General features: G+C 32.3%; 2 protein-coding genes across 11 annotated transcripts; one reads left to right on the top strand and one right to left on the bottom strand.

The window, feature by feature from the left end:
• Window positions 1-5,126: 5,126 nt before the first annotated feature.
• On the top strand, window positions 5,127-91,454 carry LOC143226386 (uncharacterized). 10 transcript variants are annotated; one of them, XM_076457287.1, is made up of 24 exons: window positions 5,127-5,584; window positions 33,375-33,593; window positions 46,575-46,796; window positions 48,198-48,307; window positions 49,881-50,024; window positions 51,764-51,901; window positions 60,121-60,204; window positions 61,305-61,408; window positions 62,184-62,309; window positions 63,374-63,500; window positions 64,354-64,532; window positions 64,813-65,234; window positions 69,761-70,467; window positions 73,658-73,828; window positions 74,183-74,308; window positions 76,677-76,774; window positions 80,534-80,623; window positions 81,806-81,919; window positions 83,204-83,342; window positions 83,846-84,240; window positions 84,473-84,634; window positions 87,382-87,663; window positions 88,231-88,530; window positions 90,051-91,454. In XM_076457287.1, the coding sequence occupies exons 2-24, from the start codon at window positions 33,484-33,486 to the stop codon at window positions 90,444-90,446; spliced, it is 4,746 nt and encodes a 1,581-aa protein (XP_076313402.1). In that variant the 5' UTR covers window positions 5,127-5,584; window positions 33,375-33,483; the 3' UTR covers window positions 90,447-91,454. The 10 variants fall into 10 exon arrangements, with proteins under 10 accessions (XP_076313402.1, XP_076313410.1, XP_076313406.1 ...); XM_076457295.1 differs by having other exon boundaries at window positions 88,231-88,341; XM_076457291.1 differs by having other exon boundaries at window positions 81,866-81,919.
• Window positions 91,455-97,052: 5,598 nt separating this feature from the next.
• On the bottom strand, window positions 97,053-138,892 carry LOC143226388 (ankyrin repeat domain-containing protein 33B-like). The gene is made up of 4 exons (XM_076457297.1): window positions 138,178-138,892; window positions 113,794-113,923; window positions 108,012-108,155; window positions 97,053-99,339 (listed from the first exon to the last, which is right to left on the bottom strand). The coding sequence occupies exons 1-4, from the start codon at window positions 138,532-138,534 to the stop codon at window positions 99,044-99,046; spliced, it is 927 nt and encodes a 308-aa protein (XP_076313412.1). The 5' UTR covers window positions 138,535-138,892; the 3' UTR covers window positions 97,053-99,043.
• Between the last annotated feature and the right edge of the window lie 5,287 nt (window positions 138,893-144,179).

Below are 144,179 nucleotides of genomic sequence, written 5' to 3' on the forward strand. Positions count from 1 at the left end.
TATACAACGGTCTGAAGGTGGTAACACTTGACGGGCTGTACTCTAGTTGAAATATCAAATACTACAATAAAACATATTTTATACGTGAAGCATGTGTTTCCCACTAGTTATGCTCAAGAAAGGAGTTCACATCATAAGTTATTAATTGTTATCTCAGTCGTTTTAAAAACTTGGATTTTGAATAATATCTACTCGTCTTATGCAATTTTTGGTTTAATGTGTGAGCGTTATATTTACAAATACGTCTAATTTGGTCAACAAATATTACGTCAACCGTCGTAGGCTAAACAGTTCCATTTTTCTTTGAGGTGGATGGGTAATTATACTCAAATATTACGAATTACTAAAAATATTAAATTGAGATTTGTTACTGATTGATTGTTTAGATACACCTCTTTGTTTTTGAACAGATTTTGAGTTTTAATGTTTTAAAAATTCGTTTGTTTAAATGTCTGCATGTGTACATATTTACTTTGTACAAGTGTACATGCTCTATAAAGGTATTAACGTTCTGCGTTTTTTTTTAGTTGAGTGTGTGTGTGTGTGTGTGTTTATAGCAAATCCATATAGGGCTATCTGCTGAGCCCACCGAGGGGAATCGAACTCCTGATTTGAGCGCTTTAAATCCGTAGACTTGCCACCACTGTACTAGCGGGGGACAGATGAGCGTGTTGAAAGTTTTTATTTCGTCACGCAAAATTGTTCCATGTTATTCGACTCTGGTTGTCATCAGAATTAATGGTGACATTTTCTTCTTTAATATGCAACATGCTGCTAATAAAATTTTGCACTGAAAAATTTCGTGTCGTAAGTTTTCTAAAAGGAATGGCTTGTTAGGTTTATGCTTTAACACCTGACTATAATAGAATTAATGTAGGCATTTTATAACTAAATTTAGGGTTATTAACTTTGCTTGTACGTCTATGTAATATAAAATATGCACAAAATGAAAATATTGAAGTTAATATTGTTTAACGAAATTAATGTTATGACCCAGTGGTGTCACAAGATGGGAATGAAACGTCCATCAATCAAATTAGCCATTCGGTAACATCTGGGCCTTAAGTACATGGACTCCCAAGAGTGTAAAAGAGTAACAGTAGGATCAACTAACAGTGAGTTAGTCTCAGAGAAAATGTCCACACACAAAATGTTCAAAACTATAGTCTTTGTTAACAACAAACATAGTAAACAACAAAAACAATACAAGGGCAATTGTTTGTAGTGGGCGTGTGAAACTGCTAAGAAAAATTCCAGAGCTATTGTAGAATTTGCCAACATAAAATAAGTCAATTTATTTTGTGACATCACGAGTGAAGTCATAGGTGTTTGCTGCAAAAATACACGTTTAATAATTAATTAATGAGTCAGGGCCTTTGTGCAGGGGCCAGGTACGGCCAGGTGGGTTAAAGCGTTCGACTTGTAATCCTAGGGTCGCGGGTTCGAATCCCAATCGCACTAAACATGCTCGCTCTTTCAGCCGTGGGGGCGTTATAATGTGACGGTCAATTCCACTATTGGTTGGTAAAAGAGTAGTCCAAGAGTTGGCGGTGGGTGGTGATGACTAGCTGCCTTCCCTCTAGTCTTGCACTGCTAAATTAAGGACGGCTAGCGCAGATAGCTCTCGAGTAGCTTTGCGCGAAATTCAAACAAACAAACAAACTCTTTTAATATGGCCCGGCATGGCCAGGGAGTTAAGGCACTCGCCTCGTAGTATGAGGGCTGCGGGTTCGAGTCTCCGTCACACCAAACATGCTCGTCCTTTCAGCTATAGGGACGTTATAATGTGACGGTCAATCCCACTATTTGTTGGTAAAAGAGTAGCCCAAGAGTTGGCCGTGGATGGTGATAACTAGCTGCCTTCCCTCTGGTCTTACGCTGTTAAATTAGGGACGGCTAGCGCAGATAACCCTTGTGGAGCTTTGCGCGAAATTCAAAAACAAATATTTGTGCAGTTAAAACAAGGATAAGTTATATTGCTTTTACCAAACAGCGAATAGTTTGTTTTTATCAAATGCAAAAACTATTCAGAGAAACGAACTTTACACACCTTTTTTATTTATTAGTTTGATTTTTTTGGTTAAACAACCTCGGACACTAGCTGTTCTGTATAATTTTTCAGTACTAATCAAGAAAGAAGCTTTCAATTTTATCTAACTGTATGGAAAGAGAAACTTTATAATTATTTATCCTGTCGCGTTTTGTGCTGCTTAGTCTTTCCTGACTTATTAAGTGTTTATTCTTGATTCAGTTATTGATAAGGCTTGGATGAATTAACACAGACTGTTACATATTATAATTTATCTCGGACGAGTCTCTGATTTATTATGTTACATTCGATACGTATTATCATTTCAAATAAAAGAAAATTTGAATTTAGAAGTTAATTAAATGCTGATATGTATTGACTTTAAGATACTTGCTAACAAGATTAATATACACAATTCTTTTTTTTTAACATAAGTATATTTTAATATACAAACAACAATACGATTTATAATAGTTTTAAAAAAACTGGTTTATATACAAGAATTTTACAAACTTACCAACAGTACTGAGTCTTCTATCAGGTCTATAACTGAATATTTTATCGACGGTCTAGGTCTACGATGAGCAAATTAATTCCGAGTTGATATTGTTGCACCTCCATTAAGCTAGCTACCTGTATTTTATTGAATACTCATTCATTACTCATTGATTCATCCCATACTTCAATCTTACTTATTTCATACCTGCTTTCTTCTCACAACCTGAATTTTTCAGATCGTGAAAACCTACACCTTCCAGCAATTATCCACTTAAAATAAAACTTACAACATCGCTCCCCTTCTGGATTGTGAAGTACTTTCAACAATCCTGATACAAAATTTTAAAAAATTCACTAAATTGTCCATTTAACAAATAGCTTTGGAAGTTTTTCAAGAGTCATAGTATACAGATGGGATGACTTCTTTTGCATTTTTTTGTTACATGTTGTCCTGTCACTGGGGCAGTTTCCCTCAGGTAAGTTACCGAGTGAATTTATTAGTGGCTCTCTTCTTGATGATCTTCTGAAAGTGATTTCGACATGATCCCTAAGAATTTTCAGAAGTTTGAACCTCTGCTAGCAAATTATTTTCTGTAGTTACTCACTTCACTGTCCTTTCATTAACATATTTTCACAATAAATAAGTTTTACGTGGAATGGTCTTTCAAGATTCTTTAAACAATATTATTGCTACTTTTCGACACAATGTATAGCTTTTTCCAACACCTAATTAACTTTGGAGCTCATCTTTTCCTGTGAGGAGAATTGTTTAGGCATGCCATGTTCTCTTGTTTGAAATTTATGTCTTCTTGCATTTCACATCAATTCATTTTCTTTCATTATCAAGCTGAGTTAAACTATTGTATCTGTAAAACAAATGTTGCTCAGCATCAATGCAAGGTTTTCCATCATTAAGTCCAGGAATTCGTGGACGTTTTCCCTCAATGCTTGATAGTTGTTACAACTTTTAGCTTTAAGGTTTGTTAATTTTGTTAACGTGGTCCTTTTAAATGGGTTACATCTTGTTGTTCCCTATCCAATCTTTTCACTCTGGAAATTATTTCAAACTGAACCTGACATTCTCTCACTGTATCTTTCAATCATAGTCTAATGATTTTTTTTGTTGATCTGTTTGTTTGTTTTGAATTTCGCGCATAGCTACACGAAGGCTATCTGTGCTATTGATCGATCTAACCAGCCACATTTTGGAAATGAATTTGGTGATGACACAGCTGGAGTATTCTAGAAAGGCAGTAGTGGTAATAGATGTAACCCAAGTAATTTCTATGATTTCATATGTTATAGTAAATGATGTTTTACATTGGAAATCTTGAACAAATGCAGAAAAAGGCGTGGTTGGTTTTATCTTTGCATTAACAGTTAATTTTCTGAATGTTTTATTCCACCATTTACTTTTTTTTTACTTTTATGATTTCTTATTATACTTTTTTATATGTTTTGTTGACGTCTTTTTCTATTTCTTTATTTTTACGTTACTACCTTTCTGACTTTTTTATTTTTTTCACAGCTTATTTTGATTTATTGTTGTACTAGTTTGGTTTGTTTTGAATTTCGCGTAAAGCTATTCGAGGGCTATCTGCGCTAGTCATCCCTAATTTAGCAGTGTAAGACTAGAGGGAAGCCAGCTAGTCATCACCACCCCACTGCCGCCCTTGAGCTACTCTTTTACCAATGGATAGTGGGATTGACCGTTACATTATAACACCCCCACGGCTGAAAGGGCGAGCATGTTTGGTGTGACGGGGATTCGAACTTGCGAGCCTCAGATCACGAGTCGATTGCCTTAACCACCTAGCCATGCCGGGCCTTACTGTTGTAACCCACTCTGTACATCTGCAGTAACTTCGTCAATATTTCTTTAAATATATCTGATGCTCTTATTCACTAATTGAATATTTCGTCTTCTTATTTTATTTTATTTTATTTTTCTTTTCTCAAATTACTATCTCATTTTCTCCAAGTAAGAGTATTTGTTGATCGAAAATGCAGTTTTCAGATGCTCATGTTATGGCTTAATGTAAGACAATATTTTTCTTGTTTACAGCTCATAATACTAAGAAGTGAATGAAAAATTTAGCTTAAAAGTAGAGAAACCCCAGTCTTTCTTCTGGAATTAAAGAGGAAAAAGTGTATATTAAACAAGAACAACAAAACCATATTACATTATATTATTATTCTGAAATGCCATAGTCTATTTATTCATTATTGAAGTATATAACAAGAATAACGTCAATCTTGGATAAATTGCACTTCTATAAGAATAAATTATTTTTGCCGTAAAATACCGAAAAACCATAAAAACATAGTTAATCTTGAGCAATGCCTACATTCTTCGTGAAATATAGGAAATATTATCATTGAATGCTATTTTCTATGTTTTGTTCCTCATATTCTCCCCTTTTATTAGTCAAAACATCACACATGAAGCCAAATATTCAGTAACAATACAAAGAATTTATTACTGTTGACGATAAATGAAAACGCGTGTGAGTGTGACGTACAATTGTGTACGTGTGCTGTTAGCTCGTTGTGGTTTTTGTTTTGATGATTAAACGATTTAACAAGGGATGCTGGGAACGAGATTAAAGCATCACATCCGTCAACGCAGGCAGATTGGGGAGGCTTACTTTATCTAACTTTTCTGTGTTATTGTTTTAAAAGCGTAACAAATAGTTTTCGTTTGCTTTTAATACACACTATATAAATGTTTTAAGTTCTACTTTCTAATTTTGCGAAAGAGAGTTAAATGTTATAAACATTTCTTTATCAGAGCGAATATTAGTTTTATCGATATAAACGAAAATAGCATGAACGTACTGAATAATCAGAATAGTGAATACAAATTACAATAGCTAAATCATTTACTAGTTAGTATACTATTAATATAATCAGTACTTGTGCGAACCATTATTGCTACTTCCATATCAAGTAGCACAGTACTACTCAATGTGTTACTATTAGGACTACTAGTACCGTTGACTTTTTCTAACGTTATTACCACTAAAAATGACAAGAAATGAAAACTACTACAACGAGGTAAGTTTATATAATTTATTGTTTCATTTTTAAAATTTAATGGGACCCTTGTCTAGCTAAACGGTATTTTTTTTTTAGCAATTTTAAGGTCTAGTTTGTCACTATCACTAATAGTGGTAGCACAGGTATTGAGATAGTCTTGTGCAGTTTTTGTACATACATCCAAACCTAACATAGTCAACATTTTAGAAACTAGTTTTTAATTGCTGTGTAAGGCTTTCTTCAAAATTATAGTATCAAATACTGCAATATGAACATATTACATTGCCATAAGCCTCAGGCAAGAGATATTCAATATATGGCAAGGAACAGAGCAAAACATGTATGTTTGGTAATTTTTTTTAGAATAAATCATCACTAATAAATAAAATATAAATTTTATAAGATGAAGTATTCAAGTTAAATGTTTGAAAGTTTTGTGTTGTGATTTTGTATGTATATTCATACAGTGACTTTCACTATGTTAAAATACTTTCAGTTTCAAAATTCTGACTTTACTGGAGTCTTCATTGTAAAATACTTTACATTGTTGTCTGATGAAGGCTCTGGTAAGAGGGCTGAAAGTTTGCAAATAAAAGTATTTTAACATGGAAAAATTTGTATACAATTTTAAATATTAATTTATGTTTGTTATGAGCCTTAAAAACAATTTTGTGGTTTTGTTACATTGGGAAGAAAAAGAAATGACTGGTGTTTATTTATCTGTCATATATATGTATACATACATATTAAACTTTTAAACTACATTATCCAACCTTGGTGTACATATAAAAAATTATATTCTCACATGCACAGTTTTTTTCCCTATGAACACGAGGGTGGGATAGGGTGGTTTATGAATTTAAAAGTTTTGTGTTTAGCCACTCAGTGTTAGAATAGATGATCAAAGAAATGTAAGAAACACTGGAAAGTTACTTTGCTTTAGAGCATTGTTTTCTTAAGGAAAAAAAGCTCACTTTCTTTCCTAAAATTGTAACACAGCATTTAGCTGTAAACTTTTATAACTAGAAATTTAACCATAAAAAAATAATTTCAGTATAGGATAAAATCTGTGGTAAAATGTAATATAAAGACTATTTAGTATATGTTACCAAGATATTATGTCAGACTCTTAATGCACTGAATGTTAATACTTTTCAAGTTTTGGGTTTCATAGTTGATATTCACATTCTTTATAGAGGGGTTCTTTTTGATAATTGTAATATGTGGTCAAGAGAAAAGCCTCATATAATCTTTGAAAACTCATGGTAGGAAAAGTTCTAAAACATGATTTTGGCATCTTAAATACATTTTTATTTAATCTTTGTTCTAATGGCATACAAGCTGTATTTCTGTGATCAGTGTTGCTTGCTGTTGCATCAAAGTAACCTCCCTTTATATCATCATTGACTGTCCACTCTTTCAGTAAATATGGCTCTGTAGAAGTTAGCATCTCTTGTGTCTATGCTACATCCAAAATCACAGAAAGATGATCTACTTGCTCTTTTTCTGTGAGATCATTAAGGAGCTTCCCAATCCAAAAAATATAATGTTGACTGGAACTGTTCTTTCAAGTTTCTGACAAGTTTGTCACAGAAATTTTTCAGATTAAGGAATTGTTGATGGTTAACTCTTGCACTCCTCAAGGTTGTTAGCTGTGAAGTTAGGACATATATTGCCTTTTTGTTATACAGTTTGGTTCTGTCAACAGCTGCTACTAAATTTGGAGTGATAATATTTCCTATTGTATTCCTTTTAGGTTTTAAGAGATGATGACTCACCAATTGCTTCTGTATTCTCATCACTGTTATTGGTACTGTATCCATCAACCTTGTTATCACTGCTGTGGGATGACTTTGAACAACTTGGAGTTTCATTCAGTGTTTGTTGTTTTTTGTCCATTTGTTTCATTTTTATTTAGCCCTTCATTCCTTTAAAGAAAGAACTTTATATTCTTGGCCCATGCATTCACAATGTCTCCTTTCCTTCTGAGCAAGAAGAAAACCCTTGGCTTCTGGGCTCTTGATCAGTGGTCAGGATATTCTTATGAGTGGTGTAAAAAGGTCTCATTGAGGTTATTAACAAACTCTGCTTCATTATTTCATTGTGTTTTAGAATTCATTTTTAATGCTTTTGTAACTTTGCTGATTTTCAATAAGCTTTTCCAGTTTGATTGTAGCTGATGTTCTGGACAAACTGGAATTGAACCTTGTTCCAAACAGCTGCAACTTCTTTGATTACAACTTTAGAGCTTTAACATTTTGTGATGGTGGAAAGATACAGAAGTTTCCTGTGCAAAGTAATTTGCTTTCAGTTAGTTTAGTTTCTTATGAACCAAGCAGTCAAAGTATAGTCTTACTTCTTGTAGTAACTGTTTACACTTTCTGATACAGTTTCAGCTAAAATGGTACTGTAGAATATGCTTAAGTGTTTATATTACCTCAAAGAAATTCTAGACAATACTGGTATGTCAGAATATCTTAAAAGTAAAGAAATGAAAGCATGGATCATTTATATACGAAATGTTTTTGAAAACTTTGATTATTGTGGAATACTTCAGAGTTTGCTGCAATATTTCATAATAATATGCTGGAACATATCAGATTAATTTATTGCCTTCCAGAATTATTTAGAACATTCTGGAATAAAAATGTGCAAATGTAATGCAAGCTACAAGGTAAATTTTAAGTAATCCCTGAATTTTATTTAAGATGAATAAAATTTGGTTTTAATTATTTGTTTTTTATATTAAAAGAAAATGATAGGGTGAGATGGTTGTCAAATTTGCATTTTGACATGAATTGTGTTATATGAGAGAAAGTTAAAAAATTGTTAACCTTTTAGCAATGGGATTGGTATTGTATTATATGAGAGAGAGCTTAAAAATTGTTATTAATTCTTTAGCAATGTGATTGGTATAATATACACAAATTCATATACACATTTGCACATGTTAAATATTTATACTTTATTTATTTATGACCTTTGAACTTGGTTGCTGTTGGATGTAGGTTACTAAGCCTTTTAAAATTTCACACGTGAAGGATATCGAACAAAAGTTTTTGTTTTTTTTGTTTTATATATACAGTTAAATAACCAAAAAATTATAAATAACTATATTGATACCATAGGATTGCACTATAATTTATCAAACTTAGCAACTAAGCTGTATTTAGGTCTAGAAAAACATGAAACTCCTAGGGACATTCATATGAAGCTACAATCTTAGTATTTTAACATCACAAACATCTAATTTGAAACAGTGCTGCATTCAACATAACACATGACTCACAAAAATTGTGTTTAGTTGTGTTCATTTAATATTTACTTGTAAATTAGGACATTAACTCCTACATAATAATATAGTTTGAATTATAATCTACAGTTTGATACCCAACTTGTTGACACAAATTTATAAAATAGTAGTTCAATAAAGTTTTGAATGCAAATCAACAAATGCAATGACATGGCATTTGACCTGTGATATGTTGTGAAAGGATTAATGGAATATACTCAAACTGGACCCTTGTTACTAGTGGACTGTCTCAGAGATCAGTGCTTGGGAATTAGTTTTTTTGCATTTACATAATGATTGATAGGAGCATAATTAGTTAGGCTTGTAGATGACTGTAAACATTTGAGTATTTCTAGCTGTAGTGAGAGATGTAAAGGTATCACAAAATAACTTGGAAAATTGACAAATATTTGACAATTGACTTTTAATTATAGTAGGTATGAGGTAATGCATATGGGTTATAATTTCGATCTCACATTAATCACATGATGTAATATGGATATAAAACTACTCAGTAGGATGGTTGAATGGAAGAATCTTGAATTGTGGATGAATTAGTCAAACCATTGAGGTGGGGCTCTGTTGTTTTTAATAAAGCACAGCTTAAAGATGTTTTATATTTATTTCTTTATACAAAACCTCCAATTATGATTCATAACATGCAAACGACACAGACCATTTGTTTCTTTAATGCTATTCCTTGAGTAAAATAATTTTTTTCTTCAGGAAATAATTGTGGATAAAAATTCATTCTGTATGCTAATTACCCTGTCAGACAAATAAGCATTTCAAAATTAGTCTAGTTTTTCTTTTGCAAAACGATTTTCCTGTTGTTTTCTGAAGCAAGAAGAAATTAGACAGTTTTATCATATTAGTCTCCTGGATGACCTTGTAATGTCCAATAAGATTGTATTGCCCTTCTTCTATCAGTAAAAAATTAACTAAGAATCCTTGACCTACTCCACTTAAGATAACCCTTCTATTTCTTGAATTTTCCTTGTATAGCATTTGTGTGCAATTTTTCCAATAATTTCAGTATGTTCTCTAGGTAAGGAGATCAAAACTGCTTAGTGTTCCACATGAGGTTTAACAGGTGTATAAAAATAACCTCTTTTATCTTATAATAAATTTGTCTATAAATGCACCATTAAGTTCTATTACCTTTGCCCATAGCAACACACTGCTGGATTGATGGCTTGATTGATATATATGAATATGTATAAACCACTATTCCAAGATTTATTTTTCTTTCATTCATGCTGTTAAGCAGATTTCCATCTGTATTACACATTATCTAAATTATTCATGATGATAGGAAAACATGTACATTAAAAAATCAGTTTAACACAAGTATGATACCCTGTATCTCAAGATGGCTGGTATGGGTACTAACACTTCTAATGAAGCAGAGAACATTTCAACTTTTTTAGGTCATTTTCCAGATGAACTTAATTTGACTATTTTATTGACCATTTTTAGTATTTATGTTGTAATTCATAATATTATAAAAAGCATAAAGATAAGCAGTGTGATGTGTTATTTGGCTTATCAAGGTTATTATCCACTAACCAGTACAACCATTAAAACTTGTCTCATCAATTAAAATATATTTCTTTACATGTATATACCTTTTCAAAAAAAAGAGAGAGAGAGAAAGAAAAAAAAAAAAAACCTTGTTCCAAAAGTGAATAAAACTGTCAGGCAAGTTGCACAAGGTAATTATTAACAGTAAAATAATAATAATAATAACAAAACATTGAAAGAACTGGTTTGGATTTAAACATCTGAAACTTAAACTTACTATTCCAAACATTCAAAACTGCATTTCCAGTCTTTTCATTTCACTATTCAGACTATTTATGGGTAGAATATCTAACATGTTAATTGTGTTTTTCCTAAATCAAATAAGCTTTAGTTGTACATTATAGAGAAAGCAATTATAATTTTTAAAGCCTCAAATCAAATGTACATGTTAAATGGTTTAACTGAGTATTATCATTATAAGATTACCTTAAAGGTATTTTATTATGTACCATGTAATAAAAAAGAACAAATCTGAACTTGTGTATATATAATCAGTTTTTATAGTTTTTCTGACGATGACCGAAGAAGGTCGAAACGTTGTTCGCTCTTCTATGTAAAATATTTTCTCAACCCAAACGAGCCGTTTTTGCATATAAATTTCTCAACAAGTGGGTTTCTCGACATCACTGAGAGTGGGGATTTACAATTTCCAAGGTGGGAATATCTCCAATGTTTAAGTGTATAAGAAGGCAAAATAACACAGACCAAATTCTGGTATTGAGATCATCCAGAAACAAAGCTGCAATAAATTGTTCTAGTTATGGTAAGAAAAGTGCAGCTTCTTATAACTGGTGAGAATCCACAAAAATCAGTGGCAGGACCCATCCATGTACAACATAAAAAAGAAGGATCTTTACCTGGAAATAAAGCCAACTGGAGTATTGGTTCAGCAAGACAAGACTTTCAGTCATACCTTTTCTTCAATAATTGCATATCTTAAGTAGTTGAAGAATAAATTGATATTCATGGTATCCCACATGAAGACATACCTGTCAAAGTTGCTTGCACAATTCTGTACAATCATACTGTTGAAACAAGGCACTGAGGAACCACTATTCTTGTATTCCAGATTGATTTGGAAAGCAACCAAGGAGGAATTGTGTGCTTTAAACATAACAGCCTTAAACAAAGCCTTTTGCAGTGGAAAATGTGCTCTAGGGCTATGGTCAAGATGCAAATTCATCAGATAAAGCACACTTGGACATTATGATGTATTATAACAATGTATCAAGATTTCAAAGTCATTTAAATACAATGTTCTCAATCTCTTTATGACCATGAAACCTATTTCCTTATTTTAATGTACAGTTACTTTAGTTTGGAATCTATCATTATAATACAGTAATTTATTTTGCTCTTTTTTTCCTTCTATTCTTCTAACAATGAGTACTGGCACATTAATAAATAACATAGTAAAACACCTTATAATCCTGATAGAATGCTGTTATTTAGCACTTGAAGAAGTTCTAAGTCATCTTTCATAATACATTATTGTGGCTTAAGGTTCAGGATTAAACCTTTGATTAGGGCAGATTGCTTTTTGCAACCATTGATTCTAAAATGTAAACATAAAGCAAATTTTTGGAGTTTTTGATATGCTCTCAGTTTATAGGGATTGTAAGTTAACATAATGAAACATGGATGCAGCATTTTGGATTAACTGTTGACTATGTTGTGTGATACTACAAATGTTAATTGAGTTTAGGATATGAAATTGGTGACTGGTAAGTATTTTGATATCAGTGTGGAGATATGCAGTGATCTAAGGGAAGATTGTTTTCCACAGCTGTTGGTTCAAGAATGTAAACAAACTATCTGGAGTTTTACACTCCAAAATATGACATAGTATATCATACTATGAAAGGTCTATGCTTTTAGCTTGAATCTTAATGGCTCAGTTGCAGAATTTCTTTGAATACTAATGTGAACCAGAGGTCCTATATTTGATTCCAGTACAGTATAGATTTCTCAAGGCTCTGACTTGCTGTGAAACTGCTTATGTATGTTTATGCAGGTACAATGCAGTTTTATGAAGACCCAGACTAGAATAACTTGAGAATGATTGCATAAGTTTCCTTGCATGACCTGTAGATTTCTCAAGATCTTTATTCTGTTATGAGTAATTGTGCAAGTTTGTTTAATTACATGATAGGTTTTATAATCTAGGATTAATCTCCATTTAATTGTTCTGAGTTGTAACATGATTTTTTTTTATTTGTAAGTAACAAGTCAATCATTTGTATTTAGATAATTGTGTAGAAATATTATTAACAAAAGTTTCTTTGCAGAAATTTTTTATACATTTTGTTGGGTTAACTAACACTTTGCTGTGAATGGTTTTTTCATTAACATATTAAACCTCAAATAGTTTACAAGTCTGGTTAAATATACCTTTACTGTGACACAGTATTAATCTCTATGTTTGAAATAATGATTTGAGTTCTTTTGTCTGTTTGAAAAGTCTGACTTGTATGTTACAATTCTTGTTACTAGAGCATGAAACTTTTTTTATGAAATCATAAACATAATTATCATACATAAAACAGCATAATTAATGTAATCTACATACAGTGCTAATAAATGAAGATATGTCTTTTGATATAAGGTAAATACTTTGAGGATGTACCAAGACATTGTGTATGAACTGATACATTCAAGATGAATTAATGTCCACTATGGTGTAAAATATTAAGTTATCCACACCATGACTGACTGTATGGAAAGCAAATTTGTTATACTGTTTATTAAGTATTTAAATGGACTTTCTAGTAAGATGTCAATTTTCATGTAATATATTATTGTTGCATAAGAGTGAAGTTGAATGAGGTTGCTGTCATAAATGCTTATGTCACATAATTAAAGTTGTTTTTGTGGGTTATCTTTGTACAAAATGAATAGTTATATACTTCTATTGTTTTCTCATACATTATTAGTACTACTATTGATACAAGTAGCTAAAAACTTTGTTTTCTGTGTCATAGCTTTAGAAGTAGATTTTATAATTTTTTAATTGGTAGAAAAAGTGAATATTGTAGAAACCATTACAATTATATTTTGGAAAGTTTTTTCCAGTACGGAACTCATTCTTACTTTCCATGCTCATCAATTTGAATAGCTTTGTTCAAACAGTATGTTTTGTTGATCAGCAAGTGTACATTTTTCAAAACATTTTAGGCACCAACTTTCTGCTGAGTAAATGATTTTGTTGATGACAGGGTCATGAGTCAAGAAAGTTTGAGCTATAAGACCATTATTATTGCAATTAATCCCACTAAATATTGTGGCATGTTTATATATAAAATGTATGGTTTCATTCAATTTTTGTTGTCAGTTATTTATATTGAGAGTTGCAACAAGCAGACACACAAAGCACATCAGTATGATGTAATATGTGGACCCATACTGGTGGAGAACTATATAAAAAGCTAGTAAATTGAATGTTATTTGTAAGAGGTATTTTTGAGGTAAATGTAAAACCATTATTTATTCCAAGTCTTCAATTAAACATATTTGTAATTGCATGATAGGATTATTTGTTGAATGCCTATTTGTGTAAAGTAATTAGAACAGCTTATTGAGTACTCATTCTATTAAGGAAATTGATCCACAGAAATAAAACACAATATATGCATTTAAGATAAAGGGCTAGTATTGTATTATATCCCCAAAACAGGGTCAAAGGCTATCTGGAGGAATCTTTCTTTCATGATCACCTGTTTTAACCATTTGCACTACTATGCACTAATGCAGTGGTGCACAAAGTCCGGCCCGCAACAAGTCGCCGAGTGGCCCACGATGTCCAACAGGAAAGTCAAACATAGAGAGTTCACACCTACACAAAGATTAAGCGCTATACAAGAATGTGCATTAGGTTAGATACTGGATTGTTTTATATTTATGTCGAGCAATAAAGAAAATTTAATAAGCAAATCTCATTAATGCATAAACATTTAATCATTGTCGCAATGACGTAATATTTCCGTAATTCGAAATCTCACGCGTTCCAATTGTTCTTCAAGATTTACTTACAAGCCCTATTTTGATATTATTTTATAACAAAAATGGCAGCTAATAGTAGAAGAAAAGTTGACAACGAAAATTGGTAGTTTTATGCTGATTGGACTGTGCAATACTGTTTTGTTCAACAAAAGAACATGATTTGTCTGCTGTGTCATTTGACAGAAGTGGTGGTGAAGGTATCCAATATAAAGTGTCATTATGAGTCGAAGCATAAAGATTTCCACAACGTTGTTGGTGATGAACGAACACTGAGATTGAATTTCTGCAGCAGTTGCTGAATCACCAGCAGAACATTTTCTTAAAGCAGTTAGCAGATTTAGGTGCAGCATGTGACGTCAGTTATGATATTTCGTTGATGATACCGAAATCTGGTCGACCGTTCACTGATGGTGATTTTGTAAAGCAACGAATGATTAATGCATTGAAAAAGTTGTGTCCAGAAGCAGTTTGCAAGTTACAGACGGTGGCTTTGAATCGTATGACAGTTCAACGAAGAATTTCACACCTCTCAGCAGACGTGACAAGGCAGCTTACAAATAAAGCAGCCAACTTTGTTTACTTCCCTTTGGCAGCAGACAAGTTGACTGACATCAGTTCAACAACACAGGTACTAGTTTTTGTTCATGGTGTGTCGTTATCATTCAATATCACAGAGGAACTAATCAGCATGGGTTCCATGAATGGTCAGACAACTAGGTCTGCTCTATTCGAGGAGACAGTACAACTGTGTAGTAGTGTTTCATTAGATTTCATGAAACTGGTAAGTGTTACAACTGATGGAGCACCAGCCAAGACCGGAGAAAGTAACAGGTTGGTAGCACTGTTGATGAAGCATCGAGAAAAGTAGAACAGATAGTTAGTGAAGTTGCACTGTATTATTCACCAACAGAACCTGTGCAGTAAAGAACTTGCTTTTCAGGCATTGATGGCATTAGTGACGAACACCATTAATTTCATCAAATCATGAGGGCTCAATCACCATCAGTTTCAAAGTCTTGAATAAATTGATTCAGACTATGGTGCCTTGTGTATCACTGTGAAGTATGCTGGCTGAGTCAAGGGAAGATGCTCAGAAGATTCTGGAAGTTGATTGATGAGGTGATGGAATTCCTCAGAAGCAAGAACAAAGACACAGAAGTGATTTCCATGACTGATCCAGCATGGTAAGCTGATTTGACCTTTCTGGTCGACATGACACAACACTTGAATGATCTGAATTTGAAGTTGCAAGAAAATAAATCAGCTTGTCTGTCAGCTTGCAAATCACGTCTCAGCTTTCAGGACAAAGTTGCAGTTGTTCCAGCAGCAAGCAGCATCAGGCAACTTCATGCACTTTCCCAATTTTCAGTAACAGCTACAGAAGAATCAGGACATTGACACACAAGTTTATGTTGGGAAGCTAGATACCTTGATTCAGTTCTTCAACTCATGGTTTCATGACTTTGACCAATGCAGATTCTTGATGAAACATTTTGCTGATCCATTCAGTTTGTCAGTGGATGACTTGTCAGCAGAATATCAGCTCAAACTTACTGATCTCCAGGCATATGATGAACTGTGTGCTATTTACCAAGAAAACAGTTTGCTTGACTTTTACAAAATGTTGCCTGATACATTTGCTGATCTGAAAGAGAACACAATTGTCTTCATCAGCATGTTTGGCAACATGTACTGCTGCGAACAGGCTTTCTCGCATATGAAAATGAACAAAAACAACACTTGTAATCAGCTGACTGATGATCATCTGGAAGCAGTCTTGCGTTTTTCAACGTCAAACATCAAGCTGGACATTTCTAAGCTCGTAAATGACATGCAGCACCATCCATTGCACTGCCTTTGTGACAGTTGACGTATCATAACATTTCTTAGAATAATGTGCAAACTCTTTGATGTAATCATTATTTGTGTGTTCTTAAACGTGGTGTCCATCATGTGTGAAACAACTGTGGGACGATTTTAATCTTCACTTTTTTGTGGCCCCTAATGGTTACAAGAAGTCTGTTTGTGGCCCCTGACTCAAAAAATTTGTGCAACACTACACTAATGTGTTGAATGTTAGTCAGTCAGTAGACATTATGGTGACATCATGTAAAGGAAGCTTAACATTGCAATTTGTACTGCCATAATGCTAGTAAAATGTACATACCGAGAATCACAAGAAGAATTATTCATTCTGTAGACTACAGCACAGCATGACACATGAACTTCAAAGCAAGAAATACAAATATTTGTTATTCATAATTTGGAACTTTATTTACTTTTGAAACATAATAAAGAAGTACATCTGGTTTATTTAAGAATATAAGATAGTTGAATTGTATATTAAATATGGCATAGGACTGGAAAACAATTGTAGGTAGTTTTTATAGTTGTTTTAACTTTGAAAACCTTTGTTTGTTAAACATCTCCCCTAGCTTGCCTAGCTAATAAACAAATGCATTGTTTTAGGAAGCTCCCTCTTTAAGCTACTGAGTTCATTTATGAGTAAGTAGCATGTATTACATTTTACAATGGTGCAAGAAAAATATTCTATTTCTCTTAACAGGCTGTATTACCAAATCTTAACAATGTGTGGCTATTATTGTATACATCATTTGTAATATGTTTTCATTTTATTTAAACTGCCAGTTTTAAGTATATTCACCCAAATGTCATTAAGTTGATTTAGTGTGGAGTCATGACTTAAATGTAATGATTGATTTATTAGTTACACATGTAACATTGGAAAATGTCAGTACCTGTAAATCTACTTGCCTTCTTGTTCCTCATTTCTATAGTTGTTATCAGTTAGTATATGAAAAAATATGTTCTAAAATAGTTTGAATTATTTAGTTTTTGACTTTCATTTTAATTTTCATTCATTACTTATAAATATGTTAACTTTATTTTTGGTTTTGAAACTGTTATGAAGAACATGGATTTATAATGTTACTTGTATGTCTTGGCCATACACCATCATGCATAACGTAAAACCTGTTATTCTAATATTACTACACAGGAAGTGAATACAATTGAACATCTACTGCTACCTATGTAAAACTGATTTAATGCTAGTGTATTCTGGTCAGATTATTGTTAAATTTTGCTCCTTTTTTTAATACACAATGCTTTATGAGATCTTTGCACTTTTATTCTCTAAAATTGAAAATTTGTTTGAAAGTCTAAGAATACCAAACTGTGGTGCTTCTAAATCAACAGTTTTATCAAATTGTATGGTTTTTTTTAAATAATCAATTTGTAGCTTGTAAATTAAAACATTAAAATATTTGTTTAAATCATCTCAGTTACTTATTAATTAATTTAGTGTGTGGATTGTTTCAGTTGAACATTAAATTTGCATTTCTTAATTTTAAGTGCTTATGACATTTGAATTATTTTATTATCATTGAATTGTTTTATTTTATTATCATTTGAATTATTTTATTATTGTGGAATTATTTTATTATCATTGCTTGAAAATTAACTCATAAGAAGATTGTAATGTATTCTATGTTTAAAAACAACCCTGACAAACATTTACTTAAATCATGTAGAAAAAAAGTGTGCATTAATGGATAAGGTAGGAATTAACTTAAATGCCTTGAATTAATGAAGTTTGATAATTGTTAAAGTAGGTCAGAGTAAGTATAGATATATTCATGACTCCTGATGAGAAAGCTGAAATTTTGCCAATGTTAGGTGATTTGGCTAAACTTCTATGTAAATATACGTGCATACCTGTATTGTGTGAGATTTTCATGCGTAGTGCAGTGTACTGTAAAGAAAGATACCTGTATGTTTAAATATTTGGCATAGGACTGTATACATTGTTTTGTATATGAATTGTGGGTACTGAGATTGGACATCATTAAATGTTATGTCTTTTAGCTCTCTGCTTGATTCTTGCATGTTTGTATGTTGTGGTTAAATTATTGTCGTCTTCTCTATATGAAGCTACTTAAAATCTAATTCTGAAAGAGGACGTGTGTGGTTAGAATTATAGTTATGTGATAGCATTTAAACCATAATACTATTACTGTGATTTTGTTGTTGTTGCAACTAGATGTGATTTTAAGAAATGTGTTCACATCAAATTTTTATTTCAAACAAATTTTGTAAATTAATAAATAGAGGAATTAAAACATTAGAGTTTGATCATTATCACACAATAGTAAGCAAACTACCAGTAGAAAGGAAGATGCTTTTGTTTTTCAAAATAAATCAAAGCTATGGGGACTCTCTGGAGGGTTTGTTCTTTGTGTAGAAAGTTTCCTGTGATATTGTTTTCTGATCAGCTGAGATGTTGTGTGGCTCTAGCTAGAAGGTTGGTAGGATTTATGTTACAATTCTGAAAGCTGATCATTTCTGTCTCATATTTGATGTATGAGGTCATGAATTTATGGCTTTTTCAGAATTTGATACCCAGTAATTTATACTTCTTTGAATGAATCTCACATTTCAAGGACATGTTTAGTATTGCAGGAGTTGTGTGTTTTTCAAGCATATATTTCCTGATTTTGAGTTCTTTGAGTTGGGCTTCAGGATATATAGCTGTTTCTCAAATGTATATCATGGTGCATGAACACTGGACCTTATAACTAGTAGTTTTAGCTTGATTCAAATGTAGTTTGTCTGTTGTGTGGTTGTATTGGCTTTGAAGGTCTAAATACATATCAGACGTTTTATATTAATCTTCTTAATTGTGACAGTAATGTTTGTTCCTTGTATGAAACAATTTTTTGTGGTAATGTTGTAGTTTTGCTTTTTATGGTTCCACAGCTATTAAAACAGTGAAATTCTTTGTATCATGAGTTCATATTAATTTATAGTAGTACTAAAAATTGGTTGCACAGCATTTTAAAGCCTACTTTCTCAATTATATAATGTTCATCTTGACATATTAGTGTAACTTTTCAGGAATCTAGTATTCAAAACATATTTGGGATCAATCTGGGGCTTCTCTGACATTCACTGTTTTGTTATCTGTACAAAGGAAGAGCACACTTGATCCTGTTTTTAGCCATGGCTAATAAAATGAGTTTTTCAAGTACAGATTTTTAACTGGTATCTTTGTCCTTTCTTGAGTTATTTGAAACTTGATCACAGTTTTGGACTAAAGGAGGTCAAATCTTTTTGACTGGTGTGTTTGACCATGCCCAAGGCCTTACAGATTACTTTAGTAAGCCTACTTAAAAGAATTTAATGTGCTGAAGGTACTGAGGATTCCCTCTTGTTTCTCTTTATTATGGCTAAACAGCATTATACATGGGCAAGTAAGGCAATGAATATCCAGGAGTCATTTCAAAACTGTTGTGAAATAATTTTATTTGCTGAAGGTCTGTGGTAGTCACATGGATTTGTAGTGTAATCTATACAGCATTTGATATAATCATTAAAAAACTTGGTGTTTCTTCCAAGATGTACATGCCTAGCTAAATCAAATACATTTGTGCAGGGGTAGAGGGAATGTTAGTATATACTGTAGGTTGTTTGGCAAAATGCATGCATTTATAGTATATTTAGATGAAACTGAGTTAACCTTAGAGCAGTGGGATAGTTCTGTTTAATAACAAGAAGTTAAACAAGATATTTTTTTTTTCCAAGGCAGTACTGAATATTTAATATCTGAGGAGGCCATTACCTCAAGATACCACTTGAAGTACCATTGTAAGACACGGCTGTCTTCATTCATGTACAATGAGTAGCATTACAGCAGTGTTTCTCATGGACAGAACAAGTGACCTGAAGATGGCTGGTATAGGTACTGAAATGTTTATTAAAATAAAGTAGAGAACAATGTTTCAAACTTCTTAGGCCATCTTCAGGTTAACAAAGAGAGTTCACAGTTGACCATTGTTGGGCACATATCTTAGGGACAAGAGTGTAAACAGGTATGGGATTGCAGTGGGCATTACTAATTAGTATAAGTGTGAAGGTGTTCCTTTATATTCCTTTATACACATAATTCAAAACAGAAATCCACAGAAAAATAACCCATACTGGACCATACATTTCCTGGGACTCAGCACATGAAACAAAACAAAAACTCAACATATTAAGAAACCAAGCCACACAACACAGCCACAAAACTATGTTCACCCAGAAAAATTAATGATGAATTCAACAAAATAAAACACCTCATCAAAATCAGCAAATTTCCTTCAAAAGCCATTGAAAAATTATACACACACATACACACCTAGATTAACAACACGGTCAACAACAAATAAACAAAAAAAGATCTCAAGAAACTACAAAACTTTAAATTGCTGCATACCATATATTACTGATATCAACAACAAAAAATAACCAAAATTTGGAAAAAAACTTGTAACAAAACACAGTATTCTAGTAAATACCAAATTTATTCAAAAACCAGGTATAAAACTAAAGTTCATACTAAGAACACAAAAAAATCTTCACACCTTTTTGAACACTGCAAGTCAAATAACACAAAATAACCATAGAAATCACACAGATGCTAAGTGGGGAAATAAATGCAAAATCAAAGAAACCCTACTTATACAATAACTCAAACCAAAATTAAACACCTTTATACCTATACTAATTAATAACCAAACGTATACTGCAATGCCCCCTACAATTGTGTACCCATTCACACTCTTGTCTCTAAGATGTACCTGGCAATGGTGAGTTGGAAACTCTCTTTGTTAATCTGAAGATAACTGAAGAAGTTTGAAACAATGTTCTCTACTTTATTTTAATAAAAATTCTAATACCCATATCAGTCTTCTTGAGATACATTTTTACTTCGAATGGGTTTCTCATTATCATGAAGTGTGATCACATTATAATGACAAGGAACAAGGGTGGTTGGAATGACATCAACTTAATGACTTTCTTGATCATGTGTTAAGTGTAAACTGTATATAGGAATAATTGACAATGTCAGAATAAATTGTAATACAAGGTGGTAGAAATGCAGGGTATATTTATATACCACCCACAGATATATGAATAATCAGTGATGTCGAGAAACCCACTTGTTGAGAAATTTATATGCAAAAACGGCTCGTTTGGGTTGAGAAAATATTTTACATAGAAGAGCGAACAACGTTTCGACCTTCTTCGGTCATCGTCAGGTTCACAAAGGTTCTTTAAGTTTAGTTTTTCAGTATTGTTAAGGATGTAATAAAAGTAAATAGTAGTGACTGTTTATCTTTGGTGTCAAAAGTTTATCTGTATTTGCTAATATGTTATAGTGAAACTTTGTGCAAGGCACTTGGTTAGAATACCTGTAGGGTGTGTTGGCATTAAATGTCTTGGTTGTTAGTGTTACAGGTTTTTTCTCTTCTTTAGAACAACTATATGGCCTCCCATTTTATGGCATTTGGTTGGAGAACATAAGGTATATTTGTGTAAGTAGTGGTTCATAACTTTTCTCATCTGTTTGCCAAAATATTGAAGAAAGGAAAACATTTTTTCCTTCAATTCCATTGTAATGTTTCTCTTATTGAAAACAACCTTAAGGGTTTTAACCGTAAACCATCATAAACATATTTCTCTGCACTATTTGTCATATTACTAGTGGGTCTCTGACTTGGTTATAGGGGCTCTTATGTGTTACCTGAAAAATTATAATTAATATTGCAATTAATCCCTGTGTATTTGATATTAAAATTTTACTTGTTATAATTTTTTGTTAGTACCTTACTCTGAATGTTATAACCATAAAATTACTCTGTATGCTGCAATATGTAATGGAGCTAGGTATTATAATTAATTGCCTGTGGATATAGATTACATTTCTTAGTGCCACATAAACCAAACAACCAACATTAGTGTTTCTGGTTATTACTGTTTTTGATTATTTCAACAGTTGATTATTAAAAAATTCATTTATATTGATTGTCATGAAGATAATCAACTAATCAAAATTAATGTTTCCAGTTGTTATAATTTTTGATTATTCCAACTATCACATCACAGTAACTAAAATACCACCACCAAAGTTGTTCACACTGTCTTTGTTATGGCAAAGCTATTAAGGCTGTCTGTCAGCCAGTCACTAACATTTAATTGTTAGCCAGAGGAAAGGTAACTGGCTGACAGCACCTGACATCAACTTTTTTTTTTTGAAGTGCTGACTAAAGGGAAGGCAACCCAATTTTATTTTTAATTGTGTGTATGTACCATAGTTTGAGAAACATCATAATAAACAATTGACCAAATTTAATTGATTAAGAAATACCAGTACCTGTTCAGCTCCACATGTAGATCCAGCTAGTGGTAAACAGTATAAAAACAAGTCATTAATATGAGAACTTTGAAAATGCATTTTAATATAGAGAACATAAATTTATGTATTTGGCTAAGGTAGTTTGGAAAGGATCTTTGTTATATGAGGTGAACATTGATGTAGTGGGAGAAAAAAAGAAATTTGTCATTGTTAATAAGCCCCAAATCCTGTGTTCAATGTTTAAGATGAAAAGAAGAAAAAATACTTGGCTTTATGTGTGTATGTATATAAATTTTAGGTGTAAGAATAAAAGGTTATTTGATGGAATTAATGAGAGTAATGTGTGCAGTTTAATTTTTGTACCCCCCCCAATACATCAGTGTGTTAGAGTGTAGACACAGGTTAAGAAACTTTTACCAGCTTTAAATTACAGGGAGAGACCTCTTCAAACTTGTTTTTCAAAAGTGTGAAGGAATTTGTGGACTTGTAGTTTGTGCATTTGAATAGTCTTCATGAGCATTTTAGTGATGAAGTGGAGAGTCTGAAATATTAAGGATTAAATGGTTTAAACTTTGGAAGCCAAGATGACTTATCTTTGATTTTCTTTCATTTATGTTATGAACTTTTGGATTGGTTTACTTTGTGATTTTTTAAATATTTTGTTGGAAAGGAAATGCACATGTAATAACGTGAAGGTCTGTACTTAACATAGAAATTTAAATTTTTACATATTTTTAATATTTGTTCAGGGTGATAGGGGGATGTTTATGAGTTAAATGGTCTTTTGTTACCATGTATTTTTGAGGGGATCATTCACAAAATACAGTACAGTCAAAATTTATGTATGTTTGTTTTCTTTCAAAATTTATATATTTGTTTTGTTAAGCAGTGATATATATTTGATAAAAAGAAAAAAAAAATCGTATGGAATATTTTTTAGCTAAAAATATGCTTATTTAAGAAAGTTATAACAATGTAAACCACAACAACACGTAAACAAACATTTCAAAGATAAGAGACTAACAAATCCACATCCTTTTTGGATGCATTTAATAACAGTATTGTAATCTTTTGAAGCTTTATTGAAAACTATATTCATAATCTTTAGCAGACAATATTATTTTCAGACCTTTGTGTAGTAGTGAGGAGTCATTTTACTGAATAAAGTACTAAGTATTGGATTAGAAACAGTTTATACATAAGCTTTAAATAAGTGGCTGACTCAGGAATAACTGGTAGTGTAGAAAAGAAATTTACATGTTCTCAAAGATGGCACATTTGTATATGTACTGCAGTTGTTGAATGTAATTTCACATTGAAACTTTTTTTATTGAAATTTAGATGTATTTTTTTTCCATAGTTTATGTTTACTGTTTGTTTCATAAGTAATGTGTTTAAGCAAGTTTGCATTAAACATCATTGATGAGAGTAGGTAATTAAAAAGATCATGTGTTCTTTATGATTAAAATTTTTAATGTTGCAAATAGCAAGCAAAAGATGTATGTGTGCATGTCAAACAAAATGATCTTTTAAATTCTATCATTCTTCAATGGTATTCAGTAATTAACATATTACTATAACTCCACCATGTAATGAAATTGTAAAGGCATGGAAAAAGCTGTACAGATATTAGGTTCATAGCCTTAAAGCATAATGATACAAATAGGAGTTATGAACTGCATCCACCTGTTCTTCTGTTCATTCGTCCAATGTTTTGACATGTACAGTGTGGTAATATTCAGTTGAGATATTGTATATATGGGACATAAGCTATATTTGATGGTGCGTTAACCTGAAAACACAAGTTTTAAGCTATCGTGAACTCAGAACAAACTTCAGCTGTTGTGATCTGTTGTATGTGTTCTTGTATGTTGCTTCTTGCAATTAACTTAAAATTAATGTTGACAAGTGTGGTTGTTAGAAAAATTGTCAGTATATTACTGATGTTCTACAAGTTACTAAAGAGGAATCAAACCAAAACTAATTTTTTATTATTTTTTACAACTTTCTTTTGTATGTAAATTTTGTAACTGGATTTTAATGTTATAGTTGAGGTTTTTGTATCTGTTAATGCTGTTCAGCTAGTTTAATCGCTGGATCTTTGTGCAAGACATCCGTTATGTGTACAGTGTATGGTTTAACCATAAAACTTACTAATTGTCAGCAAAAAACACACCATCATTGAAAGGTGTTTGAGTTTAAAAGTCTTCTGATGCCCCATGTAAAGAAATATTTGTCAAAGTTTGTAATAATTAAACCTTTTCAAATTCTTGCACATACCTCAAAGTGGTAGTTTGAAATATTCACTGTTTTATTTTTATTAAATTGTTTTTGCTCTTTGCCAATTTAAAATTAACTAGAAGGGCATTCAGTAGAGTACTTACTTCAGATATGTAGCTTTGACCATATCCAGTTCTCACAAAATGTGCAAATGTGTCTGTATGTCTGTTTTTATCAATGGACACAGACCATTTTTGGAAGAACAATGAGGAATAATCTATATATGTCTGTAAAGTTTCTTCAAATTCCAGTTAATTTTGACTCAGTTATTCACAGAGAAAAAAAATGTGAAAAATCAGTCTCCATGTCAATAGATGAGGATTTTCTTTTTGGTAACCTTGACCCTCCAAAAGTAATAATTTCTAAGTTGGGTCATGGTCCAAATGTATACCAGCTTTCATCCAAATTTGTGTAGTCATTTTCAAGAAACTTTGTTGACACACATGCGCATGCAGATGAAAACAGAATCTCTGTCCACCTTTGGTGGCAAAGATAATTATGAGGTGGTTATTAACTTTGCATTTTGTTTTTGGTAGTTAATGAGGCTGTATTACAAATAGCTGGATTAATTACAGATTAAACTGTAAAAACTGAATTTTTTGATTTGTAGTATTAGATATTTCAAATATTGATATCAGGTCAGTTCATACCAGAAGAAGCCAGGTTTTGTATCTATGACAAAACTTTTAGGAGCATATTTATTGCACTTTCTTGTTTAAAAGTTTGAATGATTTTATAGTTTTAAATATTTGCATGCAGGTAATTATTTTTTCATGCTACACAGTGAATAACATTGTATTGAGATGTAAGTAGTGTTGCCATGTGTGATTGAAAAAAAATGATTTCCTCCTTCAAAATACAGTGTCATTTTGATAGTGGTCCATTAGCAGTTTTAATGCTCTTATGCTAATAAACAATATAAAATGTATTTTAAAAACATTATTTACAGTATGGGGAATACTTAGTCTTTGGAAATTCAGTTAATAAGATGTCTGTGTAATGCATTTACATTTTTGTGCATAGATATGTTTTATAGTTTAAAAACAAACATAAAAGATAGAAGTAGAATGTACATTTTAATCAAACTTGCCTTTGAATAGTGTTCTCTTTTGCATTCATGGTTATATTCTAGTATATGCATCAAAGATACAAGTTCAGATCTAATAAATGTATATTACTGTCATACTCTAAAAGTTAATACTGTGTACACAGGTGAACAACTGTATAAATAATATATAATTCATGTAACAACATTGGCATTGAATAACATCAAAGAACATTAAACTTTCATGTTATTAAAGTACATTTTGTCCTAATGTCAGTGGCACAAATACCCAAAGTTATGTACAAATTAAATGTGACTGTTTTTAATACTTTTAAGTGTGTTGATCTTGGCTTCCTTAATCTGATATACAAGTTCTGTTGCTCTTGACACAAGAAGCATCTGTAAATTTGGGTGCAGTGCCACCAGAGTTCTTGACACAGTTTCAATACGGTATGTTATCTGACCTACATCAAATTAAACTTGATAAGTGTAACAATGATCATAACAAGTAAAGTTTACTGTATTGTGGGGAATGCACATTTTTTTCTTCTTTTTTTTTTTTTGTTGTTGGGCTAAACTGAGGAACAAAACAACAAACCCACTCAACCAGTTTCAAAACTGGCCAGACAAGTTCATTGCTACAAGAACTGAACATGTCTCATGTAATTATATACAGAATACTGTATTATGTTAAGTTGTGGAGGTCATTATATCAAATATTTTCCTGTGCTTGTACATTGCACTTCAGGTGTTTGTCTCATCCTTAGACTATTTAATGAAGCATTTACCTTCTGAACCAGTTTCATGAAAAAATTATTAGTTAGCAAGTGCAGAGGAGATGCAAAGTTTCATATACCTAGGTTGTGGAAAAGGTCAATACATTGTTAAATGTCAGGTTTGAAACTTTTTTCTTTAATATTAACCTTGATGAACAGAACACAAATTTTAGTATGCTTTTCATGTATAATGTTTTTGTTTTCATGCATTTTTAGATTTTATTTAATGAAAATATGTAATGGAAAGTTTTAATTAGCACAACAGTTACATGAAAGTTGTAGCTTTACTGCTGGTGATGGTAATATGGTTTTTGTATATTGTAAAAAAAAAATGTACAAAAAGGTATATCTTATTGTTTGCTATTTTTTGAGTGTATAGTCATGTTAAATAACCCATATTTTCATATTACTTTGAATAAAACAGTTTGTGGTTTGTGTAGTCAGTCTAGTCATAAAAGTACATACACTTGATCTTTAAAAAGAATAAACTTCAGTCATAAAGCTAAAAATGAAGTGCACTTAATATCTTTTTTATTATTTTTTAAACTAGTTATTTTAGAAAACAAATAGTTTTCTTACACATGGAGGGTGTGTTTGCATTTTTTTGATTAGATGAAAGCTTAATATTTCATTTGAAATTATTTTATTTAACAGGCTTTATTAGTAGAAAACTATCATATAATTTGATGTTGTTGCATTCATCATCATGTGGAAATTCTTTAGCTATTATAAATTAAGTGCAACTAGATTAATATTAATCAGAATGCATTGTTTATACACTTAAAACAACCTTGAAAGTGCTATACCAAAATTTTTAAAGGGCATACAAAGTACTTTTAAAGTAAGTATCTTCATATTGTTTACATGCAGTGCAGTTATTTTCTTGTTTTTTTGTTGTAATGCTTGGTTTAAGACTTACATCATCTAGTCATAGGTGTCTGTACTACAAATTGTGGCCTGATGCTGTTATCATTTCCAGTCTACACAAGAATGTGACCCCAAGCAGCAGGGTGATCAGATCACACAGTCTACTAACAGGTTCCACCCTAGTATGTATGTGGGGTGGGACTTCATTTTCCCAAAGAATATTTTTTAAATAAAATCTCATTAAATTTTTTATTGGTATTCTAAAGATTAAATATTGCATGTATTGGTATACTTTTGTGAAAGAACAATGAATACACCTTAGTTTCATATTTCCTTTTTAACTCACCAGTGCAAAGCCTCTAAAAGTATGACATATTAAGCATTTTTTCTGTTTAGAATAACATGTTGTTTCCCAAATTGTTTTAACTTTCTTGCACAGTGTGTGTGTGTGTCTATGTATATATTATATACTAGTATAAATAGAAAACATACCATTTTTCTCTTACTGTTATGCTGATGTAAAACTATGGCAAGTGAGAGCCTCACACACACACACACACACACACACAGCTATTTTTATTTGCCATAGCAACATTATTGCCATTTCATGGTACTTTGCCTACATCTGTAGGTTTTGAGTAGGTTGTCATTATCTCATTCTCATTTATTTTCTAACAATATATTTCCATACACATGCATAACCAAAACATCAGTAAGATTAACTTGTGGATATGAATAAGGAAACTGGAATATTAGACTTTTAACCTTTTTCTTATTGGTTTCTTTTACCAATTTCATGCCTTCAAAGGTTACTCTTTGGGAAATAGTTTCACTGAGAATCTGTAACCATAAACACACACATACTGTTATTCATCTAAACCTAAATAATATAAATTAAATATACATATTTTTTCCTGGCATTATTTTCTTTCCCATCCTGTTTGTGTTTCCATTTAGACTGTTTTGGTCCCCTTTACTTGATAAATAGAGAAATTAGGTTATTTCTTGTAAATCTACATGCAATATATACTGTTTGATCAGTTCTATAATCCCCCATTTGTTATCACATAAATTACTAGATTTCAACAGAACTTATAATCAAAAATATTTACAAAAGGTAATTTTACTACCTGACTGTTTTCTTTAATGCTAAAATCATTTATATTTTCTCAACTAGAGCTGATTTCTAGGTTGTCTGAGTCTGAGATTATTGCATTCACTGAAAATTATAAAAAACATGAACACAGTACACTTTGTGCATGTACCATTTACATAACCTTTCCTATCAACTAATTAGGCAACTAAAATAGTATAATAGCCAATTTAAATAGTACTGCATGCTTTTCAAGACAAAGTCAATGAAAATATCAAACCATTATTGTACAAATATATTTATCCCAAAACATGAGAAATAATCAGTGAAAGGTACTCTCAATTGGGCTTTCTTAATGTTATTTCTAATGACATCTGCAGAATCAATGTAAATTCTGAAAATATGAGCTAGGCCTATACCATAAGTAAACAAACATTGTACAAAAAGTACAAGTAAGAACAAAAACTATTACAAGGAATGGACAAACTACATCAGGTTTGTGTGTAAACATTACATTTTCAGCATTAATTTACTTGGTTATGATCAAAAAGTTAGTGGGAATGCTATTTTATGTCATGATTATGAATTTTTAGTTAATTTTTGGCTTCATTACCTGTTTTTCTATTTTGGGTGACCATGAATAGAGGAGTTACATGCATTCGATTTATGTTGTTCCAGATTTGTGATACATGTAGCATATTGTCTTTTTGAAGTATAGAATTTACATGTACATGCAACGTGCATACGAAGATAGTAATGTATGTAGTTGTTATCTAAAGGTACATAGTAGATAGAATCCAGCTGGCCCTTTCTCGGTTGGAGTATAGATGTGTATGGTATTGAGTAATGCTGCTGCATGCATACTCAGAGTAAGATATGTTTATTTTAGCAGTTGAATTATTGTAATTTTGAAGAATTGAGCTTTTAACTCTTATGATACACAATACTTTCAATTTTTATATAAACTTAATATAACAAATTTAAATCATCAGATTTTTAACAGTTTATGGCTTGTAAAAGACCTTGGTTAATTTGTTCACTAGTTATTCTAAAATATAGAACTGTTTCTTAATGGTAACATCTATCAGATGAGATGTCTAAATAGAGGGGATAACCAAACAAAGTTTGAAAAAAGGCATAATTTTGTTCTTGATGTCTTCTGATTTCAATGATTTGAAAAAAAAAAAAGGATTTATTTTAATGTTGATGAATGAAATTGTCTTTGATAACTCATTAAATAGTTTTCTTAAATGTCTTTATGGCTATTTCTATTGTATCTATTCTGAACTTTGTAGATGTCAACTGTATTGTTGCATACCTTTATGTTCAGTAGGTTTAGCTAATTTTATTGCTCCTGATTTTATTCTTTCTTAAGATATAAAGTTAGAGAACTGTTCAGGTAGATTGTATTGTATCTGTGCTTTAGAACTTGTGGTGGTTCACCTTTTTTCCAAGCTTATTTGTACAGCACTTATTATTTTATCCCCTTGAACATTTTCATGAGGGACTCAATATAATATACACGAGTTTGTATACATATTTGCATAAGTTAAGTATTTATGTTATCAGTTGTGGGGCATTGAGTATCTTCACAAAATTTAGTAAATTTTAAGTAAATATCACAGGTGTTTTGTGCACAAAATCTGATTCTTTAATGAAGTGTTTTTACTAAACATTTGTTTGTGAAAATATTGAGTCTGTTTCATTACTAGTTAAGTACAAAGTGATTTTTCTTATGATTGAAAAACTTTTTTTCCCAAAAAATCTCAAATGTTGTTTGTATAATATCTAAAACCTCTTAAATACATTTCAAATATTTATTTTCAGTGAGACTTAATATTCTGGCTAAAATTTTCTCTACATTGGCTATGTAGGGGTCTGTCAATTTGACGAACTTTGTAACTACCATAAAAATGAGGAAATAAATATAAATTATGCTTTTTTTATTTTAGAATGACAATAGATTACAACATGAAAATACAAATGTTTAGTCTGAATAACTTTAGTCTCATAACTTTAGTCTCATAACTTTATATATTTTACGGTGGTTCTTGTACTTACCTGTTAGTCTTCCTGGCAGGTTATGATCATTACCATTTTGCTAGAGTAAGTACTTTACAACATCTTTTATTGTGCTTTCTCTCTTAACAATGTAGACTACGTGTCAACATTGGTTTTATGCTTTTTCTGCTTTTCAATGATGTTTTGTTTTATCTTCATTTATTTTATGTATTTTACTACATTTAATTTATTTTTACCTTTTTACTGGACGTTTGGTGCAGATAGCCTAGCTGCTTTGTGCCATAAAACACTAAATCAATCAATCAATATATTTTTAATTGTTTTTATATTGACTTTCCAGTCATAGCTAGCCAACATTACAAAAGTTACATTCATGCAGGTCACATGAGCTCATGTTACCGTATCCAGTAATACAAGATTAACCTTTAGTCTTTACAAAGTAACCCTGTCTTGGTTGTATTTTAATGGACTAATAACATTTTGCAATATACAATTACATATAAGTTGTTATACATTTTATATGTATATAGATTATTACAATTTATAAATAAGTTAGGAAAATTATTTTCTTAAAATATAGAAAAGTAAATAAGGAAGTAAAGCAAACAATAATATTTTCTAGCTATGATTTTTGAACTTGGTTGCTAAGCGTTTTAAAATTTCACATGTAAAAGATTTGAAACAAAGTTTATTTTGTTAAGGTTTAATATATACAGTTTAATAGCCAAAAAATCATATTGTCATAGTTCATCAGTTTCCATTGTTGGCTATTAGAGATCAGTTGATACTCTGTGGAGAAAATCACTTGCTCTTGTAAGTAGAATTCTTAACTGAGTGCATTTGGGTTTCTGGTTGTTTTTCAAATATACCTCTTGTGATGTGACAGCTATAGGTCATTAAGTTTTCCATTGGCTTTGAGTAGCAGCTCATTGCAGCTGACTTGTGAATATTTATCACTGGAGGCATGTTCTGAGTGTGCATAGATGACATTATATCTAAAATGAATACATACCACCATACACAATAGATTATTCTGCTGTCATCATGCAGTAGAGCTCTCCATCAACAGGAATGACACTTAATCTATGATAACGAGAAAACCCACTTGTAGAGAAAAATATATATGTAAAAACAGCTGGTATGGGTAGAGAAAGTACTACGTATAGAAATGAACAACGTTTTGATCTTCTTTACTGAATCTGAAGATGACTGAAGAAGGTTGAAACATTGTTGGCTCCTTTACTTAGTGCTTTCTCTATCCATACCAGCCATTTTTACATGTATATGAATGACACTTCTCCATGCATTAGTATTTGCAAATTCTGATTTATTTTTCATAACACTTTATTGATCAAGTATTTAAATTTCTCAGCTATGTTCAGTTTCACAGTTTTGTATTGATCAGAATATTAAGATTTTTATTTTATTTAGCATTTCTTTCAAAAGCTTTTATATTTTATAATGGCTTCTTCAATAACAGATTTATATTTAGTTCTGAGTGTGGGACATTGTTCACACTTAAGCCTTATTTCTGCTGTCGCTATTTGAGGTCCACTAACTGTCAAGGGTGTAACAGCCATGGTTCAGTGATTTATGGGTTACAACATGCTTAAGCAGCCTTTTACTCGCATCTCTTTGGCAAGTTTTTTCTCTTCAGTCAGGAATTATCTGTTAGACCATGCCCTTCACCTTCTTTGCTTTAGATAGTACTCTATCTAAAATTAAATGACCTTTACTTTTTTTATATTTTACTTGATTTCATTCTGAGATGGATTAATTTACTTCTCTTTTTACCTGTGTTCTTTTTTTATGACACATTTCTTGGGTTTATCTTTTTTATTGTTTTTCAGGATTTACATTATTACCTTTCTTTAATAAATTGTCTCATACCAAATACAAAATTTGTAGACTTTTTTACTTTCTTTTTCTGATTCCCTTTTTATCTCTACCCTTTTGTATTTTCTCTTTGTCATCTTTTACCTGTGATATTTCTGATAGCTTCTATGTCCATTCATTCTCTTCATTGTTTGGCCTGTTCCACTTATTCTGCCCTGTCCTATTGTACTTTATTCCACTGCTGTCATCTTTTACAGTCATCTATTTTTCTTCCTTCAACTCTGGCTTTTGTTTTTCTCACTATGCTTGCTCTTACCTCTTTCTCTGTACTCGACTCCATTATTTGCCTCATTTTTTTGGACTTTAGGATTACAAAGTAACTACCTCAAATTAATTACTTCACCTATTTTTTAATTTTCCTACTTGTCACACTTTTTACTATAAAGAGGCAAAATATTTTATGACCTCTTGTTAAAGTGAAAATTTGTTAGGAACCAATTATAAGTTGCTTATACATTTTGAGTGTTACCAAATGGCATAATTTTGATGCATCTTGTTATTATACATCTATATTGTGAAGTTTATTGTTCTTTATTGGTTTCTGACTGCACAAATACAGTCAGTCAGTCAGTGTGTGTGTAAATATATTTGTACTTTAGCAGTAAAATGGATTACACTGCTTTTATTAGCAGTTCATTCTTATCACAACACACACACTTCATATATTTTTATACTGCAGAAAGAACTGTTTGTTCAAAAATTAAATAATGAAGCAACAGGTCATGTTTACTCAACCACTTTTTTTTTTAAACAGGTTAACTGTATCAAAACTTTGTGGTTCAAGACCATGGCATTAAATCACTTATGACAAAACCTAGGAAGTCTTTGGTTGAGTTTGGTGTTTTTATCAGTCTTAAGAAACAATGGGTCGCAAATTTACTTTTTCCCACTTGAGTGATAGAGAGTGTGAAAGGATTATAAATGTTATTCAGAGGGATTTTGAGCTTCGGCGTCGGGAACAAGAAAGACTAAAGTAAGTATACTTTGTATTTGCATATTCAAGTACTGCTTAAGTTTTGACTGAGTTTTTTTTTTTTTTGTCATTAAGACTCGAGACTATATTGATGTGATTGTTTTTAGTATTTTATTTTTCATATCTTTTTATTTTGCTCTTACAAAGTATTTGATTTGAGTTGTTTTGTGAAATGATAGGTGGAGTTAGAATTTCGCTCATTAAACTTTTACAGCTCTTTAAAATAATTTAATGATTTGTTTACACTCTCTAACCACAGAGGAAGATATATAGGTCCCTAAGATATTTTAAGTTGAATTTTGTAATCTACATTTTCAAGGTTTTAATTTGGATAAAAGCTAAAAGGCACACTGTGTTAAAATCAAGCAAATCTACAAATGTGGTTCTGGACTTTATAGAAAGTTTAAGGTATTGATTATGTCAAGAATCTAACAATTTTGAACAATATACAATATAAATACAAGTAATCAGTGAAATATTAAATAATAAGTTAGTAAAGTATTTGAAGTATAAATGTTGAGATTGATTCAGTAAGAATATTTATTAAGATTTAATATTTTTGTAAGATACATTTATTTCTTGTCATTCATGTTTCGAGTACTCATGTTACAGCTGTAGTACAGCCCTAAAACTAGTGCAAAGTTTTTATTGTGCTGCATTGGGTATCATATGCTCTCATGCTGTGCATCATAACATTTTGTGTTTTCTGTTTTGGTTCAACCATGATGTTTCTGCACAAGCTTTCATACATAACTTCTCCAAGTCTTTCAACTGTTTTTCCTACTCCCACTGCAACTGCTATCTCTCTTACTAATGGCATTCATGGTTTTAGCATTTGTATCGATTTCTAGTACCTGTCCCTTATGAATGACAAGGAATAACTGTAGTCAGTGAGTTAGTTGGCATTTGTTATCCATCAAGGAAGTTTATATTAAATGGTAGTGTTTTAAGCTCACAGTAACTTTGGGTTTCTGTCAGAAAGAGTTTGTTTTTGAACTTAAGTCTATAACTTGAACCAAAATGAATGTTATCAAAGAAATAAATTTACCATCATTACATAGACTGGGATTATTTTCCCAATAATATTGAAAATAACTTGCTGTACAATAGAACTTGTTACAAAAATAAACTACAAAATACAAAAATGTGGTTAAAATTCCATGAGATATAATACTGTGTTAGTTTAGGTCTTGACACAAAACTACATATAATCCTTCTCAGTGTACCATTAGTTATTTCAGTAATGCTCAAGATAATTAAAAGATAATCCATGTTTTCAGTGTTACTAATGTCAGTAATTTATCTGATCTAATGTTTATGCAAAACAATATCAGTTGTCTTATCATGTGATCCAATATGCATATTTTAGTTGCATGTAAAAGTGAAGGAAATGCATGTTCTCAATTAGCAGTTTGAGCAGTGTGCCAAGACACTAGTGTAAACTTTGGAACATTTCCATAATTTCATTAGTGGCTTCTGTGGTCATATGCCTTTGTTAATTAATAAAAATTTTCTAGTTATCTACTGGCTTGCAAAGTCTAATGCATTAAATGCAAAAAAGCATTTATTTCATGAATTTCAGTAGTAAACGTTTGTATTAGTGTTAACTTGTAACTTGTTGTAGCTTGAATGTGAAGTTTTGTTATCCATTAATTATTTGAAGAGTGTATTTTTGTGAGGATATGAACACTAGGGGTGGCCCTTATCTAGGAGATAAAAGTTGTAAGTAATAATTTTGATCAGGGTACTGTACATGTGTTTTTGAGATTTTTCTACAAACCAAAGTAGAAAATTTTAAGAGAATCAAGACATTTTAAGGGGTTACTACTGTTCCTTTGAAATTTCTTCACTTGTGATGCCATATTGTACAGTATGCATTACATGTTCAAACAAACAAAAGTTGCATACATGATGCACATTTGTGTTAAAAAAAATTATGTAGAACTTCAGAAAATAGAATTATGAAGACTTTGGAAGTGTAGATGGTTTTACCATCCACCTTTTATGGTGCATTACTCCTGGGGCTATCAGCTGAATTTCTCAGAGCAGTATATTTGAGAAAGATTGTTACCAATTCTAATAAGAGTTTCTTATAATTATCTCTGAGTTGCTGAGTATGGAGTAGAGAGAGAGCTTCAAGACAGCATGAGGTAAAACATGAAATTCTAGTAGTGATTTTAATTTTGAATATATTTTGCTAAAAAGTGGACCAATTTGTTGCTAGTCCTCACAGATCCTAAAAGTATCATAAAACGTGGAAGTCTGAAGGTAAGGGCTATCCTAATGAATGGGTAGATATGTCTACATCATTATTAGAAGTGGATTATTTAACAAAAGAACTTTAGGTCAGTTAAATGGTCAAATGTTTAAAACATTGTCAAATAAAGTAAAAGTACATAATTTCTATAGTCAAATATCAGAAAACATTTCAATTTTTTCTTGCCTTATACAGTACAGGGTTAGTTTGTTTAATAATGCTGGACTATTCTCAAAATTATCTGTTTTTTAGTAATTTGATACATTATTTTCATAATAGCGTAACAATTAACACTCAAACTGTGTTTGTTGTCATTAGGTGTGAAGTTCATTATGTAATAAAGCTGTCAGGCTATACATTCTGCCAACAATTAACAACTCGCAAATTAGCATCTTAAAATATTCAGATTTAATTATAAAGGTTTGGTTATTTCTGAAAAATTTAATCACCCACTGTCACTAGTTCAGACCTTCTTTTCTTTGCAAATTTAGTTTTTATCTATCTTTTCTTCCCTGTTGTTGATTTCAAGAATCCCAATTGCACCATTTTCATATAACTGTGATGTAAGAGACAGAAGAACATTGGCTACTCTATGGTTACATGCTGAGTCAGTTTTTTTATATGCCCAATCCTTAACTTAATTACAGAATTTGACTAGGCACATTGTATATTTGGTTGAAAGTGATAACTTGATTATGTCATTCTTTATTATCATTCTCTGTTTCTTTTCAGTTTTGATATACAGCTGTGTATAAGATAGCAACCAGAAAGTGCTTCTAAAGCATCTGATTACAGAACCTTAATACGGTTTCTTATAAGACACTTAATGGGTTGAAGACCATTGAATTGCACATTTCTACATTTCAATTAGAATTGGAAATTTAACAAAAAACTTTAAGTCAATTAACCCTTTCACAAGGGGTTCAGTATGATATACACAAGTTTGTTTACACATTTGCACATGTTAAGTTTTTGCACTATAACTGATATAGTATGTGTATTTTCACAAAATGTGATAGACTTTTAGTAAAGACTTCATATGTTTTGTTTTATAAAAATATGATATTTTTGATTAAATATTTTTACTAAAGATTTGTTTGTGAAAATTGTTTCGTTACTAGTCTGAGTGCAGTGATTTCATGTTATGATAAAAAAACAAACTATTCTTTGTCCAAAAATCTCAAATATTATTTGCAATATTTCTGAAACTTTCTAAATATATTTCATATGTTTGTTTTAAGTAAGAACTTATATTTTATGTTATTTTCTATAATCTAACGATGTGGGGTCCATCACTTCAACCTTGCAAACATGATAAAAAAAAAAAAAGTGAATTAAACATAAATTATGCTCTTTTTGTGCTATAATGACATGTTATAACATGAAAATACAGATGTTTAGTCTGGATACCTTAAGTCTCATAAAGCTGTATATTTATTATTTTTTATCATATTGACTTTCCAGTCATGCCTAACTAATGTTAGATAACTTGCACATACAATCTTGTCACGTACCCAGTAATATAAAACCAACCTTTAGTCTTCCCTGTCTTGGCTGTGTATTTAATAAATTTAAGTTTTTTTGCCCTGTGTTGACACGATGTTTTCAACTTCTGTATATGATAAATGTATATGAACTTTACACCATACATATTAGAGGTGTGAATACACATTCATATATGTTTTCAAGTAACCTTCAGAGTGGTAGCAATATCTGTCAACAAGTTGTACTTTTGGTGGTCTCAGTACAGTAATATTTCGAAATTGATCTTTAATAATATGCAGTGTTTTCAAGTTTTGCTGATGTTGTTGAATGAAATGAAGAATGATTTTGGAGTATTTATCATGAAATTTATTATTCATTCAGTATTCTCAATGTTGAGAAACCTTCTTGCTACAATGTTTGGGATGTTTGTCAATTTGGTGGAGATAGCTTGTAAGAGAAGTTTTACAGGTGGTGATTTTCAAGAAAGGAGAGAGTGTTGCTTGCATAAATAGCAGCTACAAATAGATGATCATGCTTTTCTCAAATGGTTAAGCAACTTTTTGTAAGTTCATTAATACCAGCTTCATTCATGGTTCTTTATCTTGTTGACTTAATTTGAGTGAAGAGCTTTGAAATAGTATTTATTTTTTATCCTACTCTCATATGGCTTAGCATGGTCTGCCTGCTGGTTAAGGTGCTTTGTTTACAACTTGAGGGTTTCAGGTTTGAATCTTCCTCATCTTAAATACCTCTTTAGATGCAGGGGTGTTATTGTAAATCAGTTCTATTCATTTGTAAAAGAGTAGCTCAAGAGTTGTCAGTGGGTTGTGTTGAATGACTGCCTCCTTTAGTCTGTCACTACTAAGTGAGTGGGAGTTAGTGTAACTTTGAGCAAAATTAAAAAAACCCAAAAACTATCACTTTCAACATCATTAAATTCTGTAATCATAATCTTGCCTATTCTGGAATGAATTAGTTTACAAGGTAATGGCAAAAGTAATGGTAACATTGGCAAGATATTTCTCTTGAATTTCACAGTCACAACGTGATGGACTCACAAGATATGTTGTGCAAATATTTAGTAAATATTTTACTCTCTATTAAGCCATATCAGATGTACTTAACTGACTAATACTTGGTTTTAACTATTTTTTTTCCCATGAACTTGATGTTAATCTGTTGCATTTGATTTTCAATGACCAGATATATCTGTTGTATCAGTTCCCTAACAAAATGTTATTGCAAAAGACACTTCATTGCTTAAAGTGTGATAAAGAATATTCATTGTAATTAGAACAAGTAAATTTCAATTATAGTAAAATTAACTTCATAACTTTATTTTACAATAATTTTTTTTCTCATAGTATACTCCTACTCATCCTTTAATATCTAATGTATCTTTGTTGTTGGGGGGGGGTCACTCTCAGTTAAAGCTGTCTGTGTTTGGATCCATTCAGAGATGGAAACATACATTTGGCTTGGAGGGGTGTTTTCTCCTAAGTCCTCTGAATTTGCATTTTGTTGAATCTGGTTATTCTGGGAAGAACAAGTTTTTACGAAACCTTTCCGTACTGAGTTGGCTTCTCACGAGTCCACTTTAGACCAAATAGCTTATTTTTAACTGTTCACTTGCGTTTGAGATTTTGGGGCTTTCCTCTGTGCCCTTTGGATTTACTATGTCACTGTTAGTAGAATGGTTAGGGTAGGGGATTATTTAGTTTTTGTCCTTCACCTGATGTTCCTTGTTCATGCTGGAAGATTTACTGCTTTATTACTTGACAGGGCAGATAGACCTTGTACCATTCTTTGTCTGTTTGCATGCTTTGGTTTTTTACCTTCAAGTAAATATATATTTTGATTCTACAAACTAAATATATTGTGTTTTTTGGATATGTGTGGTTCTGTAATGGTTTGTGAGATCACTTTGCACCAATCATATTTCCTTGTGAATTTTTTTATCTTCAATTTTGCTTCATGATATTCCCCCCAATTCTTTCTAGCCTATTAGTGTTTCCCACATCAATGTGCAGATGAATGAGGTCTTCTTGTGACTTTTATTTTGGTCAAATTGGCTACTTCTGTAGCTTCTGCAGAGACATCTTGATGGAGTGAGTTTGTATACCTGCTGTAGCTTCTGTGATGCTATTTTTTAGCACTTGATGTTTGCATCATGATTTGATACCATCTGTTTGCTATTTTGGTGTTGTTGACTTCAAGACCTATTTTGGCTCTAGCAACTGACTAGGTTCAGATCTTAGTTTTAGGGTCCCTTCTTTTGAGCCAACCTATGTCAATTGCATGGGTATTTGCCTGTGTTATAGTGAGTTACATCTATTGGTGGACACCTGGTACTCTTTCACTGAATATCCATAGGTATTTCAGGTTGTGGTATTGAAGTTGGTCTTTTATTCAATTTTCCACTTCCATTATCCTCCTAACTTGTGATACTTCCACTCCCACTTGAATTATGGAGTTTATTAGAGGTACTGACCATGGAGGTGGTAGTGACAGTTGATCCTGTTCTTCCAGAATGTTATTCCTGTTTTCTTATTGTGCCTTGTTCAAGGGGAACTTGATGGCAAATTGTTGTTCATTCTTATCTCAACCCACTTTTGTTTAATCTTTCTAGATCCTCAATGGTGTCCTTTCCCACCTTCCACTGGAATTTTTTACTCGGTTTGTGGATATTCAAATTTGAGGTTGCTGAGGCACTTCTTGATATTCATATAGTGAATTCATTTTGCTTTTAGCTATATTTTGCACGTAGAGATAATGTTGTACAGTTAAGGGATATAATCTTTCATCTAGTATTAGTGCCATAGATTGTACATGCTTTACCCATTATTTAAGTTCAGATCAGTCCCTTCCCATCCAGCTCCAAACTATGGAATGGACAGTCAGGCTCTTACTTATAGGGATAGTTCTATCTCTTCTGGGGTGATGAATTTCTTAGCAGATTGTCAGTCTCAGTCCTCAGTTTCTCCTGACTAAGTAGATTTTCTTTTGTGAGGTTGTTTTCCATTAGATTTGCTCTCAGTTCAAGCCTCCAATGATTGCTTTTGCCATTTATTGATACTCTCAACTACAAGCATTGGAGTCTTCAATAAATCATCCTCAGGTTTAGGTAGTAGATGCATCTTGATTGGATAGGATTGCACATCTATGCTTTTTCTCCAATTAAGCTGTTATTCAGATTTCTGGCTATGTTTAGATCCTTTGTGAGCTGTTTCTAGCCCTAAATTGGCCAATTTAACCATTATTTCCTCTTCTACAGTATCTTTAAGTCCACCTCTGCTTCTTTTGCTTTGGCTATCTTTATTGAGGCAAACTTAATTTCCCATACTACACTAAAACTTTTCCAAGCTTGTTGGGGTTTGATACCTAAAGCTGCTTGAGGTTGTATGCTATATAAGGAGTTTGTACCCACTTTACTAAACATGTCCACCATATCTTGTTTTGATCTGGTTTTTCCTCTTTGGTCCAGTTTTGTATCCTATTGTTTAGGCCAGACAAATTCTTCAACTACTCTTGGTTACTTTAAACAACTGAAGATTTTGGACTTCTCAATGCTATCTAGTATTCTTCCCAAATGACCTCTTCAGTTACTTAACCAGAATATTAAGGTGATATTGTATGCCTTGTCTCCACAATCAGTTGAGCCTTTAGCTAGCTTCATATACCATGTATCACCTTTCCCTTAATGGGTAGTTTTGTTGCTGTTGGCATACTGATGGAATAGGTTGCAGTTGTTAGCATGTTTGTAGGTCTTCTTGTCTTTCCCCTTAGGTCCTTTTATAACCTGATATGTCCCTTCTGACAACCAGGGAAGGGGTTAAATTTCTCTCCACAATTATTTTACCACATTGCTAACCTTTGCAATTACTTATGTGCTGATCATGTGTTTTGTCTTGTCAACCATGGAGGTGTTACATGGCTCATTCTTCCTTTTTTTTATGGTGGTAGTCTTGACTCTTGTATATGTTGATCCTTCAGTTTCCCAGAATTTTCCCCAGTTCATTAGAGGTGGATTTGCAGTTATCTAGATTGTATATTCTGGACTTTATAATCTTCTGAGCTACTTAGCAAGAAACAAATGTATTGTATCTGACATCAGTTTCATTTATCGACGGGGGGTCATTTTTTGGGTTGGTATTTTGAACTTCTCCCAGTGCTATTCTTTCATGTTTTACATGATTTGGCATTTTATGGGGTTTTCAGTAACATTTTAACAAGATTTGCTAGATTATGAGGAGGAGGTGATACGTTTTTCATTATCTTATCTCTATTTTACAGGATTTATTACATCTTGCTTTCACCCTGTCTCACTCTGTGGCAGGTGTTGCCCAGACAGATGTGCTCTTATCAATCTGGTTCTGCACTCAACAACCACTGTGATTATTCTGACTACTTGTGGCAACAGGCTCTGTAGAAATAGGTGTTAAGAGTATTTAGTATATAAAATGGTATTGCCACATTCTAGTGGACCACCCCTCATGGACTGTCATAAGTAAAGCTAAAAGGGATTATACCTGTCACTGCTGTTCATCACATTGAATAAATCTAGGTTAGTTTGCTTTTAAAAATTTAGGGAACTTAGTTTACATATTGCAATGTTTCCAGAGCACTATTCCTCAGGACTCCCAAACATGCATTAATCCCCAGATTCTACTGAAGGAACTAAGGTGTCCTTAACACAGCCACTTTCCAGTTGCTAGGGTGATGGACAGAAGCTTTTCTTCCAGAGTACTAGTGTGTGCTTCTCCACTCTTTGAAAAAATGGGCAACATTGAAGGCTCTCCTACTCGGGTCCCTGGATGTTTTTCTTAGGTGTCGATAGGAGTGGCACCAGCCTGAGTGAAAGCATATTCATAATATTGATTCAGATGTGACACTAAGCTATCTGATTGGGGTGTGCATAGCCCTTCTCTTTGATAAATGTTTGTTCAGTATATTTTTCATAGAAGGAGGTCTACTTCCTTCTCATAATTCTAAATGCAAAATGTCCCACCCTTGGGTGAGCATAGGTTTCATATTCTCTCCATAATTACTGGGATGTATAGAAGGCTCCTTGTCCACTTTGTTGGGAAGTGAAGATGAATATTTATAATTCCTGCCTAGAGGAATACTGTTCCTTTAGTTGAGTAAGACATGCACAGTTTTGTCATTCCAAGACTGCAGTGTTACCTTACGGACTTTTTCAGGTTGAGGGAAAGTTTGCCCATTTTGGTGATGTTTACTTTCTCATTGTGATTCCAGTGGTGTGGAACTTTTCACTTCATGGCTACAGATTGGGATCTGATCACACATATAACTTTCTAACACTAAGGTTCAAATACCCTAGCCACCAATGTGGGATATAGGGGCCAAAACCCCTCAATTCCAACCCAGAGTAATGGAACCTTGTCTATATATATATATATTTTGGTTGGAGTTGACTTATAATGATGATCACTCATACCATTTCCACCCTTGATGTAAGAAATGTGCTCTGGTAGGTAAAGAGTATATCTGTTCTGGATGTAGTGCAGTTCACCCACTCAGATACCACCATCTTGATATACTCATGATCTACACAGATGCTTCCTGTGTGGATAATGCTCTCACCAGTCCTTCCACATTCTCAGTGTGGTATTCTAGTTATAATGTCGGTGGATGGTAAGTATGTTTTGGAAGGTGACATTTTCCTAAACTGAATACGTATTTCCAATAATACTTATCTTTACTGACGTTTTCCTGCCCTTCCTCCCCATTAAGAGTTAGTGTTACTGTCAGAGATGATGTAAGTGGAAAAAGTGAATAAATTATCTGAGGGAGGTGTTTATATGCAGTTCCAAGTTAAACAGTGCATTGATGTGGATGAAGAAATTTGCAAATTTGATATCTCCAAGAACATTTTAAGTGAGGGATAAAAGACTGGATCATGCGAGATCAATGCTTAGAGGCAAAGCCAATGCTTCGGAGTAGCTATAGTGTCATCAGAGGTAAGTATTATTGAAAAACATTTTCAGTTGAGGACAACGTTAAGTTTTCTTACTTATAAAGATGCATTGTTTGATCTGTTGGGTATACCCTCACTGTTAATGATATTTTGAAATGTAAACTAAATAATCTCTCAACCTTTGGCTCGCTGAGAAAATTTAGGTCCTAAATTCATATACTACTCTAATAATACTAATTAATCTCTATAATAAAATTATAATAATTTTAATAAAGTAATAGATGCACTGATTGTTCTAACACTATAACAACTGTGATGTTTTAGGATAATAAACATGTAGATCCAGAAAAATAAACCCAATCAAAATAACACATCATTCAATTAACTTAAAGCCAACACATACTTCTCTTGAATCTTTTTGATATGTGTGGAATTATAGAACTTCTAGGAACAGTGAGAACAATCTAGCCTAATAAAATAATCAGTATTTAAAAAATAAGTAATGACTTTGTTTTTGTTTCTATTTCAAAAATTAAAGTAAAATACAAGGTAGATATGTTTAAAAAATCTTTATTACTTTTTATAATGTAGGTTAATGACCAATTTAGGTTGTGTTTTTGCATATTATAAAGTAATACAGCTTTCTGGTGTTGTATTTAATTGACCTGTGTTTGGCAATCAGAGAAGGACATCTTGGTTAGCTATTGCTTATTGGTAGACCTAATTAACTTTATAAAATTAATACTTCTGAATATTGCATACTGTTTCTCATATACTAAATTCAGTATTTGTTAAGAAATTTATAAAAAATATTTTATAAATGTTTACAATGATCAAATAATGAGTTTCTTATTGACCAGTCAATTGACTTACAGACCACCCAGTTTTATTGGTTAATTGGAAACAAATATAGTCTTAGTGGTTAAGTGCTAAAAATTTGCTGTTGTAATTTAAATAACACTTAATAATTGTGTATTTTATATATTCTGTGTGTATGTTTGATTGTATTTTGTAGTTTTTATTGGTAGAATCTTTTTTTTTTTTTTGCTTTATTACATTTTATCAGAAAGTATTGAAAAATATCTCCTCAGTATATAATGGTTATAAAGTTATTACAAAATTCATTTTGCTGAAACATGGTCAGCTATTATAACATATCTCGTTCAGCTATTGATAAACTAATTGGTCAGCTAAAATTTTTTTAACTTTGTTAGTTAGTTAAGGAATGAATTCCTTTAGTTTGTAGTTAAATAAACCTGACTTTTGTGTGTGTAGCCTTTATGAGAATATTTAAACAGTTAATATTTTTTCTGTGTTTCTAAAAACAATATTTAAGATTTTTGTAAATAAGAGTAATATTTACTTTGAATTTCTTTGAACACAAGTTGTGTACACTCATGATGTACAAGGATATATATGACATTTTTGCAGAATCCTGTTAGATAAAATATAATTATCAAAACTTCAGGTTTTTTTAATTGTGAGCTCTTATTTTAATTGGAGAAATATTTAAGTCGAGATGAAACTGTATAAATTTGTGAATACCAAAACAAGCCAAGTATTTATGAACTTTGAATTATTCTGTCAAGTTCAGAAGTGTGTATAAATTTATTCATATTTTGAATGAGCAATGCTAATTAATTTTCTGAACTCTGAATTTTATTGAAGTTTGTGAAAACTGGACAAACTTTGTGTGATTTTTGTTAGTCCTGTATAAAATTAAATTATGAATTTGTGTTCTCAAAACCAAACTTTGCAAGCTGCAAAATTCTGAATTAAACTGGATTTGTAAGCTTGATTCATTGTTGAATGTGGAGCATGTTAAGTAGATTTATGAATTATACTAATTTGGGACTCCAGAATGCAGTTGTAACAAATTGTCTGTAGAGCATGGTTAATTGCAGCTGCAACTATTTAGTTAGTTTGATAGTTAATTAAATGAACTTTTATGAATAAGTTGGTTGGTGTATAGTCCCTGTAAAAGAGTTTTTAGATTCCTTGATATTTTGCCTATATCTGGATTTGTAAGTGTGAAAATTCTATCAGTTAAGAATGATTACGCCTTTGGCTCAGACAGTTCAGTTTTATAAGTTCTTAGTAGTTTAGTTCTTGGGATGGGATAACTGTTTTTGATAAGTTATTTCTTTATTTCATGTCATTGCATAGAAACTATTACATAAGTATTTTCCATGTATCTTAGAGTTTCACCTAGATCTAACTTGAGCCCCAAAATAAGGCCCTCTCATACAACTTTTATACCTAACAATAGAGAATCTTCAATAGCTGCAACTGTAATTAGATCTCAAATCAGTCAGTAGATGGAGCTATGAGAGAAAAGTTTGTATTTAAAAAAAACTTTGAACCATTCTATAAAACTGCTATGCTGTTGTTAAAAATTCATAAAAATTACTTTTAGATTCACAACAATTAATTTGTTACTTTAATTCTTAAAACTTGTGAAATATTTTTTCGTAGGTTTGTGTCATTTTGAAATTATAATAGAGATAGTAAAAATACGTTACACACCATATTGAAAATTCGTAGAAAAAGTTTGAGGGCTTCATTTAAACACATGAAACCTGTAAATTTCCAGTGCAGTGTAAAAGTAGAAATAAATCAATAACATTAGAATTATAAAAAATTTAAGCTGCTATAACTGTACAGTGTATAAATGATGAAAGGGCATAAAGGGATGTATTTCATATTTGTATTTTTTCTACAATTACATTTTAAGTGTAGTAAGCTGTATTGTTTTCTCAAAGTATTACATGTCATATGTGCTACTGCAGTTACTACAGCTGTAGCCCTTGCAGCTGTAAATGATTACAGATCCTCTAAACTCTAACAATACTTTGGGAGGAAGTTGTTATTACATAAACTGCATGCTTTACCTGTGCCTGTTATTGTATGTTTTATGAATTCACTTTATTAAAACTAGATGGTAAGAGTGCCATAGATTCTTGCTTATCATACATCAAGATTCAAGTATACATTTTGAGTTTTTTGTAGAAAGGCACATTATTTTATGAAATGAACTTTTGTGGTTAATGCAAAAAGAAATTTTTGTGATTGCAGTACACGTAAATGCATATATGCTATTATTTAAAACAGGAATTTGATTAGTTTTATGAAATGTGAAGTAATTCTTAACCATGTTCTTCATATAAATATATGCACATGCAAAACTTCTGTATAGAAAAAACTTGAAATATTTGTCTTTTTTATTGAAAGTTTTATTGTTTTGATGTGGTTATTAATAAAAAAATGTATTTTTAAAATGAATTTTTTTCTCTGATTTTAGTAAAATTGAAGGGGATTTAAATGAAATGTCTTCAAAAAGAAGTGTATTGGCAAAACGAAAAGAATTTAATGAAAAATGCTGTATTTTGTGCTGTTCTTCTTTCAATCTGCTGTTCAACAAGAAACTGCCTTGTCGGGATTGCCATTTCTTTGTATGTCGTAACTGTGCCTCCTGGGAAAGCCAAGACAAAGTCTGGTTGTGCCGTGTGTGTGAACAACAAAGGTAAGTATACAGATTGCAGTTTGCTTGAAAAGTAGGTTAACAAACAAAAACAATGATTTATTGTTACATTTATAAACTACATCTGTCTTTTACAGGTTGTTAAGGGGATAATAGAAAACGTTAATAAACCGTAGAGTCTTCCTGTTAGTTAAATATTACTGCTTTAAAAACAAGAGAAGAAATAAAAGTAGATAATGTAACATAAAATAAATCTGTGGGTTATTATTATGTAGTAGGAATTTTATAATGGAATTTGGGAAATTATCTTGCACAAGCACCACATGGGAAGTTGTAAAGATAGAAGGTATCCAACATCTGCAGCAGTTAATATTTGTAAAGAAAAAAAAAAGACATATATTTTTGTCAATTTTAATAATTATTATAAATTTTTTATATATGGTTATTGAGTTCTTTAAGGTGTAGATTGTTGAGTTCCCAAAGTGTAAAAAATGAAATAAAAGTTAACTTTAATGGTAGTGAAGAATGAAAATATAGTTGGATTGCAAAAGTTATTAGTTTGAACATAAAAAATATATATATAAAGAAGTGGGTAGGTATATCTGTGTGTTTTAAAAATGTTCAATTTGACAAGTTTCGATTATTTTTCAGTTTAATTTTTATACATGAATTTTGAAAAATGTTCTGCCATCATTTCTTAGTCTCCATTTAAGATCCGGGGGAAGAGGTTTAAAAGAGTTTGCGTATATATTTGGCTGATCTAATATATACCTAAAAGAGTGATATAATTTCTCTGACAATTTTAGATTTATCATTGAAGTGTGTATGCAACTGTTGTTTTAGGACTGATTATTGTCAGATAAGATTACAATGTTTTTAAATATTGTTAAAAAAATCACTAATGCTATCAAACAACCTTCAAATAGTAAATATATTTTTTGTAATGAAAGTTCTTTATTTATTCTGTAAGAAATCTATTTGATAATAATTACTTATTTGTTAATTATTTATATTTTACATGAATTTTATTAAGAGTGTATTATTGTTTATTCATATATGTTCTCACTTTATTTTACTGCAAATATGTTTTGAGGCTGTCTCATTTTTTCCAGGTAGCTTTAAAACTCACTCATTCTTAGAGTTTCAGATTCTTAGATAATTTCTTTTTGTGCTTTACAGTTTGTGATATGAGTGTGTCATTGATGTTTTTATGACCAAAATATTATCATCATAATTTTTAGGATGGAGGAATTCTGAAAAAAATTAATTTAAAAAATTTAGTAATAATTTTGTCATATAATTACTATTTTTTTACTGAAAACCCTGAAAGTACTTGAGTTATTAGCTTTCATTTTTTTTTTTTTTTTCTTTTTTAAATACAAATGTGATACTTAGGAATATAGTAGTGTGCACATGTGGAAGATTGTGTTATATTCTCTACAGGGTGTTATATTCCCAGTCATGTGAATGGTTTTATGATCACATGAAGCAGAGGTTCAAGCATTTTGGAAGTGCAAAAGTTCTCACTACATTATATGCTGGGAAAAAGGAATGTGAGTACAACAGATGAAGATATATAAATGATGGTTAAATAGTCAGAAACAATAAACCTGTAATTACATGTGTATTTAGCTTGTGTTGTTAAACAGATGCTGATACATTTCTCTCACAAGTTACTAAAACCTGAATAAAAATAAGTTTTATGAGTACCAAAATAATATTTTGTTTTTGCTCTTAAGTTATTTGTAGAAATTGTTTAGGTAACTATAGGAAATTGATTTTGTGTCTTAACACTTGAAGAAGAATGTTTTTACATTTTTATTTTATTAGGTGATAGTTTAAAACATTTATTTCTCTAAAATGTAGTAATCCTGCTATAATTATCATTTTTGCTAAATATTTAGATGCATTTTATGAGGCATATATCTCAGGATCATTAATATGTTATTAATGTACATGATTAATCAAACTTTCCTAATGTATAGCTTGTATCTTAACAGTTCTTAATAGTAGTTATAGATCTGTGCTGAAGTATGTGTTTTAAATAAAGTACTAGATGATACATGGCTTAGTGTTTTGCATACTGGATGTTTGATCCAAGAGTCTATGGGGCCATGAGTGCATTGTAAGAGTGGTGATAGAATCCTGCTCTCCATTTTGAGTATCCAAATAATGACAGTTGGTGCTGTTACTTTATCTGTCAGTTCAAAATTAGGAATGTCAATCACAGATAAGCATTGTATAACTTTGCCCAAAATGTCTCAAACCAAAAGTACTCTCTCCATTCTTTTTTTCTAAATGTACTACATGTAGTAAATGAAGCTTTGTCATAAATGTGAGAGAGGTTTTAAAATATAAATTGAGACATTGGTAATTTCTTTTCATACCAGAGATAAATAGATAATTTTTGAAAATAGGGAACTTTTAAAGATTACTGTTGTATATTCTATTACAAGTTGATTTAGAAATACTGAAATACCACATTTTGTCTTCCTTCTGAAAATTTATCAATGAAAGAACACAAGCTCAGTTTACAAAACTGTTTTTTTCTGTGTATGTAAGTAATAACAATATACAATTATGATAATTGTTTTTAAAAATTCCATAAATTTTTCTATTCACAATTTCTCTTGTTACAAGTTCATGTCTACTTGACTGTTGTTTCTCATTAATTATGCTGTATAATGTAATTAAAAATAAATGTCATTTAGAATAATTTTATTGAACATTTCTCTATAGTCCAAAAATAATCCAAATATTAAAAGTAAAACTAAATAGCTAATGTAAGTTCATCTTTATACCCTATGTTTAAAAAAAAAAGTTATTATTAAAATATATTAAAATCACAAAAAAGTTTTTTATTTGTGTATGTAAGTTTGCAAATAATTTTTTATACTTAGCAATCACTTTGTATTTGCATAGTAATGCTACTGTAATTTTAATTTTAGAATCATTCTGATGCACATACATTTCATGTTGTAAATACTAGAACTACTGCTGCAGCTGAACAAACTCAGAAAAGTCGGTAATTGGTATATTTTACATTTGAAGTTGTATCATATGTTATGTTTATGTATGCTATTGGCTATTCACCCTGTACCTATACTGATGATTGTGTTTGGATAGCAGCAGATAGTGAAAATGACTCAGGATATGGTCCCAGCCCTTCTGTGGTTTCATCAGATGGGTTAGGGAAGCCTTCCAAGTCCCTTTTTGCTGTGTTTTCAACCAAGTCTGCAGCAGAACATACAGAGACTGCCTCGAATGCAGGTAGGCTGCTACCAGTTACACCTGTAGATGTGTTGGTTTTTTTTTTTTTAGGTAGCTCATTAGAATGCATGTTTTGCACCCACATGGGCTAATAGTGGCTACCCTTTTATGTGTTGCTGGAGTTACAGTGAGTGCATCTGGTTCTACATATACTAAAGTTGTTTATCTACTCTGTAGATAGGTTCTTGGCATTTGAATGTACAGTTACAAGACTTCTAGGGTGGAAAGTATTAAACCGTTAAGTACCACTCAGGAAAGATCCCGTTTTATAACGTGTTTGTCTTGAAGAATGATACTCTAGGAGTTTGTTATAAGTTTAATACATAGGAATAAAAACTGAAAAATAGAATTATAGGTGATTATGGTGACATCTCACCTAAACTTACTGAAGAAAACTAATAATAATAAAAAAATTCATCCTACTAGGAGCAGAACAATTTTGTAATCTTGTTGCAAATCTTGGAGCAAATGTAAGTATTGGTTAGGACTTTGTATGAGTGTAGTTTTGAAAATTAGTTTAAAATGGTAACATCTTTTTTAATGTATTTGTTTTAAATACATGCAAAAGTTCATGATTATATATCTAATATTTATTTTAAGTTGTTTATTGTTATACACAAGTTTGCTGAAAACTATTTATTATATGTTGTACACCCATCAGGTGATTTTAATTTAAAAAAAACAAAAAAACAAAGCAAAACAATTCTCTCTGTGTAAGGCATTTCAAATAGTTGATAATTAAAATTTTTAACCCTTGCTTTAAGAACTGTTACTTTACAGGCATATTTAGATATGTAAACAGTCGGGAAGGAAAACTCACTGCAGTTCTTAAAAAAAAAAAAATGAAGAGAAATGTATATTGTTGTAGGAAATCTGTATATCTGCTAAAGCACACACATACCCTAATAAAGATTTTCATATAATTTTTATTTAAGTTTTATATCCTTGATATTTGTTGATTAAGTTTGAAATGAAGTAAAATATAATGTAAATAGAGACAGTATTATATAAAAGAAAGGTTAGGAAACTTTCATTCTATTGTGTTTTTGAAGTGTGTCATCTTACATGACCAGACTTTAGAAATTTGAATGAACTGTGTCATGATGTAGAGGTATCATTTCCACATGATTGATCACAGGATTTTTGTATTGAACTGCATGCATGCATGCATATGTTCTTGTATCTGTGAAAAGTAAACTGTGTGCAAAGCAAAAAAATTTATTACCTTGTGACTAATGATGTACGTTTTTTTGGTGAGTAAACTCGTAGGTCACAAATAGTAGTCTTACATTATTTTGTAAGTATAGTAAAAACTTAAAACAGGGGTAACTAAAACCATATCATGAATGGCACAGATTTGAAACTTGTTCTGAGGAAGTTGTTAGACATGTATTAATTTTTCTTTTCTCAAAACCAATAATATAGTTAACTACCAAACATAGAGCTAAGTAATTAGATTTCATTGTAGTTGTTAAAATGGTATGTAATGGTTTTGTGTATTTGTTTTTTTATTAAATTCATCTGTTTTTGTACATGCATTATTTATTTCAAATGTTCGTTCCTGAAACAGACATCCTTGACTAAGACTCATATCAAAATAGCATAGGAGAATACAGTTGTTTTTTTTTTTCCATGTTATCATTATACTATTAATTTACTGTACTCTTTTCCATTCTACAGTAAAGTAACACACAAGGTTTACAATACTTCTGCTTATACAAATTTATTTCTGTACTCAGCTCCTGTAAATAAGGATGAAGACTTGTTTGATAGAGGACTTGAAGAAGTTAGGCAACATATTGAGACAGTGATAGAAGGTTTTCTTGGAGAGTCTCTTGATTCTGCACCTGTTGATAAACCTTATTCCAATCCACTTTGTGAGTTTTAATTTCGTTGAGGCTGGTGTATTTATTATAGTGTTTTCCTTACGAGCACATAAAGTAACAGTTTTTATATTTATAAAAAAACACATTTATATTGTATAAATTTGGTGTATGATTTTGTTAAAATCAAGACTTGCTTATGAATGTAGAAAAATGTTATTATTGAGTGCTGGTATGACTTTGAAACTATTTTATTATGTTGTTTGAGCCTCAAAACTGCATCCGTTACTTATCTTTTCTTCTCATGCCAATTAATGTATAGCTTAAAATTTATTGGTGACTGTCAACTGTTTTAGGGTTATAAGGGTGACAAATAAGGTGGGAAATATTTCTTTTATGTCACATTCCTTACATTGTTGTAATTATCAGTTTTGGTTTGAACATGAAGTACAATGTGAGTATTGAGATTGACTTGAAATGAAGAATTATAAAAATAAAAGTCTATATAAGAAGCAATGTTTTCTCTTGTTTTGAGCACAAAACAGACAAAATGATTTATAATTGTACTGTACATGTAAGTAAAAAATATGTATCATGGTTTTATTTTCTGAATATCTCTTGAAAAAATGTATATTTTTTTACAGGTTTATGTTGGTAATTATGATTGTTGGGATAAAAAGTGAAATGTAAAAATTCATAAAATTTTTATTTAATTTACCACAGTGGAGAAAGTTATTTATAAATGTACACATGTATCATATCAATGGGTTATAAAACTTACTTTAATTAACCAGATAAATAAATTTTAAATATCATAAATAGGAAAGATAAGATATTCATATAAAGATATCTCTGACTCTGAATTTATTTGCAATTTTGTATATGACAATAGCATTTAGTTTGTTAGTTTCTGACACATGGTAGATCATAGTAACAGAACTGACAAACTGAACTTTTTTAAACTGGAGATACAAAAAAATCATTAATTTCTCTTTGTTGTGCTGTTGTAATGCTTAGTGTTTTACAGAATTAACTTCTGGGATGGCACTAAGTTGTAATCAATTAAAATTAATTCAGTTTTTTTTCTTAAATAATGTTATCATATCATTAGCTACTACCAAGAAATATCCAGTATTTTTTGAAACATTTTCTAAACAGTTTGTTTTTAGTAAAAAAGCCATTTTCACTTTCAGGTAATATCACATTCCAAATTTCCTAAAACAAAATTGTCATTTCAAAAGACAAACACATGCACATGTTCAAAATGGGGAAACAATTTTATTACAATTGAATTGATATTATGTAGCTGATACAGTTGTTAGTCTATTGTTTCCACTAAAGAAAATATACATTACATGTACATTTGAAACCAATATTATTATTTGTTTCTGAGTAATAGTCAGTAATTAAACTGTGTAGTCACTGTTGGCCCATCCTGTGTATATATGTTTTGTGATCTAAACATTGTGTTTATGGGTGATTTTCATGTTATTCACTTGATGCTTTTTTGTTAAACTACAACACAGATTATTGAGAATGTTATAGTTCAGTACTTATGGAAAATAAGATGGTAGCACTGTCTTGTGTAATACCTTGCATATTAATAGTTATAAAGTTTAGATAAATGGCTTTTAATCTGGGACATGTCTAAAAAGAAATATTTAATGTGGTGTAATACCTTATAAATTGTTTTGTTTATGTATTAGCTGCCTTTTATATATAAATAGAAATTTATTAATGTGTTGAATGCTATAGTACCTTTCAGGTAAGTGTTTCAAGAAAAGACATAGGTTTAAAGAGATCAGTTTAATACAAAAATATGAAACCTTATAACCTGAGCACTTTGAAAAGGCAAATCTTTATTCTGTGGGGGAAAACAGGATTCCTAGTTTACCCCTAAATGAGGAAGGTTCATCTTTATAAAGCTCTTAGGTTATAGGGTTTCATATCTCCCAGGTAGGTGTGATATCAACTGAGTTGTTATCATTTAACATTAAATTACTAATAGATTATACTGAAATTAGTATTGAAGTTTTTTTAATTAATATTCTGAATTTTCATAATCTTTCATACTGTAAAGTTTCTAATAAGGATATCAGTGTTAAAACCATTTTTTTATGAAGAATGCCAATTTTTTTATAAGGTCCATGTATGTTATAGCTTAACTTTTGAGGTAACTTAAAATTATAAATATTTCGAACAGTTACATCACATTAGAGTACTTGGAAAATTCTTTGACTCGAGTTGTTAGAAATAATATGAAACTTACATTTTTCACAAGGGACAGGTAATTAAGTCTCATAAGTGCAATAGATTAAGCTGTATGTTCAGAAACTTTGCAATATTTTTATGGATTACTTCAAAATTTATTGAATTGTGGTACATTTTTAACTTCTTGCTTGGAGAGAATGGTAGGCATGGTTAACTGCTTTTTTTCTGTTAATTTTGTGCATGTATATCTGCCTGGTTTTTTGCAGGATCTTAATTAATTCTTTGGTGGTGGTTTAACTGACTGTGGATCTTTAAAGTGCTTGGTGGTGGGCTATATCCTTTCAACTCTGTAAGTTTCAAATCAGCTGTCAAAAGTATTCATCACTCAGAATGGAACACTTCATAATATTTTTACAAAATTATATGTTGCCTTTGGCTTTTTAAGCTGATTTAATCAGGTATTATTTGTGTATCAGTAGTAGGTGTGCATCTGTGCGTAATAAGCATGTATCTTAAATATTACCTGTTTTTTATTTGAGCTTTGTGTATTAAGATTTAGTTTTAGCATTGGATTAATTTTTACTTTATGATTTATGTTCATTAGATTTTCTGTATTTTATTTGTATTACAAAAAATATATTTAGTTACAATTAAACTTGCTGATTGTCACATCTATTACTCACTTATCATTAATGACTCAAGCTAGCAAACATGAATTGCATGTTTAAGTTTGAATGACTGTTATGATATTTTTTGTTATATTCAGGTAATAAGTGTTTGACATTGGTCTGTATGTGTTGAAAATAATTTGTATGGATGCTGGATGGAGGGTTGATATCAAGATTGTGAAGTTAAACTTTGTACAAATGGAGTGTTTTTGTAAGTATTTTGTAGGCTACTGTGACATATTTTCTAAAGCTATATATAAATTAACTGATGCTTTGGTTTTCCAAATGAAATAAGAAAAGTGCTGTATTTAGTATTCCAAATGTAAACTTAGTTAAATTTTGATAGGAAGGAACATCAGACATTCAAAATTAACATAGGTTTAAATTATATCCATTGTATTTGTAATGTTTTAACATAATAGAGCACAATGTAGTACAAATTCTTGGGATTATTAATACAATAAGCTTTAAAGTGTTTGACAATATGTGAATTTATTAAATCAATGTTTATAATGCTGTAGTAATTTTAGATGAACATCCTGACTGTGTGATAAATTTATAGTAAAGCAAACAAAATATTAAAAGGCAGTGTGTGAAATTTAATAACGTGCAGTTGTTTGTGATATAAACTTCACTTTTTGTGATGACAAGAAATCCACTTGAAGTAAAAATATATTCTGAAGATGGCTGATATGGGTAGTAAAACTTTAATTAAAATAAAGTAGATAACAATGTTTTGATCTTAGGTCATCATCAGGTTAACAAAGAGAGAATGCAACTTTGAAATTTAATTACTATGTAAAAAAAAAAGTGTAAATACTCCAGAGAATTGTGTAACCTTAGCCTCTTTTAAATATGCATTCCTCTCCACGTTCTGTCTGTCTAGTGAATTGTACAGGAAGTATATTAGCAGTGCTAATTTTCAGCTGATGAGTGTGCTGGGTTTCCTTCCCAGGTATTGGTATTTCTGAATCATTGATAAGAGAACAAAATGAATGCCGGTGTGATATATTCTGGTGTGGCTGCAAATAAAAACCAGTATATTCAAGTCACATCACTGCTGCTTTAGAACTAGTTTAAAATTGTTAAATAATAAAAGAATTTTAGGAAATTATTCATTTCTAAAGCTAGGGATGGAAGCATAGCTGTATTAATCTTGTGACATATTGCATCAATTTTAAGTAATGTAATAATGTATTATTCATTCTTTGTTGTGGTTAGTTTACTGGTTCTCTTTGTATGGTAAAGTTGATAGCTTTGATGATGTGATTTTGCAAAAAAGATGGAGTGATTTTTAATCATTCTGAGTAAAATAAACTGAGAAATGATACAAAGGTAACAATAAAATGTCATGTCTTGCTGTTGAGGTAATAATGTGAAAGTTTCCTTTCAAAAATAAACAAAATTGATAAAAGAATCATCAAAAAACATTTTTGACTAACTGTTTAAAGATTTGTTTTTCATTTACCTGGTATAATTGCTGTAAAGAAGCAAATAGAATTGTTTAGCAAGAGACACTTTTTAAACTATAGAGCATCAGTCAAATTTGTAGGTTAATTAAAACTGTCCTTGAGTGTTATGAAGCTGGCTTTTAGTCTGTAAGCTGGATAACAGCCAAATTCCCACAGTCTAAAAGGCACCACTGAGCTTGTTGATTCCTTGAGACTGCAAGGCCTGGGACAGTATTTTATTGAATATCATTTGGTATATTTTTTAAATGATTGCAAATAGTAAGTGAAAGGATTTTTATATTTTTCTTAGTGGTTCCAAATTATGTCTATCTGTAGACATATTATGGAAAAATGAAAAATATTTTAGTATGTACTAATCTGAAGAAGACTTGATGTGATAAATGTTCCTTCTGCGAGTTGTAATAGTTTCTGGTCTACCTTTGTTTGACTTCAAAAACTTTCTACAACATTTAAGTAAACTAGTATTTGCATCACTTGCACATACTTTATCTCTCTCTCTCTCTCTCTCACACACACACACACACACACACACACACAGGTTGTCTTTTTGCTTTTCATTTTACAACTTGGTTAATGAGGAAATGTTATGATTAGATTGTGTATAGTAATTTAAATAAGCTAATTAAAATAGTTTCAGTTAAATGTATTAGTATAAAGTAACTTGTAATTCACAAAGGTTTAGTTGTACAGGTCAAGGATAAAGATAGTACAAAGTTCAACATCACACTGATGCATTAACAATGTTTCTCTCATGGAAGAAACTTCATATGTAGCTTTTCCTAATTGTTTTTTTATGAGTAGATTGACTCAAGTTCATTTACAAACATGTTGGGAAAATAAATTATTAAGCTAGTTTAATGAATAGCATGCATTATTCTTTTCTTGACCAGGAAGTGCCTTTCAGCATGTCCACACTGCATATCAGATTTCAAAATTTTAATTGAAAATGAAAACTCCCTATATTTTAACAATATTTTACTGAAAAAAATAAATTAGAATTGATAACTTATAACATTTATTTAATGTAATTCTTAAATAAAGGTTAAAAGTTTAAACTTGCATTTCTGCATATCTTCAGAGTAATCTGTAAACAACATACTTTTTGTTCTTAAAAAAAGAAATTATATTCTTCCCAAACCATGGCTTTTATTTGTTAAGAAGCTATACATTTTGGAAATGTAGTTTTCAAGGTTTTGTTTTCGGATGTAATTTTTTTTTCCTTGTTTTGTCAGTACAGCCTGTTATTCCCACTTTTTTATAACATTTCAGTTTGCAAAATGACAATTACAAATAAAACTACTTTGAAAGTAGCTACAGACAAAGTTAAGTAAGATTGGATTGACAAAATAAAGTATCTGCATCATTGTAGAGTGACTAAAATGGTGAGAAGTAACTTATTGTTTTGTGGGAAAGCAGTAACACCTAGCATGTGTAAAGATGAAAAATGAAATGTGGTGGGAGGCTCAGAAGATTTAGGAATAAAATGTAGATCTGGAAAGTTTTATTTCTTAATATGTTTTCTTCATTGCTGGAATTTTGTGCTAAATACTTGAAAGCTGTAAAATTTTTTCTTTTATGATAAGACATCAATCAGTTAAGCATTATTAAGTGTAAAAGGTATGATGGTTGAAATTAAAGTATTGTGATAAGTGAAATGTAAAATTAGATAAAAATTGGTTTGAAATAAGAATGATGTTAAAAAAAAATTGTACATTGTCTCATCTGATATCATTTGGAAAGGATATATCCCAAGTCACCAATAAATCTTTGGTATTTGGTGCAGCATTTTTTAAAAGTTCATGGTGTATAGCCAGAAGCTATGACTATTGGAGTTGTTAAAGTAAAATATTAAAATAAATATATTGATCAATATAGAAGAAAAAAAGAACATTGTAGAATGAAAGTTATTGTTTTAACGTGTTTCAGAACATTATCTGACAATAAAAGTTATAAAATTTTCAACTCTCAACCAAACAATAAGAAAACTTGACACATATCAAATTACGTATATTTTCTAAAACCAGAATTAGATATCATTTCAAATTTGTTTTCAAATTCTATATAATTTTGCTTAAGTATTTTTACTGTGAGGTAGAAAAAATCAATGGTATGTTGATAATGTCCTCTTGATCTGGAAAGAGTTAAAACTTATGTTATTCAATTGAATTTTTATTTTTACTTCCTAACTTGACCAACTTAAAATTAATTTTATATTTAGTGTGTGTGTGTTTGTGTGTGTAGAAATATTTGGTTTGTAATTGAACTTATGATTCTTTTAAAAAAATATAATTGGGTCTGCAGACCATTTGTGGACCCAAGTAATATACAGAGAGAGAATTGTCTAGAAAACTGTGCATTTATAATTTAAGGAATAAAAAAAAGCTCATTTATGTTTACATTTACTTGATTTAATGAAAAATATTTTTGACTTTATGTAAGAAATAATTAATTTTTTGTATTTTTGTTAAGTTGCAGTGCTGTGAATTAGACTAATACAATATTTATCATGAAGTGCTCCCCTCAGATATAGTTGACAGTAACAATGGTAAAAACAATTATTTGTATTGTTTGAAGGAATATTTGTGTCTTTTCTTCAGCAACTCATCAACACTGTTATATAACCTATCATTTTTACTCTAATTACGACAATATTCAAATAGTTATCCATTTTCATAATTTTTCTTACTAGTGACTGAGTGTGATCTGTAAGTGAGTTGTGGCTTTAACATGAAAATTAAAGGATGTGTGTGTAAAATCAAATGAAAAGAAATGTAATCCTTTTGATTTATGTGAGTTTGGGGAATTGGGAGATAGCCTATGCAACAGAGAATGAAATTACATCCTCCATACTACATTATCAGATCTGCTTGTGCTATCCACATTTCTTTAAATTTGTTCAGGGTATGTTGTGTAGCTCAAATGGAAGCTGCAAAACGGGTATGAAATTGGCAAGTGAAGCAGTCTGATTCTAAAGCTGTTAAAAAATAGTTAGGTGTGAAGTTTGCATTATTTTGGCAATTCAGATGACCATACTTTATTTTTTTAAAGCTTTTGTAGAGGTTTTTGTATATTTACTAATTATTTAAAATTTGTTTCTTAAAGCTTAAATTTAGAAACAGTGTACTGTTTCATGTTGCTGTACAGGAAAACATGGTTTTATTTTTATTTTGCTAGCTTTTAAGACAGATTAATAAAATCCTTTCAACTGATAAAACTAAGTTATTTGTTTTCTGTTTTGGCTAGTTTTTTTGTTTTTGTTTTATAACATTTTGCATTGCATTTAATTTTAAGAATGTTAACCACATTTTGTAAAAACTTGTGGCTGAGAATGAATGGTTGTTAACCTAATTTTACACATGTATGTATATATTACTTTATGAGCCAACACACTGTCATTTGAAATGGCCAAACATGTTTTTTTTATTAAATAGTTCAGTCCTAAATATAATGTTTGGAAACTTGTTTGTGGAAGGCCAGGAAATTATATTTGCTGTGGAATTTAAGAAAGACAAAATAATATTTAAGTTTTTGCTCCGAAAATCATAATTGGACAATGTATTAAATGAGACACTGAATGTTTTGTATTTATAACCATGTAATCGAGCAGTCCTGTTGCTCAAAACTCATTACCACTAACAATTAGAGATAAAGAAATAGGATAGTGAAAGCTGAATTTTTAGTCAATTGTAGAAGATGTCGGCAGGATTTGGTTAAACCTGCTATGGTGAATCAACTTGAATGTAAGCTGTGTCTACTAACTTTCTGTTAAAGATATATTTATTGTTTATTATCTCACATTTAGGCCTCTCTCAAATAAAATTGATAAGGGCTGCTAACATTTCACTGTTGTATATTTTACTAATTGTGAAAATCAAATTGGATGTTTAATTAATTTTTTTTTTTCTTGTTATTATTCAACTAGATATTCATTTTTTAAATGGTCATCATACTCGATTAGTTGAGGCTGTTACTTGTCTTTCCCAAGCGCTGTACTTGGCTTTACAAAGTAAGTTTTTTTATTCTCATTTAGTACAACATTTAAAAAAAACATTTTCTTTTATTGCAGGTAAGAAGCTTTTTACTAAGCTATTTCAGCTGTTTTAATTACCAGAGACTTCCATGCCTAAGAAATGATTGTTTTATGTGCCTCAAGTAAAACACACTTGAATATCATAAATGTAATATCACTTCTTTATTTTCCTATTGGATCATTTTATTTTAAAGATATATCACATTAAAGCTTGTGCTGCGTAGTTTGACTACCAAAATTGTTAAATAAATAAAACATTCAGTTCACATGTTAGCATATTGTAGATCAGAAGAAGGAATTTTGATTTGTTTGCTTTTAGATGTGTTTATCTATGATATTTTGTTTTATTTAATTATTATTAAATATAATCTGTGTTACAAATTTACCATATCTGACAAAGGAAAAAAAACCCAAACACTTCAAAGTATAAATTAACATTTTTAAGTAATGGAATGTTATTACAAAAGGCTGTTAGCAGTAGTGTTTTGTTTGTTTTCTATTTTTTGATATATGGAATATGCACTAAATCAAACATAGTGGCCCTGCTCACTTCTTTATTTTTGGAAACAGTCCCTTGTATGCACTTACATTAATATATGGCATGTGAATAATCAGTTTAAAGCTCAAAAAGGTCCCCATATTTGATTTCTCAGCCATTTTAAAGTACTTGGAAGCTGTTTTGTTTTTTCGAACTACGATTTTAAAAGATATGTTGTGTCTAGTCTCCTTGAAATTATATATATATTTTTTGACAAAATACAGCTTAGTTGCTAAGCTTGATAAATTATATTGAAATTCTATGGTATTGATATAATTATTTATGAATTTTTGGTTAATGAACTATATATTATTTCACATCCTCCACATTTGTAAAATGCTTAGCAACCTGTGGCAAACAGCAAGTAAAAAGGTTATTGTAACTAGAGGATATAATAGTTTGTCATACTTACTTATTTACTATACTGTGTTTTAAGAAAAATAAGTTGAACTTGTTTATAAATAGTAATAATCTAAACACATGTATAATGTATAATAATTGAAATGTGACTGTGCTTTACCAAATATATTTTTCTTAGAAAAACCTTTTGAAAATGGCATTACTCCAACAAGTGCTCATGCAAATCTAAAACAAGTATTTCAAAGAATTACAGAAGAAGCTTCAGAATTGCCAAAGCTTGAGGCAAGCTTCAATTTCCATGTTATTAGTGTAGCCTGTCTTTATTTATTTGTTTGTTTTATTGGAGATAAAATGTGATAAAAATAGATATTATTGTCAGCTACAAGTTTATCTAGCCTGTTTAATTGTAAACTTATTTAGAGGTGCAGTAAAGTTTGCATTGAAACAACACTTAAAAGATTTTATATTTGTTTATATTAAAAATGTGTAGGTTAGAAGAAAAAGTATTTAAGTATTGAGATTGTGAAGTTTCTGTAATTAGGAGTTGTGTGTCTGGGAGTTATTTCAAAACCTTGTGTTATATTTACTTTTTATTTAAAAAAATGTAAACTAATTCCTATACAGCAAAAGTGAATTTATTGATTGGTAATTTCTGTTTTGAAAAATGTTAATATAAAAAGTAGTGTCATTTGGAAATAAGTTGATATTCTTGTAGTAAATATTTTCTATAACGTTACGGCTTAAAGTATGCAGTAGTATAAATAGATGTCCATAGCTTGAATCATGTTACACTTTTTTTCACATGTTAAATTGCTCTATGTCTTGGTTATATTGTAAATAATACTGCTTGTTCTCCAGATATTAGAAGTAGTACTAAATTTTTGTTTTATGCTAATTTAAAAAAAATTAAATTACTTTAAGGGTTATTCTTTTATTAACAAGTGTTATTCCATGTGTGTTGTAGAAATATGTCAGGAACTAAATAATATATTGTATGTAAGTAAAAATACAATAATAATTAAGTTTCTGGTAGCGTAAATTGAATGTTTGTACAAAGGTTCACAAGGATGAGAACAATGTTGGTAGCCGAAGGAGTTCCAGTGCGTCTGTTTCTACAAATGGAGGGTTTTCCGATCTTTTCACATCCTATGAAGAACTTATTGCTACGGCAATAATCAACAAAGTTAGTATAAGTGTATCTGAAATTATGATAGCTGTATAATCATCAGTAAATTGTATGTAAACCAATGTACACTTTGTAATAATAAAAACAGAAATCATCAGTGTTAAAGTTAGCACTTTGTAACATAACAATAATCTCAACAATCATCGAGACATTGTTAGCTATGATTACAATGTAATAGGAGTAAACTGTAAATTTATTAAAATAGATATAACAGAAATATCAAAGAAACCAATGGATGAATTTGATATGTACGTATTTGAATTCTTACTCTAAATAAGTGTGAAAGGGTTTTTTGTTGTGCCTACAACAACCATTTTAAATGTACACTTTTCTCAGTTCATTTGAAAATAAAGGTAGAGCTTAATTTATAATTGTCTTATTTGACTGAGGTGCCAGTTGGCAAGAAACTAGATGTGTGAGTGGTGATCAAAGTGTGCAGCATGCCATGATCTCTTACAAAGTTCCATTGTGTATTTTATGTCAGATATATCAACTATTCATTTTATCTTACATTGATGATTTATCAACATTTTACAGTATAGGATGGCAAATATCAGATGCATTCTTTCTTATAGAGAACAGGGATATATTGTAAAAACTCTGGAGGTTGTAGTAAGAAGTTATGCAAATTGTATGATGGATAAAAGTATTTTTATTCTTCATATGAACATCAATTATTTCCTTTGACTTGGCAGTTGCTGATGTCCTAAATTATTACATTAATGATGTAATAAGCTTTCAGAAAACTGTGTGCCTGTGTGTTTTTCTGTATAGTTACTTTTGTATGTTATTTCTTTTATGGTCTGTTGGGACAAACCTTATGATTGACATTAAATATTAATGTTTGTATTACATATCTTCTCTCTTAACATTTAAGAGTAATTCTTGTTCCTTGAAAAACATAACTGTTAATGCCGATTTAAGGAAGGCTTTGAATGGACATCCTGCCAGTAAAGTTTTTAAATTTAATATAATAAAATTCTGGATGATTTCTCAGTGATGGTATTTATCTTAGTTGAAATTTAAAGGTTTTTAAAATTGCACGTTTGTTTTAAATGCAGATCGTTTCTAAGCAACAACAACAGTACAAAACAGAAACGGATTCAACTGATGTTCCAGATTCTGGCCAACAAACAGTAGAAAAGCAAAGTTGCAGCCCAGTTGCTGAAATGCCAGCAGCAGATATAAGTAAGATTTTTTTCCTTTGTTGCTTGTAACCATAATACAAAAGATAATTCAAGTACATATTTCTTTCATTTTGTTTGTTATTTCATTAAATGTACAACTATAGAGTGTTAAGCATAATAATTAGTGTAGTCGCAAAAACTGTGACTATTTTGTCAAATTAAAAGATATTAACTGGTGAAATGAATATTGAAATATAAGCAAAGCTGATCAGATAAGATGTTTGGTGAATAAAACTGGTGAGAGGAACAAGCACAAATGTATAGATACAATCTTCTCAATTAACATTTGTTTCCGTAATGTGAGGACCAACTAGATGTGTTCCTTAGCAGGTAGAAGTGGCATTGACACAGACATACATAGCTATTATTGTTAGTTAAACTTTTATTGATAGGAAACAGCAATCTATATACCAACACAATTATTATGTACAGTCTGTTAATTTTGTTTTGACAGGATGAACTTGTAAAAGTATAGGGATAAGAGATAGATATTAATTATAATTTATAAATGGTTTATTGACAGGTGGAAAGAGTTTAAATATAAGCATCTAACAATTAATTGTGGTTTATTTTTGTTGACCAATTAAATCAGTGTCGATGTAAGTATTCAGCTATTAATTACAATTTGTGTTTGTTGAGATGTAAAACTACTGTGGATATACACAAAAGCACTTTATTTGTTGATGTATGAAACCAGTGTGGATATTATAGATGTAAAGCACTTCATTTATTGATACATAAAACCAGTGTGTATGTAAACATAAAGCAGTTATTTACAGTTTATTAGTGTTTGTTGACATAAGTGTGGATAAAGGTAATTAGTTATTTATTAGTTTGTGCACATTTATTAATAGCTGGAACCAATGTGGATATAGGAACACAGTCTGATATTAATGAAGCTGCCATTACAGACACTGATAGTAGCAAAGCTGTCAGTACAGATAAAGGTTTGAGTGAAAGTGAAGAAAACAGTGAGGATGACTTAGAATGGGCAAGAGGATTAGGAAAAGAGCAAGAACCCATTGAATATGTGGTGAGCAAATAAAACATAAAAACAGGCTTGAAAAGTTTGTACATTTCCATGATACGATCTGCATCTGTTTTTCAGGGAAAATCATTTCTTATTTTTGAGGGAAAACAAACAAACAATCTTTTTTATATTTTATGGGACACTTGTTTCTCATGAGGTCATGGCATGATAATGATTTTTTTTTTAATTTAAATAATTATTTGTAGATAATTCAACAATACCTAGTAGCTATAGAATTTGTACCTGTGGAGATAGAATTAGAATATGTATTTGGTATCACTAGGTAGAAGAACAAATTGAAGAAATTACACAGGCTTTCACAGACTCTGGGGAAGATGAAGAAAGACCTAGTGAAGCCTACATCTTGTCAGAATCTCCTATTACTAAAACAGTGGTTGAAAGGGAGAGAAATATACCTGACTTGGATGTCTTATATGCATGGGACCTAGCTGATTCAAGGAGGGTGCCATTTCCTGAACTTGGTGTGGACATTGTTGCAGGTGGAGACTGTGAGGATGATGAGCATTATAATGATCCAGGCCAAAAGTATTCAGACATTACATCTTGGGAAGATAACTGGTTGTTTCAGAAGAAGAAATTGCCATTTGGGAATTTGGGCTTTCGGCGAGTCACTCAGTATTATGATCCACTTTCAATGCTCATCCCTAATCCCAATGAAACAGTAAAAACAAGAGTTGGTTCAAGGTAAACTGGAACACACTGTTCTTATGTATTTAGGGCTGTCATTTTTTACCATTTTAGTGTTACTGTTCAGAAGAAAATTTGTTTTTTTACTATACCATTTTTTTATATTCATTATAACTAATTTTATTTAAAGAATAAACCTTAATCTTTTGAATAGTTCTTTTTTTTTTACTACAAAGACTCGGGAAGAAAGCTAATGAATTATAGTAAAAAAAATAGGTCTGCTTTTCTGTGTATTAGTTTATTCAGTTTTGACTGGAAGGATGAATCTTTGTAGTTATTTAAAGCATTTATTTAGTTTGTGCAGGGAGAACAAAGTTTTGTCAGTGTTTAAGGTTTTTTGTGAGACACCAGAAGACTGTCTTTGAAGTAGATTCCTTAAAAAGTTGTAGCTTCTTTTTGATGTTTCTTTTTTGTGATTTTTTATTCCACATGTAGATAGGAGTATTCTGTATATTTTCTATATAAGCACAAGAAACTGTCAAAATGCTTTGGTAAATTTTAAATGCTTCCAAGCTGACCAGTTTGCTTGTAACTAATTCCACACATAATGCTAATTTAAATTCCATGAAAGACGTTTATATAAAAGTTCTTTATTTTTGTTTAGATATCACACACTCATGAACATCTACACATGGTGTGAGTCTATTGTAAGATATTACATATATAATAATAAAAGGGCATGTCTGTGGGTGCTTGTGTGACCACCATAGCATAGCTCCAAGAGGAAAGAAGGTAGATAAAAAGTTTTGCACCCAAACTAAGTGGACATTAAGAGCTTGCACCTGTGTATTATTACTTATCCATGTGCATGTGCACATGGGAGTGTGCAACTTTTTGTTAGACAAGCTAGTGAAAAAACAGCACAGAAAAGAAATGTGACTGTTATAGCTCCAAGAAGAAAGAACCTAGAAACCTGATTTTTTGCACCTATACTAAGTGGGCCCTGTGTCTGTGCACCTGAGTATTATTACTTATCCACATAAATATATGGATGCAGATCTTTTTAATGAGGCAAGTTAGTGAAAAATCACATAGAAAAGAGGTGGTTCCTTCCATAATAACATAAAATATAGGAAAACCACTGCATATTGGTAACAATGCATTTCAATAGTGGCTATTGTGTCATGTCACTAAGCAACTTGTATTGTTTTTAGTCTATGTACTGAAAGTATAAAATGAGATTTATAAACTACAAAAATTGAAACAAATATTTGTTGATTTCTTAATTCAGAGAATCAGTTATTGAAAGAAGTTGGAAAGAACATGTACAATGGCATAATCATCTCTGATATATTAACCTAATAAGCTGAGTAAATAGAAATCAGAGACAGACATACATATACATGCGTATGCATGTATATGTCTGTGTGTGTGACTGCTATAGCTCTAAGAGGAAAGATTATAAAAATCTGAAATTTTTGCACTTTCAGGGTATGGACCTGGATATTAGTTCCGTTATCTATGTGGTTTTTCACATATTTTATTTAACAACTTCTAATATATTAGAAAAGCCAATGCATTCTGGTAACTATGCATTCCAACAATGGCTTTCATGCCACATTGCTTAACTTTGAGTATATTGGTTATACTTTTATGCTAAAATGGGTTCAGAAATACACACACTGTTAACCTAATAACTCGCAAAGCTTGATGTTATTGCTAGTTGTTAATAATTATTTATTTAGTGATTTGCAGAGTTACTGGAATTTCACTGTGATGTTTCCATGAAAAACTATATTTGAGATTTTAATGCACCATTTATTTCTTGTAATAATACTTATTGAATGACTTACATCTATTAAAAGTTCCTTGATGTTGTGTGTTTTTACATTTTTTTGTCAAAGATATATCTATTTTTGTAAATTAGTTTATTTACGAGTTGATTTCTGTAACACATTTTATTTACAAGCAGAATGTTGCTGATCTTTTGCTTTTTTACCTTCTCACAGTTTAAATGCTTAATCATATTTCATGGAACTTAGAATAAACACACCAAAGAGAATCTAGTTTTAAGTTCACAGAAATTGATTTAATTTTAGCTTTATTTTGTATCTTTAGTCAGTTTCAACTTGACTGATTTTTATTAACATCTTTCTTTTGATACTTTATTTTACCTTTTGCAGTAGTTACCACAGTGGGCTATAAAATATAAAAAACACCATTTAAGTTAACGAAAATTTATCAGTGAACAAGAATGTATCCATTCAAAATGTCATCAGGATAAGATAGTTACAAGTTATCTTGACTAAAAACTGTTCTCTCAGAAAAGTACTTTTTTCCCATAAGTAATTAGTTCTTTTGTATTTGCATTATTTGAATATGGTAAACATGAGTTGTAAGAACATTTTGCCACAGCATACCACAATTGCTACACCTAACTAATCTTACTGAATGTCTTCTTATCATTGAAGAAAATTTCTGTACCTTTCAAACAAATTTAAGTTAATACAAAAATCTTTTCAGAAACTAATAGAACATCACTAGAAACTATAATACAGTTCTTTGACTTATGGATTGTTGCTACATCTTCTAAACTTTACATTAGATTCTATTGTTTTTTGAAAGGGGTAGATCTATTCATATGAAAACCATAAAGTACTTATGCCATCATCTTCACTCTGCATTTACGTAAATAGTCTATAAGTTGCTCTATATAATGGTACTTCAAATTTACATGTAGCTATTTTCAAAGTTGAGCTTCATTAGTTAGGAATTAAGATCAAATGCTGTAAGATTATAAATGGATGGATACAAGATGCTGTACTAATAAAATCAGTGAAAGAGAAGAAAAAAACCTTTATCATACTATGAGAATTATTATCTAATTTCTTAGAAGCTATAAATCTGCTTTGAGATGGGCAGAAATAATTTTTTTATTTGTAAATTACCGATATAAATACTAAAAATTAAGAAATAATAATAGAATTGTTATTTTTATGGAGATTTTGATATATGACATACAGAAGTGCATTTTATACTTGAAAAATTCTCACAGAATGTAATTTTGATTAATTTTCTAAACATTTAATTAAGAACATTTAATTCAGTAATTCTTTAAGAATGCATTTTATTTTTTCATTTTTAATTTATCTATATGTTGGAAAGAAAAAGGTCTTTAATAGTGGATATTTTTTTCAGGTAGTATTATAACACAGTTATGAAACATTATTCAATATCCAGCAGCTGCAGTAGTTGTATAGTTGCCATTTCATACTTGTTACTTAAAATCATAAAGTTTGGATAATAAGATTGTTTTGTAGCATTATATTTGGTATATTGTAATCTTTATTTAATCTTTAAGTCAAATAATTTAAATTTAGGATGATCTAGGAAGGTTGAAAAAATTGCTGACGATTAAAGTGCATTTAGGTTTATAATTATAGATGAGTGTATCTTAAACTTCCTAAAAAAAACAAAAAACAAGCAACCATGAGAAGAATACATGTAAAGCTTTTTTAAAGAAGCTTAAGTGTTCAATTTCTTGTGTTGTGCATTGTTCTGTGAAAAATGACATGAGATAGTTTATTAATTATATTGTAATGATGCATTTTATATATATATTAGTGAAATTAAATAATTACATTCAAATGAAGCCAAATGAGTAAACAAAATTATGAGGAAGGACTGCATTAAAAACAGTAACTTTCAACTTCTGATTAATTATAACCATAAATTTATAAGCCATTTTAAGTTAAAAAATAAGGTCATCTAAGGACTTGTCACTGCTTTATGCGGATGTACTCCTTAAGCCCCATATAAAAGCATGATGGTCACAGTAAACTATCACTTTACTCATGTCTGATGTTGTGTTAATTGGTGCCTCTACCATAGTGGTGGAAGGAATGCTAACTTCAAGAGGTAAGTTTTATCTTACTTACCCCCAAATGGTGGTACCTTATTTTCATTTTTTATTTTTCATATTTTTATGTTTATCTTATTTTAACTTGGGAGAGCAATTATCGTCCCAAAACTGTCTGTTGGCAGTGAAGGGTAATATAGATGTGGGAAGTTGTGTCTATTTCTTATGTGAGACTAGTGAATTGGAGGTTAAGACTGGTAGACAGTGTATCTCCATTGCAATATGGGTCCTACTTCAGCAGTCATTTCAGAAACCTAGAACACGTTTTATAATTCCACATTGTAACTTGTACTTTAGGATCCTTTTAAAAAATATATGTAGTGTAGTTTGTTTCATGTTAATGTGTTTTGTTTATGGCTTAAAAATTTATGGTTATAATATATATACATACACCTTGAAAAACTTTTGTCAGTAGAATTCCAAGACTTTCACCTGAATAGCACTTGCATGAATAAAGCTTTACGTAGATATTTGAATAATTAGTTCATAAATATTTTATTTCAATGGAGAGCCAGTTATTGATTTTGTTAAACCGTACTTCAGTGCATCAGGTTTTGTGTTTTTATTGGTGGAATAATTTCCTTTAAATTAAACTTACACTGTAGTATATTTTCCTAAAATGAGATTAGATAAGATTTCAGAATTCAAGGAATTTCTCTTCTAGAGACTTGGATGAGTTGTCAGATCTTACAGAAAGGAACTCGGCTGGGTCTCCTGACTTGCAGAGTGATAGCGAATCTGAAGAAGAAAGTCTGTCTCCACAAATAGAAGCATGTCCAGAACTGCTCCAACTGGCTAGAAATATTGTTTCAGAGTTTGGACTTAAAGGGAAGGAAAACTCTTATGAAAAAATAGTGAATGAAAACTGGGTCTCGCCTATTAAAAATCAAGTTTCTCCAAGTCCATTTCAGATTTCTCCCAATAAGAACCAGGTTTCTGGCAATAAAGATAATCTTTCTGACTTTCAGAACCAATCTTTATCATTGGAACGTCCTGTTCCAAAACCACGAAGAACAGTTTCACCCCTTCCAACCAAATTGCAGCTGTCTGTTCCTGCTTATCAGTCTCCAAGTTCAAGAAAACCACCAACTTCGAATCCACGTTTTGTTGAAGAACCAGATAGTATCAGTATTCATGAAGGAAAAGTTGCTCGTTTTCTCTGTAGTGTTTATGGCTCAAGGCCACTGGATGTAGCATGGTACAAAGATGGTGATCTGCTTAGTAATGGTGATAGGTATCAAATATGTTACATGAGAGGGAGACATCTTTTGGAAATTTATGATACAGAGACAAAAGACTCTGGGACTTATTCTTGTGTGGTTTTTAATAATGATGGTCAGCATTGGTCAGATTTCACGCTGAAAGTTAAAGGTAAGTTCTTTTACAGAATGAGTAAACTGTAGCTGGTAATTTGTACTAACATGTTTCAATGACCAGTAAAATTGTTTTACTACATAAAGATCAAGCCTTGTGTGCTGTTTGCTCCATTTCTGACCCAAATGTTGACAGTTGATATCCTTTATTTATATGCTTTAAAAATGTTTTTTTTTAAATAGAAATATATTCTACATCAAAATTAGCAGTTACCACATTGTCAAAATTTAACTCTTAATACCCATACCAGCCATCTGAGATTAAAAAAAAATTTAACTCTGATATTGTTAACAAACTCTTAAGCTGTCTTTCCAAGGATAATTATTGCATATAAATTCCTTTAAACCAATACTTAAAAATTTGGATAAATGGTTATGATATTTAGTATTTGGTATGATAGATATCAAGAGACATTTTGATTTGTGTGTTTTTGGAAATCAATAAAAAATACCCCCCATGTGAACCAGTTTGTTTTACTTCCTTGTATAATTTCTCTTTTATAAGATTTTCTTCAACTTCAACAAATACTTAGAAAACATAATTTCTCAATTTAGATGGGTCTTTTCTAGAATGCAAAATTAAGTAATATTTAGAATTGTAGGAACATTATAATTTTCTTTATTTAAGATTGCAATTTTATTATCTTTAACAGGTTTAGTAATTGTTATCCTTATTTTTATTTATTTAACTTCTTTCATACCTCCTTTTATAATAAGCTAGTATGGTTTTAATTAAAACTATATGCACTTAAATAAACCATTCAAGTGTATATTAAATATATGTGTACATGTATTACTGAAGTGTATGTGTCAATGGATTAATCTGTCCTTCTGAGGTTCTTCAATGAAGTTGATAGCTAAGCAGATTATCATGAAACTTCAGTTTTTAAGAGATTTAGATCAAATCTTAATCCTTGAGATAATGCTATGTTTTCTGTGTCAATTTGTTTATAATTGAATGAATTTATACTGATGTCATTTGTGTTCCAAAACATATTTATCATCTGTTGATGCTGTAGCTCTTCCACGACATTGAATTTGCCTATCAAAGCATTGATATTGCTTGCTCTAGTGTTTTATACCTTGCTTAAATGCCCTTAGCAATATCTAACTTGCAAATTTTTTCACTCAAGTTAGTGCACTCTCTATTCTGGTATTGTATATAAACACCTTATTCAAATAACGTTTTCTTGACAGAGTCTTTGTCATGTTTTATAGATTTTGATATCCTTGTTACCTTGTTGATTTCTATATAATTATAATTCCATTTAAAAAGAAAAAAATAACTATTTGCAGATATAAATTCATGTATTACTATTATTAACACTGGCTAATTCGACATACACTATTCCTTCTTTGCTATCTAGTACCTCTTTATTGAGTCTGTTTGTGTTGATTTGTTAATCCTAGTTATTCTAGAGAGAATTTAGAATGTGCTGTTTTGACACATTTCTTTACTAATTTGGCTTCTCACGAGTCCAATTTTGATGAAACATCTCCTCCTCCTTTTTGTCGATTAGTCACTTAAATTTGTGAAATTTTGGGACTTTTCTCTGTACACTTTGAGTCTACTCATCCCTTATTGGTGGAAAGATGAGGAGGATTATTTAGCTTTTCTTCCTTCGCCTGATATTCTTGGTTCATGCTGGAAGATTTACCACTTTTATTACGTGATGGGATAGATAGATCTAATGCTCTTATTAGTCTGTTCGCACACTTTGGTGTTCTACTTTCTGGTGGATATATATTTTGTTTCCACAGATGAAAATTGTTTTCTTGGATATATGGGGACCCAAAATGGTTCATATGATATTTTTTTACCAGTTACATTTTCTTGTAAATGTTTTATCCTTGCTCTTGCTCCACAATGTCTCCCCCTAAATAAATTCTTGGCAGCTATCAGTGGTCTCCAGATGAATTTGTGGATGAATTGGGTCTTTTAACTTTTATTTGAGTCAGATTGACTACTTCTGTTTGTTCTGTGGAAATACCCTGGTGGAGTGAGCTTGTATACCTGCTGTAGTCTCTGTGTCACATGTGAATTTTTTTATCACTTGATGTTTGCAGTTGTCCCATTTGTATTGTGAATTGACATAACCCTGTGGAAGAAATGTAGTTTGATCAGATGAATCATATTAACACAATTTTCATAAAATGGATGTGTTTATGTAAGGTTAACACCAAAAATGGCTTAACCCTTTAGTGTCTTGTGCTACCATTTAAGCATGAAGAAGGATTTGCAAAGAAATGGACCATTTTTTTATTGGAACAGATTAGAGAATATATTCTAACATCAGATGATTATTTAAACCTTCTTATGGACCAGGTTTTTAATATGTTGAACACTTTATTTCCTAATGGATGACAATGCACAAGTTTGTTCTACTGAAATTATTACAGATTGATTCAAAGAATGTGAGAAAGAATGTGTTGTACATTATTAGCCAATGATATACTTTACTATTCATCGATCAAAGCTTCTCCTAGTTATTGTAATGATGTTGGTAGTGGAAATATGCTTCAGAAATTGGTTTCAAGAAATGATCAACAAAGGTTTAGTAACGTTGAAATTTGGTGACTGTGGTTACCAACTTAAAGGTCTTTCTCACATTCTTTGAATCAATCTCTAATAATTTCAGTAGAACAAGTTTCATTTTGTATTCAAACTTTTTCTACTTTTCAAGTTTTCATAGTAACTAAAGTTAGGGGTTTTGTAAAGTTTAATATTTAAGCAAGCACTAACTGCTTTCTATGTGTTTTACAGAATTGCATCAAATTAAAACACACACTTCTTGAAACTTTGTACTTATTTAATTTATTATTATAATAACTTTGCAGGTAATTTATATATAGTATGTGTGGCAAAGTGTCTCACATCTAGAAAAAGTTGCTGTTGAATATTTTCTGGCACTTACACATTCATTAAGATTTACCAATATAGCATTGCAAAACATAATTTCAGTAACTGACCTTGAGTTTCTGAATTATTTCATTTGCACTTAGCATTGGTAAACAAGCATATAATGAACATGTATTTTAACTTTGTTCTCATTGATTGTTAGGATATTGGTGTACTGCTACTGTAGTTGGAAGATGAAAGGAAATAACTTTGTGTTGTGGAATAAATCTAATACATTCAGAAGAAACCAGTCAGTAAATATTTCCTTACTGTGTCTATCTTGTTACAGAGACCACTCGAGCTTGGAATCTTCCTTCATTTGTTGAGCCATTACGAGTAGTAGAAGGCGCTGAGGGATTTCTGGGAAGGCTACGCTGTACAGTAAGTGGATACCCAGATCCTCGACTTGTATTGTATCACAATGACCAGCTCTTGAATGTAGGAGGAAGGGTGATTGTTGGTATGTTTTTAAAGTATTGTTACTGCTGTGAAATACTTTCTTTAATGTTGCAGTTGTGATTGAGGTCTTTGGACTAATCAATCACAGACATGAATTTTACCTTTAATGTTACAAAGAAATAATTTGATGTTATGACCTTTGCGGTTCCAAACTTTTAATAAGTCTACTATTAAATGTCAGTATTCTGAGAATGTTTGTAAGTAGTGGTTTGTGCATTAGTAAGTTTTGAAATATTGGAAAGCATAAATATTTTTTTTTTTGTCTGTTCTACACAACACAGTTGTTTTGATGAGTTTTGAGTGCTTATAAGATTGTCTTCTATTATTATCCAGTTAATAAACTGGTTTCTTTCAGAGTGTGAAGGTTATGGTGAATGGCTGATTGAAATTCAAAGACTTACACCTGAGGATCAGGGGGAATACACAGTAGTTGCTATTAATAAAAAAGGAAGGCTGTCATCTAGAACAATGTTTAGCTTCAGTAAGTTGGTTTAGAAATAGTTTGATAGTGTAACATAACTTACAGAATGAGATGGAAGTTTGTGAGAAACAAAACTTAGTAATTTGTATTAAAATAAAATGTACAGGGTATGGTCTAAACGTAGTGGCTAGAGTAGACTGAGTTTGATACAGATTTGGATGTAAGCAGTTGTGTTGTAAATTTAATTAGGGCTGTGTGTGGAAACATCATGTTTCATTTTTAAAGTTAGGCTAAATCTAGGGCTAAGATTGTGTAAATCACTAGAACTATATATATATATATTGATGAGAAATTATTCTCTTGATATAACAGTGATAGTAATAGTAGTGTTATGCAGTTAACTTTAACCAAATGTGTTGGGGTTAATACACAGCACTAACCTTGTATTATAAAAGAATGTTGACTATAATTTCAGTTTCACTGTTTGCATTTATGCAGTGTGTCAAGCTTTGAGGTAAATGTACAAGAATGTTATATACAGGAATTTGTGTATGCTACTAAAGTACTTGTACTAAAGATATGTCTGTGAAGTCAATATAGTTCACACTGACAAGTCTAAGTATGAATTCATGTGAAAAATAAAAGTAGTTTTGTCCATCATACAGTTTGCTTATTGAATTTGTATAACATCTAAAATATTTGAAATGTATTTCTGCATTTTTTCAGTATATTTGTATATTTTATCTTGTTTGTACTGTATTGTAAACTGTACCTATATGAACAGTATAGAGTAAGATGTATAGTTGATAATTCTTATATCAAATACATAATACCATGTTGAATGGCACTCTGTTGTGACGTGCAGTTTGACGTCTGCCTGTACACATACGGTTAAAGTATTTATCAATACTACTGAGAACTATATATATACATGCCTTCTACTTTGCCATTAGGACTTGCATTCTTTTATTGCTACCAGTACTAGTTTAGATCCAGGCTTAAAAATAGCACAAGTCATTCACAGACATACACACATTGGAAAGTGATATACATAAACTGCTGATTACTCATCCTAATAAGCAAAATATCAATGCTCTTTCAATCTGTGTAGGCTCCCATGACTTTAGGGCTCGGCTTGGCCGGCACTCGACTCGTAATCCGAGGGTCACGGGTTCGAATCCCTGTCGCACCAAACATGCTTGCCCATTCAGTCGTGGGAGCATTATAATGTGGCAGTCAATCCCATTATCCATTGGTAAAAGGGTAGTCCAAGAGTTGGCAGTGGGTGGTGATGACTAGTTGCCTTCCCTCTAGTCTTTCTAAATTAGGGATGGCTAATGCAGGTAGCCCTCGTGTAGCTTTGCGCGAAATACAAAAACAAACAAACACATGACTTTAACAACTAACAGTGGCTGAGGTAGATTATTTAACATGGTGCTGACTTGTAAATTGCATTAATTTTTAATCTATGCCCAGCACATGTTTTAATGGAGAATGGTGTATTTAACAATTTAGTTGAATTCAGGCAAATGATCTATAATATAATAGATTATATAAACAAAAGGAGCTTTGAACTTACTGTGGTTTTGGCCATAAGAAATTAGATGCATGGTAAGAAGATACAAAATATTGATTTATGTGAAGAAAAAAGCTTTGCTCTTTAATATCCAGAAATGGTGGATTCTATGTTGTAGGAAACAATTTCTGCAAATATGTTTTGTGCATTTAAAGCTTATTTGTGTGAATGTTTATGTACCTGATGTCATTTTAAGAGCACTAGGAATATGTTAATTTTGCACCCTGTTCTATCATTAACTTTGAGTAACTTTAACAGTCTCCCACATCAGAGAAAGCAGTGTTAAAGATACTACTGTACTATGATTGTCAATGCACTAGAGTAATTTTCTACATCAAAAAACGGTATTAAAAATTACACCACTGTTACCATGATAAAGGAAGCAACATTAATGGTACACTAATGCATACTGGTTGTAAACAAACTAGGATAGTCTCCCACATCAAAGCATTGTTGAATATAATTATAGTTTATGTATAATTGTATGTAAACTAGAACAGCCTCTCATATCAAAGGAAGCAATATTAATCTCAGACTAATGTGTACTGTGGAAGGATAATTGAATATAGTTTAGTTTATCATTGTGTGTAAACTGGAACCAACCTCCCATACCAAAGGAAGCAATATTAAAGATAATACTTTTGCACCATTGTTGTAAACAAAATATAATAATTTCTTATGTCACTGGAAGTAACATCATGATGTTAAACAAGCTAGAATAAATTTACATAAAAATTATTTTAATGATTCTGTTATTAGGCTTTTGTGATTGCTAGTTTCAGTGTAGAAGTTTTAGCAATTAACTTTGGAAAATATCGGTGTTTATGATGAATATTTGACTTAATGTTGCAGGTGATCTTAATAAAACAGAAAACATAAAAGAAGTAACAAAAAAACCAGACTTAAGTTGTGACAACTCAGAAAACGTTACAAAGCAACAAGTGCTTAAGGTAAAGTTTTTTTCTATCATATTTTAATACAGGTTTTAAGTGCTATTAGTATGGTATATAGTAAATGGTAATAAATACATTTTAAGAATAACATTATTTCTTAAGTAAAAGGTAAACAAAGTAAACAGAGAACATGTTTCATGTATCGTCAATTGAATTTAGTGGAACACTTTCATATTTTGTTGTATAAACCACAACCTGTGTAGTTTAAGAACTCAGTAACTGTAATTTATATATTGGCATCCCATGTTTAGTGCATTTTTATTTCAAAGCAGTTTTCATATTAGGGAACATTTTGGATTAGTGTGGCTTGTCAAAATAGCCATTTTCAGTTTATTGGGACCATCCAGTGCATCTGTGCATGCATGAAAGCTACCACATGCTCACGGTACCTTTGATGACTATTATTGAAGAATGAGGGTATTTCATATGATAGGTCTTCAATGCTTATGAAACTGGCTTTTTCTTGGTAAAAAAAAAAGTGAACTTTCACTTTGTTTGAAGTAAAGCACGTATCTGGATTTAAAGCAGCAAAATATAGGTTAATATTTTTTCTTAGGGCCATTACTGAGGGGAAGGTCTTGGATGGAAACCTGTAATTGTCTTATTTTTAAAAAAATCATCTTTATTTAATGTGATAGCATTGCATTATATTATTGCTTAAAAAAAAGAAAAACTTCTGTGAAATAAAACTAATATAAATTTTATTAGCTATTGTTAATTAAAAAAAACTCTTGCTGTGTTAAAGGACACATCTCTTTATACCATTTCAAGAAAACTTAATGAAATTAACTCACTCAATAGTAGATGTTCTTTTAGCAATCCAACACATAAAGTATTTACACATAGTTTCTTCTTTGCATCTCTCTCAGAAAATCAGTTTAACAGATTTATTTTGTTATCATATAGCCTTAAATATGCAACAGAAAAATTGTATCAGAGAATCTAATAACTTATCGGGGGTCTGATGGGGTCTGTAGGAAAACTGTAGGGGTAGTTATGAAATTCTGGTGTTTTTTCATTGAAAGTAAAAAATAGTACACTGTAAATATTAAAGCTCTTAACCCTGTTCTCACGAGCACCCTTTACTGTGCATGTCACAAGGTTTTAATGACTTACATTCAAAATTTCATTAAATAATTTTCTGTGTATATAGTACCAATGAGTGTAGCTTACAGTCATAGCAAATAATCCATATTTTAATAGTATACAAGTTTTAAGTTCATAATATCATAAAGCAATATTTAGAAAAATCCTAAATTTCTCCTAGTGTGAAAAATGTTTTATTCACCATCTCTCCAATAAGTACGAAATGTAGCATAAGTTACTCACTATAAAATTTGTCCTTGTTCAGATAAATCATAATTTTATGGCCTTGAATTTTATTTGATTAAAGAGCCATCAAATAGAAAATCGGACCCTTTTGCCACACCCAACTGTTATATTCTATATTTCAGGATTTGTTAATAGTGGTCTCTTATGTGTAATTCTGTATTATCTACAGGTTGTTTGGAAAGTCACTGTGCACTTATATATTCATTAACAGACATGTTTCAATATAGAATATGGGAGGTAAATATGAATGATATTTATAAACAATGTTGAAAGTGACCCCGTCAGCATCAATACAGGCCTGGATCCTTCTTATTTTGTTTCTAAACACTGCTATCAGTTGCTGGCTTGAAATAGACTGAATGAATGCTGTTATTGCTGCTTTCAAGTCATCCAACATACGTGGATGATCTCAACACACTGCAGATTTTGCTGCTCTCCATAGATAAAAGTCTGGTGGATTAAGATCTGGTGAGCGTGGGGGTCACACATCTTTGGAAATAATGCAGTCTCCAAAACATTCCTTTAATAACCGCATAGATCTGTGAGATGTGTGGGCAATATCACAATCCTGTTGAAACCATGAGTAATTGATTTCATCACTTGTCATCTGACCGATGAAGGTGTGAAGAATCTCCAAACAATAGTGCTGGCTGTTTATTGTGTTCATAAAGAAAATAGGGCCAACAATTCAACATCTGGAAATCACAACCCACACACCAACCTTGAAATCATGTAGAGGTGTTTCATGCAAACTGTGAGGATTATTGGATGACCACAATCTTGAATTTTGTGAATTAACATAACCCGAGAGATGAAGCAATGCTTCGTCGGTGAAAAAGGTCGCATCCAACACATTAGCTGTATTCTCTTCGATAAATCGGTTAAACCATGTGCAAAGCGTATTCGTTTTTCATTATCAGTTGCTTTCAGTTCTTGTACTGCCATTATTTTGTATGGGAAGAGCTTTATTTTCTTTCTCACGGCCTTATGAGCAGTTCCAAGACCAATATCATGCTGCTGAGCTAACTTTCGTAATGATTTTGATGGACTCTTCATCACACTGTCAGAAATATTCAACAGTTTCTCCTCCAATAGCTTTGCTAGCCTTTCACAGTGTTTGGCATCATTCACTGATCCTGTTTCCCAAACTTATTAACAAGGTTACGAACTGCATTGAGATGTGGAACAGGTGTATGTGGGAATTTTTCAGCAAATCGCTGTTGCACCACATCTACCACCTTCTTGGAATACATGTTTGATGAGCCATACATATTCTTTCGTTATTAAAACCATATTGGGATCAAAATCTGAAATATAATAACATATGATTGCAAAACTGCACAGCAACTTTCTGAACACCCTCTATAACCAATAGAAAGCAAAGGTTTTAATCTGTCAAATTACATTATGTGACAATGTTCTCTGCTCCTACAAGCTTTGTTCCCACAAGAAGAATAACAACTCTTGGATGATTTTGTAATGACTTTGTTGTACATTTTGAATACTAGAAATAATGGGATAATTTGGGAAATTCTCCATATGATTTAGAATTTATAATGGTGTGAATAGTAGTTAGACATAGTTCAAAGGGCAATAAAACAATGAAATTTAAAATAAAAATAATATTAATACTGTTATAAATTTAAAGCTACTTAGGATAAATTATTGTAGTTTCATGTTAGAATTTGAAGTCATTCTAGAAAGAAAAAAATGATAATTTGTTTTTCCACTGGTTACGAGGTCAGTCAAATTGACCAACGTTGTATGGAATTAGGGTAGAGATAATAACTGATTAAAAAAAATAGTTTTAGTGGAAACAAACATTTGAAACATATTTAGGGAGGTATTAGAGATTAGACAAAAAAATTAAGATTTTGGAAAAAGCATTTTTAATCATAATATGAAAAATCACTTTGTACTTGAATTAATCAAAATAAATATTCTCAGATAAATCTTTTTCTATTTTATCAAAAATACTTCATTATTTTTTGTATGTAAAAGACTTATAATGTTTATTGAAAGACTGCTAAGCTTGTGAAGATGCACATACTATATAAAAGTTACTATAATCAAATATATAAAGACTTTAAATGTGTATAAAGAAGTCAGTTGGTTGGTCATCTCAACTGAGTCCATGCTGAGAGAGTTAGTGTCTTACAGCCAGTTAATGAAATTTACAAAGTTCAATGACTGTGTTCTTACTCAGCTGTAAAATTGGCAAGATTTAGTAGATTTTTGTTTTGTTTTTGCAAGAAGGTTTAGCCTATTGTATGCTTGAGGCTTGTACTTTTTTTTAACCCAGCTCTCAGTGACACTGATTAATAGAAGGCTTAGTGATTTTTAACTAAGCTGTGGTATAAAAATCTTCAAACACTATTTGTTTTTGTATGAACTGTTTTCGTGAACTAAACTTTTCACTCACAGAATCATTCTTCATCTCCACATGATGTTTCTCGGAGAACATGCCCAAAAGAAGTGGCAGAAAAAGACAAAAAAAAAGACGACAACACAGAGGTAAAGATAATGTAATGAAACATTGTTTTATTTTTCTTCTCAAGCAAAGAAGAATTATAGTGCTATAATTTCTCTTATTACTTAGTATATCTGACTAAACAAAAAAAAATATATATAATGAAATATAATAATGCATTATCAATATAACTTAACCAGTTTTTTTTATTGCATCGAATATCAAGAAGACAAGTTGGCTGGTTTGCCAGTTCTTTCAAATAGTGAGCCGGTCAATTTAAGAAAATGATAATTAATAATAAAGGGTATTCAAATAAGTAATGCATTTTTAAATAATTCTTAACCTTATTCTGGAGTGTTGTGACATTAATAATGTTAATGACAAATTATTTGGGTGAAAAGGCCTTATTGACACTGGATATAGCAGATACAGTGTTATTGATATATTATACTCTGTAACACAAATTTTGTTCCTGATAGTATGTGTTATTTCTTAATTGCTTATGTTGTAAAAGTACAGAAAATGGCTATTATTTCCTTCAAACTTTGCATTTATGACCTGGATAATGAAATTTAGAAATTAACTTAGTTTCTATGTAAAAACGGGCAAATTCGCACATTTTCATTTACATAAGGTCTGAATAAAACAACATATGAATCAAGATTTACATGTATTTATATTAGTTATACAAAAATGTTTAGAAGTGAGTAGTTTTTTGAAATTTGCGACTGTAATGTAAATCACTTTCTTATATCAGCCAAAATATAGTCTTCCATCATGTTTTTGTTATATGCTCCTAGGTCACAAAAGCAAAGTTTGAAAAGAAAAATAGGTCTTTTTCCATTTGCTTTAGGCATAAGAAATAACACTTTCTGCCCAGGAACAAGAAAAAGTAGAAATTTTGTTACATGGTGTTATTATACATTTTCATTACTTTTGCTCAATAATTCTTATCAATGATTAGGATTATTCTGTTACTGGTATTATTCACTGGTCTTTATATCTTCTGAGGCAATCTTGCTCACAGCTTCTCTGTTAAACCTGAAACCTGCTATTATTTAACAATAACAATGCTACTGTTCATGCTAAGTTTGTTGCCTTGTATGTAAGTAGGTTTGTTATGCTGAATATAATCTCTTCTTCTTGTTAACCTCTTTTTGAACTAACAATTTTCTTCAATGCTTTGCATGGCTGTTATTTCTTGGGAAATTGGCTGCAATCTACAGAACCAGCATTTATGCCCAAATCCAAAAGATCATTCTGTTCATCCAATCCGTGTTTCCCAGAGAACGTGGCCAGAAAGAGTAGCAGAAAAAGAAAAAAAAGATGCCATGACAAAGGTAACAAAAACTGTGATGACAAAGGTTCTTTGTTGAAGTTCTTTAGTAAAATGCTTTCTTTGTAAAGCAGTAGGAGCTATTATAACCATGTTTAGCAATGGTGTACTTTAATTTTATTTATATTGTAAATATAATTGGTTCAAGTTCTGTTTTTAAAATATTAATTGAACTTCTTCGGAGCTAGAGTCTTAAACAAGTGTCAAAATGTGCTAATTTCAACAACAGTTAAATATTCATTGAAAATAACCTACCTATACAAAAAAGAGAAAAAGAAAACAGCTAAAACAAAAAATTAAGTTTATGAAATAGAAATGTAAAAGTTCTAAAACTAGTATCACTAAAAACTGTTTGTTTGGATTACATTTCAATTTTTTCCACTGTTAATATTGTAGAATTAATTAACTGATCATACTGTGCTGTAGGTGTGTGGCTACAAGGTTCTGAATAATAACAACTCAGTGCACCTTTAGTGTAATAGAGCTAAAAAACAACAGAAGTATATACAGAATGATTTGCCATGTACTTCATCAGCAATATTTATTGGTTAAATGAAAAGAATAGAATTCTTTATTTATTCATTTTCTCTTTTTATATCCAATATTTATTATCATAAATTTAATCACCTGTGTGTGATCAAATTTGAACATAGTTTGATGCAAAAATATTTTTATTTGTCAGTGAGATTCCAGAAAGTGTCATAATGGTTTTGTGGTACTTTGCACAATGACTTGAGCACTGGCACTGTTTCAGGTTTTTTAATTTTAGAAAATATTGTAGTGTGTTTCTGCTTTGTAGTTTATTGTTCAAGTCATTTTGGTATATTTGTGTGTATTTGTTTGATTTTTCTTTTACACAAATAGATATTAACATTATAAATTACTAATTTTAATTTCTGAGTATTTCTCAGCAAAATCATATTTTTGTTAGTAAATCTTTGTGCTTGTTTAGTTACGAATTTTGTGCAAAAAAAATACAAGTTTTTCTCTACTTTTTGAGGAAACTCACTTATTTTAACAATACTTAAAAACATTTATGAAAAACCTATATGGTTATTTATTCTCTTAAACCAATTCACCTGTCTTTAAACCTTTGAATCACAGTCAGTACAATTACAGTTATCTTGACTGTCTGCACCTCTGAAATGAGAATAAATAGTTGGATGGTTTACAGATTGTGTAATGAATTATTATTTTCCTGCTTTATAAAGACAAAACTTGAAAACAAGTATTATATGTAAAGGGAGATATTTAAATAATAATAATAATAATTCTACAATCAAAACAGGAATTCACATTATGTGAAGAAAACTATTCAGGAAAGGCTTATGAATTGATGTCTGAGAATAGAAATGTGGAAAATTTTGAGAATGCTCAAGAGAAAGGGTTTTTTCCAGATATTGACTTGCATGCCCCTCCAAGACCAGGTAGTCAAGATCTATATAGAACCTATTTTTGTAGATCATTTATACTTGGCACATTTTTTTTTTTTTTATCTAAGACAAAATTATAAAACAAATGTGAGTGTATCATCAAACTTTTTTTTTATATGTTTGTGATTGAAAGAATTTGTGAGGTATCTCCCATTTAAATAAAAAATTCATTGACAAATGTAAACATGGTTTGCAGTTTATATCTCAATGCACAATTATATTTCATTTGGTTTGTGCTCTATACTGTTTTCAAATTTTTTACTACAGAATTTTTAATAGTATTTTGAATTAATGGGCTTTAAATTGTTCGGCATTCAGTTTCCTAAAATTGGAGTAATATTTGAAGGTTTGTTAGGCTTACAAGTAATATGTATAAATTTAAGTGTTTGGAATACATTTGCTTTATTTCCAACTTTTACTTAAATCGCACTAGAATAATTTTTTTTTTTTCAGTGACTAACACATAGTTATTTTAATGACTTGCATTAAATATGTAGGTACAATAGCTGAAAGAGAACATAAGAAATGGATGAATGCAGTTCCACTGGCTAACAATCCTTACACTGCAGAAAACCTGTCCAAAAGGATGAACCGAAAAGTTTCGGAAGCAGTCGTTCCTAATCGACCTATGACGTTTCAAGATTTTGAAAAACAGCTTGTTGTTGAAGAAAAGCCTCTTAATGATGGGGTGACTTCTTCAGACTGTTTCAGTAGTCCTGATGATAGGTGTTCACAGTACAAGCGTGACTATTACGTTAATGACCTTTTGAAAACCACAAGAGAGAAAATTACACAGGAAAAAATTACTTCTGTAAAGAAAGCCAAAGACCCCCCAGTAAATTATCATGTACTATCTGAACCTGAAGAAACATTGAATTCATTGGAAGAAACGGTACTAAGATAGTTATGCTACATACAAAACTTTTTGTAAAATAAAAAATATATGCAGAACATTCTTTGTTACATTTTTAATTAACATATGCCATTATTTTAGAATTGTTCACCTAATATTGTTATGATTGTTATGAATTACTCATAAATGTATTAGGGACCATGAAAACAATATTTTGCATTGACATTTCCTGAGATAAAAAGTGTATTAAATTGAGGTTCACATACAACAGGTTTGCACAAGTGCGAGAAAAGTGTTTACCCTAGAAGACCGAATTCGTAAGCTGGAGAAAGAAGTACAGTCTGCAACTGCAGCCATTTCAGAGAATGAACTGGTACAACTTGAGGCAAAAATTGCTCAAACTGCTTCTCAAGTGGCTCAAAGTGACAGAACAGTAAGTTATTGTAAACGTCATCTATTATGCTTTTTAATGAGTTGTAGCTCATAATTTAGTTTTGACATGGCTGGTTGGCTTTGTAGTTTTATTTATAGAATTATAAAGCTTGCATTTTTTTTTTTAATGTTTGAATAATTAATGTTATGTTTTGTTCAAGGATTTTTTAAAACAGAATATACATTTTAAAAGCTGTTAATTTTTTCCTTGCAGTTAAAATAATCTTGAGTATTTTGTAATAAACATGATATTATTGGTAATATGACAATATTGGTATACCAGTGCTAAAACATGAGCAAAGAGGACTGTTTTTAAATGGTTATTAAAATTATTCTATATCACTTTTATATCATTTAGCTGTTCTATCTGGATTTATTCAAGGAAGTTAGACCATTATCTTTGCCTTCCAGTTATTGTACTGTAATGTTATACAGAGGTTGAGTTTTTATAATAAGATAATATTTTGACCTCATCACAAATGTATAGGCTATGTTACTATGTCCAGTGATTCTCTGTCTGACAGCCGTGCGTCTTGACAAAAATCGTTCGGTATAGTTCTGTTGTCGCAAGTACACCATTCCTTCGTGCAGTTGTCAGCATTGATGGTTGTATTGGGTTTACAAATGATCAAGTCATAGCTTCAGAATCTGATTCAGCTCATGTACTTCTCTCTTTGATAGAAACTTTGACTACTACATATCTAGATGTTTCTCATTGAACTCCCTTAGATGAGCCCTTTCTAAAGCTTCACAGATGCATCTCATGACATATGGAAAATTATTGTGAACAAACATACTCTTTATGATGTTTGGTTTTAGCAGAGCTGAGTACACATTTATGTACTGAAATATTTATGTACCTTATCTTCCATATTCCTCTCAGACCCCTAATGCAATGGATCTTTGCATTGTTACAACAGAAACCTGTATAGACTAAGCTTTGTTCTCAGAAGGTTATTACAGTTGCAGTGTGGTATCAGTCAGTAATGCACATTCATGGGCATGTGATAGGGAAAGTAATTTCTGGGACAAAACAAGAGTTGACACATCAGTTTTTTGAAATGCAGTTAATTTCAGTTGATACTTATTAGATGCAGTAGAACCTCAACATTAAAGGCACCCTTATGACTTTGTCCAAATGCCCTCTGTAGCAAGGTGCCTTAATATCAAAATTGAACCACACAAGGCTGGATTTCATATTTACTGTACTAAAATTTTAAATTTTAAGGCCTCCCCAATTTTTTGGTACATGCATTTAAAGTCTTTTTTCACATTAGCATCTGCAACAGTTTTTTGTTTTGCTAGAACAACCAGAAGCAAACCTATAGAGAGACTGTACAGTTTTAATGACACCCTGGTTAAGGAGTTACAGGATTGAGGTGGAATTGAGAGGGAAGAACAGGACACGGGAGATTGTGAGTTACATGTTGCTATGGCATGAAACATTGTCAACAAACAACAGAATATTCTGGATTTGTAAATGCATCTTTTGGTTGAAGGACGAAAGTCTTCTTTGTAGAGATTGCTTATCATTCATGCCATTTTATTCTATCTGTAGGTCAAGGAAAGGGCAGTTTTTATGCACATAACAAAAGCAAGGGGAATTTTTGTGATGACCAGTAGCTTTAAAACCTTCTCACTGCATTGGTACTTGGTGCAACTGTGATGAGTTTTTACATTTTTGCCTATGACCCTGCTGGTCACTATTTGAAACAAACAATTGATTTAGCAATGTGCAGTAAAAGAGGCAAGGTTCATCAATGTTGAAAATGGCTTTTCCTGGTGACGTTTGATCGAAGATGAAACAAGTTGTTATGAATCGTTGAAAGAGTCAGTGTCCGGGTTGATACTTGATTTCTGTCCTGAAAGAACTGCCACACTAATTACATGGCAAGTTTTTAAAGTTATTGAACCAAAAATCTAATGTTTTCAATTCAGTGACATCAAAATCTGCTGATAAAATACTTTGAAATACAAAGATTTTGAGTTCCTGTAGCATTATGAGTAATAGTAAAATTATTTGATAAAACATAGGAAATGACTAAAAGGTCATGACATGCACACTCTAATCTGCCAGCAGTGAAAAGATTAACTGCCTGCTTTATTGAGTGTCCATATAGAGAACGAGACTATAGACACCACCCTTAATCAAGATTATCTAGGTGTGACTGCTATTGCAAGATTTATTTTGCTTACAAATAGTAGGAAACAAAAGGGGACTAAAAACGTCTGCCTTTAATAGTCAGTGTCCATTGTTTCAAGGTGCTCATTAATTGAGGTTGTATTATATCTGTAACATTCACATCCTCCATAATGAGGACTTCTAGGAGGTAAAAGGAGTGCATATGATTGTCATATAGACATTTAAATACTATATGACTTATGGGGATTGGTTCAGAGGTTTTGACATATGGTATCTGAATCATATCACCTGTATTTATAGGAGTAAGAGGTTACAAGTAATGGAAAAGTAAGTTGCCAGCTTAAAAAGCTTAAACTGTTGAAGTGGTTTGAGGTTCTTTTACTTCTGATTTGGTATTAATTACCAAAATATTATATGGAACTGAAACCCATATATTAAAAATTCAGTCTTGTGATGGAAATATTCATGTGCATTTTATTTTTATTATTTAGGTTAGTAGTGGATGTTTAGCAGTTTTAAGTTAAAGGCACCACATAGTATTTAAACAGTTTCAAAGTGTTTTTTTCTGTATGAAGTGTTAAGCCATTTTATACATTTATTGATAGGTTTCTCAGATAGAAAGGAATGTTGTTCAGACACAAAATGCCTTCCAGCAAAACAGTTCAAAAAGAAACAGTGGCAGTGCAAGAACACCTTCATCAGGTGCTATTTCTGACCATTTTCAAAGCCCTCTCAGTGAATCCCAGTCCGAAGATGGTCTTCATAGAGGTCAGAGTGATGACGAAGAAATGTCTTTACCATCCGTGAAAGATTTAGCTAGTAGGTTCTTGGCAGTATCTGCTACAACTAAACCCAAGCCATCACCTAGGAATGCTGGGATATCAAAAGTTAGTTGTTGATATCTGAATTGTTTAAAATACATATAAACAAGTAAATAAAGAAAAAATTTTTTTTTTGTCAAAGAAGAGTCTAAAGTAAGAAATGTAAGATGGAGCACAAGTAACACAAGTTCTGTTTTATATGCTATAAGAAAAATGAAAGCTATGCATATGTGGCTTTTGATTTTGTATGTAAAATGATTGTAAAGGATTGAGGCATTTTCAGTTGCAGATGTGAATGGAATTTTTTATCAGTTGTTCAAGTTGTATGGCCTCTTTCTGTGTTTTAATTTGTTTGCTTGCTTAAAACACATAGAAACAAAACAAGTACTTTTTTACAGAAATGACTGCTTATTTATGATCAGAAGTGTGGTTCTTTTGTATATACTAGTTTATGAATTGATGTTAAATATTTGTGTGTCCAATTTATGTTAATTTTATTTTTGTAGGCTTAAATATCCATGTGATTTGTTAATGATGATGATGTAACTAATAGAAGGAATTCTTATTCTTATTGGTTCCAGAAATTAGTATATTTGGATCATAACATATGAGGCTTTCCTTCATTTTCCCTAGGTTCTGATGCAAGAGAAACCAGTTGTGGTAGTGGAAAAACAAGAGCAGAAGGAACTGACTCTGGCTCCCAGGAAGAATACACCACTAGCAACCACTAAGTCCAACTTCAAGGTATTAGAGGAAGATATTTCTGTCAAGAAAGATATCCTGAAAGTAAAAGAAGATAAAGAAAAGGTTGAACAGAGTCACAGCAGAGTGTTACAAGAGGAGCAGTCATCTGCTGCTGCCTCTATTCCAAGCCCGCTGCTTCCGCTAAAGGACCGTCTAATGGTGCCCGATAGTGGGGCAAGCATTAAAAGGGTAGATGATCTATAAGTAAAGTTGATTGTCAAAGTTTTGCTTTCCGTTGGACGACCGTTGAATCAGCATGTGTTGCAATGTTTTGTGGCTCTGTTCCATTCTCTTTGTCTCCTGGTTTGCATGTTTTTTTTGTTTTGTAAATTATGTCCTGTTCAAAAATTATTTGCTTCTTAACTCCATCATTTTAGTTTTAAACTTTTTGTTTTTGATTTACTGTTGAAGCTGTAGATTGCATTATTTTGTTTTATGTGTGATGTCATGTATGCATTTTATTTAATAGAATGTTAAATAAGCTAAGATACAGCTTAGTGTTATTCATCTTACAAGAAGTAACTTCAAACTTAACATTTTTCCTTGTATTGAATGTTTGTCTGAATTGTGTTGATGAAGTGTAAAAGAATTAACTTGTACAAAATGCTCAAATAAAAAAACGAAATTTAGATGTGAAAGCACAGTCATGAATATTAAATTGTGATTCATAACTGATGAAAATTCACAAAAAAATCGCTTATACTTATTTGTAATGAGACTTTTGAGTAGACACATCATATGTTACTTTATTAAAATGGAAGAAACAGATTGAAAAAAATCAGTAGTTTAAAATGAGCTTCGTTTAGAAAAACTTTTCTTGAGTCCTCGGTTTCTTTATCATGAAGTTGTCCTTTTTAACAAGGATATTTCATCTTGTTCAAACCTGCAGTAAAAACAGTAAAGTACTTGTTGAGTTCTTCCATTTTCTAGTTGCTTTATTTAATATGGATAGATAACCATCTAGTGATGGAACTTTCATATTCTTTGGAATGACATCCTTAAAATGAAGTAAATTACTTGTCCTTTCAGGGGAATTAAACACTGTAATTTGTGTGTTTGGATGAATTCCTCCTGAGACATAAACTAACTTTGACATATACAGAGACAAATATTACCTAGAGTCAGTCACACTTCCATAACTGGTTTCTTAAGCTTGGCAAACTTTAAAATTGTGGAAGAAACCAGTTTCCTAAACACCTTTCTGGTGTTACTTTTATGAGATGTATTGAAAAGAATTAGAAATGGCTAAAATCTGGATAAAACGAAATGAAATTCTGTAGTATTTCATTGAGTTATTTTAATTAATATGTGTTACACTAACATCATTGAATTTATTTAAAAAATCCTGTGTACACCCAATTAAAAAAAAAAAAAACTCCCACAAAACTTAGTAATTCAGCATAAAATGCTCTTAAAACTGATAGTTTTGTTATAAACTAGTAAAACTAAGGATTAGAAGTAATTAAACACCATTAAATTCAAGCTAGCTGAGTGTAAATCAGCAGAATTTCCACTTGTCAAATTTTATTTTCATTCCATATTAATGACATTAAGTTGCTTCTTTATATTACAGGGCCAGATGTTAGGTTAAGTAGCTCTTGTATTAAAGATTTTAGTGTAAGTTAACTACATTAGGCACAAGTTTTGCTCATGTGTACAATGCCATACTGGTTATAAAGACAGAACCTTTCACCCTTTTTCTGGTTTAGGTTCATAGTTTGACTGCTCGCTCCATGTCCAAAGAATTTAGAGAGAAAACCTTCAAACATTTTCCACGCCCCCTGAATCGTCCTTTATCCGTTTCTCAAAATGAAAATCCTTCAAAAGAAGAAGTCCAACAGGACAGTAGAGGAAGTAGCCCCAGTATGCCCCCTAGCCCAGTGCCAGTAATTGAAAGCTCTGTAGATCCAACCCATGGATATACTTCAGATGAAAGCACTACAAGTAATAACTCGCTCCCTCGACACAGAACACGTCGTCGTCCATCTCGCTCAATTCTGCAGAGAGCATCGTTTTGGGAGAGACGGTTAGAGCAAGGGCTAATGTCGGATAATTCAGTCAGCGAAGATTTCCCACAGTTGGAAGAGGAGGATATTCCACATTAAAACCGAGAGCGCCTTTGTTTTCTTGTAAATATTTTGTGTTATCAGTTGGTTGCAGCTTGTTATGAAAAGTTAGGATAGTACCAAGAAAAGTCGGCTCCCCATCTTTATCCTTCCAGTCATACAGTAGTTATGTGAGGGTGGGTTAGAAGGTCTTAGAAATTCAAACTTGCTGAGATTGTGGTTTGATTGTATTTCCCTTTATTGAATACCAAGAAACTCCAGTGTTGTAAAAGAATTACTTGCATTACTCCCATATTGTTGAAAAGAGAAAACAAAAGTTCCTTTTACACACGTAATGACAAAATGGAAAGTTCTGTCAGTGCTGCTACTTTTTTTCTCAGTTCAAACATCCATCTCTCAAATATAAGTACATTGTTGAAAGTAAGCATAGCATATTTTATACCTCTTATGTGTATCATAGTAAATTGTTTTGTGAACTAACCAACTCAGTATAATATTAGGCTTCTTTGAAAAAAAATCTTAATTTTCTTTTTGTACTTTCCATGTGTGATCCTTCAATCACAAATGCTTTTTTTTATGGATTACTGTTTTCATATGAAATATAAAAAAATTCAGGATAAAACACTTATACAATTTAGAGTTACTTTTTGTGGATGGTCATTTCACCCCCTTTGAGTAGAAACCTGTTGTTGTCATTCATGGAGCAATGGTGAATTTGAAATTATAAAGGAAATTCACTTTTTTTGCTCATTTAGTAGGTTTGGTATATACATATATTAATACTGAGTATTGATATGTGTTAAAGTATCCAAGGAAATGGACACAGGTAACAAACAAATGATGCTGTTGCACTTAACTAATTAGAACCATAGCTGTAAATACAAAGATAATTAGTAACAAAAGAAAAAAATGTTAACATATAAGCTTTCCTGTGTTTTCAGAGCTGGATAATGATGAAGAAGAAACTTTGCTCCTGATTGTTCACAGAATACTTTTTTTGGAAAGTGCATTTACAAAAACGAATGCTCTGGCCTTTGTATATATATATATATATATATATATATATATATAAAAAAAACTACATCTTAAATGCAGTAATTATTCCACTGGTTTAATGTTTTCTGTAAATCACTTTCTTGAATTGAAATTTTGTTTCTTAGAATATTTTATTAGTAATGAAGTGATTAAAACATAGTTCATCTTGTCTCTCATTAGCTTGTGTAGTTAGTATATTTAGGAGGCTTTTGAAAACTAATGTTTAAACAATATATGATTTGTTTGAAGGTTGTCAGTTAATTTAAACACTAGTTTAATAATAAACTACGAATTAAATATAAAAACCTCCCCTTTTTTTTTGAGAAAAAGGTTTGAGTTTTTTTGTAACTTAATCTCGTCTCTCTTTTGTTTGATTTTAAAGCCAAGAAAAAAAATCTTTCATGAGACCCTTTTTACCAGTTTATATTCGTTTCTACTGAAGCTTTATTAACTTTGTTCATAGGAATTAAATGAGGTTTCAGTAGATATGAGCAAAGCAGATTGTTATAAAGTTATTGTTAATTTCTGGAAAGTTTTATATGTGAACCAGTTACTTATGCTAAAGTCTGAATTTAGATCTAACTACTGGATAAATTGATTTTAATTTGAAAAGATGAGAAACATTCAGAAAGATGTTAAAGGGGCAGGTAATGAGTTAGGTCGACCTTCCATTCCTACAAAGTTGTTTCTTAGTGCCGAGAGAGGACTATCCTCTGTGCCAAAATACATATCAAAGTGATGGGGAAGCACTGATTTTTCTACCTACCTTTAAAACCAGAGTTCTATATTTTGAGCTTTTATATAATTGGGTGAGGTTAGGTTTCTAATAGTATTAATTGTAATTAGTGCTGTTGTACACATAATTTGTACATTTAATATCATTATTGCCTGAGTTTTTTTTTTTTTTTTATGTATGTGTATATCTGGGTATTAGGGAGCTTTAAGTATTTATGGTGGTATTTTATCAAAGTATTTGATTTAGGTCTCCAGAAGTCAATTTTATAGAACTTCATATAACTTGTGTACAATTTTTATCATAAAGGTTTCGTGTTTTTTTCTCTCACTACATTATATATACATACAAGTTAAAATTAGCTTTGTGAAACAGTATTAAAATATCTCGATAAAATTTGGAACTTTATGAGTGCTTGTATTGTGGTGATTTGATGTGGATTAATAACATAATAAATAGCAGTGATATAATGTACAACTAAAAATAATGAATTCGTTTTTGCTATTTTGATTAATTAAGAAAAAGCTGAAAAAAATACTTCCAGCAGTTGTTAAATTGAACAAGTTAAAATGATATAGTATTTTTAATAGTTGAAATTGTTATATATTTATATATAAATACACATCCATCTTTTTGTTATCGTAATTTGTTTGCATTTTAATCTTTTTTTAATTTCATCTAATATTCAAAGTTCTGGAAATAAAAGTTTTCATACGTACGTGTAAATATTTCTTAGTTTGATTTCTATCTTGTGAATATTGATATATATAGAGAGAGAGCTTGTCAGTAAGCCTTACCGATGTCCGATGTTGTGATTTTATACGTGAATTTTGTTATTTTTGTGGTTGGTGTCGTACAGTATAATTTATTACGGAGAATGGTTAAGTAATTGGTAGAAGTGTAAACCTGCAGGTAATATGAAATGGAAGTTTTATCAATCTTGAATATAAGAAACCTAAGAAATGGTGGTCAGTTGGTTTGAAATTTATAGACATCATTAATCCTTTTGGTACAGGATGTTTCAATGCTGAAATATGCGATAAGAGTAGATACAAATGTTTTTTATTGTTTGTGTGACTCGATGTAATACATTTCATATCTTTATACCTAAGCATTACGTTAATTTCATAACTTAAGCTTCTGAAATACTTTTCCGGACCACTGCTAACCGAAAAACAAAAAGAGTAATTCTGCCCTTGAATTTGAATTTAAACAGTAAATCTCTTTTCATCTTTGTAATTCCAACTCCAGAAGAAAACAGGAAATTATATTATTTACGAAATTTTAAAAATAATAAACTACACGTGTTTGGGGAGAACTTGTACTGACAGATTACAAGAGAAAATGCTGACATCAGTAATGTTGAAAAATTGTTTGTGTGACTCAGTGTCATACATTTCACCTCTTTGTACGTAAACATTACGTTAATTTCGTAACTTAAATTTTAGGGCTGTTTTTAAATTTTGACGTCACGAGGGTTTAGCGGTCTAGATTCAAAATATTTAAGAAACAGGTTTAGAGATAATTTTGATTATAGTTGGAATGAAATATGTTAACATCATCTTGGTTGATGAATATAGATGATATTCAAGACAGTGTTTTGTGTGCTAAATGATTGCATCATTTTCAAAACGATTAACAGAACCAGAATAATAAGAGATATGGTTAATTTTAGTCGGTGTTAAAAACAGGTAATGTAACTTCGATTTGGGCAGTGCACGTGAGTGTGTGTATTATATCGGATAGCTTCCTTTTTCCAGATTTAGCTCATTGGTTTAAAGGTTCTTATTAACTATTTATTCACACATAATGCTTTGCGATAGATCTACATATTTTCCTATTAGCTTTTTAAACACTTTTAAATTTGTTCTTTCTTTGAAACTGTTGTTTCACTTGAAGAAAGTGAAACAACTTCGTAATGTAAAGGTACTACCAAGAAAGTTTGTTTTTGAATTTCGCGCAAAGATACACGAGGGTTATCTGCGCTAGCCGTCCCTAATTTAGCAGCGTAAGACTAGAGGGAAGGCAACTAGTTCTTGTTAATTCTGTACCGATCTGTTTTTTTATTTTTTCTTTGTAACGCTTATTTCATATTGACGGAATCCCACCTCTGCCACAGTCTGGGTGTAATTCCTCACCTTCTGGGAAATGAAATTAATTCGCACGCGGGCGTCACGTGGATGTAAAGAGCTGTTATTAAATTTATGCTTTACACAATTCATGTAAATCGAAATTAGTTTTAGTAGAAACAAATCTGAATTTTTTGTCTGTTGTATATCAATAGTATGCCGTTTATCAAACTTCATATCGTAACTTAAAAACGTTTCAAGTAGATTTTACATACATATATCTTGCTCATGAGAATCCTTAAGCTTTTGTATGTTATTATATGCTAATAAAATGTACATTTTAGCCCAGTTTAATTATTCAGAGTAATTCTACTAATTCGTCAGAAACATACAAGCAAAAAACTTTTTAAAACGGATTTCATAAAATTGTATGCATTATTTGTATGAAATTTATTTTAAAAACTGAACAATCTACAGTCGCTAATCAAAACAATTGTGCAGTTTTTAAATGTTAATTTCTCATTCGACGGTAATTTTTATTGTCATATTTCTTAAGTGCTGACGGTAGTGATGAGTTCATTAAAACATTTTATGGGCTTAAAGCACGAAAAGTGCTTCAACTTTATGAGAGTATTTTTGTTGTTGTTACAGAAAGATTAGTACGAAGAAAAAACGTTATAAATTCACACCACCAACAATGGCTGCCTAACAGGGTTATAATCAGTTTCTAAATATAGTAACATCTAATAATACTTACACTTTAGATTTTTAAGGACCACGAACTTTGTCTTCCTTTCAGATAAATTGTTACGTGTATTAAATTGCGACAGAACTTCTATAACGACTATTAGAGAATCACTTTTAAATTGTCTATCCCAGCACCATCTGTTATCAGTAATGATTACTTATTTAGACACCTGTAAAGCAACAAAAATACTATGTAATTTAAAATCATATTAATTTATTCTCATGTTGTTGAATTGCACTCATCCAATTTATTAAAGGAATACGTGCCACTGAAAACCTGGTTTGTGAAAGATCTACACAGCATTCATATTCATGAATATCATCAATCAGCCATGAAATTCTTATAATATTGTGGGGCTTGCTAGATTTACTATAATCTTGTTTCCATGAACCACAACCTTGATGTATTATTCCGGCCTTTAAATGAATACCTACTTTCTGATTCGATGGATACCTAACTGGTTTTTATATTTTTAGGGAGTTTGAAGGGCGCAGCGGAAACCGTCGCCACCACCTCATTTTGCACATTTAAAATCCGTAGAATACGATAAAAAGCAGCTATTTTAAATGGATTTTAAGTTCTAACTATTTCATTATTTATTAACTACAAAACACGTTAATGATACAGTTTACAAACTCTCGCTACCTCTTCAAGGTACACAAAGTAAAATCTGTATACGTATCTATTAACAAATACCATGTTATATTCACACACAAAGAACACAAATAAATAATGTGTAGAATAACCTAACTTTTTGACGGTCGACCATAACCAGAACGATTCATTATAAACTGGAATGTTGAAAACATTGTTGGGAGTAAATGATAAAAAATGTATGGAGGAATTTTAAACTGTATATCACCGTTTTTAATGTGTGAATAAGAAAACTATTATTAATGCCTTTATTTTATTATTACTAGCCTTAAAGCCTTATTTTATAAAACTGTATAATGTAATGAATTTTCTTGGCGTTTAATGACCCTTCGTCAAATAGTGCGATATAAAAGCTTCGCTCCTGCAAGAAGCCATTAAGAAAAGGTCATTATATATACATATTTGATCATTCAATAGTTATTTGTGTACCTGATTCCATATGACGTAATCTCTCGAAAAAGACCAGAAGATAAAACAATTGTTTTTTTTTTATGGAGATGAAGGTTATATTTTAATTACTCCCTCTTTCATGAGTTTTGTTGTTCAAATATCATTTTTTAGATGTACGTATATGTATCCAATGTCAAAAATTAAACTAAAATTTCTTTAATTACTGATGTAATTTTTAATTTGTTTCGTATTTTATTAAACAAAACTGTTGGGGGCACTTCAGGATTATTTTGAAAGTATTTGTTTGGCTTTTTTGGAAGTTCGCCCAAAGCTATTAGAGGGCTATCTGCGTTAGCCGTCCCTAATTTAGCAGTGTAAAACTAGAGGGAAGGCAGCTAGTCATCACCAATTCATGAGCTACTCTTTTACCAACAAATAGTAGGTCTGAACATCGCATTATAACGCCCCCACGACTGAAAAGGCGAGTATGTTTGGGTTGACGAGGATTCGAACTCGCGACCATCAGATTTGAATAGAATGCCTTAACCACATCGCCATGCCGGGCCAAAGTATTTATAACCATGGTTTATGCAGTTATGGTATTTCATGATAAATCGTAGATTACAGATACAAGGAGAATCGGAAAATATTAACACATATTAAGCTCTAATCATATATGGGTATGACTTTGTGGTTAAGCGTTCAACTCATAACCTGAGGGTCACGGGCTCGAATCACGGATTACCAAACATAGTCGCCTTTTCAGCTGTTGGGCGTTATAATATGATAGTCAGTCCCATTATTTATTGGTAAAGGAGAAGCGCAAGAGTTGGTGGTCGGTTGATTAGCTACCTTACCTTAAATTAGGGATGGCAAGAGCAGACAGCCCTCGTATAGGGTTGCGTGAAATTCAAACCAAACCAAATTAATCAAGGACACTGTTATACGCAATATTTAATAGTTGTAACATTATTTATTTAACTAATTTCTGTGCAAATAGAATTACTACTCACAACTTTCCATAATACCATCACATTAATTTATTCATCAAAACAATCTGTTTAAACAGCATTTGTAGCTTACACTTAGGGCTTGATTTTTTTTCTGATTAATTGCTCCAAGATAAGAAAATCTGGGTAAAAGTCAATGGAAAAAAATCGAGAAGTGTTTTGGGCATTTCTATTTTGCTTATTTTGGAATTTGTCATTTTTTTACCATTCCTGAAATATTGGACCTTTTTTTTACATACTTGTTTATGCAATTTTCTTTGTCTTATAGGCATTGCGCATGTATGCGATGATAAAAAAAAGTAAAATGATTATTTTTGAATTAGTTGTTTTATACCATTTTTAAGATATAGAACTGTTGTTTTTACTTTTATATCTGTTTGTGTAATATTCTGTCTTTGTTACGAAAGAAAAGGGCACATATCAGAATATACGAATGTCAGTGTAAAATGTCTGGTAACTTACTATTCAGCGAAACTACTATGCAAACAAATTACGATATGTGTTTCATTATTGTGAATAGTATCAGATCACTTTCTTAACATAGATGAAAATTATAACTCAAGCACATAATAAAATAACTAACGTAACTTAAATGGAAAACAAAACAGAGTAGATTTACTTAGTCTGCAAAACTGTATAAAATTTAGTTGTAATTTCACCTGATGACCTTATCCTAAAAGAACAGTTACTTTTTAGAGACTTAGAACGTTATTTAACTGAGTATTCGTACAATAACAACGTTTAGGTATTGTATAAAAATATTCGTAATTATTAAAACTCTAAACGCACTTCTTTCAACTATTGATACGAAAATAATAATGTACGTCCGACATCTTAATTTATGATATCGAAGTATTTTTAATTCCAAATTTCTTCTTCTTATTATTATTCTGTTAAAGTATTCCACAGTAATGATTTTTAGTACGGTTACAACTCTCTGCTTCTTATATACTTAATGTATCGGAGTATCTGAATACAATCAGTAGTAGTAACAACGCCTTAGGACAGTAAATAAGGCTGGTTGAGCACGCAAAGTTTAAGAAATTTATCTGTAAAAGGATGTTTGAAAATGGAGGTTTTTAGAAGAAAACTTTGGACTAGCAATATAAAATTGTGCAATCAAAATGTTTAGACTTTATAATAGTTTTATTTGTAATAGCTTCTTCTTTATTCATGATAATAGTGTTAAACAGAATTAGATTGTAAGACAAAACTTGTATTTTTCATTTACTAGCAACCTGATGTATTTTTGTAAGTTTTGAACAAGACTTTGGAGTTTGTACAACTGTATTAGAATTTAAAAGTTGTCTAACGGTTTTAATACACAATCAGTGACAGTCTTTTTTTAAAATCTAGATTAAGTTCCCAACACAACTGATTTTAGACCAGCTTCGTCCCAAAATAAAAAACAAGCAGCTGTTGGCTGCATTTCAAAAGTCACTTGTGGAGAAGGAATGAAGAGTACATTAGGGACGCTTTAGAAATACGTCATATAAAATTAGTACAGAAGGACAAAGTTCTTAGGTCTTTTGGTATTGTAAAAAGTGTTCTTCTAAAACGTAGCCCTTTTCAACATCCTGTATATTACAACAAGCGTAAAGTTTCAGATACAAACATTATAAATCATAAATATTAAACTTTGATCACATTTAATATTTCAAAGCTTAATATCTCTTTTCCTAGTCGGTGGTGGGGGTGGGGGTCTGGGTGGTTTGGAAACACAATGTCCACTTTCAGTATTGGCTGTTGCAGGTGGGTTCTGAACCGTGATTTCCATTGGAGATACTGAGCATCCATCTAAGGGCAGCTCAACCTTGGGTATAATAATTTTCTTTTCATTTGAACGTTGACTGCCATCACTATTACTGGAATTTGAATCTGACTGCACATTTTGTAGAATGGCTGAGGAAGCACATAACATTGTTGCTGCTGTAATATTGTTAAATATACTAAAATCAGCACTTCTACGGGTTTTATTGTCGGAATATTTGAAAGTCTTACGAAGTTTTTTGTTTAAACCATCCATTTTCGCCACCTACGTGTTTTGAAGTTGTTTTTCCTGTGTGTATGTCAGGAAGCGAGGCATTGCTGTGCAGTGGAGACTGTAGGTCTGGGTCGCTGGACCACTTATCCTTGCTACCACCTATCTTTTGCTGGTTGGCCAGACAAGCTTTCCCAACTGTTGTTTTCATGAACTTTTCCAAAATCTCGACGCAGCTTTGTCGACCACAAAATCGAGCCCAGTCGAGTGAGCAAAATTTTCTACTAGGGTCTCTCAACAATGAATTGGCACCTATATGAAAAAAAAAACACATTAGTTTAATTAAAAAACCTCTAAATGTTTTTGTTTCACAGGTAATGTAACAGTGGTTATTCCATGCTATCAAACACTGGTGCCTTAAAAGCATGTATATGATCTAATTTGTTAAAAAATGTTTTTATTATAAAAATCCACATCATTGTAACTTAGCGCGCAAATTTGTCACAAACACGTGTTGAATAATAACTTCATTAGGACCCCCATGATGTATTATTTTATTATAATCCATTTATCAGGGGCTTTGGTCTTAAATTGGTGCACAATATCCCTAGAAGAATGTGTAGGCGATTGTAACATTTAAGCTCATCCTAAAGGTACAATACTGAATTGAATTCTGGTATCTTCTGTTGCCAAGAGATATAAATACAGTTATTATGATGTTCTTTGAACCAATTTCAGACAACATAGACACGTTAAGTTGTTGTAATGTCATTTTCGAAGAAACTACGTTTGTCAGGGTGTAAATATAGTACTAAGTTGAAATTTATAAGAAAGAAATTCAGGTATATTCTGGTTATTCTTCATATCTATAAAGAAATCATATAATCTAATTCCTTAAACCACTAAATGTTTACATTAGCTAGATATATATGATCTATGGACAAATACATTATATGGTTGTCTCTAATTTTATTCTACCTTCAACACAGAAAAGGTGTGTGTATTTAGTTACAGTAAAGTCACATCGAGCTATCTACTGTGTCTAATTTTAGCATTTTAAATCCGAACACCAAAGGTAAGGACAAATGAGACTTCTCAGTTTGCACTCTAAGAACCATTTGGGTCGTGCTTATGTGCTTACACTTAAAATAAATTTTAGGTATATTTTTTGAGTGCTATATGAAAGTTTTTGTGGTGTCATTTACAAATAAATACAGTCCTCGATTTTTTCGAAGAAGTCAGTTAAATGGAACATTGTTTCGTTGAGTTTGCACTTTACAAGCCTACGCAATAGTTTCTGGACTTTATAGGCCAGTGTATTTGACTTTTTCTCAATCCGTTTCCAGAAACTATCAGTAGCGATTTCCCTAGTAAAAGACTTATTCCTTTTCGGCACTGTTAATAGGATGGATTTGAGTAATAACTGGTTAAAAACTCTTTTGTAACGCAAGCACTGTTAGATAGCCAACCACTATTACGTTCCTTCGCAATTGGAGATTTTTGTAGACAACCCTCGATGCAACTACTACTGTGTATTTACGGGACTCAAAAACGACAACCAGATAATATCAGTTGATCTTTATGCATAAATAGACTGACTGCTTTATACGTATGTTTATAGGGGTTGTAATAAGTTGGTCAGTTATTTTATGCACCACTTGCGTCTAACTGTGTTAACATTGAGGGGGTAAGTGTAAGGAAAAACTAGCGACAACAAAAGCCGAGGAAAAATTTTTGCTAAAAATATTCTAACTTAAGTTGTACATTTCTTTCTGCTGTATGATTAGGTGCCTATTATACACATTGAATGTTTTACATAATGGCGCCTATTGTTTCATATAAACAAAATGTATTTCTTGTCCTCATAATTCTCATAGTGATTTTACCAAGCAAACCTAAAGATATTTATTTATTTATTTATAAGTAATAGTGAAACTACTGTGGTGATGTCAGCCAAGTATAATACTTAGAAGTATAAACATTTATTTTATTATTTCGCAAAATACGCACACTATAAAAACGTGGTATGTTTTTCCAAAACAAAACCACTAGGTTATAACAACTCCAATTAACTTACAAATTATCTCATTCGTCAGATCCTATTGGTCAAGCTAGTTTGTATTTCAATTGCAGATATATATATTAACAATCATAATTACAAAATGCTACACGCAATTTATTTTGAAAACTTGTCACTCAATAACATCAGTATAAACTAACTAGAAATAATACATGTAATTCAGTAGTTTAAAGTTTAGTTAAAGATATGTTACAAATCTTTATAGCTTAAGGGTAATGTCCAGCGTAATAACATTAGAATTGAGAAATTCATAAATCAAACTTCTCCTCCTAAGTTACATCATTTGAAGGTTTACTAATTCGACGAAGTGTTGAGAAACTAGGAGATCATGATATTTATAAAATGTTAAATCCATTTTTCTTGTTTAGTTCAACAAAATGTTGAAACAAGTAGTTTATCTTCAGGAAAGTTTTCAAATTTGTTTAGCAATATTAACATGAGCTTTTATAAGTGAAGTCTACGAAAACAAATGGTTACTTAGCATATTCTATAATCACTAACCTGAAATTAATCAGATCAGTATAGTATTTTATAGATGAAGTGATCAGATGACGAGAAAGACAATTCTAGTGTAAAAAATAACTATCAACATTTGAAAATAGCTTAACGATTTCATTAACCTCATGTTATATGAAAAGGGCACATACTAAAATAACTAAACATGATATTCTTATGTACCATAATTTCCTCTCTACCATAATTTCAGGCTTGTCCTTAAGTTAACAATTAATCTTAACTTTAAAACCAATAGTATTCTATATATACACAAACATTGGTTAAGGAGCATGCCACTTTATCTCACTTTTGTAAACACTCACAATAAACCTTTAATAAATAACACCATCCATAATAAAAAAACGTTTAACGTAAAGGTAGATATGCAGTGAAAAACTCTTTATTGAGAATACCTAACATGTAATTTCAGATGTGTATAAAATACCTTGACAATGATTATAATTGTGGTATTACAGTTTACTTCAGTTGTTAATATTGAGTGTGCAATACCCGTGTATGTAAAACAAAGTGACACAATTCAGTCATGTACTTGTGCTCTATTCACCCATAGAAGACGTATCCTTAAAAACCAGTAAATTTCTTGGTCACCAAACTTAATAAAGTATTCTCCTGACCAATTGCTGTACTACTTTCTTTTGTCATTCTTATGATAATGCCAACACAGCTTACCCTTTGACCTACATTCATTCTCTCCACTATCATCTAGTTGTTACACAGGTGGTGCTTGGTTTTAGAAAGAAAGTAATGGGGTTAAGGTTGCAAAACTCATTCCTGTCCATGTGACATGACTCGGGTTATGAGGTACCAACTTATGATTGTTAGAATTCACTATCACTTACAACACATCTATCTTAATACCCTCTTCCAGACATAAGTTCAGTAATAGCTAACTTCATTTATATGCACATATTTTTTTGCATATAAATTTCTCAACAAGTGGGGTTCTCGACATCACTGATTAATAGCTAACTTCATCTTTCAAAGTTTCATCATATGAGTGTTTCCTTCTGCCCCCTACCTAAACACTTACAGCTAACACTTTCATTTATTTTTATGTGCAGCTTATACTATAAAAATGCTATAGAAACATTCAGCACAATTGAAAGTATCCTGCCATAGCCAAATAAAGTACTGAATACACCAAGTTTATACTTGAAATGATATCCAAAGTTACTGTTTCCAATTTCATTTACAATTGGTGACTTTACTCACTTGAAATATCTTGCACAACTTGTTATTTTCTATGAAAGGATGAAAGTGGCACTATATGCTAATTTTCAATGTTAAAAATGAAACATTCGTTTAATATTATTAACAAAAAAGTTTTTATTTGTTTTTGAATTTCATGCAAAGCTACATGAGGGCTATCTGCACTAGCCATCTCTGATTTAGTCATGTGAGACAAGAGGGAAGGCAGCTTGTCATCACCACTCACCAACAACTCTTGGGCTATTCTTTTACCAACAAAGAGTTGGAGTAACTGTCATATTATAATGCCCCCATGGCACGTTTGGTGTGACAGAGATTCGAACCTGCGACCCTCAGATCACGATCTAAGTGACTTAACCACGTGATATGCTGGACCCCACTAAAAATTTACATCAGCTACAAATATTTGATCTACAGCCAAATGCATTATGTGGTTTTCCATATTTTATTCTACTTTCAGCCCACAAAATGTGTGTGTTCAGTTACAGTAAGGCCACATCGGGCTATCTACTTTGTCTACTGAAGGGAATCAAACTCCTGATTTTAGCAATATATATCTGAAGACTTGCTGCTGTTCTACCTGGAAACCACAGAAAAGGAAGTGAGAGAACATCTTATTTCATATTTTGGTGTTAGTGGCACATCAAACAATGGGACTTATCACTGGCAGTGTTAAGAGTGGCATCATTGAAGACTGCTGGGTAGATTGCAAACTAAACTAATGTACAGTCATGGCTGCTGGCATTGCTGTTTATTGAGTTCTTGGGTGCAAGGACATTTCTCTCCTGAGGTTTGGTGGGATCCTCCATTTTTAAACATGATAAATCAGCCTCTGAAGACTATGGTGCCATTCCAACCACAGATACTGTAAGTTATTTCCTCAAGTAGCAGTGGTCATCTTCCACATACTCAAGCACTGTATAAGTCAAAAAAAGTCTGGATGTACTAGTTTCAGTGGCTTTGTAGAGTGTCTTTCTCAAGAAAAAGTTTTATGCATCCTGCAGGAACTTGGCAGTTTCATAGCTAGAAAAACTTGAAGAGCTCATCTAAGTAGCCAAACTGTTTATTAGGATAAGACAAGACAGAAAAATCACAGGCTAGTCAAGAAGGAGAGACTGAATGTTGTTGGATCTTAAATAGTGAAAGTCCATATTCAAGTGCAAATGTTTACTTAGTTATAATTGGTTGAAAATTAGTCGATTGAATAGGTTAAGGGATTGCAATCTCAGTTATGACTATGAATTAGGTACTGGTCAAGCAACATGCCTACAGACTTAACATATATTCACTTACATCCTCACCCATAAAACATGTTTTCAGAGAACCTGATGATTTCTTGATCCCCCTTATTTCTCGGGTTTTCATTTAATCACCTGCCTGTAGCCCCTGCTGGACAACAGAGACATACGTGTCATACTCAGCCTCATCTCTAACATACTGCTGGCTACTTTATAGACAACATCTGTTTCCAAAAGGACAGGATGAAGATCGAGGCTACTTGAGTTCTACATTGCTAAGTAATTCATGTTAGGTGATGCTAATTTTATCTTTGACCATTGACATTTGGCAATGCTTTTGGTATCTTTCTCCCATTTCCAAATTATGTAACAGTTATGACATGAATTACAAAATTCCACTGTGCAAGTGGTACTGCCCTTCTTCCCCATTACATTTACAGACTACATTTTCTTCCTTCAAAATTACATTTTATAATGAAACAATGTTATGAAAGTATGCATTAAAACTATTTATTATTAAAAATATTTCAGTACATATTTTTTAAAATATTTCCACCAAAATAAAACACTGGGTACATCACACATGTATATATATACACACACAATGATATCCCAGCCATTATCCGACAATGTTACGTACTATTGCAATTTCACTAACTTGTTGATATTTCAACATAATAGAGCTAAAGCATTTTTGCACGGTCCTTATAAGAATTCCACGTAACACTGAGTTAGATTCACCAGGTAAACTTGTGTTATTTAAAATCCCAGATAAAACAGTGTTTGTTCTTTTTCTCAGTAGTGTGAGTCTTTGTTACTGTTATCTTTTCCACAAAATATGCACTACCTGCAGAACATTTCAATGCTAAAATTGAAATGTTCTCTCAGTATTAACCAGGTTCATTGAGACTCAATCTCTTCCCATAGAATCTCTTCCAACATAGAACAGGTACTCTCCTATTACAGAACCCCCAATGTAAATTCAACTAGTCTTTAGTAATTGATGAACATACTACATATGCCAACTATGTAAGTTACACAGACTATCTCACATGCTGAAAACAGTCTCAGGTTTGCTCTCATTAGCCAACTTGACTTGCCAATATTAGAATATCAGTTGCACTGTATCGAAGAATTGGGTCTCTTCCAATGTGGCCATACATTTGTCTGTTCATAGTAGTGAAAAGGCATCAATCTGATTTACCACATTCACCCTTTTAAAACCTAGACATACTTTCCTTTTTTCTAACAGATACAACTGGAGATGACTAAGCAATGTCTTCAGGCTGTGTGATCCTGTCCTTCAATATAAATTGTACTTCAGTAAAGGCTAGAGGTTGGTGTGGTATGAGTGCGTTAGTGTCTGCCTAAGGTACAGCCAATGCAACTACCATTGCAGCCTTCTTCCTCTCTTGTAAGTGGTTTAAAATTACCCCTTCTTATCACATTACTACAGAAACTCTCTTGGTAAAGGTGAGATTATCTCTCACACTAAGGTGTAGTCTTAAGCTTGTGATCTGTTGAAACCATTACAGAGTAGGCTTTAGCATGCAAATTGTGCAGATCATACAATTGCATACGGTTGCCAAGCTCTCCATGGTACCCGTCTTCTGAACCTCACGCTCAGTCACATGAATTTTTCAATTTTCCACCTGGTCAAACTTCTGGCACATCTTAATAATGACTGTTCCACAATCTCAAAGATGAACCAACTAAAATGCTAGTTGGAGCTTGGGGCCAAGCCATCTAGATCTAGGTCATCCAGGTGTTGCACAGCCTGCTCTGTAGGTGAGCCACTTCAAGCAGTTATCTGCATGAAAGGTTTCAGAACATGATCAAATTTTCTTTCACTGCACCCTTGAATAATGAAGGTGTGTTCTAACTTGTCTTGCTCATGGAAACCCATAATTTTAGCCAAACTCTTTCCTTCCTCATCTCTATTCCCTCACTTGACTGAAATGTCTTTAACATCAAAGGTACAACATGGTAGGAATGCTCAGACAAATCAACTGTTATGTGCACAGGAAATCGCTGGACTCAAGGCAGCACATCAATGAGTTGTCATTTGTATCTTGTCTGTCAGCTATGTGTGACCCTAGATTCCTCCAAGATCCATGGGTGTCCCCTGCAATATAACTTTCAAATTGAAAAAGCTCTCCAAAATTCCATGGTTCACATATTTTTTTTATTCAGTGTCTGCCATCTATTTGGCAGTGGTGAAATAGATCTTGTTGGTAGTAGTAATTAACCAACCTCACCTAGAGTTCTTTTCATTATTTTCTCAAGTAGCTTTAATGAGAGTTGGGGCCAGATTATTCTAGCTGGTGAAGATCACCCACTCAGTCTCAAACCTGCCAGATGTCACATCACTACAAAGAACTTAAGACTTTCATGATTTTTTCTCACAGAGGACGACCCTCAGAGGGAGAGAATGGACAACAGTCCTGGGTGCATCGGATATTGGTGGTTCTTTTCTCTGAATCGTTGGCTACAATGAGGTGGAAGTCATGAACCTGTGCAGCATCAGTGAAAGCCTAATGGCCAGAAAAGGACTCTTCCTAGATCCCTAAACCTTCTCGAATAACTGTTTCTCTTCAATGGCTAACTCTTCTTCGTATATTTAAGTAATATTATTTGTGCAAAATGGCATGTGCATAAGCATTTTAAACCATAATAAGTTGGTAAAAGTGGCAATACAAGCATCAGCAGGAAACAGCTAACTCAACAAAAATATCATATGTTCAAATCACCAAAATGTTCTCCTTTCCATTCACTCTGTGATGAATTCAACTCAAACTAATTTTTCTTTGAGTGATGCAACAGACCATCTGAATAACAGGAAATTAAAAAAGAAATAAAGAGACTTTACATGAGATAAAATACAAATGAAAGACTCTTATTATAATACAAACACATGATTAGCTGATTTACCTGTCTATCTTACCTGTTGACACACTTCAACAACATGTAGCATTATAACCTTATCTTTTTATAGGCAAACCAGGTGTTACCTCAAGAGCATAACAGAAAACAAAGACAGGTAGAATGAAAACGAATTAATGACTTTCTTGGTCATTTATTACGTACAAACAACATATTACAGAATGAACATCTCATTCCAAAAAAAAGACTATTAAAATAAGGAGAAAGTTTCATTTATGCCACATCCAACACCAAATAAAGTGTAACTGTTGAAGTCAGAAAGCAACGGTTCAGCTGTGTGTTACATTCTCCCTGGAATGGAAGCAATGCAGTGGATATGAATAGAGGTTATGTTAGACAATGGTGACATGTAGGCTGTGTGCGATTGGTTTGTTTGAGTTTCGCTAGCCGTCCCTAATTTAGCAGTGAAAGACTAAAGAAAAAGAAGCTAGTCATCACCACCCACCGCCAACTCTTGGGCTGCTCTTTTACCAACAAGTAGTGGGATTGACCGTAACTTTATAACGCCCTCACGGCTGAAAGGGCGAGCATGCTCAGTGTGACGGGATTCGAACCTGCAACGATCAGATTGCGAGTCGAGGGCTGTTACCACCTGATCATACCGAGCCCATGTTGTTCGAATTAAGCGCGATAGTTGTAATAATTAAGTCTGACATTCGACTCATCTTTATCATCACTTTATTGGTTCATCTGTAAAATATTAAAGTTGTCTGTTGATTACTTTTCGAATTATAAATGTTAGAATTAGCCAAAGAACTTAATAATAACCCTATATACATAACAAAAGTGTCCTAACCTCAGAGCCTGTTAACCATAACAATTCGCTCTTTAAGTATCTGTTTTATTAACTTGTCTGTAATTCACAAACTTAATACTCCTTTTTTTCAGTGGTATCATTTAAGTTTAAAGAATCTTAAACTAAACCATTTTTGACGATTTCTGATCGACAATCAGTGTTTTACCAAATTTGTTTTAAGTAGTCAGTTAGCCTAATTTACCTGAAGCAAGAAGCACCTTCACACAACGTCCTCTTCCCTGCAATGACGCCTTCATTAAGGCAGTGACGCCAAAGACATTTCTTTGGTCAACCACAATAGTTTCACGAAACACTCTCAACAAAAAGGTTACAATTTCCACGTGACCTAAGCATAAAAAAGATTATAGAAAAGGAATGTAAATATATTTTTAGAGTAAAATCTATTACATTATCTAAAAATGAAATTAAGAAAATATTACTTATTCATTTGAATAGTTGAAAATCAAAACTTTATTACGTTACTTCCATTAATTTCAAATAACACTGAGGAATAGGCATAATAGTGATATTTGTGAGCTCAGTGAAAAAAAAGAGAGGTGCGAATTAATAACACTTTCGTCAATTACTTTTTCTGTAAATAAACGTTTCTTGGGTGGGATAATTTGTTACATGAAGCTCTGGTATGTGAAAAAAGTTCATTGAAGCGTTTTTACCAATTTGACAGTTTGCAAGATTTATGACAGCTCTCTGTTATATAAAACTATTTTAACACGTTAACAAGTAATAAAGTGTTTCAGACAGTTGTTTCCATTATGTTTAACGGTACGAAAGGATACACAATTCCTTCTCTCTAGAATATCTTTCACACTTTAACTTTTATACCGGATTTTATTGTTGTATAGTTAATCAGCTTTTCAGCCTCAACGACGGTTTGAAATAAAATTTATAAAAAAAACAACAACTTTGGATCTATGTTCACGTTTAAATAATTTTGTTGTAATATATATATTGTAAGATAATTTGAAAAGTGACTAATTTATCCAATAACAAGGAAAAACATGCCGCTATATGTTGCGAATTTGTTGAGCAGATAAACAGTCTGACTCACCAAAAATAGATAACAATGTTGTGTATGTGTGTTTACTGGGCAGATAGCTATTTGGCCCGGCATGGCCAAGCGCGTAAGGTGTGCGACTCGTAATCCGAGGGTCGCGGGTTCGCGCCCGCGTCGCGCTAAACATGCTCGCCCTCCCAGCCGTGGGGGTGTATAATGTGACGGTCAATCCCACTATTCGTTGGTAAAAGAGTAGCCCAAGAGTTGGCGGTGGGTGGTGATGACTAGTTGCCTTCCCTCTAGTCTTACACTGCTAAATTAGGGACGGCTAGCACAGATAGCCCTCGAGTAGCTTTGTGCGAAATTCCAAAAAACCAAACCAAGATAGCTATTTATTTGACTCATCTAATAAAAATATTGTTCTTTGACTTTTTTGGGTAGGTACCTGGTTATATAACTCGTCTTACAAGACATACCAATGCTATGTTGTTTTGTTGAATAGGTAGCTGCTGTTTGACTTCCCTAATAATAGAGAAAACAAATGATTAGATTGTAAATTTGTTAAAAAGAACAAGAGACTTTCTTTACCAAGAAACCATTGTTGTGCTGTACGTTTGCTGGTGAGACAAGTAGCGAGTTGACTCATCTAACAAAAACAGTTATTCTTGTTTGCATTAAGTAAAGGATGTTTGTGCTCTGCCCACCATGAGTATCCAAACCCGGTTTGTAGCGGTATAAATCCGCACATATCTCGTTATGCTACTGCGGAAGGGGGGAGGCAACAGAAACAAATGAAACACATTATCGTGTAGCGAATCTGTTGGAACAGCATGAAACTATCCTGATCTTTATCATAGAATGCTGTACGTTGTTTGTTTATGGAACAGATAAGGAGCAATCTGATTTATCCAACAACAGATATAGTATATTGGTTCGTCGTAGAAACAGACTGTCTACACGTGACATATATTGCGTACTGTTGCCTGGGGCACATAGGCGGTTTTGGTAACTAACCTCTGTGTTCGTGGATATCCAACCGCCGCACTTCGCTTACCACAGCTGCGGTACGACTCGTTACAGATGTCTTTCTGCATTATCCTGATGCCACAATATAATTAACAGTCCTTTGTTTTTCAGTGATGACAAGAAAACCCACTTGTAGAGAAAAATATATATGTAAAAACGGCTGGTTTAAGGTTGAGAAGATTTTTATGCAGAGAAGCGAACAACGTTTCGACCTTCTTGACTTGACGATGACCGAAGACGGTCGAAACGTTGTTCGCTCCTCTACATAAAAATTTTCTCAACCCAAACCAGCCGTTCTTACACATATCTTGTCCTTTTTTGTTACGTTCTTAACCACAAAGGATATCCTTGCCACAAAAAATCCAAATTTACGTTCTTAACCACAAAGGATATCCTTGCCTCAAAAAATCCAAATTCATGATTTGAACACACGTTCATGACCTGGGCTTATTAATACCATACCTTGGAAAGACTGTTACATATTCTTCTCGAAAGCAACTATTATTTGGTGGCATTACTACTACGCACGCAATGTCAATCAATGACAAAGTGTAATTCTGATATATCCCGTTCCACTGGTACTTTATATCGCATGCAACTGTTACATGACTCTCGAATTTTTATATTCAAAATCGTTTTAACACAATATTTTCAAGCCTCTGTGTATTGTTGACTTGTGAGTCTGCTCAACAAAGACGTAACTATTTTACTCACCAAACAATATGTGTTGTATGTTTGCTGTGTAAATAACTGTTGAGTGCTTCACTAGAAAATAGATGAGAAATGCCTTTCTGCTGTAGGTTGTCTTATCACACACACAAACACACTATAGCTAGCGGTCTTATCTGACAATATCTGTAACTTTTTAAATAAAATTGTGTACCATCCCATAGCTTGCTGTTAACAGTTTATGTTAACGTTTGTCAACTATAGGTGCCATTAAGTCTGCTGGTCAGTGGCGGCACCAAGGGGGGCTTGGCGGGAGGGGCTTGACCCCCCAATATTGTTACCTACATATATTCATAAAATATGGTAAACACAATCGTTGTTGTTGCTTAACAATTAACATCAAAGAGACATAGATCTGTAGAGCTCAACGTCCTCATTAAGGCGGAAGTATGTGTCATGTGTCCCATAACAGCGTACTGAATGCACTGAAACTCATGCGCTGTATTACCGCTCCCTGTGTAATGCCATTCTATCTTGAGCTTTGACAAAGATTAGACAACCACGTTGATTTCAAGTTACAACAGATCATCAGGGATTTTACTTGATAAATCAAAGGTTTCACAGGTATTTACCCATTAATTTCATTTATCTTTTATTGTAAAGTAAAACATAGCAAGCAACCATGCTGGAGCCATGCAAGGACGCCTTCATGGATCTCCACAAACTTGTATGCATCGCTGTGACCCTGCCTGTCACTTCAGCTGCCTGTGAGAGAAGTTTCTCATGTCTGTAGCTTCTCAAGACATACTTGCGCAACAGCAGTGGTAACAACCACACCAGCAACCTTACTGTCATATCAGTAAACTCCAGGAGAGCAAAACAACTCGATATTGATACTGTTATAGACACATTTGCTGCCAATCACCAAAACAGACGCATTGTTTTGAAGTAATATTGACAATAAACACAACATGATGAAAGATAGTTAGCCTGATAGTGACCTTACTTTTCCTCAGATTATATTAACTCCACATGAGATAATTCGTTTCTGCTATGTAAACTATGTCTTTATGTTATATTTCTTTTGATTTGTAGCTTTACTCTTAATTGTATATTAAATGTTCAATCTAAGCTTATCTTGATTTTCTTTATTGTTGTGTATTACCTTGGTGGAATTTAGGTGAGCTTCCTCTTTTACGTATACGCATATTTTTATAAACAGATTATTTCTAATTTGTAATAATGAATTATTAATCAGAGAATGAGTTTCCAATGAAAACTGCATTAAAAACGCAGTTCAAAATAGCACACCTTTCTGAAATGTACCTTGGTATTTACGTTATTATAATTTGCCATCTATACTTCATATTGATGGCATTTTGGGAAGCGCCTCCACAGTTGTTGATACTGTTATTACGGTTTCATCCCATTTTGACTAACGACAGTTATAACTATCCAATCAAAACATCGCTTGTTCATTTCGATCGTATCTAATAAAAACACTCACGAATGTAATTAGAAACCATGTTTGGACAGCTTTTGATTGCATGACTTAAATGTCAAACTTACGGCTGAATAACGCAGTGCCAATGTGACAGTTGATACTAAAAATAAGAGGTTAAATCTAAGCAAGCACGTACACAAATAGAATTACTTCACCTAATGAAATAAACAATAATAAATTGGTATAGCAGTAAAAAAAATCAGAGTAATATTATTTAAATTCCTGGATGTAAGTTACAATAAAGGACGTGACAAGAAACGTAAGATTTCATCTATCGTTACAAGCGTGCATATTACTGCCAAAGGATTGTTTACATTAGAGAATGCGAGTACTTTCGTAAAGAGTTTGAAATCATGATAAAAAAATTTACAACGTGAAACATGATTAGAGCATAACAATGTTGTTGAAAAGAGTGAAACATGTAGTATTTACAGAGCTTACCGGATCCATTAGGTTTTCTCTATGATGATACATGTTCTTAGATGGAGGCGAATCACCAAAGCCCACCAAATCGATGTTTATTTATACTACTAAATCTGAGAGAGCTTTTACAAGGTACGACAGAAAATCCCGAACAGTGTTCGCGTTCCTATTGACTAATAACTTTTGCCATTTTCAGACCATGTAGGCGCTAATATTTCTTATGAGTATCAGATAAAAGAAAACGTTCATTTCTATAAAAGGTGTCCATATTATCAAATAAATGTTTTTTGTTTGTTTTTGATTTTCGCGCAAAGCTACACGAGGGCTATCTGCGCTATCCATCCCTAATTTTGCAGGGTAAGAGGGAAGGCAGCTAGTCATCAACACCCACCACTAACTCTTGGGCTACTCTTTTTACCAACGAATAGTGGGATTGACTGTCACGTTATAACGCCCCCATGGCTGAAAGGGCGAGCACGTTTGGTGTGACGGGAATTCGAACCAGCGACCCTCAGATTACGAGTCTAGTATCTTAACCCCCTGGCCATGTCTTGCCTCAAAGGAGTGTGTTTAGTAAACTATGTGTAATAGTAGCAAGCAGATAGTATATCAAGTCTGAAATTAGTTCTAAGATTTATTCTCGACGGCAGAAATAATTCAGAAGGTATATAGTAACTGACAGAATAGTATAATATAGATGGCTTCAATTTGTGTATGATACTATTATGCAGGGATATTACATTGGAACGGAATGGCCTGAAACGGAGTTACACCTCTTGAAAGTGTAAGCCATTAGCATTCCTGATACACAGATTGGAATTCCAAAGTGGATCACAAAAGGGTTCTTCCATCTCTTTCAAAGTCCCAGTTTAACCACTGCTGTTCTGCTCCTGTTATTTGGTAACCAACATCTTCAACTATTATCAGCGGTAGTAACAGAATGTGAATTGTGATACAGTTTTGGCACTTTTGACAACATTCGTTTGTACAGTAGAAGAAACACATGACTGTACTCTTGGCAATGCCTTTCTCTTTTGTTTAATTGTTTGTTTGTTTTTAACTTTCGTGCAAAGCTACACGACGGCTTTCACCTTACTAGTCTTTCGAACGTCTGTGTTTTGCTATGATAAAGTGACTGCATGTTACTTTTATTACTAACCTACGAAATGTCTAAATACCTCGAAACAAAAGATACGCTAAGCGACGCGATATAACACTGCAGAAAAAAGTTACTCGTGTTCTTTGTAAATCTAAGCAAAACAGGACCATAATGTTACTGTCATTATTTCAACAGCTAATACTTTTCGGTAAAAAAATAAAGCAAAATAAGAGAGCAGCTTCACTTACCAGCTTGGGAGGCCATCATCAGCGGTGTGCACCCTTCGTTATCTGGTAAGTTAGGGTCCAAATCTGGAAGATCTGCTAATAGCTGCAACATGGCCAATTGTCCGTTGGCACACACGTGGTTAAGGCCAGTCTGAAAACACCAACAGTTTACATTGGTTATCTCTCTTTTGTATATTTATTGTTTGTTTGTTTAGAATTAAGCACAAAGCTACAAAATAGGGTATCTGTGCTCTGCCCACCACGGGTATCGAAACCCGTTTTCTAGTGGTGTGAGTCCACAGCCATTTTATATTTACTAATAACTTATTTGAAGAAAAACCTAAATACTCACATTTTCCAATATAAACGTTTTTACCTCTTATCAGGAAACAAGCTAGTTACATTGAGCTAAATTCTTAAGTTTCACATCGTATATTAGACCGTGAAATATGACGTCACTTTGAAGCCATCATTAGAATTATCCGTAACATTAGACTGCAATTTGTTTGTATATTTGTTTATATTTTATCTATTTTTAGCTTTCAAATAAGATACTTATAAAAATAGTATTTCAAATCTATCTGTTATGTGCCACAAGTCACTCAACAGGAAGTCTTTCGTACAATATCGAAACTCGTCAACTTGATTGAGGAATGAGAGGTAAAAATTTATCTCAGGTGGCAGGGGCGTAGATCCTGGGGGGGGATAAGGGTATACATCCCCCTTCATTTTAGGTGGGGGGTATGGTGCAAACAATCATCCCCCCTATAGTTTGGTCTGTTAAATTGTTTTATTGCATCACAGGTCTACAAGTTGTGTGTTTGTTCTTGTGATTCTCGTGTTCTTACCAATCGAATTACACAATTAGGCTTAGATGTAGGATATTTCAATAGCCGAAATGTACATCTTTAATATAGGCGTGCTTCTAAGCTTTTCGATCTAAGCGATAGTTCGTAAGTATTAGTCAGTAGGCCTAAGAATACATGCAAGTATCGTGGCAACAAGATTACTCTGTGACTGCATGTTTACAGCTTTCAGGTTCACGTAATCAGGGATTACCAATTTGCAAATTGGACAGTCCACATAAGTGGTTGCAAAAATCATCCCCCCCATCGGGTGTAAAAAATTTACGCCCCTGTCAGGTACTATTTATATATAGAAATAAAGAAAGTTTGAAGTAATTTGTTAATTCCCAGTTCCTCACCAGCTTTCTGTATTGAAGCGGTAACTTTGAAGCTCTTACACTACAAATGATAATAGCTTCTCAAATAAAATGGTAAGGATCACGATGAAACAAAATGGCTGTCATAAAAATCGTCTGTTTAAAACCTCCTTTAAAATGACTATGATTATTTAACAGCATTGTCCGAACAAGATTAAAGCTTGTCGTATTAATAAAATCATCTAAATCACTATATAAGTGTTTATGAAGTCAATCAAAATTTCACTACTTTAACGAACCTTCGCTCCAATTCTTTTACAGAACTCTTCTGTATGGAGTCTTAACGATTCCCTTTTTGTACCTAAAAGGATACGAGTACATATATACATGCGCTACTTTTGGCATATAATTAGTTTGAAGGTAGGTTGGTAGAAATCCTTATGAGTACTAAAATCGAATCGGGTATAGACACACACCACGCTTTGTATTTCTGGCACACAAAAATGAGACAAATCACAAAGAAACAAAGACAAGTAGCGAGTTTTAAACCTACGAAAAGTATTAAAACAAGAAAATCTAAACCAGAAAGGCTGAGTTACTTAACATTTAAAAAAAAATTTATCCTTACTTTGGCTCAGACCAACGTAATTATAGCGACTTGCCAAAGTAGGGATATATATATATCTATATATATATATTACATTTTAAGTAACGCATTTTTTTGTAGTTTCGACTTCTTTGCTTTAAAACCTTGTGTAGCATTAAAACTGTCTACGTTATTATTGTTAGCTAAGCTACTTATATATCGGGCCTAGTATGGCCAGGTAGGTAAGGTGCTCGGCTTGTAGTCTGAGGGGCCCGGGTTCGAATTCCCGTTGTACCAAAGATGATCGTCACGATTAGCCATTTGAGCGTTATAATGTTATGATCAATCCCACTATTCGTTGGTAAAGGAGCAGTCCAAGATTTGGCAGTGGGTGGTGATGACTAGCTAGCTGCCTTCCTTCTAGTCTTACACTGCTAAATTAGGGATGACCAGCCCAGATAGCCTTCGTGTATTTTTGCGCGAAATAAACAAAATGAAGTTATGTTTCAATTTGTCTTTATAAAATTTATTTTTTTTATTGTACTTGTAGAAATAACTTTTTAGATACAATTTTGTCTCTCATAAATTCTGAAATTGAACAAAATGACTCCTGGGCAGTGATTTACGACAAACAAAAGATGCATTTGAAATATAATTGACCTACGGATGAAAAGGCGAGCATATTTGGTGTGACGGAGATTCGAACCTGCGACCAGCAGAGTACGAGTCAAGCTCCCTAACCACCTGGCAATGTCGGGCCCATGTGAAACGATATCAGCGAAAAGAAGTTTAATTTCGCTCTCTACCTGACCTTCCAGCACAGTCTACGGATTTACAATGCAAAAATCAAGGGTTCAATTACTCTCAGTGGGCTCAACAGATAGCCCGATGTGGCTGTGCTATAAGAAAAACACACACACACCAGACGAAAAATGACAACTTTGAATCGAACCTTTACTTTAAGCATTAGTTACAACGAGGAGAGCTGCTAGCAGAATCGCAACTCTATGAACGAGAATGCTTGTTTCTTAATCGGAGGGTTATATACTCTGGGGGTTATTTTCTTAATGGTGCTTCTAGATTGTCTACTCAACACACAAGTATAAGACGTAATTAAAAACAAGATAACGGCAGAAATACCAAACTAAATGATACCTGTTGTTAGGGTGGGCCGTGCCAGATAGTAGATATATATAATTGCCTTTTCACAGAGGAACTGTTGCGAGCACCATTCTCTTTGACGTTTGTTATTTCCCGGAAAAGGGGCCAAGAGCCACCTAGAGAGGTCACATGTTTTAACCACTCATGCCACTGTACAATAATCTGTCAGTCAGTCAGTAGACACTAAAATTATGATATAAGGGATACTTAACATGTATAAGTGAACAGACTGATATAACTTGAGTTATATGTGTTTAAACGCAAATAAAAAATATTAAGAATATTAAGAATAACTACAATGCAACATTTATACCGTAATACGTGCAATTTTTGTGAAAAGTAAGAGGAGCAAGTTCCTCCTCTTGTAACTTATCTGCGGTCGCCCATTACGTTTAACATTGCAGTTTGAATTGTCGTGACTTCAGTAAAAGGTGCTCATACCGTGAGTTACGAAAAGAATTTACGCATTCTGTAGGTTACAACGCAGTATGACATATGAACCTCAAAAGTAAGAAATAAAAATAATTGTTACACTTAATTTTGATTTTATTTACTCTTGAAACGGGGCACTTTCGGAGACCCTGCAGAAGTGTATCTAATACTAGATGCTATTCCATTTATAATATATTAAAGAGTTATAGTGACACCTGCCGTCTCTATCGAAGGTTGCTAGAATATACTGGGAAGATCTATAGATTGTAAATGTGGTCCATTAAGTAATCATATTAGCGATAAAAAACAATAAATACAATAAAAATATAGATATATAACTCTTCACTAAAATACGTTTAGTTGAGATATCGGAAATACATCAATAGACCTGTAATAATTTACCAGTTTGTTAGGTGTTCAACATTACTTTGGTGACCTTTAAAAAAGATATATATATTGTTTTAAATTTCATGGAAATCTATTCCCAAGCTATCTGGGTTAGCTGTTCCTGATTTTGAGCGGTAGATTAAAGGGAAGACAGCTATTTAGCACCGATTACCACCAACTACTGGGTTGCTCTTTACCGGCAAATAGAAGCATTGACCCTCACATTATTCGTTTGTTTGTTTTGAATTTTCGCGCAAAGCTGTATGAGGACTATTTGCGCTAGCGATCACTAATTCAGCAGTGTAAGACTAGAGGGAAGGGAGCTAGCTAGTTATCACCACCTACTGTCGACTCTTGGGATTGATTGTAACTTTATATCGTCCACACAGCTGAAAAGGCAATCATGTTTGGTGTGAGTGGGATTAGAACCCGCGATCCGTCACATTATAGGCTGTTATATCATGAAGGTAAAAGATATGATAGAACTGGTAGTCATGGTAAAATACATATACCACACTGAGCTCGAAATCTCAGACAAGCGCACCACAACACCGTCTCAACGGGCTTTAATTTCTTTACACTTTACTGTGTACATCTAATTTTAAAGCCCACAAATAATTTTTACAAAAGAAATGCAGCCAAGGTGACGATAACGTTACAACTAATAAAAAGTGTGAAATATATTTAAGCTGAGGTTTCTCTGTAAAGCAAACATTCTTTTCAACAACTGATCTGAATATTTCATGATGATTTAGAAATTATGTTTTATAGGATACAGAGAGCTATCACTATTTTAAAGTTAGGGACACGTGGGTGTAAAGTTCTATGATATAATATTGCAAATAATTTTCTATCTCGACATTAATTTTTAAAAGTAACGTTTTGTCCTTTTTATCTCTTTATTTCACTGACATCCGATAATGAAAACGACTACATTATTTTCATTTGTTTTCTCTGGCACCATTAACTGCAGAGGTGGTGTCCTATTTTTAACCGCTATTTTAAGAACCAAACACTTACCCTACTATTTTACTTTTATCTTCTTTTCTTTTGTGAAGCCTAAAACTCAGTTAAGCAATCGAATAATTCGTTTAGGGGTGGCTTTGATGACGAAGCTGGATTTCTTAACGAAACAAAAGATCAAGTGAGCCTAAAAAAAGACTGCAATTCTATTAACAATTATTTAAACTGGTATCTTTCTTGATCTCTATTTTCAATTACCGAATATTCGAAGTTGCCAAAGATGAGCCAGGGTATCAGCACTTGATTTCAAAACAATTATTCTTCTCGCAGGAAATTAAGACTGAAATATATTGTTAGGTCTAACCCTAATCAAACAACAATGAGCTATTCACGTAACTATTATGTTCTCAAAATACACAGAAACCAAATTACAAAATTCAACTTAGAAGACGTTTGTTGTTTTACACTGATATAAGACGAAGGACAAATATTCATTAAGCCTAATGAAAATGAATTATAAAAAAAAACAATGTTTATTACATTTTCCACTCATATTTTCTTTTAAACTTGTCACCAGCTAAGAAGAATGTGATAAGCGTATGTAGTTTATTCTAATTTATACCATGTTCATTGCACTCAGTTTACATGTGTAAACATTGTGCATTGCTACGACATTGATCAAACATGCCTAAAAGAGTTTCCGATATTTTGTGGTATAAAAATGCTATAGTCAGTTTAAAAACAGTGAGTCAAACAATAAAGACTTTTTATGGTAACTGAACTTTTTACTATTGAAAACAGGTAAAAGTATTTATAATATTTTGAGCACTTAATATTCTCTAAACTGTGTTGAACGTTATACCAGAGGGATTTACTTTAGTGCAGTGTTCATTTGATCTTACTTAGGTAATTACATATCGAATTGATACGAAACGATAAGGCCCAGCATGGCCAAGCGTGTTAAGGCGTTCGACTCGTAATCATAGGGTCGCGGGTTCGCATCCCGGTTGCACCAAACATGCTCGCCTTTTCAGCCGTGGGGGCGTTATAATGTGACGATCAATCCCACTATTCGTTGGTAAAAGAGTAACCCAAGAGTTGGCAGTGGGTGGTGATGACTAGCTGCCTTCCCTTTAGTCTTACACTGCTAAATTAAGTACAGCTAGCGCAGATAGCCCTCGTGTCGCTATGCGCGAAATTAAAACAACAAACGAAACGATAATTTGAAATTTATCTTGGTTCCTTCTTTTAATCACGAGCTAGCGACAACAATAGAAAGTGATATTACAAAACTGATTAAAATATTCTAATAAATAATATTACGAGATGAAAGATGTACTAATTTAATGAAAACCTTACAGTAAAGCAATATCTTTAATATTCTTGCTTTTTTATATTCGTTAAAGTAACAAAAATACGAGATTATGTTAATACATGACCTGATAAGGCAAATGTATGTAAAACATATAACACAGAAAATATCGCACATGAAAGATAAAACCACGAAACATACGAAACGAAAGAAAACAAGGTGAAAAAGCCCTTATAAAACAGAAAGCATGGATGATTACTCTTAAATCATTTTTATTTAAGGTCAAAGATTAGTAATCTCTGAAAATAATAATTCGATATCATTATTTTAATTAAAACAGTGAAATAAAATAAACATTAATTTATGTTATTTGTATTTAAGCACACAACCTGCAGAAGTTTTGTTTATTTGTTTTTTGAATTTCGCGCAAACCAAGCCGGCCCTAATTTAGTAGTGGGAAGACTAGAGGGAAGGCAACTAATCATCACCACCCACTGCCAACTCTTGGGCTAGTCTTTGACTAACGAGTAGTGGGATTGATCGAAATATTATAACGCCCCCACGGGTGAAAGGGCGCGCATGTTTGGCGCGACGGGAATGCGAACCCGCGACCCTCAGATTAGGAGTCGTACACCTTAACACGCTTGGCGATACCGAGCCTTTTTTTATGATGTAACTATCCTTTTGAAATTTCATAGTTTATACAGACAATTATGCTCCATGGTGCTCAGCTCAAAGTAAAGAAGCAGAAAATTGCAGCAAAAATGTCCCAAAATTTATAAACGGTTGAACAAAACTAGAGTACAACAACACGAACGTATTGTGATACATTATTTGTACAACAACATGAACGTATTGTGATACATTATTTGTACAACAACATGAACGTATTGTGATACATTATTTTTACAACAACATGAACTTATTGTGACACATTATTTGTACAACAACATGAACGTATTGTGATACATTATTTGTACAACAACATGAACGTATTGTGATACATTATTTGTACAACAGCATGAAGTTATTGTGATATATTATTTGTACAACATGAACGTATTGTGATACATTATTTGTACAACAACATGAACGTATTGTGATACATTATTTTAACAACATGAACTTATTGTGACACATTATTTGTACAAGAACATGAACGTATTGTGATACATTATTTGTACAACAAGATGAACGTATTGTGATACATTATTTGTACAACAGCATGAACTTATTGTGATATATTATTTGTACAACAACATGAACGTATTGTGATACATTATTTGTACAACAAGATGAACGTATTGTGATACATTATTTGTACAACAAGATGAACGTATTGTGATACATTATTTGTACAACAAGATGAACGTATTGTGATACATTATTTGTACAACAAGATGAACGTATTGTGATACATTATTTGTACAACAGCATGAACTTATTGTGACACATTATTTGTACAACAACATGAACGTATTGTGATACATTATTTGTACAACAACATGAACGTATTGTGATACATTATTTGTACAACAACATGAAGTTATTGTGATATATTATTTGTACAACATGAACGTATTGTGATACATTATTTGTACAACAACATGAACGTATTGTGATACATTATTTTTACAACATGAACTTATTGTGACACATTATTTGTACAAGAACATGAACGTATTGTGATACATTATTTGTACAACAAGATGAACGTATTGTGATACATTATTTGTACAACAGCATGAACTTATTGTGATATATTATTTGTACAACATGATGAACGTATTGTGATACATTATTTGTACAACAAGATGAACGTATTGTGATACATTATTTGTACAACAAGATGAACGTATTGTGATACATTATTTGTACAACAGCATGAACTTATTGTGATATATTATTTGTACAACAACATGAACGTATTGTGATACATTATTTGTACAACAAGATGAACGTATTGTGATACATTATTTGTACAACAGCATGAACTTATTGTGATATATTATTTGTACAACAACATGAACGTATTGTGATACATTATTTGTACAACAAGATGAACGTATTGTAATACATTATTTGTACAAGAACATGAACGTATTGTGATACATTATTTGTACAACAAGATGAACGTATTGTGATACATTATTTGTACAACAGCATGAACTTATTGTGATATATTATTTGTACAACATGATGAACGTATTGTGATACATTATTTGTACAACAAGATGAACGTATTGTGATACATTATTTGTACAACAGCATGAACTTATTGTGATATATTATTTGTACAACAACATGAACGCATTGTGATACATTATTTGTACAACAAGATGAACGTATTGTGATACATTATTTGTACAACAGCATGAACTTATTGTGATATATTATTTGTACAACATGATGAACGTATTGTGATACATTATTTGTACAACAAGATGAACGTATTGTGATACATTATTTGTACAACAGCATGAACTTATTGTGATATATTATTTGTACAACAACATGAACGTATTGTGATACATTATTTGTACAACAAGATGAACGTATTGTGATACATTATTTGTACAACAAGATGAACGTATTGTGATACATTATTTGTACAACAAGATGAACGTATTGTGATACATTATTTGTACAACAACATGAACGTATTGTGATACATTATTTGTACAACAGCATGAAGTTATTGTGATATATTATTTGTACAACATGAACGTATTGTGATACATTATTTGTACAACAACATGAACGTATTGTGATACATTATTTTTACAACATGAACTTATTGTGACACATTATTTGTACAAGAACATGAACGTATTGTGATACATTATTTGTACAACAAGATGAACGTATTGTGATACATTATTTGTACAACAAGATGAACGTATTGTGATACATTATTTGTACAACAGCATGAACTTATTGTGACACATTATTTGTACAACAACATGAACGTATTGTGATACATTATTTGTACAACAACATGAACGTATTGTGATACATTATTTGTACAACAACATGAAGTTATTGTGATATATTATTTGTACAACATGAACGTATTGTGATACATTATTTGTACAACAACATGAACGTATTGTGATACATTATTTTTACAACATGAACTTATTGTGACACATTATTTGTACAAGAACATGAACGTATTGTGATACATTATTTGTACAACAAGATGAACGTATTGTGATACATTATTTGTACAACAGCATGAACTTATTGTGATATATTATTTGTACAACAACATGAACGTATTGTGATACATTATTTGTACAACAAGATGAACGTATTGTGATACATTATTTGTACAACAGCATGAACTTATTGTGATATATTATTTGTACAACAACATGAACGTATTGTGATACATTATTTGTACAACAAGATGAACGTATTGTAATACATTATTTGTACAAGAACATGAACGTATTGTGATACATTATTTGTACAACAAGATGAACGTATTGTGATACATTATTTGTACAACAGCATGAACTTATTGTGATATATTATTTGTACAACATGATGAACGTATTGTGATACATTATTTGTACAACAAGATGAACGTATTGTGATACATTATTTGTACAACAGCATGAACTTATTGTGATATATTATTTGTACAACAACATGAACGTATTGTGATACATTATTTGTACAACAAGATGAACGTATTGTGATACATTATTTGTACAACAAGATGAACGTATTGTGATACATTATTTGTACAACAAGATGAACGTATTGTGATACATTATTTGTACAACAGCATGAACTTATTGTGACACATTATTTGTACAACAACATGAACGTATTGTAATACATTATTTGTACAACAACATGAACGTATTGTGATACATTATTTGTACAACAGCATGAAGTTATTGTGATATATTATTTGTACAACATGAACGTATTGTGATACATTATTTGTACAACAACATGAACGTATTGTGATACATTATTTTTACAACATGAACTTATTGTGACACATTATTTGTACAAGAACATGAACGTATTGTGATACATTATTTGTACAACAAGATGAACGTATTGTGATACATTATTTGTACAACAGCATGAACTTATTGTGATATATTATTTGTACAACATGATGAACGTATTGTGATACATTATTTGTACAACAAGATGAACGTATTGTGATACATTATTTGTACAACAGCATGAACTTATTGTGATATATTATTTGTACAACAACATGAACGTATTGTGATACATTATTTGTACAACAAGATGAACGTATTGTGATACATTATTTGTACAACAGCATGAACTTATTGTGATATATTATTTGTACAACAACATGAACGTATTGTGATACATTATTTGTACAACAAGATGAACGTATTGTAATACATTATTTGTACAAGAACATGAACGTATTGTGATACATTATTTGTACAACAAGATGAACGTATTGTGATACATTATTTGTACAACAGCATGAACTTATTGTGATATATTATTTGTACAACATGATGAACGTATTGTGATACATTATTTGTACAACAAGATGAACGTATTGTGATACATTATTTGTACAACAGCATGAACTTATTGTGATATATTATTTGTACAACAACATGAACGTATTGTGATACATTATTTGTACAACAAGATGAACGTATTGTAATACATTATTTGTACAACAAGATGAACGTATTGTGATACATTATTTGTACAACAAGATGAACGTATTGTGATACATTATTTGTACAACAGCATGAACTTATTGTGATACATTATTTGTACAACAGCATGAAGTTATTGTGATATATTATTTGTACAACATGAACGTATTGTGATACATTATTTGTACAACAACATGAACGTATTGTGATACATTATTTTTACAACATGAACTTATTGTGACACATTATTTGTACAACAACATGAACGTATTGTGATACATTATTTGTACAACAAGATGAACGTATTGTGATACATTATTTGTACAACAAGATGAACGTATTGTGATACATTATTTGTACAACAGCATGAACTTATTGTGATATATTATTTGTACAACATGATGAACGTATTGTGATACATTATATGTACAACAAGATGAACGTATTGTGATACATTATTTGTACAACAGCATGAACTTATTGTGATATATTATTTGTACAACAACATGAACGTATTGTGATACATTATTTGTACAACAAGATGAACGTATTGTGATACATTATTTGTACAACAAGATGAACGTATTGTGATACATTATTTGTACAACAGCATGAACTTATTGTGATATATTATTTGTACAACATGAACGTATTGTGATACATTATTTGTACAACAACATGAACGTATTGTGATACATTAGTTGTACAACAACATGAACTTATTGTGATACATTATTTGTAGCTAAGATATTGTCAACTTTTCTAACTCTTATGTTTGTTTTGAATTTCGCATAAAGTTACACGAGGGCTATATGCGCTAGCCGTCCGTAATTTAGCTGTGTAAGACAAGAGGAAAGGACGCTAGTCATCAACACCCACAGCCAACTTTTGGGCTACTCTTTTACCAACAAATAGTGGGATTAACTGTCACCTTATAACGCCCCCATGGCTGAAAGGGCGAGCATGTTTGGTACGACCGGAATTCGACTCCGCGACCCTCAAATTACGAGTCGAGTTCCTTGACTACCTGACCATGCTAAGAGTCTGAGATTAGGTTCTCATTAGTGAACAGAGCGCAGATCGCCCATTGTTCAGCACTATCGGTAAGGCTGGGATAAAAAATTATGTATAACAATAGTTTTATCGAATCCATGCTTGTGAATAAAAGTTTATTCCGGTATTAGTTTTAATACACACGCACACATCACAAGGATATAAAAATAGCGTTCTAGTAATGAAATTCCACTACATTTAGCTTGATGTTATATTTAACTAATGCAAAGCTCTAAGTTTTTCATGTAAAACGACTATTTCAGTACATGCGCTGTTATAATATATTAAAAAAACAACTCATATTTTGTGTTAAAAATAAAACGGTATCAGTTAAGTTGTTAGATATACTTTTGGTATTAAAATAGATGACAAATAAAAACTATTGAACCATATCAAAACATATCATTTAACTAAAGTAAGACAGTTTGTTTGTTTGTTTTTGAATTTCGCACAAAGATACTCAAGGGCTATCTGTGCTAGCCGTCCCTAATTTAGTAGTGTAAGATTAGAGGGAAGGCAGCTAGTCATCACCACCCACCGCCAACTCTTGGGCTACTCTTTTACCAACGAATAGTGGGATTGACCGTAACATTATAACGCCCCCACGGCTGAAAGGGCAAGCATGTTTGGCGCGACGGGGATGCGAACCCGCGACTTTCGGATTACGAGTCGCACGCCTTAACACGCTTGACCTTGCCGAGCCTCAGTAAGACAGTGTATTAATCTAAAAGCAAGAAATACTTGACAAAATCGGAAATGACGCAATCTTAAAAGACGTTTTTCTTTATTTCAATATGTTGACACAGTTTGTAATATCCTGTCAGTGAACTTGTAAATAATGAATCTAACTTAAAATTTGTGACTATGTGCAATAGTGTAGTGACAGTTAGAAAAAAAGTAAAGTGAAAATAGTAAGATATTTAAACTAACAAAAGTTTGTCTTGTTGTTAAGTACAAAGTTATACACGAGACTTACTGTACTGTGCCCACCTTGAGTATATGGAAACCTAGTTTTTAGAGACGTGAATCCTGTGTTTTACTACTGGGCAATTGGAACTTATTAACGTAGAAAAAAATAACATATCATGCGAAACTAAAGGTGAAAGTAAACGGTACACGAATACATTACGCAGAAAAAAAATAAGTATGAAACTACAGTGTCAAACTCTGACGAACAAAATAGATCATTGACTTATGACGAAGTTAAAAGCAAAAATAATAACGAAAACAAATAGAAACTGGTCTGATCTCTATACTGTAATGGACATGTGAAACTGCTAACTGCCACTGCATTGACACTTGACGGCAAGTAACAGCTGTGTAAGCCCAGCATGGCCAAGTGGTTAAGGCATTGAACTCGTAATCTAAGCGTAGCGGATTCGAATACCCATCACACCAAACGTGTTCGCCCTTTCAGCTTTGGGTGTTATAACGTGACGGTCAATCCAACTATTCGTTTGTAAAAGAGTAGCCCAAGAGTTGGCGGTGGGTGTTGATGACTAGCTTCCTTCCCTCTAGTCTTACACAGCTAATTTACGGACGGCTAGCGCAGATAGCTTAAGAAGCAAACAAACGGCCACTTCGTTGTTTCATAAATTGTTGTGTTTAAACCGCGTGGCAAGAATATCCAGGTGATAGTAGGCCCGGCATGGCTAGGTGGGTTAAGGCTTTCGACTCGTAATCTGAGGGTCGCTGGTTCGAATCTCTATCGCACCAAACATTCTCGCCCTTTCAGCTTTGGGGGTTATAATGTGACTTTCAATCCCACTATTCGTTGGTAGAGGAGTAGTCCAAGATTTGGCAGTGGGTGGTGATGATTAGCTAGCTGCCTTCCATCTATTCTCACACTGCTAAATTAGGGACAGCTTAGCGCAGATAGCCCTCGTGTGGCTTTGCGCGAAATTCCAAAACAAACAAACCAGTTGATAATTGAATGCATAATTGTAATTCTACGATCTCAACTTTTACAGTATTTCATGCCACCTCACTGCAGTCATTTTAATTTATTTCTATGTATTTTTTAAAATTCTTATAATAGCTATGAAAACACAATGGGTATTTACATTGCAATAAATACTCGTTTGTCAAACTAACATTATAAAACTAAAGACAGCATTAACTAACAACATTGCGTTGGTCGACATTGCTTTATTGTGTTCTGCTACAGTATTAATAATAAAGTGATAAATTTTGGTATAACTTTATATACAAGTTTGTGACAAAGTAGAAAATAGAATATATGAAAACAGTGGAAGTATTAATACCGAAACAGCGCAAAATAATTAACTGCATAGGTGATTGTTTTCGATACAAGATAAGCGTTGTTCTGAATACAATATACAGTCGTGGTCAAAATGTTTGCATACTGTTATATACTGACTAATTGTTTACATGCACAGAGTAGTTATTGAGTGAATGCTCTACTAGTAACAGATAAACACTTTCTAGATACTTCGTGTACATTCAGGCTTTGTCACACAACAAAAGTTTTAGGGCGTCAAATTATTCGATTGTTAATAAATGGAACTAAGCAAACGGACGTTGCCAGAACAATGGGGCGCCACCATTGTATTGTATACATATTAATGAAACGTCATTGGATTACAGGAAACGTTGTTCCAGGATAGCCTACTGTTGGACGCCGAAACACTACTGCCCGAGATGACTGTTTTGATTGGGTTGACACGTGGTCAAAGTAATTCTTACAACTTTTACAACAGGAATGGCATGAACACGTTCATTGCAGAGTACCAAGAAGATCAGTGAATAGGAGCCTAACAAAATAAGGTTATTCTGTAAGAAGGACTGTCAGCAATTTGATATTAACCACAATTCATCGCTGTCACTGTGTTACTTGGACAAGACAGCCTGTTAATTTACAGTTAAGACTTTGGCGACATGTCAGCTTTTAGATGAGCCTTGTTTATGGTTTGTTAAAGCTGATGGTAGGATTCGTATTCGTCTCGTCATTTGCTTGTAAAATAGATGAAGCAAACCTTTCCCACAGAGAACACACAAGAGGTGGCGCAGATAATGTTTGGGCAGCTATTCATCATAATGTAAAATATGCTCTTCATATATTACAGACATCACATGGAGACGATATGTTAGAGCAGAATTTGACAACAACTGTGTGTTCCTGGATGACATTGCTATGCTACTGCTCACAGTGCGCATATTGTACAAGATTATCTCAACCGGAAGGACGTTACAAGATTCCTATGACTAAAAAGTGTCTCCAGTCTGTAATTCAATTGAGAACTGTTGGGAAAAGCCGAGACGGAAAATTGCTAAACGATCCTAAATCAGCTACTCTAGATGGATTGTGGCTCTCTCTAGTGACAAGTTGGGATAAATTACGGTGGATTACATTAATAACCTCATTGTCAGCATGCGGAGGTTATTAGAGTAGGAGGAAGAACAACCAAGTACAAAATGTTTAATATCAACTGATACAAGGTTACTGACGCTCTCTATAATAATTTGATTTGATATTTCATCATTATATATGTTTGTTTTTTTCAATTTGTTGTGAATTACACATCTTTCTAAAGGTCTGATAAAATTGTTTACTCTTCTAATAAACCTTTCATGATGTCCATAGAACCTGTCTCGTTATAAAAAATTACATATATGTAGTTGTTTAATATAACATTCATTTCTCAGTTTGACAGAGCTTAGTGTATTTGTATTCCACCTCAATAAAAATGATTTTATTTGCTACAAACCATGTAAAACTTAGTCTATTTTGACCTAAACTGTATTTACAGGTACTACTGAATAGCCACACGACAATATGCATGTGCAATATTTTTCATTTAATATCACAATTTATTGGATGATAAGTTGATATTGTGCTCTATGCATTTGAAAGTTTGATGTGGTACAAACATTTTATACTTCGTACAATTTGAAACTATTGATATTAAAATAAAACTAAATTAATAGGCTTATTTAATCGAAACTTTTACAGTTTGTTGTTTAATAGGACAATGCTTTGGTATTTTTATATAACACATACTCAAATATTTTATCAGAACCGTAAACATGGTTATTTTATGGTGTACAATCAAACACGTATCAACCTAAACCGAAAATATTACATTCAAAACTACTTAAAACAATAATCTGTATTTCAAAGCTAACTTGGAAGTTCACCATTTGTTGACTTCTGTTGTCTGACATACTTTGATTATACTTTCTGAGGCCTTTATCAAACCAACTCTATTTTTCTTTGTTGTAGAATTAGAAAGGTTTTAGAATTTTCACTTGTGAAGACCATTTTGACAGCATGTATTCGACGTATGCTTCCTCGTAAGACGATAGGGGTGCTAAATATGGTGCACCTTCGTAACTACGGTGATCCTGTATAGGGCGCTCAACTCACAGTCCAAGGGTCGCGGTATCGAATCCCCGTCACACCAAATATACTCGCTCTTTCAGCCGTGGGGGCGTTATAATGTAACGGTCAATTCCACTACTCGTGCTCAAGTTTTACAAGAAACATATTCCAACTGTCCACTGAACAAATTCCTAACATCTCAGGGTGATATTAGCGTTATCGTAAGCGAAGAAAGACGAGACAGTTTGTTCTCTTGAGTAGCCAATGGTCCTGGGTTCAAGTCCTAGACCTGGAATTTATTTTTGGTTATCAGCCTTTTCACTCAGAATAATGATTGTTAGAAAGTTTACTTACATTGATCTTCTCATGCATGCTCTACTGATTCTATCTTAATATTCCAAAGCACTTGTCTCCCAGTGGAACAGCGATATGTCTGTGGAATTACAACGCTAGAAACCGGTTTTGATAGTGATGGTGGCCAGGGCCCATTATATAGTAGCTTTATGCTCAAATTCAAACAAATTTAAACACCTTTGTAATGTGAAATGTAGGAAGGCCATATTAAGAATTATGAAATACCAAATGGAAAAAAAAAACATTAAGAAAATAATAAATACTTACTAAATTTACATTTACCTGGTAAATGAACTCAGGTAAAATAGGTAAACTTTTATGATCAAAAGAAATTGCACTACTCTATAGCAATCAAAATATACGAAATTAAAAGAAAAAAAAAACAACAGTTCTTCTATTCACCAATAAACAAAAATATGGACCTCATCCAAGGAATTCTGAAACTTCTACAACTCATTTTCAATCGATAGGAATGTGCCACATGCAAGCGATAATATAATACACACACAAATATTATGACTAATATAATGCTATATAAGGAATTTGTAAACACACACACACACAGATATATACAAACAGACACATCTAAAATCGTTTGCACACTCACAAAAAGCCCAAATTCTGCTCTATCTAAAACAGTAGGTGATACCTCATAAACACAACAAATAAAATCGACTTTCACTATTCGCATTGCAACATTTTGTTTATGTGCCGTAAGACTAAATAATTCATCACATTTCGTTTTATAAAATGTAACCCAATGATGTTTTTAGTAACTGCTTCAGCTCTATAGATACAGATAGAATTCGTTGCTTCATGCCCCTAGTGCTACGATTAGCATATATCTTAAAATTTGTTGTTATAGAGTAAGAATCCCCTTGCCGTGGTCGCTAGGTGTTCGCGTTGAGAACGCTAAGTCCAGCGTTTGCTATTATATTCACGATATTTATACTTTTTGCAGTTGTTTCCTTTAGCGGTGAATAATGGCAAAATACAGATTAGTTTGAAAGGCATTTTAAAGCAGATTTTACTATTTTTGTCAATTAAACTCTCCTAAAGTGTGTACATTGAGCTTTTCTCTTGAATTTCAATCCAGTGAGAAAAAGAGTGCTCGTAGCAACTTTTGATTGCTAGACGAAGGTTGGGGTGGAGGTAATAAAAATGTTTTGAAGTTTTCTGGAAACCATCAGGTGGCTGTGGAATCGAAAGTTGGCAAATCATGTGGTGTGTAGAATGAACCAAAGCGTTTGGCGTTTTTTATTCCAGAGAAGAGTGAGAGTCATAAATATTTAAACATAATAAACAAACTATGTAAACAAAATAGAATAAGGTTCTTTTTTTCCTTTTTACCTTTTATATTTTGACCATAAGACTACCGTTTTATTTAACATTCGTGTTTCTCTAACAATTTCGCCCCCCGCTAGTACAGCGGTATGTCTCCGGATTTACAAGGCTAAAATCAGGGGTTCGATTCCCCTCGATGGGCTGAGCAGATAGCCCGATGTGGCTTTGCTATAAAAGAAACACACTCTAACAATTTCAATAACTGGAAAATTTGGGTTTTAACGCTAATAACAAAGTTGAATCATGACTGGTTGTGTTTTCTTGACTGTAGCCTATCAATCTGTTTGTATGTATATAGAGCTTGAATATCTCTTTTTACTTAAGTAGTATATAGTAACACCGAAACGTTGACAAAAATAAACAAGAAGTTTAGACGTCATGCAGTTGTCACAGTTTTCAAAAAAAAGTATTCTTCCTTCCTTGTTAAAGCTAATTTTACTATCACGAAACTAGAGAACCTACGGAAGGTTATGAGAAGTTTCCTATTAATCTATGGGCCCAGCATAGCCAATTGGTTAATGCACTCGACTCGTAATCTAAGGGTCGCGGGTTTGAATCCCCGTCACACCAAACAAGCTCGTCCTTTCAGCCGTGGGGCGTTATAAAGTACGGTCAATCCCACTATTCGTTGGTAAAAGAGTAGCCCAAGAGTTGACGGTAGGTGGTGATGACTAGGTGCCATTCCTGTAGTCTTACACTGCTAAATGAGTGACTGCCAGCGCAGATAGCCCTCGTATAGCTTTGCGGGAAATTAAAAACAAACCTATTACTCTACACTAATGCTAAAATTACGAAACGAAGAAACCTATGGAAGATTATGAGAAGTTTCCTGTTACTCTACCTTAATGTTAGAATTACGAAACAAGAGAACCTATGCAAGATAAAAGAAGTTTCATATTACTTTATCATATCACACACAGAATCTATCACGATTCTGCTTCAAATTAGTTTTTACGAGGCTGTAACTTAAGAGTTTTCAAGCGACAAATTAAACGTGAATAAACAAGAGAAGTAGAAGTCATGCCGGGTATCATTAACTGTCGGTAGAGTCCACTGAGTGTAACGTCCTGTGTAAATGTTTGTTTTAAGTTAAGCACAAAGCTGCACAATACGCTACCTGTGCTCTGCCCACCACGGATATCGAAATCCGGTTTTTAGCGTACTAAATCCGCATGCATACCGCTGAGCTACTGGGAGGCATTATTAGTAAAAGTCTTTTTAAAGGTTAAGTATGATGTACTTTTTATGTTTTTAACGTTTTTATGTTTCAACTATAAACTACTCATATCCAAAAACCTTTTTACTTTAATAATTGTTTTATTCAATTTTTCCGGCCCAGCATGGCCAAGCGTGTTAAGGCGTGCGACTCGTAATCTGAGAGTCGCGGGTTCGCATCCCCGTCGAGCCAAACATGCTCGCCCTCCCAGCCGTGGGGGCGTTATAATGTGATGGTCAATCCCACTATTCGTTGGTAAAAGAGTAGCCCAAGAGTTGGCGGTGGGTGGTGATGACTAGCTGCCTTCCCTCTAACCTTACACTACTAAATTAGGAACGGTTAGCACAGATAGCCCTCGAGTAGCTTTGTGCGAAATTCAAAAACAAACAAACGAACAAGACAACTTTTATATGAAAACCGTGTTATGTTTCTCAAGTTCAAGAGTGCTATTCTGAAGAAAATTTCGATAATTGTCATTTCTTGTGCAAGTTGTGTTGCACAAGCCAATCGATTGCAAAGCCTTTGCCAGTCGTGTAATAACAGACAATACATATATTTATAGCTGCGAAACAGCCTGAGATATATCAGTTATTTGCTTGCGAAGTTGATCTCCAACAACGAGCCAAACGACTAACAACAGATTTTGAAACTTAGCATTTTGGTAACGATTGTTTTCAATTTCGAACTCGACTGTTTTTATTTGCTTCTGTGAAGGTGCTGGTTTCAGCGATAGAATAAAATACTTCTAGACTTTTTTTAAAAGATGATTTCGAATTGCACAAACAAAATCAGTTCTACTTTCCAGTTGTGTGTCATTCAATAACTCCATGCTTAATCAGGAAATATGTCGCAACAATACTTCTCAACGACGAGTTGCAATACATGTTTCGAATTAAGTCGAAGAATGTACCTGTCTTGAAGCGGCAGTTCATTCTATAATTCAACACGAATTTTACGGCGCATTGCATCACACACGTAAAAAATCCTTGGCTAAACCTAAAATTCATTTTAAACACCATCGTTTTTGCTCTTAATGTTGATTTCACTGTGAAAATGCACTTAGTCTCTTAAGTCTTTCAGAGGCAAAGACATTATTCTCACGCTACTCAGAACATTTTCAGTGATGCTGTTTAATATACTTTGTCTTTCAGTGATAAACCTAAGAAACTGTTCGTTAGTACTGACCTAACAGTGACAAACCGAATGGTTTTTGCTAATGTTATGTTAGTTTGTTTCGGGAATACAATCGAGTAATACTTTGCATTTTTAGCAACAGTCAACAAGAAGTGTGAAAGTGTTCGAACAACAACTGAACCAGTTTATTTTGTGTGTTCTTTCTGCTTATGGATTTATCGTGCAGTAACTTTATTAATATGTTCTTTCGTGACTAAATTAGATTTTAAACAAATTTCAGGAAATTTTCTTTTGTAGTTGTGAAGAATTTCTTATGCCTTCCACGAATAAAAACAGTACCTTTAGTTCCACAGACTATTATCAAAGTAACTTTTTTTGTTTTTTTGAATTTCGCGCAAAGCTACACAAGGGTTATCTGCGCTAGCCGTTCCCAATTTAGTAGTGTAAGACGAGAAGGATTTGTTTGTTTGGAAATTTCGCACAAAGCTACTCGAGGGCTATCTGTGCTAGCCGTCCCTAATTTAGCAGTGTAAGACTAGAGGGAAGGCAGCTAGTCACCACCGCCAACTCTTGGGCTACTCTTTTACCAACGAATAGTGGGATTGACCGACACATTATACACCCCACGGCTGGGAGGGCGAGCATGTTTAGCGCGACGCGGGCGCGAACCCGCGACCCTCGGATTACGAGTCGCACGCCTTACGCGCTAGGCCATGCCGGGCCTGACTAGAAGGAAGGTAGCTATTCATCACCCCCCACCACCAACTCTTGGGCTACCCCTTTTATCAACGAATAGTGGGATTGACCGTCACATTATAATGACCCCACGCCTAAAAGGGTAAGCATATTTGGTGCGATGGGGGATTCGAACCCGGGCCCATCAGATTACGAGTCGGACGCCTTAACCCACCTGGCCTGTATCAAAGTAACAAAAAGTATTTCAACTATACCCTATTAATGCTTGAAAATGATTAGTTAATCATGTGCAAATTTTTCGTATCGCTCGTCTGGTTCATTTTGAACAGAGATTTTAATTTTTCCCTGTATTCAAATGTCCCAGGATGATATGATGATTTTTAATACCATTCTAAAAGTGACGAATGATGACAATGAAAGTTAACTGTGCTGAAGACTTGCAGCAAAAACAAAACATTGAAATTGACAGGTGTGGCCTAGCGATTAACGTGCCAGACTGTAGATCAAAGACCCTAATTCGCATACCGTTGCCGTGAGAAACAAAAAAAAAAATTATTTTTTAAACTATGAGGCTATTAGTGAATTATAAGAGTGACGGTAAAATACCTCTATTTAATTAGAGTAGCCCAAGAGTTGGTGGTAGATATAGTCTGTCAGTTCAAAATTAGAGACAGTTATGCAACTTTGGGGAAACATCTGAAACAAATACATTCAAGCACTTGGTTGCCTATTACCGAACAGTGAATCTACTCTCTTTGTACTTTTTTTAAACTGACATGTCCTTCCTTGTAGTCTATAGGAAGAAATAACAAAATAATTATTTAATAATCACGATGGATAAGTGGAGGAACAACCTTAATAAGAACACTTCTTTCATATCTAAAAAAATATATATATATAAATATCTTGCTTCTAGTTTCACTTATATTAGTTCATTGACTTTTTGTGAATAAGTTAAGATGTTTCAATTTTGTTTTTCATAACTGAATATGCTTGTTTACTACCAAACAGATTTATCTAGCCCAGATGACGCCTACCATCTGTTGCAACTTTCGTATAGGATTATAGGTCATTGAAAGAAATATCAGTAAAGCTAAAGTAAAGGAAAAAAAAAAAAAAAATCAACTATGGGTCGTATGCAGTGGATTAAGGACACAAGTACATTGGAGACATGGTTCTGACATGCTTGTCATCGGTGAATTGTGCAGTCAATAATATAGAGATCCTTTACCTTTTACGGACCATGTACAAAGGCAAGAAAACGGTTATTCACACCAACTGATGTAATTAGTCTTCCCTTTTCTCATGTTAAATTTCAAGCATGTATCATTACTGCTTTATGGGCTACAAATGTAAATTTTTATTCGTTTGTTAATGGCTAACCCTTTCTTGTGTTTTTGTGGGTTTTTTTTTTCTAAGAGAAAAGCCACATCGGGCTATCTGATAGAACGTGATAGAATATACAATTTCAAGTGTATTATGAAAATTCAAGGATTATCATTACACATATTCAAACCGCTAATAATTTACATTGGGGATCAAGGTGGGTAATTATGTGAAAGCTTCTAGAAAGAAAATGTGAACGTATTCAGAATAAAGAAAGATAACCAAGTTACTGATGTGATTAAAATTTGTTGCTTATGATTTATAGGAGATAACTGCCATAGAATGTATAAGATTCCAAGACATGCTACTACTGGTTCCTCCTGGGATTCAATGTCCTGATGAAGTGAGGGGAGAGACAATTATTAAGAATTCCTTTACAAAATAATGGGGCCCGGCATGGCCAGATAGTTACAGCGTTCGACTCGTAATGCGAGGGTCACGGGTTTGAATCACTATCATACCAAACATGCTAGCTTTCTCAGTCGTGGGGGCCATTATAATGTGACGTTCAATTCCACTATTCTTTGGAAAAAAGGGTAGCCTAAGAGTTGGCGGTGGGTGGTGATGACTAGGTCTTCCTTCTAGTCTTATACTGCTAAATTACGGACGGCTAGCGCAGATAGTCCTCATGTTGCTTTACAACAATAGAAATAAGAGATTAAGATAATATTTTGATGAAGTTAATTTACCATCATGAAGCATATAATAAAATCTGTAGCCAAACGTTTTCATGGACAGCGTTTCATTGAACTGAAAAAGATTGGTTTCCGATTACACAGACATGCGAATTTAAACTTCATAAAAGATGTTTTGGTTTGAATGACAAATATTTCACAATTTAATTACACAGGTTTTTCTATCATGTGGGATACTTTACAAATAGGAAACAAAAACAACTTATTTAGATCAAATTATAATTTCGTTTACCACAATTAAATTTTTTTATTGTTATGTTTGTTAATAAAAATACAAAGAAAGTGAAGAAAAGGGAAGAACCTTAATGTCAGACTAATATGTATCCTCATTCATCCTGATTTTAATGGCGTTTTGTGAAAAATTTGTAAGTAATGGAGAACAATGGATATCATTTTCGGACTTAGAGTAAAACATGTAAAAATTTCAAGACTAAAATTATCACAGTCTTGTGTTATCGTTTTTTTAGTGCTAGCGTTTATAATTTAAAAAGACTGTTTTGCTCTTTTTCCAATTTTATTTTGTGTCTGTGGATTTAAGACCAAATAATGGTACAGTCAGAACATTACCATTATCCCATCTTACAGATCTAACTTGAGGAATATAATTCTAAAAGCTTGGAATATGAAAGAAAAAATATTAATCAGAAAAAATTCTAATATATTTTCCTACAAAACTGGTTAAGATTACAGTTAGTGGCTTATAATATGATTTTTCACCTTCTAAAGTGTGAAACTAAACCATTCAGAAAAAAAACAACAAAAACGAATCTATCTATATAACACCATAATATTTTTGTTTCTTTGTGCGATTATATTCGATTTTTAACTTCGATAAAAATGTCACATTTTCATATAATTCATCAAAATACATTTAATGTATCCGCTATAACGTATAAAACAGTTAACTGAAATTTTCATAGAGAGTCATAAAGTGTGTATGAATATAATTCTGACAATGAACGTGATATCTCTACGCCCACTTGCGTTGTGAAAATACTTCTGCAGTGGCCGGCATGGCCAGGTAGTAAGGGTACTCAACTCGTAATCTTACGGTTGTGGGTTCGGATCACCGTCACACCAAACATACTCACCCATTCAGCCTTAAGAGCGTTATATTGTTACGGTCAATCCCACTATTCGTTGGTAAAAGAGTAGCCCAAGAGCTGGTGGTGGGTGGTGATGACTAGCTGCCTTCCCTCTTGTTTTACACTGCTAAATTAGAGATGGGTAGCGCAGACAGCCTTCGTTTAGCTTTGCGCGAAATTCAAAAATCAGACCAATTAAAAACCACTTCTGTAGTACCTCGATAACGGTTTGTATAAAACTACTAAAATTAAACTTGCGTGAAATGTGTTATTATTTCAACCTATCGGCCACGGTTATCCAGCATCGAAAAGTATGCACAAGATAAGCTTGTGTCCCGCCGTAGATCTAACGAGTCATAGGAACACAGTCGAGATTTGTCTATCTAATAAACCTTTCGTTAGTTCTAGTTTAACCTACCCTTCCACAGTGGTCCTGTTGGTTCACAGTAGCTGGCGAAGGTCCACGCTGTATAACTGTTTTCAGTTGGAAAAGACTGCCGTCTCTGCAGGCCAACAAGAAGGTCACATCTACAGTAGGCTGCCTATCAGTGTTATACATGGAAAAAGCACGCCGGTGGTAATTGCTGAAAAGCAGTGGTTCTATATTATAGCCACTTTTGACAAGATATGTGTGATAATCTATTACAGAAGGCTCGTTGATACTAGCTCCGAAATGTTGATTTTCGTCCATTGCCATTGTCCGAGGGTACGTTGTCTGAGCTACTACGTGCCTCCCTACCACGGGCTCTGACGAGAAGGTTCCTCTCTGTGTCATCTCTGGAGAAGCTTTACGTTTTACTTTTTTCAATTCCAGTCTTTCGTTTACGAAGCACAAGCGATAAATATGACAGTAAAAAACGTTTACATGGAAACAGTGATTTCTCGTCACTGAAACTTTATTAATGGGCTTCAACGAGTTGTTGATTATCAATACGTTAATAAGGTGCAGCTACGTAGGGGACGAGACTCAGTTAAACTTATATCGCTGCTGGGTGAAACTTCTAAGCGGTAATCGCATAACAAAGAATATTTTATGATTTCAGTTAAGTCTGGAAAAAGAGGTCCATAATTCACATTTACAGTTCCTTGAAGCTCAGTAACAGCACAATTGGTGTGGATGAAAAACAAACCTGCAAAAAACAATAAAATAAATTAATGACATCACTCTCACGTGACTCCCAGGGTAGATGTGAACAATTATCCCATTTTAATTAAAAATTAGTTTTACTTTATATTATTTTAGTTTCTATGTTAAACATTCAACCTGCTTTTCGTATACATTGAAATATATTGATACATTGATAATTTAAAAAAGTGAACTCAAAACACAGACAGAGAAAAAATATCATAAGTGTGCTAACTGTTTTATATTGTACACGAAAATTATAAATGTGTTGTAACATTAGTAATTTTTTTCGTCAGATGAACATAATATACATTCAAATATAGTCACACGCATATAAAAAGCATAAGATTTAGTGGGACAGTCGCTTAATTTGAGTCAATATTCCCGCTTTTCTGTTAACAGTTTTATGTAGGCCTAGTCCAGGTGTGTGACTGTTAATGCCACATATATTCTGTTCTAAATACTACTTCTCAACTGTACCTATGCACATGTTTATATTTCATATTATTTGGTTTGTGAATTCTTACTACCTTTGTCTGTCAGTTGCTCAGCGGTAAGTCTGAAAGCTTATGACATTTTAAAATGGGTTTCGATACCCGTGGTAATCACAACACAGATAACCCTTCATTATGCAGCTCTGCGCTTAAAAACGAACAAAAAACATAATTATTGACAGAAAGACTACAAATTTTGTATGTAGACGAATGACTCGATAGGCTATAAAATGAGAACAAAATTTTAAAAAATAAAGTTCAAAATAGTCGTCAGGGATCTCAAAAATTTGGAACCAAAGGAGTTTGGACGACTCTGAGTTTGACTGAAAACATGTAAGGAATTATTCAAAATAAACTAAATTCGGTTTTGGAAACACGAAAATGGGACTTTAGTGGTTGATGGAAGTTTTCAATCCGATTTATCGGATGTTGTTTGTTTGTTTTTGAATTTCGCGCAAAGCTACACAAAGGCTATCTGCCCCTAATTTAGCGGTGTAAGACTAGAGGGAAGACAACTAGTTATCACCACCCACCGTCAACTCATGAGCTACTTACTCTTTTACCAACTAATAGTGGGATTGACCGTCACATTATAATGCCCCCACGGTTGAAAGGGTAAGTATGTTTGGTGCTACCGGGATTCGAACCCGCGACCCTCGGATTAGGAGTCGAACGCCTTAACATGCTTGGCCATGCCGGGCCCCTGCTTTTACATGATTTAATCGATAAAGAAGCAATTAATGTGATACTAGAAACAAATCAGTGCTGTGTGAAAATAGTTCCTGAACACATGTGGACAACAGTAGTTAGCAGTCTGTTTAACTGTCGTTAGTTGACAACATTAAACAGGGTATGTCATCTCTCATTAAGAATTTCATCTAATTTTTCCATCTAATACATTTTCATTCCCTTGTTATTCGTATCATTCTAATCCTAACCAACATGTAAGGGACATTTTTTTAAAGGTACTTTTCAAGCATTGTAAAACAATATTGTGGGGGGTGGAGACTGTGGGCTGTCTCTGGAACACATACGATAATCAGACGTGTTTCTCAGTAGTTGAGTGGTTTTTATAACTGAACAAAATGGGCACCCTGAGGACATAGCGCTCAGCCAGTCACTTTCCTGACGCGCTATTATAACCAACGCAATAAAACTGTAAAATAAGCTGACGTTACTCCCACACACGCGAAAAAAAAAGTTTTTCCCAAATCTACGCAATTAATATTTAGGATGAAATAACACGCACTTCCTTTTTATATTCAGTTGTGTATATAAGCGTTATGCAAATAACAATTTAGTATACAGATTTTAGTTTTCGACGTCGTATCCAGGTTCGTTCATGAACGCGTTGTCTGAACACTGTAGATTAGCTAACTCTAAAACATTTCTACATTTATTTGTATAAGCTGTTTTGAATAATGGATTTCTGTTATGTTAATAAATAATTCATGGGGACAAACGGTTAATTTGAGTCAACTCCAGCGTTTCGATTGTATGTGTGATATTTGTGTAACCACACAGCGTTGTTACGAAACATATTTCCATCCAATGACTATTTAAAAAAAACAACGCAGTGTTTTTTTTTGTTGTAGAATAATTGCTGACGTAAAGTAAAAACAACGGTAAGCCAACGGATTTACAACGCTAAAATCAGTGGTTCGATGCCCTCAGTGGACACAGCAAATAGCCTGAAATGGTTTTGCTATGAAAATACACATATACACATTCAATTGAAAATAAAGTAAATAACTACATCAAATTATAATGAATATTAACTATTTTCGAATATCGTGACAAAGAAGTTTTTTTCCTTCTGTTTGTTTAACGTTAAACACAAAAGAACACATTAGGCTATCTGTGCTGCGTCCACCACGTGTATCGTGTAAGTGCTGCTGTACCACTAGGGTTAAACGTTTATATAATTTTGCATTATCAATTACAAAAGGATACATGTATATACATAGTTGATAATAAATGTTCTATACAAAAGTGTAAGACAGTGTTTCGTTATAAAACAGTATAAACTAATATGTATTTCTCTCCAATTCAGTTTGATTCGTACTTAAGTTTGTATTAAAATAAACTGAATGATGTGATATTTTAACATGTTTTCATAACATTGCTACATTACTAAACTGTTGTCATGACGATGAGATCTGTTATGAAAATATTACCACGTGCAGTGCTAAAGTACTGAATTTCATTTCAGTTAGTTTTTCATAATGTATACGTTTGACACATTTTAAACTTTGGTCAGAATACTTTCGCTGTCATCATTCTTATTAACAATTTCTATTGTTGAGGATAAAATACGTCTCATAACTATATATTTTGGACAAATACTTTCAATATTGCAATGTCTAAGCATGTGTTTATATTAAATCAATCGTTTTATGAAATATTATTTTATTATAATGAACTAAAAATACATCATCGAATTCTTACATATAGCTGCCTTTATACATATGTCTTCCAGTACTCAGGGTTATTATGTCTCTGGACTTTGAACACTTAAAACCGGGTTGAGATAACCATGATGGGCACAGAATAGATAGTCCATTGCGTAGCTATATGCTTAACTACAAACAAACTTTATATATTTGTTGATAGAAGTCTTTCAAGTTGCTAATTAAAATACTTTTTAATAATCCTACTTACATTAAAGTATTTCCTAATATTTGTTCCTACTTCCATTAAAGTATTTCATAATATTTGTTCCTACTTCCATTAAAGTATTTCCTAATATTTGTTCCTACTTCCATTAAAGTATTTCCTAATATTTGCTCTTACTTCTATGAAAGTACTTCCGAAATTTTCTTCCTGCTTCCATGAAAGTTTTTGAATCCTTTACGAACATTCTTGATTGATATCACATGTATTAATACCATTTACTTTAGATTCATACGAAAGCATGTCCAAACGACGATAAATAGTTTAGCTTATACTAGACGTTGGCAAAAAGAGTAGCCCAAGAAAGAGTTGGCGGACAGTGGTGATGACTAGCTGCTTCTGTCGAGTCTTTTACTGCTAAATTAGGGACAGCTAGCGCAGATAGCTCTCGTGTAGATTTGCGCGAAATTCAAAACAAAACAAAAATTTAGTTTTTACTTCAGTTATTTACGTTTAAGACTTTCCAAAGCGTTGCAAAGACTCCAACTTTTCACGGCAGATTTCATAGAAGTTTTCAGAACTCAAATAAAGATGTCTTCTTTGTCAACCCTTTCTTTTATATAACTTTTTACAGATGTTCGCTGGATTTCACATCTAACCAAACTGAAGTCTTGAACCATTAACGGATGTATAGAATGAACTTTGATATTAAATTAGTTTTGCTTCTTTTCAGGAGTAGAAAATTACAGGTGGTTTAACAGAAATGCTCCATTAGATTCAAATGTATTTAATAATTGAATGCCAGTGTATAATTGTCTTCCATACGTACCATCTGCAACAACAAGCAGGCGAACAACAATTTATAAGTATAATCAATTGGTTTACTTATGGTGAAAGGTACTACATATTTCAAGAAAATATTGGTGTCTTCTTCAGTCCGGCATAGCCAGGTGGGTTAAGGCGTTCGACTCGTAATCCGAGGGTCGCGGGTACGAATCCCGGTCGCACCAAACATGCTCGCCCTTTGAGCCGTGGGGCGTCATAATGTTACGGTCAATCCCATTATTCGTTGGTAAAAGAGTAGCCCAAGAGTTAGCGGTGGGTGGTGATGACTAGTTGCCTTCTCTCTAGTCTTACACTGCTAAATTAGGGACGGCTAACGCAGATAGCCCTCGTGTAGCTTTGCGCAAAATTCAAAATCAAACAAACAGCCTGTCTTCTTCAGGTACCAATACTATTATTGTGGTCTCACGATGTGCTTCCTTACTCTATTATCATTTGTAATAACAGTTTCGTTAGTTACAAGCTGCCTACTCCCCGCTAGTACAGCGGTAAGTCTACAGATTTACAACGCTATAATTAGAGGTTCTATTCCACTCGTGTGGTTAGTAGATAGCCCAATGTGACTTTGCTATAAGAAAACACACACACGAGTTACAATTTACGATGTTAATTATTGCTGTTTGTCCTTATATGATGAATTGCCCTCATTGGCTAAAAGTAAATCTGAAAGCTTATAACGCTAAAATCCAGTTTTATTACTCGTTATAAGAGCAACACGGGTAGTTGACTGTGTAGTTTTGCGCTTAACAATAAACCAGCAAGCATAGCCGCATAGAACTGAAAATATTAGTGTAACAAATACAGGTCCAGCAGTGCCAGGTGGTTAAGGCACTCGACTCGTAATTGGCGGGTTCGAATCCCCGTCGCACCAACCATGCTTGTTCTTTCAGCCGTGGGGCGTTATAAGTGATGGTCAATCCCACTATTCGTTAGTAAAGAGTATCCCAAGAGTTGGCGGTGGATGATGATGACTAGCTGACTTCCCTCTAGTCTTATACTGCTAAATTGGGGACGGCTAGCACAGGTAGCTCTCGAGTTGCTTTGCGTAAAATTCAAACCAAACTAATAAATATAAAAAGTTCCTTTTGATGAACTGGGAGTAGTATTTGAAATAAAAGAACTAACAATGTTCCCAAAAAACAGATACTGACTAACTCACATTTCATAAGTAAATGACCTAAAATTAATTTAGAAATCTTTTACAACAATACTGTCTTTTCATTTGAACTTTTATTTACGCATCAAAACAACAATCATTGTTTGTCGTGCTTCGAAGGACTTGAAACATTTTTGCTTGAAAACAGCCACAAAGATTTTATTAACAGAATGCTATTGATTTAAACG

Source organism: Tachypleus tridentatus, chromosome 9, assembly GCF_004210375.1.
Source record: "Tachypleus tridentatus isolate NWPU-2018 chromosome 9, ASM421037v1, whole genome shotgun sequence".
Classification (NCBI taxonomy): domain Eukaryota; kingdom Metazoa; phylum Arthropoda; class Merostomata; order Xiphosura; family Limulidae; genus Tachypleus; species Tachypleus tridentatus.

Excerpts from the sequence above, each read along its gene's own strand:
- LOC143226386 (XM_076457287.1), top strand. The coding sequence starts at position 33,484 with ATGGGTCGCAAATTTACTTTTTCCCACTTGAGTGATAGAGAGTGTGAA. Across the intron at positions 63,501-64,353 it reads AATGCCAGCAGCAGATATAA|CTGGAACCAATGTGGATATA; the intron begins GTAAGATTTTTT and ends ATTTATTAATAG. Across the intron at positions 74,309-76,676 it reads TAGAACAATGTTTAGCTTCA|GTGATCTTAATAAAACAGAA; the intron begins GTAAGTTGGTTT and ends TTAATGTTGCAG.
- LOC143226388 (XM_076457297.1), bottom strand. The coding sequence starts at position 138,534 with ATGACACAGAGAGGAACCTTCTCGTCAGAGCCCGTGGTAGGGAGGCAC. Across the intron at positions 113,924-138,177 it reads AACAGGACCACTGTGGAAGG|ACTGGCCTTAACCACGTGTG; the intron begins GTAGGTTAAACT and ends TGGTGTTTTCAG. Across the intron at positions 108,156-113,793 it reads GATGATGGCCTCCCAAGCTG|GTCACGTGGAAATTGTAACC; the intron begins GTAAGTGAAGCT and ends TTTTATGCTTAG.